The sequence below is a fragment of the Hibiscus syriacus genome, unplaced genomic scaffold (genome assembly GCF_006381635.1).
Source record: "Hibiscus syriacus cultivar Baekdansim isolate YM2019G1 unplaced genomic scaffold, ASM638163v2 tig00117048_pilon, whole genome shotgun sequence".
Lineage (NCBI taxonomy): Eukaryota > Viridiplantae > Streptophyta > Magnoliopsida > Malvales > Malvaceae > Hibiscus > Hibiscus syriacus.
In genome coordinates, this window is record NW_024063538.1 from 1934664 (window position 1) to 2078842 (window position 144179).

Here is a 144179-nt window from a genome sequence, read left to right on the forward strand (position 1 = left end):
GGAATAAGCGGTACATTGACAGCTAAAAGCCTATAGAAAGATGAATTATTTGTGGATCAAGTGATCATGAGTTTGTTTAAGAGTAAATTTGGTTACTAATGTAATTTTTTCATTAACTTCTATGTTTTTATTACTACAAAGTTTTCAATTCTTCTTATTTAATAATGTGGATAATTAGATTTTCATAGTCGAGAGAGAAAATGTTTCCATTGCTCGAGAATATTTTAAATGGATCTGGAAAGTTACACGGATTTTCTCATGAAGGGAATGAAATATTTTAAAATAAATTATTCTATTTAACTTAATCTCGAGTGAGATGATAGCAGTAAACTAGTGGGTCATGGTGCAAAGATGAGTTGGACAGGTAGTAAACAATTGATAAAGATTCAAGGGGATATGTTCCCGGTGAACCTGATGAAATTATCATTTGATGAGTTCAAATCATATTGAATATAAGGTGCTTGTCTCTAGATACGATTATTTCATAAAGATGCAGAGGATATGGAAATTATAGTTTTTAGTGAGAAAGTAAAATCGTTGATCAAGGTGATATCGATAATAATTATGAAGAAGATGATGTCAAAAAGATATATATATATAATATATATATATATATATAACTTTTATAGTTAATGTGATATATACTCAAATAATTAAAGTAGAATTATTTGATAATTTAAAAAAAATTGGGAATTTATATATGTCTTTTCAGGTAAATTTATTGAGTTACCTCCATATCGAAATGTGGAATTCAAGGTTAATAATTATTAAGGTATTGAATGTTTCTATGATTTAGTATTAAATGGCTTAAGTGAGTCAAGAGAATTAGAGACTCAATTATAAGAGTGATTGATCAAAGTTTTATCAACTCGAGTATTTCATCTTGGAAAGTATGTGTGTTATTAGCGAAAATAAAGATAAATCTATGTGGTTATACATATATTTTAACAGTTAAATAAGACTCCTCGAGAGAAGAAATTGTTTGCTAAACTATTCAAATGTGAAACTTTGGTTAGCAGAGATGGTTTCCTTGGACCATGTTGTTTCGACATAAGGTATAAGAGTAGATCTTAAGAAAAACTCATGTTGTAGTAAATTGGAAACTCCCAAAGAATGACCCTGGAGTTTGGATTTCTTTAGGGCTTGTTGTTTACTATCGAAGGGTAGTGAAAAACTTTTCGAAGTTAGCTTTGCTACTAATCAAGTTTTAAGGAAAGATGTCTTTTTGTAGAACAAAAAAGGGTCAAAAGAATTATAAATACTAAAGAGATTGTAACAGAGATACCAGTGTTTATACCACTTGATTTGGGTAAAGATTATGTGGTTTTAGTAATGCATCTATCAACGTTTAGGAAGTGTGCTTATGCACAAAGGTAAGGTGCATATGCCTCAATAAAGTTAAAGACTCACAACAGAATTATCTAATTATGATTTAGTGTCGGCCGTAGTCGAGTACCTTAAAAATTTGATTTCCATTAATCGCACAGTGAGCGGTGCTATAGTTATGCAAATTAAAAAGTCTTATGCTGATCTAAAGAGAAAAGTAGTTGAGTAGCAAGAAAGTGATAAATTTTTTGAAAGTATTGCGTTGGAAGGAAGTATTGCGGTTTGGATTAAGTTCGAGATTATTTGAACCTTAATAGATTTTATCAGTTAGCTTTTGTCTTCCAAAATGGACAATGATCAATCAATCCATTGCATGTTCTTACTTTGGGAAATGGAGATTCGATTAAAATTGAATTATGAAAAAGAAAATAGATTTGGACTATAGAAATCCAGAAAATGCGTAACAAAATGATTTCTCTATTGGAAGTATTGTGGTAAGCGCATAAATTCTTTAAATTCGAGGATGAATTTCTTAAGGGGGATAATTGTAATACTCCAATTATCATGTTCTGTTTTTATTGAAAAGATTTAAATGTGAGGGTCTATTGATTAAATGGTAAAAGATGAGGAAATAATTTAAAATAGTGTTTAGGCTAATTTGTGACAATAGATAAATTAATAGGGCACTTTGGTCTTTTAAAAGGAAAATGAATTTAGAATATATCCCTTATTAGGGATTGTAAGGGAGGAAAAGAGGAAAGTAAGCTTTTTCCATTCTTTTCTTTTCTCACGTGGGTATGTGTTCCTCTCTCTAGAATAAGGTAAACATAAATTAATTAGTTCTTCCTTGAAATTTGGGTTGCTATGGTAACATTAAGTGATATGTAAGCTTAAGGAAGGATTAAAGAAGATTAAAACTAAGTGGTGGATGTTTTATATGAGATTTAAGGAAATGGGTTTTTAAATGATATATTGATATATGTGTTTTTATTGAGGTTTATTAGTATTTTTGACTTGTCAAAGTAAATAAGTTATTAGAAGCATTGGATGAGTTTAAAAACAAGTTAGAAAATATGGTGTGATTCTTAGATTCAAGTGAGCTTGAGAGATTTTAGATGTTTAAGAAGCAAAATGAAGAAAGTTAGTAGGGATAAGTAGACAGAGTTTAATAGTAGTTAGAGGTAAACATAAGGAAATTTGACCAAAATAGGTTAAGATTCGGGCTGAAAATATAAAATTTGCGTAAGGTATCGGTACTGATAGAACAATACTGATACTATAGGCTTAAAATCATTATAATCTACTAAGTAGTATCGATACCGATTCAAGTGGTATCGATACCAAGAGGGGAGTATCGATACTATAAGGATAGTATTGATACATTGTTAACAGAATGCAAAAATGGTATCGGTACCGTAATAGAGTATCGGTCATAGTATAGTAGTATCTATACCATGTAGGGTATCGATACTATTGAGTCAGAAATGTAAGATAAGCTAAGATTGTTATAGAAAACATAATAATATGTAATCTTGAGTAATTTTTAAGTATAATTGTTAGAAAATATACTAATAATGATATTGTATGTGTCTTTATGGATGCTTGAGTAGATCGAAATCAAGCTCCCGAGTCAAGCAAAGTAAAAGGCAAAGGCAAAGTACCTGAGTAATCAACTTTGCGTTTTGGATATAATAGCGAGGCAATCCAGGTGAGTACATTTATTGTATGCAATCTAGATGAAAACGATCGCAATGAATCAAGTTAGAATATTTAAATTTAATGTATTTTTTACAGTAGTTAATATGTTTTTATTTAATGTGGTAGTGTTGTGCAACCCATGTAATTATAGAAATGTGTGGAATGATTGTTTTAGCACTACAGGTAAACTATAGTATTTACAATGAAATTAAATAGTTAAATAATATGAACAATTATTAGAGAATGATCTGTTTAAAAATAAAAGATTATGGGCTAGTTGTGCATTTGGCATAAAGGGTCAATTATGCAGTTAGATGAAAGGTTAAATACCTTTGAGTAAAGATTAATTGCCTAGCTGTGCATTTGGTAGAAAGGTGTCAATCATGCAAGTTAGATGAAAGGCTAAATGCCTTTGGGTAAAAACTAAAGGAATTATAACGAATTTTGATATAAACGGTGCATAAGGGTATGAATGATGTTTATATATAATGTACATTAATGCATATTGGTAATAAGGATGTCATAAGGAAACGTAAACAATACAATGGTCATGATCAATTGACACTTTGATGATTATAAAAGATACATAATCAATTGACACTTTGATGCAATACATTTATAGTATTTATCATTTAATGTTCACAGAGAAAATAAAGAATAACAGGAAAAATATACAGAATGATAATATACTGGGTCTACTAAGAATAATTTCGATAATTATATGAAAGAATTATAGTTTAAGTAAGAAAGTCTTATCTGATCCTTAGGGATTATGAAATTTAATTTATCATTTAATAGTCATAAAATACTTATGTATAAATTGTGCTATCTTTACGGTATTATGTCTCACTAAGTAAATACTTAATATGTGTTGATTTCACGCTTAGAGAATATCAAGGTTTTGCCAAGTAAGGGTGTAGTAACAACTTTCATCAATTAAAGGTTGACTCGTCAGTAACATTGGGACAATCTTATTTATTTTGAAAACTTAGTTGGCATGTAATGGAACTAAATTAATTATTTTGTAATGTTTTTAAAATGATAGTTTTAGTATTTTGCTTATATGAATATCATACTTTGGGGTTGTTAAAAATTTAAACAAAATTTTACGGGTTTTCAAATCGCAAAATGTTTTAAAAAATGATGTAACATTTGTATCTCGTGTACAGGAAGGTATACGGGAGATAGGTGTTACATGTCTTACGCAGATTTGAAGCGTAAGGACATCGAGTTCATAGTTGGGAACAAGGTATTCCTCAAGGTTTCCCATTGAAAGAAGGTTCTTCGCTTCGGGTGTAAGGGCAAGTTGACTCCTTGTTTCATATGACCTTACGAGGTGCTTGAGAGAATTGGACCAGTGGCATACAAATTAGCTTTACCACCAGAGTTGGAGCATATTTACAATGTGTTCCATGTATCTATGCTCAGAAGATACCGCTCTGATTCTTCGTACGTCATAACTTTAAAACATATTGAGGTCATCTCATAGATGACCTATTCAAAGGAACCAGTTAGAATCTTTGCGAGCAAAGTGAAAGAGTTAAGGAAAAATAGGATTCCTTTGGTGAAAGTTCTATGGAGGAACTATGACGTTGAGGTAGCGACGTGGGAAACAGAGGATGACATGAAGCTTCTGTATCCTCACCTCTTCTACCTAGGTAAATTTTGAAGACAAAATTTTATTTAGGAGGGGAGTGTTGTAACACCCCAAATCCTAGTTTAGAAGTATTGGGCTAACCTGAGATGGGCCTTGGTTTAATTTCTTAGCTTGTAGGAAGCCTTGACCCAAATTAAAGAGGATTTGGGCTTGAGGTAAGCCCAATAGTGAATAAAAAGGGTGGTTTTAATCTGTAGCCAGAATTGGAGGGACCAAGGAAGCAATTATACCCTTGTTCAAAAATAAAGTTGAAATCCTAAAATTGAAGTTGATTTCATGTCTGTTTTCCCTTCCTTATTTTCTTAACTCTCCTTTGTCATTTTCTTCTTCCAAGGCTTCACCTTACTTTTTAGAAAACTTGAGCAAAGGTGGGAGCTTTAGTTTATCTCCAGTTTATCCCTTTAAACCAAGGTAAGAACCACATTCTACTCTTCCCAAGCTTCATTTCAAGCCCACGCTTGCAAGATTTGGTGATGGATGCCAAAAATAAGTTTTAAAGGGGGTTTAAGGAATTCAGAGAATCCAGTTCGTTTTCAGTGTTTCCTAGATATAGAAAGTGTTTTTAAACCCTTCTTAGCCTTCACTTTCATCTAGTAATATTTGTTTTGAATCTTGTTTAGTGAGGGAGGTTGGAGAAAGCTCCAAAGCTAAAGGGAAGGCAAAACTCACCCTTGGTTGAGCATTAGGTGTTTTCAGCAGTTTAACATCAAAGTTAACTTACTCTTGACTCAACTATACCAAATGTAAGTCATTCAGATTAAATGTAGTAGGTTGCATAAGGTTGAAGTATTCTCATGGTAGATTTCATGTTTTATAGTTATAAACATGTTTAAAGCCCTATTTATGCTCATTTTTATCTTAATAAAACATTAATAATGTTTGGAGACCTCACTAAGGTCTTTGAAATAGTAGAATAAAAGTTTTGAACCTATTTTATGTTCTCTATAGGTTGAGTTTCGATACTAGAGGGATAGTATCGAAACTTGTTCTTCTTGTTGGGATCGTCAGCGCACCCCACGGCGCAGCAGAAACAAAACTCGATGGTCTCACCAGTGATCCAAGTACGTAAAACCGAAATTGGGAGGAATGGATGCGAATACTTACAGCGGGATCCTTGAAAAACAGCAAGAACAACAGTGAATATTGGTTGTGTAGATCAGTTCGAATCGTAAGCCTCCACAAAATCACGTCTCGACCTCTACTCGGTTTACCCGATTGAGAGCAATATTTGTTTTCCCAAAAACTATTTTGAGAGAAAAATGGCTGAAGGTTTATGTGTGTGTGTGTTAAAAACTGCTGCTAGACCTAACACACCCTTTTATATCCATTACCCTGACATCTTAGGGTTTTTAAAGTTATTTCGAATTAATAATAAAATATTATTTAATTAATTCAATTAAATATATATTAAAGACTTATAATCTGGAATTATAATCTTTAATGTTTATTTAAAAACTTATTTAATTATTCTGAATTATATATACCAATTAAATGAGTTGTAATCTAAATTACATTCTTTTAATGCTTACTTATTATATTCTGGATAATTAAAATCATATGTATATCAAATATACATATCATAACTCTATATATATTTTAGTAACATACAACAAATTGTACATTTTTGCTCATTTCAATCCTAGGGTGTGAACCTGTAGGTTCTTGTAACGTTAGTAGTAATTATTAGAACAATTCTAATATTACATACAATGAGTGACATCTAGCAATATATAATTTTCACCTAAGTTACAAGAAATTATGATTCGACATATCATCTTCGTGATTAACTCTTTTATGTATTACATCCTTTTGTCCTTTATATCTAGAATAGGCACAAGTCTTAGAATAGTCACACTTGTATAGCACATCTATTGTTCTTGATATAGAGTAGACTATAATTAACGAATATGATATCACATATCAACTTATTCGAGCATGGCCATGCATTTCTAGTCTCACTCAATCAAGTGGCCTATGATATTTCCTATTATGTAGGAAGAACAAATCCTATCTTAACCATATACATCCCATATCTTGAAATATATTCAATAACAGTCTTTATAGTGCAACCAGTTACGGAGCATGTTTAACTATATCAAAACATACAACAATATATTTTGGGATGCCATTGATATCAAGTCTGAGGATCATACATATAGTCATCACCATGAGCAATGTTATGACTGTTACATAATAATCCAAGACATATGCTCATGATGGGTCAATCCTATATATTGTTCTCTAACAATATAATCATGTATCAATTCTGACATCTCTATATCAATGACAACTCCTTGTCATCAATCAATACCATGTTAGTCTTAAGCATATTATTATTGTCCATGCCCATAATATACTTGACTATGGATCTTTTAATAATGTTATTATAGACTTTATTATCTTTCAGTTTATGTTAAACACATACACATAAATGAAAATAATAGTGGCAATGCCTTTAATCAATAAAATCGGTAAATAAATATATTATTACAATCATCATATGATTGGTCTTTGGGCACACTCTAACACTTCTTCATGGGAAAAATTGTGAGTTTCTGGGTAAGAGTATCGATACTTTGGGTCATAGTTTTTAAACTCCAATAAAGTATCAAAACTGGACATTATAGACTGCTTTAAAGTATCGATACTTACATAAAGTATCGAAACTTTTTCAGGAGTACCGATACTCTTGGGATAGTATCTATATTTTTAGTCTGTTTAGGAAACAAAGGCCAATTTTTAAGGGAATTTGACTCGAGGTACCCCAATACTCTAGTATAACCTCAAATAAGACTTCAAGAGAGAATAATAATTAATATAATAATGATAGAAATAGAAATACCTAGGTTTACATAAAACTAGCCTTGTTTGACGCTCGAGAAATAATCAAGACACCCGAGTTCATTTTAGCATAAATACGACAGCCAGTGGATCCAAGTCAGTGCCATGACACTACAACAGCTGACTAGGCACTAGATACCCCAAGAATCGATAGAGTAAGTCGGTGGGTGTACGTTCCGATGCAGAATTTCGGATCTCATCTAGGAGTACTCGATGGTGCTTTGGCAGTGCTAGAAGGGTGCGAGAGCTCTGGGATGTAGAATCCCTCAGCTGCACCATGATGCCAACCATAAATTAACAGTCCAATAGTTGTATACTCAAACATGTTCCACTTGCCATTTCATTTAGTGAATACATATAGGGTAGTACGGTTTTTAGTGAGATACTTAGCTCGTAAGCTTAGCATTCGGAATGTGTTTCCATGCGTAGGTTCTTAGGGAGAAGATCGTGGGTAGCTATCATCATCAAATATTCCAGTGAAGCAGATTCAAATTTCCAGTGACCTTTCAGAGTATGTCTTGAGTCATCTTTAGAGGGCATGTACTATTATGGACCCTATTATGTTTTCAGTCGAAACTCTTTTTGGAACTCAGTATTTTGTATTATTTTTGTGGATGTATTTTAGGAGCTCCACATTAATTGTAAACCCAGTTTATTACTATGTTTTAATATTACATTATGGATGTCTAAATTTCATAGATTTACAAGCAGGTTTAAAAGAAAATTTTTGGGTCACTATTTCAGTAGTCCCGTGTAGTATTGTAATCCATGGATCTTCGGGTCTAACTGGACTAGGGTGTTACAATTCTAGAAAGAGAGAGAGCTACTAAAAGAAACCCTAACATCTTAACCAACTCCTAACAAACTCATGCATCCAAAGAGGAAAGACATGTCATGCACGCCATTCAAGAACGATATACCCAACCTAGTATATACTCCAATATTCCCCCAAAAACTCAAACCTTCAAAACATTTTAACCTTCAACATTCCTCTTACTTCTAAAATTTGTAAACTAAAAACCCTTATCCTTAAGCTATGTAAACAATAACTTTTACCTAAGCCTGAAAAATAGAGGTGAAGACAGTGGTTTAGTCATCATGTTGGTAACTTATTCACAGGTTGGGAGATTATGAACTTATAACTTGCCAGCTGCATCCATTTCTTAAACAAATAACAAGTTGAGTTCCACATGTTTGAACTTCGAGTGAAGAATTAAATTAGCACAAACCATCAATGCACTTGAGTTATCACACCATAGAATAGGTCTACCATGAGGGACAACATGCAACTTTCTCAACAAGAACTCAAGCCAAGCGATTTCAGCAACAACACAAGTAACACTACGATACTCCACTTCAGGCATGGAGTGAGAGACTACTTATTGTCTTCATGAACTCCACGTCTCAAGATTCCCTCCAAAACAAATGCAATAACTAGATATAGAGAGCCATCAGTATCAGGTCCCCAATTTGCATCAACAAAGCTAGTTAAGGCTTGATGAGAAACAGATGAAAACCGAAGACCAAAATCAATTTGTGAAATAGTAAATTTGCATCTTTGACAATTTCTGAAACATCCATGGATTTAATGAATACAGAGCCCATTGGAGAGTTGACAAGGAAGTTCACAATATCCTTTTGGACAACAAAATCACACCATCCATCCAACAAAATTAAGCAACCCTTTTGTGCTCAATTCTTATTGTGGTCCTCTAATACCTTTTAAGTGTCATCTACTTCCTTCTTAGAGGTTTCAAATCGGGACCAAATTGTTAGATAGTTTCACAGATTTCTTTGAAGCTAGATTGATTTGTCTCATTGAATGTTATTTTGGCATCATAGACAAATCTTGCAATTGCCCTACAAGATTTCTCCCTTGATTCTTTTTGACAATATGTATGAACACCTCCCTTTTTGTTTGGATTAGCTTTGAAAGTGACAAATAATCCATTGGACCCTTGACTCTTGGGTTTTTAGGTAAGAATCTCTCACGCTTCTAACTTGAGTTACCCCCACTTGAGTCTAATATGTCAAGTTCTTCATCATCATCATACTCAATGCCATGAGAAAACTCTTGGGGTAACATTAAATTTGCAACTTTTGTATACTCATTTTTAGTCATGAAGTTCTTCACTTCCTCCGTTACATTCTCAGGGCAATTAGAACTCTTGGTCACATTCCGAACTCCTCCAACCAAATATTGTTTCATCCGATATACTCTTCTCATAAAAAAGTTTTTACAAAAATTTCAAGTCCAATTGTTCATGTTCGTCGGCTCTCGCATTCCATATTTTCTTGTCGAATCCGTAGTGGTCGATGATCTTGTTGAAGTTGTTCCTAATCCCGACTCCATTATTTAATTCTGCATATATAACAGAATACAAAACATGATATGAAAAAATAAAATACATTTGGTTCATTTTTGTTTAACTATACAATTCTGAATATATAATCAATAAAGCCAATATTTTTGAAATGGCCCATTCGATTATTGTGATGTTGTTACTTCGCACATATAAACAGTATATTTTTCGAATAGAGGATTAAGCCTAAGTAAATCATGGTCTATTAAGACACACATATAGTATAAGATAATCAATAAAGCTAATATTCCATAACAAAATGATTGTTCATTATTAAGAACTCGAATATAAGTCTCGTGTCTAAGGTTTTAAGTCCAAAACTTTTACATGCTTAGGTAATCTTAATCAAATATTAAAGGAGAAAGAAGGTGATGGTCGTAGTGTATAAAGTGACTAATTACTTATTTTATTGTCTTAAATTGGATTGGAAGTTTGGGACAACAAATTATGATAGAAAAGTGCTATATAAATTGGTAATAAAGAACCTTCTTCTTCTAGTCGGATTGGGAAGGGTGTTTAATAATGATAAAAGGGATCCAAATTGAAGGCCTTAATTTGAGGGAAAAAGTGGATTTTGGCTTAAAGAACAAGGTGCATATAATATTTCACGTGGTATATGTGCCTAACCTTAACTTATAATTACAATTAGTATAAAGACCTGATCGAATAGAACTTTTAAAAGACATTTAAAGATAGAAAGAGAAGAAGGAGCAGTAGTCGAGGATGAGAGAAAGAGAAGGGAAGATTACTGATCGATGGTGACAGGTGCGACGGCTATGGTGATGCGATGGCCAGTGAATGAGAAACACGGTGGAGAGCGTGCGATGGAGAAAAGTAATTTTAAAGATTATGATCTTTCTATCATGACTTACAGACTTTAAAGTAAGTTTTTTAACATTAAAATATATTAATTTATTAAAAATGCTATTATTTAAAAAATTGAAAAGCTCAAAGGCGCCTGGTGTCCAGCGCCTAAAGCCCCAAGGCACTAGCCTCCTCTCGCCTCTCGTAAAATGCCTCGCCTCCACCTAGGCTGTAAGTTGATGGTAGGGAATGATGATTCCCTACCTGTTCATATGGTTGGCAAGGCTGAGTTACCTACTTTATCGCGTACTTTGTCTTTAAGTAACATTCTCCATGTTCCCTTAATACCTACTTTCTATTTCCAAGCTTGCTAGGGATAACATGTGTCTCTTGAGCTTCATGCCAAAACATGTTGTGTTCGAGATGAAGTCACCAATGTTGTATTGCTGCAAGGTGAAGAGGTGATGGGTTGTATACTTTCAAAACTAGTAGTTCTCGACACATAAGTGGTGTAGTTGAAGTGCAGGCTTCCATGGCATCTTCCACAACATCTGAGATCTGGCATAGATGACTTGGTCATCCTGCCTACGGTACTCTTGTTAAAATTTGTAAACAAATTGATATAAAGACTCTTTATGATGTTAATAAGAATTGTGTTACTTGTCATTTGGGTAAAAGTCATAAGTTGCCCTTTCCTCGATCTGACAGTGTATATAATGAACCATTCCAGTTTGTCTATTCTGATCTATGGGTACCTCCACACATTTCCTCAAATGGCTTTAGATTTTATGTGTCATTTGTTAATGCTGCCACTCGGTTTACATGGTTATATTTGTTAAAGACAAAAGCTGAGGCTGTTACTGCATTTCGATTATTCCATAAGCTAATTTCTATACAGTTCGATGGAATAATTAAAGCCCTTCAGACCGATTGGGGAGGAGAGTTTCGACCACTGACAGATGAATTAAGTAAAGCTGGTGTTGTTCATCACCTTACTTGTCCCCATACTTTTGAACATAATGGAGTGGGGGAACGAAAGCACAAACATATTTTTGAAATGGCCCTAATTCTGCTTGCTCAAGCTTCCATGCCCATTAAGTTCTGGTCCTATTCCATTCAGACCACTGTGCATCTCGTTAATAGGTTGCCATCGAAAGTGCTGCATGATAAATCTCCATTTGAGATATTGTATGGAAAAACACCAGATTACAGTGGACTGTGGGTGTTTAGATGCAGATGTTTCCCACATCTAAGACCTTTCTTGTGTCACAAACTTGAATTTAGGTCTCAGCTGTGTACTTTCTTAGGATATGGTACGCAACACAAAGGGTTTCAGTGTTTAGAAAAAGATGGATGTGTTTATATTTCCAGGCATGAGATGTTTAATGAGGATGTATTTCCTTTTGCATATAGTTCTGGCAGGAATTTTGTTGCAGCCTCGAGTGGGAAGCAGTCTCGATCACTTGAGCTGGTCACTAATGTTACTAGATTCAGGTCTCAACAACCTGAAAACTAAAGGTTGTCCTCAGATGTAAGTAGCAGTTCATCAAGTAGCTTGCAAATGTCAGATGGTACTCTTGTTATGGAAGGAACTGAGGTTTCTCATATTATTGATGCTGAGGTTCCTACAATCGATACTTATACAAGTGTAGAGCATGAGATGGGCTCAGAACAACATACGGATAGCTTAGCCATAAGTGATGGTGCTGAAATAGAGGTAAGTTGTCGCAACACTCACCCTATGATGACTCAGAGAAAATGTGGGGTGTTTAAACCCAAAGAATATATCGGATATGTTGTTGACAATGTTCCATGCAATGTGCATGAAGCACTTAAATCTTCAGAGTGGAAAACAACGATTTTTTAGGAATATCATGCACTGTAACGCAGTGAGACTTGGGAGCTCACTAAATTACCAGAAGGAATGAAGGTGGTAGGCTGTAAATGGTTGTTCAGACTCAAGAAAAACCTTGATGGCTCGATCCACAATTACAAGGCACACTTGGTTGGTAAAGGGTTCTCACAAATTCCTGGCTATGACTTTAGAGACACATTCAACATTGTGGTTAAATTCACCACCTTGAATGTTATTCTTTCACTAGCATTGACTAACAACTAGACTCTAAGACAAGTGGATGTGAACAATATATTTTTGAATGGTGATATTCAGGAGGTGGTCTTCATTCAATAACCACCAGGTTTTGAACAGACTACTCTTGATGGAAGTAAACTGGTGTGCCGATTGAAAAAGACGCTATACGGTCTGAGGCAGGCGCCCAGGAGTTGGCATACCAAGCTTTGAGACAGCTTGTTGAGTATTGGCTTTAAAGAGTCACGAGCTGATGTGTCTTTGTTTATCAAGAAAGAGGGTGTGCATTACATATATTTGCTGGTATATGTTGATGATATAATCATCACAGGTCATTCGAGTGTTGAGGTAGATGAAGTCGTTAGATTGCTAAGTGACAGGTTTTCACTGAAGGATCTAGGTCAACTCTCATATTTTCTGGGCATTGAAGTCAAACAAACCAGTAAGTATCTTGCTTTGTCACAAAAGAAGTTTGTCATGGAGCTTCTTGAGAAAGCTAACATATTGAAAGCCTCTTCCACACCAACCTACGTTGTGATGACGGAGAACTTATTGCTGATGCACATAACTATCGTAACATTGTTAGAGGGTTGCTTTATGTGTGCCACACAAGGCCTGATATTGTGTTCTGTGTAAACAAAGTTGCACAATTTATGCATGTACCATGACAGTCACATATGGTTGCAGTTAAACAAATCTTGCGTTATTTGGTTGGTACGGTGAACTTTGGTTTAGTGTTCATTACTACTGGAACTGGAGTGAAGGTGGCTGCCTTTGCAGATGCAGATTGGGGTGGTAACCTTGATGACAGAAGATCAGTGTATGGGCATAGTGTTTTTGTTGGCAACAATCTGGTTGATTGGAGCTTGAGGAAACAGAATTCTGTATCTCGTTCTACAATGGAAGCTGAGTACAAGAGTGTTGTTGACACTGCAACAGATGTGGTCTGGGTTGGAGCCTTGTTTACAGAACTTGGTGTCTGTCATCATATGGTGTGACTGTTGACATCACTCACACCAAGCACGTTGATATTGACATACACTTTGTGCGGGAGAAGGTTGCAGCAAAGTAAATGCGTGTCAATTATGTGCCTGCTGCTCATCAGATTGCTGATGGACTGGCCAAGCCATTGACTTGAAATACCTTAGGAGAATTTCGTGCAAAGTTGTGTTTGAATCTATGTTGAGAAGCAGGAAGAATGTTGAAGTACGCTAGTGCAGTGCAGTTGCTCGTGCTCGTGCGTGGATGGTTGCTAGTTGCAGTTGCAACTGATCTCTGCTCTTGGAGTTTCTACAGTTAGTCAGTTAGAGTTATTAGCAGTTTTGTAACCGTATGAATGAATGTTATATAATGCATGTAAAGGATGGTGTTAATCAATGAGAGAGAGCATTCTTTTCTGGTTTGTAGTTCCTTAGTTTAATGGCTTCAAGCTCTCTCAACAACTGGCAATTTCTTCAGCGCCTGGTGGCGTTTCACCCCTTTTAAAACCAATATCACAATATGTTTTACAAAGTATAGAAGCTGGCCATTATACATGAGGAAAAGTAAGATGAATCTAAAGAGAGAAATACTAATAGAAACCCTAACGTCTTAACCAACTCCTAACAAACTCATGCATGCAAAGAGTAAAGACATGTCATGCACACCACTCAAGAGCAATAGACCCAACCTCCAACAATTGCTTTCTTTAATTGCATTTGTTAAATGAGCAATTATATTTGTCTGTTTGGCCAAGCTACTCATCTTTATTCTCTCATATTTTTTTAGGTCATGTGTTCTAGATCTATTAGGAACACTCCTATTTCTTTTTTTAGACTCTCCTTTTCCTCTCATCTAGGTGGGATTATGATTAGATATAGAATTCGTTAAAAATGCATTCATTAAATAACAAACGCTAACAAAACTATTTGATTGGTGGCAATAATTTATGTGGAATCAAATTTGTTGGGATTATATTCAGGGTTTAATCATATATTTTCTCCTTTATAAAATGTAATGTAACTGATTACACCAAAGAAAAAAAAATTAAACACCATATCAATTGAGTTAAATTTGATTTATATTATTATCGATATAATGCACAAAAGAACGTAAAATCAAACCTTACACTTTTATTAAAGTATAAAATGTTAAACAAATGTAGAATATTAATTCAAGTTTGACATAAAAAAGTTATATCAGATAAACAATGAGACAAAATAAATAAATAAAAAACATAGTGAATAGATAATAATGAAGCATATTAATATTCTTTTAAAATTATTTTTAACATTTTTATATAAATTTAAAAAATGGGCGTAAAGGGTGGGTTTGTTCATGTGACTAGACATGTTCTAACATTATTCTTTTTATTCTTTTTTTGTTCCAAATTTTCTCCTAAATGTAGAGTAAAAAATATTAAATAAAAAGAATTAGAATATTTTTGAGTAATTGTTTGTATACTAATTTGTAATTGAAAAATATGAAAAGGATAATGATTACAGGTTAACAACTTTGCAGTTGGGTAAACTAATAAAAAGGCTCTTCTGTGCGGAAATATTTGTTGAACATCAGTAAAACTAACACTTTAATTAGCCTTAAACGAAGAAGAATTGCTGTAGTTTTTGCTGCTGATCAACGACGACGACGAAAGTCAAAGATTCACGAGAGTAATAGTTTCTTTAAAAAAATTAAATTTTTATATAATTTAAATATATATTTCTATATTTTTATTCTATTAAAAATTTATAAATTTCTTTTCTATTTTTTTATAAATTTATCATTATAACGTAAAATCATGCATCTATTTATATGTATCCTACGGTCCTACCGACAATTTTATATATGGTTCATTTTCCTGTTCACTGCTCTTAGCTTCATAAATAAATGGCCCTAACTTTTATAATGTAAACACTAATTTATATTTCATATCTATGAGTAATTTAACCTAATTGAAGATTTTTTTTACAATTCAAGTTTTTTATTTTTAGGTTTAAGGGTTACTGTTACTCATTTTGTAAATCTATTTTATCATTTTTTTTCTTTTATCATTTTTTATTTAATTTAACTTTTGAAATTGTTTATAGTGTTCATCTTAGTCCTTGAAGTTCGTTAAGTTTTTTACTAATAAAATTGTGAGTCTTCTACGCTTGTGTATTAAGAGATTATGTTAAAAATATTTATTAAACACACAAGTTATAACAAATTTTCAAAATATTATTATTTATTTCAGTGAGTTTAAGGGATTAGATCAAATTTTTGGGGATTTTTTTAACTATTGTATTTAGTAAATATTTTATTATTTATTTTTTAATAAATGTCAAGTTACGCCATTAATATTTGGTTGATATGAAAATTGCTTATGTTGAAAAATACGGAAGACTAATGGTTATATTAGTTAAAATGGACTTCGAGGGTTAGGATGAACAACATAAATAACTTCGATGACTAAATTGATACAAATAAATGGAACAATAATGATAAATTATGTTTACTACTTTTATAATTTCTAAAGTATTGCTGGACAGGGCAGTTACCCAGCATGTCCCCATATTAGCATAAGACGTTGTGTATGGGTTACACCTTCCTGTTCAGGATGTTAGATCGATAAATAAAGATGAAAAAGTGTCTTACAAGTAAATAAAGATCTACATGGTGATTTTTCAGAAATATCGCCTACAAGAAACCACAAATACAACTGTAGAGGTGCTTAGATTCGTTTGCTTTGAATTTTGAAAACAGGAATTTTGAAAATGAAGCCAAATCTAAGCATTTCATGTGATTGTCAGGAGAGGGGATTTTATATTTTTTTTCTTTGTTTTCATATAAAAAAGTTAGTTTTTTTATTTATTAGCTTATTTAAATAACACGTACTTACATTATATTTTAATTAACTATATAAATTTTTTTATCAAATTAAATATTTAATTTATAATTTCATAATCTCTTTATATTAAATTATTATTATTATAAAAAAATCCTTTAGCTAATTAGAATTTTTTTCAAGAAAATTTTATTCGACAAACTAAACGTTCAATGAACGAACGAACAGTAAAGAAATAATAGAATCAGATTCATAAATTAAAGCATGAAAAATCAGGTGATCAAAGGAACTTTTGAGAATATAAGAAACTTTCTCCCCAAAAACTAAGTAGATATTTAGAGAGAGAATGATGAAATTTTATAATTTTTAAAGTTTAAGATTGTTACAATGTAATATGTGTTTACTTTTTTTTTAATTTATTAACAACGTACGTACTATGCAAATACATGGATATTTGTACAATGGCATGTGTAGTAATTATACTGAGCGATAAATTAAGGGATTAGAAAATCTATATGGGTTATTCATGTAATTAATTTAATTGATTATTTTAAATTAATTTTTAATCAAAAGCATTAAATTAATTCTTAAGAGTATTATTTTAATCATAATAACAAGATCGAGAGAGGACGGATGGGGACATCGCTATATTAAAATTTAAAAGTACTATATATTTTAAATTTTTTCTATGTATTTTCTATTGAAAATTTATTTTCGGCTATTAGAATTTTATAAGTTTAAGTTTATCCCCTAACATAAAATCTTACATCCGACCCTGCCTATAATAATCATGATGCTACAACTTAATGACTTATATCGATCAAGAAATGCTTGAATATCTAACTGAACTCAATGAGTAGCATGATAATAAATGAAGTGTTATTTTCTTTAAATATGTTTGAGTAGCTACTTTCAGGGATGAAAGTAAAATTTTGTGTTAGGATAGAAAATTTATAAAATTTTAAGAGGCGAAAACATATTATCAACATATTACTAAATGAAAATACAAAAAATATCTAAATTATATAAAATTTTGAAACTTTTAGGTGGGACGACTAACAGACTCACTCTCAACTCTCCTTCAATTCATCTGAGATAATTATAAGATACCATTTGTCCAAAATCTTTCTTAACAACTAACAACACACAACTTACAAATACAATTGCTCGAACTCAATATCTTTAAAAAAGAAACAATACCCCTTAAACCACTGAATCACTCATGAATTCTTAAGTGTTTATTATTTATTTAAAACAAAAGTTGGTATCTATTTACGTACTTACGGTTACCATTAGACATGCATAAAGTCGGATTTAAATCCGATCTGGATCGGATAAAAATCGATCTTGTTTTTTCACCTAGCCAAAAAATCGGTTTATAAAAAAAATGGTTCGGATCTTAACCGGTTTGGAGGGTCGGATTGTGTAACCGGTTTCAGTTTGAAAAAAAATCGGATATAAAAAAATCGATTTTAATATTATTAAAATTACATCGTCATCAATTGCAACAAGGTTTACGATAATTGAAATACTTAAATACTTCCAAGTTTGATAAATTCAAATACTTAAAAACTTTCAAGTTCGATAATTGAAACAAAGTTTACGATAATTGAAATAAAATTTAAAAATAAACAACATCGCCATCTCTTCTTCATCATCTTCACCTTCTTCGTTTGGAGGGGATATTCCAAGTTCGACTTTTTCAATGTGTAAGTTTGCTTCCAAATTAGCATCAATAGCATCTTCTAGGGTGGTGATATGTTGCTTCCGAGCCGCTCCATCCAAATAATCCTTCAAACAAATGCATATTTCCACCGACTCGGGACTTAGTCTTGATCTCCGTTGTGATATAACCCTGCCACTAACAGAAAAAGCGGATTCCGAAGCTACCGTAGAAGCTTGGACTGTTAGTAAATCACGGGCCATGGCGGCTAGAATTGAAAATTGTGCTTCATTTTCTTTCCACCAAGCCAAAATATCCAAACTTTCAAACTCTTCAAATGTCATTTTTGATAAAAAAAATCGCATGACATGTAATTTCCCAACTCGCTACTTCGGGTGGTAGTACGTGATCGTTTGGATTGAGAAATTACAAGAGTGTTAAAAAAGTGACAAATTTATGTTACTTAGACGTCTACTAGATGATTCCGCATTAGTTCTCATTTGATCATGTATTACACTACTTGATCCGTATTTAGTTAAATAAATTGCAAACATGTCTCGAAAACATTTGTTATAATAATTTATTTGGTTTTGGACAAAGTTGGTTTCATCATCGGTTAGATTAAAAGTAAACGCAATTTGTTCAATTAGTGTTTCAACCCCGCCAACATTTAACGTTGGGTTTAAAGCGGCAGCACAAGTAAAAATGGGGGGAATCCCCTTAAAATATTTTAAAAGTTTTCCTTCATTGCAAAGCCAATTTCTTGAAAAACTTCAGTTTCAAATTCAAAGTCATTTAGTCGGGTAGCCAACAAAAATATTTGATTAAGAACCAACGGTCTAGTAGGGTAATAAACACTGGATAAAAAAGTTGTTGCATTTTTAAAACCCCCAAGCAAATCGATTATTTTGGCTATAGTTTTCCAACTCGAATCCGGATAAATGTTTGGGACATGGCCCCTCTCGAAAAGCCGATAGTAAAATGTTTGCAATGTTTCCCTTTGCCTTAAGGCGGTATGCATCATCATCCAAGTTGAGTTCCAACGAGTTGGACAATCCAAATTAGGACCCAAAGTTTTTTTATTAACCGACTTACAAAATCGTTTATAATCATTTAGTCTTTTGTTTTTGTTACAAAGAACCGATTTTATCATTGCTTTAAATTCTAATCTAATCGGCTCAATAACCTACAAACCGGCTTGCACGAATAAATTAATTATGTGTGCAACGAAACGGGTATGAAAAAATACACCATCTAAAATCGATGAAAGTAATATTTTCAATCTTGGAATCGCATTTCTATTATTCTATGCATTATCAAAGGATATAGAAAAAAACTATATTTTCTAATTTACAAAGACAAATTACCCTTTTTAAAAGTGTAAATAAATTAGCATCGGTATGCGGCTCACCGAATAATTCAAACGCGATTGTTCTTTTCATCATTTGTCAATTATCTTGATCTAACCAATATGCCGTAACGGTTAAAAAAGAATTTCCGGTATTATGAGGGTAACTCCAAACGTCACATGTAAGCAACACACCACAACAGTGTTCTTGGAATCCTAAAATCATTTTTTCCTCGCCGTACGCCACATTTTTATAGCATATTTTCTAAGGGTAGTACGACTTACTTGAGTATAACGTGTGTTGCATTAGTTGTTGAATTGTTGCCGTGAAATCTTCATCATCAAAGTGGTCGAACGACAATGCTTTTGTAATCACGAACTTTGTAAACGCTTCTCGTAATTTTTCGTTGTCGTAAACAAAAACACCACCTTGCGGTGTAAGATTCGATTGACTTGGATCCGATTTTGAGCGAAGTGCCTTGCATGATTTTGTCAAATGATTTTTCAACGTTATGTCTCCTTCCGGTGCAAGCAACTTTAGATAAAGTTTACAATGCGACCTCCTCGAGCCATTTGACATCTTACATAAATCGTAGTGATCCCAAATATCTTTGTTGCGAGTGTGTTCGATCACTCTCACGACTTCAAGGTTTCCCCCGACGGAAGATTCAACCGTGTTACTTGTAGCTATGATGAACAAAATATTACAAAAATAAGATTTGAGAGATGTTTAGGTGTTGTGTAAGATTTGAGAAAGTTGTAATCAACCAAATACATTCTTAACATATTTATACATGTTTAGAGTGGTAAAATGGTAATTTTTTAGAAAAAAAAGGGTCAAAAAACGGTCACAAAACCCCCCAACGGCTATATTAACGGCTAGTTTTTTAAACCCAGACCGATTTTCTTTTCGGCCGTCCAATTTTTTCCCAAACCGGTTATATTGTCCGGTTTTAAAACATCCGATCCGATTTAAAAAAAATGGTTTTCCCCAAATCCGATTTCGGATAGTTTTTGCGTAAAATCAGATATTCGGATTTTTTGTGCACCTCTAGTTACTATTATATTCCGAGCAATAAATACAAAATGTGTAAACTACATTATTCATCACTCAACTATATTATCTCTCTCCTATTTTATTTATTGTATTTTATTTTTTAATTTACTCGTTGAACTCTATTGGTTGAATTTTTTAATCACTCAACAATGACATAGATTGTTTTATTATTTTCTTCATATTATACTTTATTAATATTTTAATGTCAAAAATAAATAAAATAAAAAATTCTAAATTCTAAATTCTAAATTATATCCTTAAAGTTTATATCCAAACTCTAAATTCTCAAAATATATTTCAAACCCTAAATCCCAAATTACAACCCCACCCGCCCTCACCTTTGACAGGCTCATCCTTCCACCGGCGGATGGCAACTCATCAACGGCCTCACTGATGGCTCATCGATAGTGACTTAAATTATAATTTCTACTACACCTTAGACGAGTTCACTGCAACCAATCGTTTTAGGCTTCCTAACACCATCGGTACCGAAAATAATTTGAGCAAATCATGAGTAGCAAAATCAATATCTCTCGGTAGCAAAATAATGAGCATCGACCAACCTGGAAATCCAAATCCCAGGTTTGACTAATAAAGCTTGGCAACGTCAAAACGAAAGTATTACGAAAATCAACTAAGAAACGACGGAATAGTGACTAGTATCTGCAACAAGATGTCAAGGGTGAGGTGAGGTGAGGTGAGGTGGGGTTTTAATTTTAGATTTAAGGTTTGGTATACGGTTTGGTAAATGATATGGGGATTAGAGTTTGTGTTTAAATTTAAGGTATAATTTAATATTAAAAAAATTATTTATTTTATCATAATAGGATGTAACATTAAAATTTAAATAAAAATATGATATATCATATGAAAAAAAAGTAGAATAATCTATGTCATCGTTAAGTGATTTAAATAAATCTAATTCATAAAGTTTAATAAATAAATTAAAAAATAAAATTATGATATGTAAAATTTAATGATGATGAATGGCGTAGTTTCTCCCAACAAAATTATACTACCTAGTTTAACAAAGACGTATACATTTGTATCGTGAAAGAAGACTACAACCTCTGTTTTGAAAATCGGACTGGATCGGTTGGTTCAACCGGTTTAACCAAGAATCGTTGCTTAGTTCGGTTTAATCTAAACCGGTTGAACCGTTAATAGTGAACCGGCCAGAACCGCTGAACCGTTCAAACCGGACCGGAAAAAACCAGGAAAAACCGGGATTTTTGTTTTTTTTTTTTTAAAAAAAATTAAACCAAACAACGTCGTTTGTTAAACGAGCCAAGTCGAACTCGAGTATTGCTGAACTCGACTCGAACTTAAAAACTTTAAAAGTAAGCTCAACTCAACTCAAATTCACAAGCTAAAAATTATCAAGTTCAACTCAAACTCGAAATATAATATTGAAAATTGAACTCAAAAAGGCTTGAACTAAAAAAAAATTAGAAGCTCGATTGAAGCCTAAAATTCGAGTTTGATTGAAGTGAAAGAATAGTTCACTCAATGCTCACCAAAAGGCTCCATGATTTTGAATGCCAAATTACCTCTATTATTTATAGAAGTCAGTTGTGATGCGCTTTTATGTTTCTTAGCAATGTGAGATTGTTTTGTTCTCATATTTTTATTCTTTAGACTTTTGGGATGCTCTTCTATGTTTCTTAGCCATGTGAGATTGTTTTTAAAAAAAAATTAAACTAAACAATATTATTTTGTTATGATTTTTTTAATCCCAAATTTATTTTTTAATTATAGTTATATAATTATATTTATTATTTAATATGTTTTACCTTAAATATTATGTTGTAGTTAATTTGAATCATTTTGTTTCACTTGATTTTATGGTTTTTAACTTATATATGTTATGACTTGCTTTGAATATGACTTGTGATATAAAAAATTATTTTTTATTAAATATTTTGGTATTTTTATTTAATTTTTTAAATAATTATGACGTCATCCGGTTCTTTCGACCGGTCGAACCAATTCGATCGATTGAACTAATAAACCGATAATATAACCGATTCGCTAACCGGTCCGATTTTGAAAACCATGACTAGAACTTACACGTTTCAACATGGGCAAGGCTCGGTCAAATTTCCTAGCTAAGCAAAGTAGCTATCTTTTAATTCGAAATTCTTTTTGAAAATTTGAAAATAAACACTGTTTCAAAGTGCTTCGAAATGATCATTTCACAATAGTTTAATGCCACGCAAGCATACAAATTAAATATAATAAAAAGAACAATTTTTTTGGGGTAAACAATAAAAAGAACAATTTTCTCTCTTTCTATATGCTCATAGCAGAAAAGGCCTAAAAATATCTCCCACGGAAAACGAGAGAGCGTTCAGATTCCTTCGCCGGAAAAAATCTCATAGGCGTTTCTCCGGCGAGGCGTTTCGACGTAGGTTCCATTTAGCATGAAAAATCATCGTCGTTATCGAAAAGTTGCGACGGTGAAGAATGATTATAAGAAAACCGATCGAGTTGACTCGGGCGTAGATGATAAGATGAAGAAGCAGACATTTAAGAGGAAATTGTTGAGGTACGAAGAGTTACCGGGCTATTTGCAAGACAACGAGTTCATTCTGGATTATTATCGATCCGAATGGCCATTGAAGGAAACTATGTTAAGCGTTTTCTTATGGCACAACGAAACGCTCAACATCTGGACGTACGAGATTCCGTCACAATTTCAAAATTTTCTGTGGATTCATTCTTTTTTTTTCTTTTCAAATTTCTATTATTTTCGTAGGCATTTGGGAGGATTTCTAATATTCGTTGGATTAACGGTGTTGAGTTCCATGGAGAATTTCGGAGATGGAGGTGTGATCACTAGTTTCTCCAGGTGAGGATCTGTTTGTCATTTTCGTATTCTTGTCTCGAGTTTTCTGGATTTTAACATGAAAAGGAAAAGAAAGAATCTAAACTTTTGCGCGGGGATTTTCCAGAGCTCAAGTATCAGGACCGTTGATGATGATGATGAATGATGTTAACGCCTCTGATAATAAGCATAGCATCTTCCAGGTCAGTTCTTTATCATTTTCTCTTATTTAGCTTTCTTTTTTGCGTATTTTGGAAATTGTTGTTTATTATTTTTTTTGAGACGTGGAAATTGTTGTTTATAAACAAACATATTAAGAATAAACCAAAATAAATATGTAAATTAAAAGGATAAAAAAAGATTAGGAGTGTACTGAAGGAGAAAGTGGCAGCAAGTTTTGTCGAGTTGCGTTTGGTTTACAATATAGCCTGGAATTGATAGCTTTGTGGGTCACACCATGTGATTATGTTTATTTTCACAGTACATAATTTACCAGTCCGAGAAAAAATGTTTTTTTTTCTTTTTAAAGTTTTTATTTCTTGTGATTTAACTTTTCAAGTTAAAAAATTGCATATGGTGAGTAATATTTATGTCGACTTTAAAGTTTTAATTAATTTTTTATTAAATACTTTTTTAAAAATTTATGGTGTACTTCTATTTCTTATAAAATTTTATAATTAGCATGAATCAACTTACTTTAGTGGTTAAAATAATTATTATTATTCTTAAAAGTTACGAGTTCAAACAACAATGACTGTAGTTTGATTTAACGTATTTAAAACATATATTATTTTATAATCACGTTAGATACTATTTTATAATTGTCTTTAATAAAAAATTCTAATTAAACTATAAATTTTAAAAAATAACTAACGGTTGTATTTAATTTTGAAAAATATCACATTATAATAACTAATAATTTATCGCACTGTTTTATTAGTGTTAAACTTTATAACATAGATTAAATAAATATAGAATTCTATTATATTGTATTATACACTTTACAAAAATTAAACTTTATGAGGTGATAAATATTATTTTAAAAATAATAAATTAAAAATCGAATGATTTTTTATGGTTTGTTATTTTTTAAATAAAAATATTTCATTTATTCAGTAAATCAATATTATGATTTTAAGGTAAATATCAAAATTTGAACTAATATAATTTTGCATAACATAAGTATTTGGACTTTAACCACTTTACCAATTAATGAATCTCTTTTAGACGAAATTATTAAATATAAGATTGAATAATTATTTTAAATATAAAATATTAAAACATATTACCCTATTTTATTATTTTATACTTCAACTTGATTTTATGTAATTATTTGATAACTAAAAGTATTATAAATTAAAATAAAATTTAAACTTTATAAAAAATATATCATTTAAACTCACAGAATCAAAGTGAATTCCATTCATATTCTCTAACGACTCATAAAAGAAAAGATCATTGAGAATTATGTCATACGACTTATTGTCTAAAATTTTAAATATATCCTTAGAGTGCGTTTGGTTCAAGGAATGTAAGATTATCAGTGAAAATAAAAGATTACAAGAGAATAAAATTACTGAGAATGTTGTATTTTGTGTTTGGTTGGTTTAGTAGGAATGTAAGATTATCGTATTTGGCTAAAGGAATAAAAGATTATTAGAATGTATATTTGACCAAATTGTCCTTATTATATATTTGTTTTTTTTTAACAAGTTGAAAAATATTTATATATTTTCTTTAAAAAATTTAAATTCATAAAATTTATATATTTTTTTTTACAAAATAAAAAATATAAACAGGTTTAATGAAAGAGTAAAATTTTATTTTAACCTCTGAACTTCATATAAAATTTTAATTATAGACTTTTTTTGTAAATATAAAATAGTTTAATGATAAATTTATAATTTAACCTTCGTAAAAAAAAATTTATTCAATGATAGAATAATTATATTTTTAAAGGAATTTTTTAAGGGCATTTTAGTCCAAAACACCGGTAATCCAACAATACCTAAGGAAAGGGAGGTAATGACATTCCCGGTAATATACCTCAAAAAATCCACTATTGATAATATAAGATTACCGGGAATGACATTCCCGGCCAACCAAACAGGAGAATGTGGATTCCATTCCCATGAGAATCTCACATTCCCCTAATCAAACACACCCTTAGGAGTTTCATAGTGAATTTCTTACAACTTCACTCAATCACAGAGGTGGGAACACAGTTAAGACTAGTGGGTCATGCCCCCAAAATTTGAAAAATTATAATTTTGACCCTTAAATTTTTTAAATTTTTTTAATTTAATCCCACAAAATTTGTAGAAATTCAGATTAATTTTTTAATATTTTTAATGTTCTTAATTAAATACCTCCCATAATTTTTTAAAATTCTCAATTAAGACTCAAAATTTCAAAAATTTTAGTTAGATTCCAATTTTATTTTATTTTTTTTTGAGAAAAATGTAAATTTTAGTTAGACTCCAATTTTTTAAATTTTAAGTTGCACCCCCAAAATCTATCACCAAATTCCCCATTGCTCAATCAATATAGTTTTTCGCGTAAATGAAAAGAGGCAATTTATATTTGTTAATGATTCAGCTCCATACGTATGAATTATTCTCATTAAATTGCAAAGAATACGTACTTTTAAGGAACGATGGGAACTTGTAGACACTATATAAATACTATACGTTGAGTTCATGATATTGTGGGAGGCTTCTAAGATAGGTGTCATTGAAGTCACTTATGCCAATTTGGCATCCGATTTTTACACACGTAGAGGCACATGAGAGAAGGTTATGGCGTGTTATATGGCTTTAGGTCTCTTCCATTTAGAGAGAGATCGAAGGACCATCTTGAATTGTCAATATATGACTACTTTAACCTGTTTATAATTCTTATGATGATACTTACTCCAAAGATCCTCAGGGTTAACTGTCCATGTGGTAGGAAATCTAGTGACGTGTTTATCTTGCCTCTTTTTGAGCTAATACCTTTGTTGGGTTGGATTTTAGAGTATACTAGAATTTAAAAACGAGGTTGCATGAGTTTTTTTTTTCTTTCTAATTGATTCTTTTTAGCGAGAGAAAGATTCACTGCAACAATGTTGATGTACGAGTAAAGTGGCGGTTTATTATGTTTTAGACGATATAAAATGAGATAGTTAAGTCAATTATGTGTAATTCATTCTTTCTGATGTGGACAAAATGTCACTTGTCGACTATTTTATAGAAGTATGAGGTTGGATTTATTCCCTCTTCTTTGTCTTCATGAGGTGTGTTATTATATATATCGAGTATTTGATGATCACATGGTTGTCTCGTAGTTAGATACTTGGGATAAATATAGAACTATGTAAGTTAGATTTAAATAATTTTCAACATAGTATATTTATCTTATGACTCATAGTGTAGATCCTTTAGATCAAATGAACTATTTTTTATTGGATTTCGTGAATAATTTTAAGATAGAATCCTTTCAGAACCAGTAATGTGATAGAGGATATAATAATATTACTTTTTTTTAAAACATATAACTTTAATTAGTCTTAAAATTTACCATATTGATACAAAAATTAAAGGATTGATTCCACTGGTGTAGGAAATGAAACATATGGGTTTGAGTGTATTATTGGTATCAAATTTTATACGACTTTTTGAAATATTCCTGAAATTTGTTATTCCTTGAGGTTTTGGATTCGAACACCAGAAATGTTAGGAGTATTAGAGTTTAATGTCAAATGGTGAAGAATTATATATAAACTAATATTGCCTTGTATTTATTCCAAATTAATAAAAAATAAACTACTAATTATTAAAAAAACCTACTAACCATCTCTAAAAAAATATATATCTTTAACTTTCATTAAAATTACCAAAATACAAATACTCTATAAAATTTATTTTTAATTACTATTTTATTAAAGTATATATATTTCAGTTCTAATAGTATATTGTTATTTATTTTTATTTTTATACTATTTTTAATTACTACAAATATAATTTATATAAAGTATTATAAGGATGAGCTTTTATTATTTATGGTCATGATTTTATGTTTATTTAGATGATTTATAATTTAATGTAATTCAAAAATCACTTTGTAAATTAATTTAAATATATTAAAGGAGGATAACTTGAATAGAATATAAGAATATATATATATATATTGTTTTGGATAACAATGAAATTATAATGAAGATATAATTCAGGAGAAATGTAAGTGTAAGTGTGTAACTCAATATTTATTAGACTTTTAAGGTATAGGTATAACACTCTAAACCGGTATGATACATAGTCGATCGTTTAAAATGCCATATGGAACCACCTGATTGGCTAACCAAAAATATTCTTTACTTGCTCAATTATAACAAATATTTGTAAATACTCATAAGGAAATTATGAATGCGCTCCAGCTCTGGGGGTAAAGCTAAACGGTAGGCTACCGATTTGATTCTTTCAAGCACCTCATAGGGACCAACAAAACAAGAGGTCAAACTTTCCTTTACGCCCAAACTGAAGTACTTTCTTCCACGGAGACACCTTAAGAAAAACTGTCGTCCACAGCAAGAACAATCTCCTTTCGTTTTAGGTCCATATAAGATTTCTGCATATCCAATGCATCTTTTCGCCTATTATGAATTATTCTGAGATTTTCTTCGGTTTCTCTGATCAGATCTGGTCACACTATCTTCCCATCACTAAGCTCGGTCCAACAAAGAGGAATTTGACACTTGAGCATATAGATCTTCGTACCGGGCCATCTAAATACTTGACTGATAACTACTATTCAACGCGAATTCAACCAAAGGTAGATGATCCTCCCAACTACCCTCAAAGTCATTAACGACGCACCTGAGCATGTCTTCAAGAACTTGAATAATGCGCTATGGCTTATGATTTGTCTGAGGGTGAAACATAGTGCTAAAATGGAGTTTAGTGCCTAAGGAATCGTAGAGAGTTTTCTAAAATCGTGAAATGAACTTGGGGTCTCTGTCTGAGATGATCGAAATTAGGATTCCATGCAATCTTACTATCTCTTGGATGTAGAGCTACACTAACCTCTCTAAGGTAAAGTTTATCCTGTCTGGTAAGAAGTGAGCGGACTTGGTCAATCGATTTACTATCACCTAAGCATCGTCATGCTTGCGTCTCGTCATTGGTAGCCCAGTCATGAAATCCATAGTTACTCTATCCCACTTCCATTGCGATATCTGAATTAGTTGAAGTAACCTTGAGGGAACCCGATGTTCTGCCTTAACTTGTTGGCTCACTAGACATTTCGCCATAAACTTTGACACTTCTCTTTTCTTTCCTAGAAAATAATACAACGGTCAAAGTTCTTGGAACATCTTATTACTCTCTAGGTGAACTGAAAATGGACTACGATGGGTTTCGTGAAGGATCTTGTTACACAACTGCTCGTCCTCAGGTATATATAATCTTCTCCTAAAGAACAACATGTTACCACCACGTAACTCGAACCCTGGGGCATCGCTTCGGTGGATTTGTTCCACGTGATCTCTTAAACAACTGTCTGCGCTTTGCAATCTTTTAACCTCACTCACCATCTCTGGTTCTACTCAGAGCTTGGCTAACAATCCCCCAACACTAGATATACTCAGACACATTAATAAAGCACTCAGCTCTAACATCGATTTTCAACTCAGTGCATCTGTTACTACGTTTGCTTTCCTTGGGTTCTAGTCGATAACACAGTCATAGTATTTTAACAACTTTACCCATCTATGCTGCCTTAAGTTTAATTCCTTTTGAGTAAGTAGATCATGGGTGGGGTAATTCCATTCATGAGGCTTAAGCTGACGGGATGCATAGGCTACCACATTTCATTTTTACATCAACACGCATTCCAGGTCATTTAATGAATCATCGCTAAACACGGTGAACTCTTTTATTGACTCAGGCTAGGTTAAGACTGGAAATTGAGTTAAAAGGGTTTTCAGCTGTTCAAAACTACAATATTGTTTCTCACCCCACACAAAAGATAATCCTTTATGAATCGACTATAATAACATGTAAGACCTAAGAAAATACACATATTTGTTATGCTCTTGGGCAGCTCCCACTCAAGTACTACACGAATCTTTTGAGGGTCGACTCTAATACCATCAGTTGCCATAACATGCCCAAAAAATGAAACCTCAAACAACCAAAACTCGCACTTCCCAAACTTGGTAAAAAGTTATCGTTCTCGAAGAGTTTGAAAAAATATGAGGAGGTACCGGTCATCCTCATCATCTGATCGCGAATATTTTAACATGTCATCACTGAAAACCACCACGAACTGGTCCAAGTACGGTGGAAGACTCGATTCATGAGGTTCATGAATACTATCGGGCATTGGTGATTCAAAACGACATTACAAGGAACTCATAATGATCATATCTTGTCCTAAACACTATTTTTGTTATGTTAGTTTCTTTAACCTTTAACTGGTAATACCCGAACCTGAAGTCTATTTTTGAGAAAACACACGTTCCTTTAAGCTGGTCGAAGAGGTCATTGATTTTGGAAGGAGATGGTTGTTCTTGATGGCTAGCTTTTTTAGTTGACGGTAATCGATACACAACCTCGTTGATCTGTCATTCTTTTTAACGAAAAGATTCGACGTTCACCAAGGAAAAATACTTGGCAAGATAAATCTTTTCTCTAGCAACTCTTGGATTTGTTATTTTAGCTCTTTTAGTTCCATTGATGCCTTGTGATAGAGAGCGATTGACACCGGAATGGACCCTAACATTACTTCTATACCAAATTCTAGCTTTTATTTTGGTGATAGCCACGGTAACTCCTCCGGAAACACATCTAGAAAGTATCTGATGGTTTTGATATCCTCTATCCTCGGGACTACGACTCTAATGTCGATTATATGGGCCAAGAAGGCTTCACAACCCTGATCTAACATCCTTTACGCATTAAGGGCTAACACAACCCTTGCACCCTTGGGCTTCTCACTAAATATGACGATCTTAGTCACATCCTCCTTTTTGAGTTTAAGCCTTAAAAGCTTACACTATAAACTCGCATTGTGTTTTGATAACCAGTCCATACCCAAAATAAATCAAACTCTCTGAAAGGCAACACCATAAGATCAACCGAAAATGTCTCACCTTGAATTTTGGCAGGGCATGTATGATGAACTTTGTGTAACACCCCCAACCCGTACCCAACCCGGATACGAGTCCGAGGTGTCACACTGACTTTTCAAACTTTGACTCATGAAAAAAACTCGAGAAAATTTAAAACTTTCATTAAAGTCACAGCGGTTTATTTAACTCAATCAATTAGTACATGCCAACTATATTCAATATACAGAATCCATCTAATTCAAGACATCTTTTCTGATCTGATCTTCGGTAAGAAGTAACTAACCTGTCTTACTCATCTTCACTTTTCTTCTAGCTTTTCGGAACCTACGTGTGTAAGTCGATGACTTAGTAAGGCATAAAAACATATAATTCTTACTAATGCATTCATAATCTATACTTACTATATCATACACAATCATACATTCTGTCATGCAACCACTATCCACTTGTACACACACACCATTCACATATTCTTATCTTATATAAATTGCACCAAAGTGCCACGTAGAATTGCACCGTAGTGCCGCGTAGAAATACACCGAAGTGCCATATAAGATTGTCCCTAAGGACCACATATCATTCCTTAAGAATCATATACATATGCCAAGGATCAAGTATGTGTCTCAAAAGACCTCATACATATTCCAAGGAATACATATATGTCCCTAAGGACCGTGTAGACCCTCGATTCTTGGCATGCCAACTATACCCCTAGCTCTCAAGACACATAACATGGGCATCTTCTTTTATACTTATCATTTCACATAACTCATAGTTCACTTTCACATATCACGTAGCTTATATAACGTTTCGTGTCATTTTACATTTCTTGACACCTTGCTTACATTCTATTATTATGACTTCTCATAATTACATATACACATAATCTTATAGTTCATTCACATAGCTCATCATAAATTTTCATAAGATCACACCCATTCATGTAGTTCATTTCCATATAATTCATCTATACCTATTTTGTTTCTCATATAATTGTATAGTCTTATAATATTTCATACTACCTCATACATCACATCACCTAGATACATACTCAAATACTCATAGTTATATAGCATTTAAATTATTCATATTCACATCATTCATGGTCATATAGCTTCCATCACAAAGTCACTTATTTTATCTCTTATTCTCATGTATTCATATTTATCATATAACACATAACATATGTCATATTTGTAAACATGTATTTTATATTCTATGTGCATATCATCACTTTATATCCAAATCTCCTAAGTGATATATTATTCTCAGTTTCTTTTATAGTTCAGTCTTATCTAGTTTTCCTTCATTCTCCATAAATCTTATAACTCTAATGCACAATTTCCCATAATTGATCATATCATTACTTACTTGTCTCATCTATGTTTCTATTATTTATATAACCTTTACACATATTTACCTAATTCAATTTCACATACTTATCACATATGCAAGTATTCTAATAAATTATCATCAAAAGCTCCTATAACATCTTCCTATAGCTTCATAGATCTTTACCATATAATTGATCTCACATATCCCTATAACCAGTTCTATCAATATCTCCTAATATACATATATCTATTAATCTCATATTGTTCTATAGGTCAATGTTATTTAACTTATCTCACATTTTATTTAATCCCTTAAGTTAATTCCAACAATTCCCTTATATCTAAATCAGGTTACTTTCTCTTGTTCACATAAGTCGTGGTTACTTTACATAATTTGTGATCCTATAACTTATATCCCATGTTCATATAGCTCATATAACAATTTTCCTATAATACATAAATCATTGTCATATAACACATATCATATAAATTCATACCACATGACATATAATACGAACAAAACATATTCACACAATATCAAACATAATCATACTTCTACTCCTACAATCATATTGGAAACAAACTTGTCGCAAGTCCAATTTCCATATACAATACGTATATTATAATAATACGCACTCACCTGGCCTCACTAGTCAATACCAATCTCTTATCTTTTCCTTGATCGATCTTACTTGCCAAATATTCCGGAATTGTTTTACGCTTAAAATCTACATAAATGTACATTTTAAGGCAATTATTAGATACCTACACCTTGTAATTGGATATTAGCAACTTAAACGAATCTATTAAACCAATATTCACAACTTTCCTTTAGAGGGGGAATCGGTTCCCTACTGTGGGGGGAAACGGTTCCCCTATGACATTCTGGAATTTCTGGTTCGGTTGAAGGGGTATCGATTCCCCTTGAATGGGTACCAATTCCCATTGAATGGGTACCGACTCCCATTGAATGGGTACCGATTCCCCTAGCCCAGAAATCATGTTTTGAGCTCAAAAATCACTTCATTTTCAGCTCCACACTTCCTATTTCACTTCCTTTAATATTCTTAACTCATATATACATACTTAAACTAATTTATACCCATTTATTTCATCTTAAACCTCAAAATTCTATTCTCCATATAGAAATCAATAATCACACCAAATTTTTCATGTTACTCAAACTTAATTCTAACACTTCTAGCTTCTCATTCTCATAGATGACAAGTCAAATTCATCCTCTAAATTCATTTAAACATTCTTATTCAAAATTTCACTTAAAAACTCCAATCTTTGATCCATATTATCTTTTTCATCTTATAGTTTTAAGATAACTTAAGCTTTCCTTAAGCTTAAGTATCATCTTATGATTAAAAACCCAAGTTTAATTTCAACTAAAAACCAACTAATAAGAAATCTCACCTTTGCTCTTGGCTTCCACACGTGAAGAAGAAAGGAGAAGAAGAGAACTCTGGAAACTGGAACCTTGCTCCCTTCATTTCCACGTGTTATATCCTATATAAAGGAGGAAGAAAAAAATCTTTCTTGTGAAATTACTATTATACCCTTCATCTAATCCAATAAGGAATTATTCATATCTAAATCATTGAACTTTCAACTATATTACTTTTATCCCCAAATTCTGAAATTTTACCATTTAATCACTAACCCGGTATTGAGGATGTTACACTTTGTCCACTAGAACATCTAACCCTAAAGGGATGGTCACTCAAACTCTTATCTCTAAATTCCCAATTGGGATATTTCTTTCTTGAACTAGGTTATAACAAATATAGGAATGGATGGATCATGGGTTGACTAGTGCGGTAACTGGAGGAAAAAATATGGTAAAGGTACCTGAGATTACATCAACGGCGTCGTAATCCTCCTAAGCTTTGATCGCATACTGTCGAATGAAAACTCTGGTGAATCCCTAGCTCTATTAAATGACTAAGAAGATCCTAATGGCCATACCGCTCCATTATTATGACCATAAGTAGCCTATGCCTCAACAATTTTCCTTCCTAAAACCCTCTATACAACTTTCACATAATGAACTAACTCGACGAATACTCTCGACGGGTCGACAGCCAGATGGGTCAGGATGTCTAGACAGAGACCCTCCATGAACCTCCTGCAGTAATGATACTCAGATGACACTAGCTCAAGTGTGTACCAACTCAATCGGAGGAACTCTACCTCATATTCGAATACGGATATGTCCCCTAGGTTAATTGCATAAATTGATCCCTCAACGCATCCATATGAGCCTCTCTATGTACTTTTGACAAAACTTTTCCAAAAATCAATATCATGAAGGTCGCTTAGGCTCCAAAGACATCTCGACTATCTCTCACTAGTCTATCGCATCACTCTTCAGTATGGAGATAGTGCACTCTAGTATACCTTCAGGGGCAAGGTGTAACTGACGAAGAGTCCTAAGGGTCTCTCTCAACCACTGACCAATTGCTACAAGATCGTTGTCTCCTATGCCGAAGAAATATATAGTTCGGTACCTCCGGAGCCTCTCAACTAGGGATTCTTGTAATGCTACGATCGACGGGGCTAGAGGAGGCGGTTGGGTAGGTAAGGTAGTTGGAGTCCTAGGTAGAGCATTAGCTATACGCTTAAGGGTTGCTCTCAAATCTTTAAAGTCTCTTCGACCCCCATATCCCTAGACTCTTCGAAATCTGTATGATGGACAAAATCATCACCTAAATCTCCATCAATGGAAGCCTACTCTCGTGCCTACCCTCTTGACTGTGGCATGGGCTCTCATCCATATCTCAACTCTGAAATTTTAAACAATACGGGGAGTTACTATCACATTTTCAGAAGAAAAAATCTTATTTACAATTCTAGAGGCATGTATAATCATAAACTTTTATTGACTTTGACCACGGGCTCTAAGAACATCTAAACCTAATGCTTTGACATCACTAAATGTAATACCCTAAACTAGTACGACACACAATCGACCACTTATAATGCCACAAGGAATCACCAGAGTGGTTAACCAAAAATTTTCTTTACTTGCTCAGTTATAACAAATGTTTGTAAACACTCATAAGGAAAAAAACAACAACATTTATATAAAACGATTTGCATCAGGAGCTCCCAAAAACATAATAGTTCATTTTATATAGACCATCGTTTAAAACGAGTTATAACTCGAATATACGAAATAATGTATACAAATATACATGTCCTCTAAAGAAGAACTTGAGACATACTTTGTTATAAAATCTCGTTCTGGATCTAGGTTGAACAAAAGCTCTTCAATAACTCCACCTATAAATCTTCGTAAGGAAACAAATTCCAAACGCTGAGCTAACTAGCCTCGTTTCATACTAACAACTAATTATACTAAAAGTGTTCATTTCATGCTTAAGCTAACTGATAAAAATGCAATAGTGAGTATACTTGTATACACACTCTATACTCTTTGGTAGAAATCATAGTGCGACTGAGTGATTTTGTATCTCATAGCAATACACCCCTCTAGTCTACGAGGATGAGACCCAAAATCTCTACATTGGACACAACACCCTCGACTAACTTACCCCTTGCGAGTGTCAGACCTTGTGCCCTAGTTAGTCAATTTAAAGTGCTTTGTGCACTATCTAAGGATATGCAGACTAATTATATACTTCGTCACCGCTATCTTTACTAAAGGAACTCGGGTGTCCTGATCTTTTCCTGAGCATCAATCAAGCTAGTTTCATGTCACTCTAATTGATATCGTTTCTAAGTATGATTAATCATTATTAATATTTCCACTTGAAACCTTATTGAAAGTAATTATAGAGTTCTTGGGAAACCTCATAGTCATCTTAAAATTTCTTTAAAATAATGCTCGAAAATGTACGCTGGTATTGATATTGGTCATTCGATATCAAAATTGTCCTTTAGTATCGACATCCCCTTGGGTATCGATACAATTTTAGGTTCGATGTTTTGAAAATATGCCCGGTATCGATACTCTTATGGGGAGTATCGATACTTCTACCCTGGGTATCGATACTCTCATGAGTACTGATACTAATTTGGCTGTTTTCAAATTTTTCCAGTATCGATACTGGACCCTGAGTATCAATACTTCTTTAATGAGTATCGATATTACTTTTAAACTTAACATTTCAGCTGGTTTGAAGAACAGTATCGTAAAGCTCTTTCAGTATCGATACACTTGCTTGAGATGTCCCTATTTGGGCACTCAAATTTGCCCACGTTACTACTTCGAGGTTCTCATTGTCATTAGTTTCTTATGTGATTAATAAGGGTCATAAATAAGGCTTTAAAACATATTAAAAACATAAAATCATGAATCTACCAGGAAATGCTCATTTAGCTTTGAACTCAACTCATATGCTATCTTACATCTCTAATGACTCACTAAAGGTATGAAGGAGTTGTGAGTGTGTTACATGATTTCCCTTTCCCCTAAGCCTCTCCCAATCAACTAAGAGTCATTTTTTCTTTCCCCTTTGCTATGGAACTCTCTCCTCCTCTTTCACTAAATAAGCTAGAAAATTACTAACTCAACTAGTGTTGTATACAATTTAAATACACTTATAACTTAAATCTACCAAAAATGAGTTAGAATCCATAAAACGAAAAGGGTTTTAAGCTTTCAAACCAACAATGGGAAAAATTGCACCTTTAGACCCTCTACTTCCATTTTATGACAGACCTAACATCTTTAAAACTTCTCTTGGGCCCAACTCAAGCCCATTGCTACTAAACTTGATCCAAACTATTCTAATAGGTCATTTGGGCTCAAATTATGGGTCTCGGGTTGACTCAAACTACTAACCCGGCATTCTGGGCGTTACAATAGGGGTGCTCAATTTTCAATTTTATTCGAATAAACCGATTAAATCGAATTAGTTCAATTAATTTTGTCGATCATCAAATTAGTTTGATCGGGGAACAATTATTTTTCAATATTTGGTTAACGATTAATTTGGTTTGAAATCGATTATTAATCAAATTAACCAAAATTATTAATTAAGTATACTATATATATTAAATATATATTTTAAGCTCAAACCCATTAAGAATTAAGACCCAATTATTTTTTAACCACGCTAATTAAATTTTAACCTAAAAAAAATACTTCTATTGTATTCAAATTAATCTAATTAAATATAAAAAAATTCGCTTAACCGACCAAAATAATCAAATTTTATTCGATTCGGTTAATATTTCAAAAAAAACAAAGAAAAAGATTCGGTTCAATTAATGGTTAAAGAAAAAAGTTCGATTAATTTAGTTAATGAAAATTCGGTTCAGTTGATGGCCGAAGTAACCTTTTGAACACCCCTAATGAGGTGTGTGTGGTTTGTTAATGATTAAGAAATTTTTTTAACAAATATTATATCGTAATCAATAATCACCTCAAATTATTAAAAATCTATTCAATTATAAACTTTTTATAATTATTAATTATGATTTATTTTTTACCTTAAAAAATATTTTATATTTATATTTAAATTATTTCAAACAAAAATCTGATTAATTAAAATAAAAATAAACGTGCACGTAGAATCTAGTTGATTTAAATGAAAAGAAAGGATATTGAAAAAGATAGTACTAGATATGGTTGCTAAGTGAAGAGTATAGCATTTGAAGTTTTATATGTTGCTGTTGACGTTATCTCATCCTATGTTATTCAAATTTAGTAGGTGTGGAATGCGGATATTTAATCATATTTTATAGTAAATGAATAAAAATATTTGTTATTATTTTAAGGGTGTTTGTAGAATTATCTTGTTTTACTAATTATACATCAAATGATAATGTTATACTGTTTATGTATTTGTTTATAGATAATTAGTTGATGTATTAAATACTGTAAAATCAATCTTTCGTTCAATCTGCTTTCCCCACTTCAGTTTAGATAGGAGCAGTAGATCATGGGTTGGAACTGCAGTGCACATACGGTTTTAAAAGAGAATATATATTTTTTGTAATCATATGACCGTAGGGAACTGTAGTGCACGTATGGTTTTGAAATTGATGTTTCCTTTTGCAGGATTCACACTTGAGACACATTTCTCAGCCACCTCTCTTTGATTTGAAGAAAGAAGATGGCTATAACGCTATACCCAAAATGGCCTTGGTTTATTTTCTTGTCCGTGCAATGGCTGCTTGGTCTGCAGCTCGGTTTCACACCTCTTCGCTTGCCACTCAAGACGCTATAACCTCTTCTTCTGGCGCCTAGATTACGCCGGCATCTCACTCATGATAGTCTGCTCCTTCTTCGCTCCCATCTACTACGCCTTCTTCTGCCATCCACATTCATGCTTCTTCTACCTCGCATCCATATCGGTGCTTGGAGCCCTCGCCATCATCACTTTGTTGGCACCGGCTCTTTCGGCACCCCGTTACAGAAACTTCCGAGCTTGTTTGTTTCTTGCAATGGGGTTTTCAGGGGTGATCCCTGCAGCACATGCGGTTTCCTTGCACTGGGGACATCCGCATATATTTGTAGCACTTGGATACGAGGTCGTGATGGCGGTTCTATATGCCACGGGTGCCGCTTTTTACACCAGCAGGATACCGGAGCGATGGAAGCCCGGCGCATTCGATATTGCAGGGCACAGCCATCAGATCTTTCATGTGTTTGTCGTCCTCGCCGCACTTGCTCATAGTGTTGCCATCCTTGTGATCATGGATTTTCGTCGGGAATCTGCAACCTGTGCATATTAGTACTTTACTGTTAGGTAAACAATGTTTTGATGACAAGGGGAAATCCTTAATTCTCCTTGTTTTTGACTTAAATTGTATCACATCCAACATTTTTCTTCTTAAACTTGCAACGGTGACGATCAGTAAAAAAAATCCTAACGTTTGATTAAATAATTATTTGGTTTTTTTTGAGGTTTTTTTTGAGGTTTTTCTCTCCAACATTTTATTTTAGATTAAAAAAACCTCTAACATATGTGATTTGACTAAATAGTAACTTTTAACCATTTTTTTTAGAAATTGACTCCTAACATATTATTTTAAGACAAAAATGTTCATATTTTTTTAATATGTATTGTTTGTTGATTAATGGCTTTCATCTAACGAAAAAGTGCTTAAAATAAAAGTAAAAATAAAAATAATTATTTAGTTAACATTAGAGATATTTCTCTATTTCGTTAAATATAAATAATACACAATGATATTGCTTTATATTACTGCTTAGAAAGGCAAAATCTTCCGTTGCATGCATATATTTAACACTTATGAAATCTTCACACATAGTCAATGCAATATGTCTGAATTATGACCCTTAATATCCATATCTCAAATCTTCCTAGCCATGGAGAGACCATTCGCATGTGTCCCATATATCTCGCCATGCACTTTTTCTAGAAAATGTTTTGCTTCTTTCGAGTTCACACACCTTAACATAACTTGGTCACTGCCCCTTCTATACAAGATTTCCTTATCCAGGAAATAATTTTTAGCCATTCTATGAATTGTTCTTTTGTCAATCTCAGAAGAACACGCAAGATACATTTGATGCTTGATATACTACAGAATATCATAATACCATGGATAGCCATCAGTCTCCTCTTCTATATTAAAGTAATGCGCTGGGGTTTCATATACTTACATTCTGATTGGCATCACATATGTTTTCTTATTTTCTTTGAACATTGCGGCTAATGTAGCCAAAGTGTCAACCATTTAATTGTCTTCACGAATGAGATAATTGAACGTAATCGTTTCAAATTCTTTGATTAGTTCAAGAATCAAGTTTCGGTACTCAAATAGTTTCAATTCTTTTGTTTCCCATTCTTATCGTAGTTGATAAACCACTAACGAATAATCTCCATACACCTTGAGTAATTTAATTTTTCTCTCTATGGATGCTTTCAACCCCATGGCACAAGCTTCATATTTACCATATAATTGGTGCAAACTCTAATCTACTTGTAAAAGGATATTAGACGTTTTATGGACAAATTAAACTGCCTCAATTCCTCATCCTAGAACATTCAAAGCTACATCAAAGTAGAGCTTCCAGGACTCATCATCTGGCACAATCTCTTTTTCAGTTCAAATGCACATTAAATCCTCATCTAGGAAGTTAAAGTTTAGGGACTCGTAGTAATTGGAGGCACGAATTGCAAGAAAATCTACTATAGCACTCCCTTTTACTGCTTTTTGGCTAACATACACAATATCAAACTTATATAACAACATCTACCATCTAGCCAATCTACCAGTCAGAGGTGGTGACTCTATTAGAAACTTTAGTTGATCGAGTCTGAATATTAACCTAGTATTATGGTATAACATGAACTGCCTGAGTCTCTCGGTAGCCCATACTAAAGTATAAAATAATTTCTAAATTGGCAGGTATCAGGCTTCACAATTAGTAAATTTCTTGTTCAGATAATAAATGACTCTCTCCTTTCTTCCAGACTCACCATGTTGCCTCAACACGTGCCCCATCAAATTCTCAAAGACTGTTAAGTAAAGGATTAACGATCTATCACGAACTGGTGCTACAACGATCGAAGCATTAGACAAATACTTCTTAACAACTTCTAAAATTACCTGGCACTCATCATTCCATACTTCGAAATTATTCTTTCGAAGCATTTTGTTAATCTCCTAAGAAAACCTCGAACTTCTTTTTGTGTACGAGGTGGTGGAAGATCCTGAACTTCTTTCACCTTATCTAGACCAATCTCAATTCCCTTTTGACTAACCATGGAACTCATGAGTTTCCCTGATGTTACCCCAAAGGTACATTTGGTCGGATTGAGCTTCAACTGATACTTTATCAATCTTTGAAAAATATTTATTAAATTCTGATATGTTATTTTTTAGTTTGGATTTGGAAATCAAGTTATCCACGTAGACTTCAATTTATTTGTACATCATATCATGAAAAAGAGTCACCATCGTTCTCTGATAAGTTGCCCTACATTTTCAACACAAATGGCTTCTTTGTAGTAGAAAGTACCCTACATGGTCATGAATATCGTTTTTCCCATATCTTCAAGGTCTATTTTTATTTGATTATACATTGAGAAACCATCCATGAAAGAGAACCATGAATGTCCAGTAGTGTTATCCACTAAAGTATCTATATGAGGCAGAGGAAAATTATCTTTCGGGGTAGCCCTATTGAGATCTTTATAATCTATGCACATGTGAACTTTTCCATATTTCTTCGACACAGGGACTATATTGGCTATCCATTCAGGATACTTAGCCATATGGAGGAATCCTACATCAATCTGTTTTGTCACTTTCTTTTTTATTATTAACAATATTTGTGGCCTCATTCTCCTAAGCTTTTGTTGAACTGGCTTACACTTACGTCTGATAGGAAGCTTATGCACCACTACATCTGTACTCAATCTTGACATATCTTGGTAAGACCAAGAAAAGATGTCTCAGAATTCCTAGAGCATATTTATCAATTCTTCTCTTACTTCAACTGATAGAGTAGTACCAATCTTTAATTATTTCCTTTCTTCTTCGGTTACTATTTCTTTTTTATGGGGCAGGATTTGTTTGTCCCCCTTTTCCACCAGCCTGAGTAGTTCGCCATAACGTCACACATTACCTTATCCTCGCATCATTAACTTCCTCCAAATATATAAGTCGCTTGATATTTACCTTATGATTAGATCCAGAAACATTCATGCTATTGTCATTGTGACGTATACAAAGGAAAATCTGAATCGAATATATATTTGGGTGGAGTCTAAAGTTTATAAAATGAATGAATGTCAAGAATGTAGAATGTAGAATGTAGAATGTAAAGAATGTAAATAATGCAAAGAAATTATTTCCATTTAGGAAATAAAAAGCATCATTCATTCAAAGTTAAGTAGTTCTAACATAGCTGCCTTACAAAAGATCCCTTAATGCTCGTGGGCAAAAGTATAAGGGTTGGTTCTAAGTATTGCTTTGAGCTAATCCTAAAAACTACAGGGAGATCCTCTGTAGTCCAATTGGTGAGCTTTTCACCAGGGAGACAAAGACATATTCTAGCGAAATACTTCCCAGCATTGCGTCTTCAATGATCATGTTGATGAATAATCATTATATGGCTTCATCAAACATATTATTATCCTTTATCTTCTCTCATTCTTAGATAACCTTAACCAGTTATTGCTCCATATTCTCCACCCCTCCAAACCTAAATTTGTTTCTCATATTTAGGAAAAGCATACGCTCTATTGGGACGTCTTCTCATCTGAATCAGGCTTTTTTGGCCTTTTTTCTCTTGCTCAACTCTTTTCTCCTTTACTTATAGTTAGGTGTGAACCCTAACATAAAATGATCTTTCTTCATCTTGACTGGTACGGAGTAAAGAATTCCCTGCAAGTTTTTACCTAAGCCTCTGCTAGTCTTAGCTCATCTTCCTAGATTTTGGCGAAGTGTCATCTTGGTAGAGTTGGATAGCCTAGGGCATGGCATCCTACTTCCCTTAAAAATAAAGGTTGAACTAATAAACTCCAAGTTTTACAAAGAACAGTCCAAACCATCCTCACTGGTCTCTATGAATAGAGCATCGGTTGTTACAGAGGTGATAATTTCTTCCTCGGTTCCAATATTGACCAATTGTCTATCAATGACAAATTTCAACTTTTGGTGCAAAGAAGTGGATACAACTCCAGTTGAATGGATCCATGGTATCCCTAACAGGAAATTATAGGTAGGTTTAATGTCCATAACCATAAACTCCATGATATACACAGCAAGCCTTATCAACAACGACACCTTAATTTTTTTTCATCCACATCTCTTTGAGTTTCATCAAATGCTCTAACCATATTTTGGTAGGCCCTCATATGCGAGATATCCACAAGTAGCCTCTGTAAGGTGTTTATTGGTATAACATTTAGTGCAGACCTATTGTCGATTAATACTCCAGGTAAAACATGGCCATAACAGTGGGTGGTGATGTTTAGAGCTTTCATGGACCCCATTCCAACTTCCAGGATCTCATCGTCAAAGAAAGTAATGTAGTTGTCGACAGCTATGTGCCTCATAATTTGGTCCAGTTTGTTTACAGATATATCTTTAGGGACAAATGTCTAATTGAGCACCTTCAGTAGAGCATTTCGATGCACCTCAGAGTTTATCAACAAGTCCAATATTGAAATCTTCTCTTGTTGTTTGTGTAGCTACTCCACCATACTGTACTTACTATGTTTCAAGAACTTCAAAAATTCTTGCGCTTAAGTCTCAGTTACTGGTTCATTAAACACTAGAGGAGGTTCTTCATTGAATATTCTTGGTACTATTGTTGTCTTTACTTTTTCCTTTTCAGCTTCATTCGATGCTTCATGGGAATAACATCTTCCATTTCGGGTTAAGTGATAGACTTTACTTATGGCCTCAGCTAATGGATTCTCCTCAGCTGCAACTTTGACTTCTTCAGGTTGTCTTGCTTCTTTAGGAATTGCTACATTAGCAGCATATCCAAATAACCTTTCAGGTATCCTTGAATGGAAATGGTGAGGGTGTTGTGATTACTACTCTCGTAGTTACATGCATTGGACTTGTTGTTCCATATTTAACAGTTATGATGACAAGTTTGTTTGCTGCTTGAGCCATTTTAGAACTCTCAGATGCACAAACATTCACCTCTTATTTTCCAGACTCTTGGTTAAAGAATTTAATTTCCTTGTTGTTCATTAGACTCTGGACTAAGTCTCTAAACTCACAACAGAATTGAATCTCATGGCGTTTATTCTGATGATATTCACAATACAAGCCACAATCAACAAGCCCTGGGTTAGGATTGCATTTAATCGTATTAGCCTCACATAACTGCTTGAATATCCAAATAAATTGATATTTAACTTTAGACATATTAGTCTTCACCTTCATACTATCAGCCTCCATAACCATATTCACTCCCTGCTCTTCATGGTTTGGCAGTAGGTGGGTGTTTGCATGCGGTGATTTAAACTCTAAGTCCCCAGTGTTAATCAAATTATGCATAACTTTCTTAAATGCTAAGCAATCTTTGATGAAATGGCTTGCAATTCCAGCCTGATACTCACAATGAGCATTATCATTATACCAATGGGGATACGAAGATTGAAGAGGGGTTAACTTATAAGGTCGTACTACATCGTCTTTCAATAATGAAGCGTAGATCTCAGGGTAGGGTATTGGCACTAGTGTGAAATTAAATTTTCCACCTCCCTTCTGGTTCCCCTAGACTCATTCCTATTAGAATCATTCCTTGGCTGAGTAATCATAACACTCTTCGAGGTGATATTTTTGTTGTAGATGTTCAAATTGCTCACTTTGTTATCTTTTTCTTGTACATGGGTTTCTTTGAGCTATACCTATCACCTCCCTCGATTCTACCACTCTTTATGGCATTTTCAATAAGTTCACAACAAATAACCAGATCGACAAAGTTTTTAGTTACATTTCCCAACAAATGCCCTAAGTAAGGATCCTTCAGAGTGTTTACGAAAATAACAGTGGCTTCCTTCTCTAACAGTAGTGGTTGTACTTGGGCGTCAATGCCACTCTACCTCTGGGTATACTGAGAAAATGATTCATAAGGATTCTTTTCCATATTCTAGAGTGTCCATCTATCAGGAACTAAGTCGGTAACGTGGCGATATTGCTCAAGAAACACCTTATCGAGATCCCTCCATGACTTAATATGGGACCTAGTCAATTGATTATACCACTTAGTTGCAGATCCAATCAAGCTATCTTTGAAGCAATGTATTAACATCTTCTCAGTATCGACGTGCCTAGACATCCTCCTATAAAACATTATGATGTGGGACGAAGGAAAAGTTGTCCCATCATACTTTTCAAAGTATGGAACTTTAAATTTTGGTGGAAGGACCAAATCGGAGACCAGACTCAGCTTCCTGTCGTCAAAACCATAAAATGGTTTGGTTACCTCCACATACTTCAGCCTCTATTCAATGTTCTTCACATGTTGGGTGAGCTCTTCGTTAGGTTTTTCTTTCTCAAATATCTCGTTCAAATATGGGACTTCTTTATCAGCATGATATTCTATTGGCTTAACTTCATAGATAGCAGAGTGGTTGACGTTGAATGAAGTTCCAACTGGATGATATAACATATTCTCACTAGCAACAAAGACTTTTAGGTACGCTTCTTGGTGCACCAGGGTGTGCACAAGGATATAGACTGGCGTGAAACTCGGAGGATGTGAAGGATCTTCAATAGCTCTCTTAGCAGCTGTCATATGCTTTTTGAGTATAGCGTCCATCTTTGTCAGCAAATCATCATGAGCACTTGCTACGTTAGCTTTCATTTTTGCCAGTCTTTCCTTCATTTTATCTTTCATATTTCTTTGCTCACTCTCTATCTTGTCAAGTATGTCTTCCATATCTCTGGTTACTTTCGTTGTACCATAAGGATGTGAGGTACTTTTGCTTTTAACATGGTCCAAGATCTCTAAGACCAAAAAACTTCTTTTATTATTTGGACATTTTATTAAATGAATGAATGAATGTTCAAATGTATAAATTAAATTCTCAAAACGCAAATGATGAAATGACAATGTAGATTGCTTGTGCGCAAAAGATATTGATCCCAAAATAAACGGTTCATAAGAAATTCTTAAAACACACAGTGTCTAAGCACTTAGGAAGTGAAAATTAACAGTTACATATAAAATCTAACTACATCTCCTAATATCTCAAGTCCTAACATTAATTGAATGATGCATCATTCTTCTTCGGATTTTGGCACCATATAAAACCCTCAGACTTGTAGCTTCCATAAACATCTCGAAGACTTGTCAGGAAATCTCGTGAGCTTGGTCCATTGCCTTCTCCATGACTTTATGTTGTATTTTAATTGTTTCCCTGGATTGGATTGACGAAGTGTAGCTCCAACCTCTCAGTTGGTTAGTGGCCTACTCCCTTCAAGCTGGTGAATACGTTCGTTACAACTTTGCAGCATGCTTTTCTATTTTAGAACTATTAGCCTTCAAAACCTCATTCTCATTTCTGTCCATCTCCCTAACCGAAGAGTAGATCAATTCATTCCCTTCCAACTCAGTTACCCTTTTCTTCAAGGATTAATTATCTTGTCGAAATAAAAGGACATTACTATTATGAGGATTCTGAAAAGCTTCTTCTAGGCTAAAAAATTGTGCTTCAAGTTGTTCAATCTGTGCTTGCCTTTAACATAGTTATTGGTTGATATCATTGTGTTTCTCCCTTAATCTTTGGGCATGTTGAACAACTCTCATTTTTTCCTCTTCGTTTCTCCTGGCACGCCTTTTAGCTTCATCTAGCTTTATCTTTAAGATCTTAGCTATATGGTGGAGACCTTTTCCTTTTAAATTCTTCTCTAAACCCCTGTAATCTCTATCTAAAGTATCGAAGGTTTCCTAAATTTGTTGTTTCTATTTGTTTAACCGCTTTATGACCCTATTTTTCTTCACCAGTTCTAGTTCCCATTCTTTTCATTTGAGAAACTTCGTTGTTCCTTCTCCCTATCGATGTTCATTTGTCTTATATCTTCCCTCAGTAGCTCAGCCTCATTCAAAACTTTCCTCAAACGTTTGGCCATGGTCAATCCATCTTCCAAATTTGGCCTAGGCGTATTGTCATTTAACCGCCTCATTCTCCAATCCTCATAAGCAGGTATAAAGGCTGGTTTAATCATCTTAAAATCGAGGAAATGAATTTTCTGCCAAGAATTGTATATCTTTGAAATTTATGGTAGAAAAATAAACTCGAATTCATTCATTCCTCGAGTGGCTGGGATAAACTGAAGGATATTGAACTGCCTGAGAACCAACAAAGGGGTATAATCAATTGTTTCCCACAATCCATGTAACATAAAAAATCATCATTGCAACATATATATATCAAGTATTCTTTTGGTAGCAGTAAGCTTTTCAGACCACTTCAGTATCCTTCATATTCCGTAGGGCTTCAATCTAATCGCTTATTTTTCGAGGTTCTAGAATCTTACAATTCTCGAGGAAATCTCCTAAGGGAGAGAAACTTGGTTTATGTTTTCGATCTCACCTTCTTCTAATGATCCAAGAGTGACTCCACCACTATACTAATAACAGGAACACATCCTATGAATGGTCCTCCATCAGAACATCTATAATCGTTTAAAGATCTAAATGTTTCAACCCGAATAGTTAGGGCAGAATTCACTTTCCTTTTTAGAACCTCGAGAAAATCAACTATTGCAATATCGAAGTGATCCACATCTTTAGGAAAGATTACCAATCCATACAATGCCAGTGCAAACAAGTCTATATTCCTTTTGGATGATGATTGCTCATAAATTAGAATTTTTAATTGAGCCTACGAAATTCCATCATTTTGAAGGTACTCAACAAACCACTCTTTTGTCTTCCCGGTTAGGGACATTATCTTCGCTGTAAAGCCCTTTGGTCAGATTGTTTTAGTGTAGAGTGAGTACTTATTGACAGTAGGTACATTTAATAGAGCGGTATATTCTTTGACAGTTGGGGTCATATCTACCTTGCCAAAAGTGAAACAACGATAGGTAGGGGATATTCTTTGACAGTTAGGGTCATATCTACATTTAATAGAGCGGTATATTCTTTGACAGTAGGTACATGTAAAGCACAACACGAAAGAAAGCAAGTTCTCCTAGGTAACCAAAAAATCATTAAACAAATCATAAGCATAACACATCAACAAATTCAAAACCCGAACCGCATACATTCTAGTTTTCCTAGGTTATCCACATGGCTCTAGAGGGGTGGGCTTAGTAAATTATCTATATGGGGTTTGGTTCTAGAAAAGGTTCCCAAACTATCATTACAACCTGCTAAGATTAATAAGGACTCTGATTATGGCCCATTATAGAATTGGGAATCAGATTCAGCTTAGGGGATTACACCACTAACTGCATATCTCAGAATCGATATTCGGACATGCAACTTAGGATGCTTTCTAGAAGTACTTTTTTAGACTCACACAAAGAATCCCAATGCTCTCGTTAGGTGTGACGTTCCCCCTTCTTAGGTGAATCGAGATGAAGCTCGGGGATAGAGCTATGATATACAACAGTTCAAAATATTCATAGAAGTGTAAGTATTAAGCAGAGTGAAAATCTTTTTCAAGTTTTAAAATGACATAATGAAATGTAAATTAAATAAATTCAAACTCAAAATTTTTAAATTCCAAATATAGGGTAATCAACTCGTGGCTCGACTCTCAATTTGTTTTAGAAAACAAAATCTCCCCAGCAAAGTTGCCAAGCTATCGCAACCGGCCCCTCAGGGGAAAGGTCGATGAGTTGCAACGATGGGGTTTTATGAAATGATTTGGAATGATTTTAGGAAATGTTGGGAGTCACCACTAATCATTTTAAGGTGTGATTGGAACACCATAAATCCCGAGTAATTTTAATAAAACATTTTTATATCAAAATATAAAGTTTGGGGTATGCAAAAACCAGAAAATAGATTCAGGAGTCAGTTATGTGCGGGGAAGGGTTAACACCCCCACAGCTCCTAAAAATTGGTACCTAGTTGATTACTTTATATTTAAAATTGGAAAATTTGAGTTTGAGATCTCATTTAATTTAAAAAGCATCATGGATGCAAGGTTTTGGAAGATGGTGCTCATTTATTAAAGCCAATAATATTCACCCCCTAGCATGAATGTGTGAGATCAATTATTGTGCCCAATAATATGTTATTGCCTCGAAAATTTAAAAAATAAAGGGTTTTGAAAAGGATGTCCATCTAATTCGAAAATTACTAGTAGTCGCCCCAGAGCATAAATGTGGAAACTATACCATTAATTCTTTGGTAAATCAACATTTCCTTGTGTTTGAAAAAATGCAATCAATCAGGTTTAAGCACCTAATCATACTAAGTGAGTTTATTAAAGGATTTTCTAACCTAAAGTGTCAAATTATGAAATTAAATAACCTAATGGGCTAATGAAATCTCTAATATTAACCTTTTTGTTTACCAATTATGAAATCGAATAATTGATTTAAGCAATCGAGAATTTTCATGTGAAAACCCAAATCGAATCACCCCTAATTAAATTACTAAAATGAAATTAAACCTAATGTCAAGGCTCTAATTGTTAACCTAATTCAATTATGTCAAAAGGTTAATCTAATTAAAGCTCAAGGACTAAGATGTGAAAAGTCTCTAGGGTCTAAATCTAAACTAAGGATCTAATTAATCCTAATTATTTTAACTAAGGTAAATAATTTAAAAGACTAAAAATAACTAAGGTTTAAAATTAAAGAGTTAAGTTAGCCAATTATTGATTCGAACAACCAACTTGAGTAATCGAGCATGTTTATGTGAAAACTCGAGTTGGATTGTTCCCTAATTACCACTAAGGTGAAAACCTATCGTCTAAATCAAATTATTTGATAAAGAAGCTACCTATCCTGGGGGTAAATTATAAAGCCTAAATAATGTTAAGGAAATAAGAAAATAATTACTCATGCAACAAAATTTCTCATTTGAATTTAATATGTAAACAATCTAATAGTTAATATGAGCCAAAAGAAAATAACATTAATTTTAATTAGTACTTAACAAATTAAACAAACAAGGGATTAAATTGAATAATTACTAAATTAATTAGGAATTAAACAGGAACTAAACATGCAATTTAAATTAGGGAATAAATTGAAAGAAATTAAAATCAACCATGTGAAATAACAAATAAACAAGGATTAAAATGTAAAAAATTGCTAAAATATGAGGGGTATGAACAAAATTAAACCAAAAAAATAAAACAGGAAAGAAAATCTAGAAAATAACGACATCGAGACAAATAAAAGAGGTCAAATTCGAAAACAAACCCTACATGTGACCATTTTGCAAAATGCACTTAAGTTTGGGAGACTAAAATCAAAATAACCCAAAACCCATTATATAAAACCCTTAATCAAGAATTAATCTAAACCTAATCATTTTTAAAATTAGCAGCCACTCAAACAAAGAGAGTTCTCCAAACTCCATCAAGCTATTCTCTGTGTATTCTCTCTCCTCCTTGCTCCAGCCACCGCTCGTGGTGGCCGGGAAAGCCAAGAGTCCTCCTAAACGAACTAAAAATGCCCCTACGACCTCCGATTTATTCTTTTTCTTTTAAAACCAAACCCTAAATATCCTAAAAGAACCTAAATCCCCCTAAATCTCATCTCCTTTGCTCGATTTTTTTCCAACCCAAATGAAATCCATAACTCTTTGCCTCAAAACCTTCAAGAATGAAACCCAAATTTTTTAAAACAAAACATGAGCAAGCCATAACCACCCATGCAACCCATCATTCATCGTAATGGAGCCTTTCCTGGGTGTCCTTGTCCTCAGGAGAACTGATTGCCTCAGGTACAAAAACGTAAAAAAACTTATTTTATTATTTTGGATTCATGCACGCGTAAATGAAAAAGGGAAAAATATACCTTTGAAAAACTTGTGCTTTCTATTGGGAAAAACCGATCCTTTTACAAATGATTCTCTCTGGTTTTATAACCACTCGAGAGGAGGGTTACAATCATCCTAGCATCTAAATACAATGGGTACTTTTTATTTTGGGCTCTTGATTTCATTTCATGTGACCTCTACCATAAATGGCCTCTTCGTTTGTCTTTTTCACTGTTGGGTGTGTTTGGTCTTTTGGGTGTGTGGAAACATTGCAATCTGGTTTGTGCATTTATCAGACACGCGTGATTTAGTCGTTTGATCTTCTTTGGCCAAGTCAATCGTTGGATTGGGTCAGGTCCAATGGTTGAACTTCCATGCAGGCTCTTTCTTTGGATTGGATCCGACGGTCATGATAGAAAGATGTTTTTTATGCTTGGGGATCTCTTAAATGTCTTTAATTTGGACCGTTGGATTGGATCAGATCCAATGGTCACAATTTGGATGTGCATATTTGCCTCATATTAGGGTTATAAACCCTAATTTACTCTTCGATCGAGACTATTGGATTGGGTCAGATCTAATGGTCCCAGATAATGCAACGCTAAGACTTAGGGTAAAACCCTAGCTGCTTCTTGGACTTCATATGGCTTTCATTCCTTTGGGCTTTGATCTGGACCATTAACGGGCTTGGTTGCTTGACCCTGACTTGGACTTATACTGGACCTTTGTTAGACTTGGATCAAATGACATGCAAAACTAAAACAAGTATATAAATAAAAATAAAATAAGATAAGATAAGAAATAAAAAGTAAAAATAAATTTAAAAAAAATCAGAATGAATTATATTATTTCCAAAAAAATACGTTTTCTCCAAACGTTTTAAAATCTTATTATATAATATTTTCAAAATGGTTTTCAAGATGTCTTCAAACTTACATTATATTTTCGAAATGGTTATCAAAATGTTTTCAAAACTATATAATAATATATATATATATATATATATATATATATATATTTAAAATGCTTTTCAAATGCTTTCCAAATAACTATATGATATAATGCTTCCATACCATTATTTTACCTTTAATATATATATATATATATATATATATATTAAAACATAAAATAAGATACAAAGTGAAACAAAGTGGATTTATTCCCCGGGCGAAAACGTGTCTATATGCACCCTTCAAGCTATTTTTCAATGTAATTGAACTCAAATTATAAAAATTTTTAGAGGACATTTATTGTATCAATAATGTAACTTTTTCAGAGGTTATTCAATGCATAATTTAAATACATTTCAGAAAATGGTGAAATAGTGGTGTCTTATCATCTTCTACAACTTTCAGGGATATATCAACTCAAATCAGAAAACTTTTTGTGGTACATTTCATTTCATATCAAAAAACATGTATTTCACACAGGCCAAATAATGACCCATTTCACCAACTTTCAATGTTCATTTAATCATCTTCAGCAAATATTAACATACTTGAGTTGAAAGCCATTTTACACTGATATTGAAGAGAAAAAACTTAAACACCTTCAATCTTTCACTTCCAAAGCTTGATTTTTTACAAACATGTCAACTATTTACGTAATTGTTTTTTACGATTGCAAATCTATAACCATGTGTTTCCCAAAAAATATTCAACTGCACGAGTTAAAGTTCAATATAGAAACAAAAGTTCTACTCGGAAGCACTAGAAGAGTATATTTCTTATAATATAAATTCCAATATCATACACGATGTTTCGTCTAAACGATGATGTAACCTTGCTGACATGATTGAGGCATACTTCTATCATTCTTTGTCTAATGTCGATTTGTTTGTAGAGTTTGATGATCTCGACCTTGTTCGTACCATTGAGATGTTGCTTCTAGCTCGAATATCCCACCAACTCAGACAAATGACCAAGAAAAAAACATAGATAATGGAGACTCAGAAGCATGGTTCCAATTCCTACGTGAACGACAACAACAAAAAGAATAGAGATTTGAAGAACTTAACATTACTTCTGACGAGTCTACTGATTACGAAGATTAAAACTTCTTAATCAATACTACTATGTTAATGATTTTATTTAATGTTTATGGTGTTCGTAAGGTTAGTCATATTTACATCCTTATGTTAATGTATTAAGTTTGTATTTTTTTTTTTCTTAATATGCATTTTTGAAGGTCTAATCTAATGTTCATAGTTTGTTGTTCTTTTCAACATAATCTGCCACATTTTGGAGAGCAAAAATAAATAAATAAAGTAACTCGTCACCTCGAGGTGACGAGTTTATTTAAGTAAATTATCACCTCGATGTGCAAGTTTCAATTATTTTTTTCAAAATTAAATTCACATAATAATCTGAAAAAATAATATTTTTAATAGAACTCGTCATCTCGAGGTGACGAGATTCACGAGTTCTTTGGATATTATTTTTATATTCCTCCCTTGGCATTGTAGAAAATGTCGTAGATCCCAAAATAAAATATTGTGCCCTATTGGGCCAAATAAACAGCGAGCGCCGTATTGGGCCAAAAAACCTAGAAAACCATTAGTTAAAAACGGATAACACAAATATATTCCTTTTAACCAAAATGAAAACATTGGGGCTAAAATACTAAAAACAAAAACAAGGATGAAAGTATCATTCAGTCAAACTTCATGGTCTTTGTACCTTAAAATAAGATGTTTGGGGATGCTAAAAAAGAATAGGGGTCAAATTTGATATCATGCCTTAGAAACATCTAAATAATTTAGCTAGATAGACACTAACGCATACTAAAAAACAAGATAAATTCTATTTGCTATACACCTATTACTTAGTTTCTATTTGGTCACTAAATTATTATGTTTTCAAAATCATACCAATATTACATTTGGGTAAACTATAACATTGACCACCTAACTATTGCCCTTTTCATTTGACCATAATTTTTGAAATTTTATTAATCAGGCACTCACTATTTAAATGTATTTAATGAAACCACTTGCCGTTAACATTTAACAGAATTGATGACGTGACAATGAACAAAAATATAATTACACATTTAGTTCTTATTACTTACACATTCTATCAAATTAGTCATAATTTTAAATTAATTCAATATTTAGTCTTCAAATTATATGAAGACACGTGTCATTATGACAACTGTCATGACACACGTCACAACATCATTAGAGGTTTTTTTTTCTTAATTTAATACTTCTCCACCAATCAAATGTTGACACATGGTGGTTGAATCAGAATTTGAGCTTGTAAAGTCAAGTTTAAATCCTTCTACGTCACTCTTGGAGTGTAATCTGTAATTTCTTTATAAATCCATTGAGTCTTAGATATGTCATTGCCTTGGAACGGGGAGCCTTCCTCGACCTAAACTTTTGATGTTCAAAAAAAATTAACGTTTGTTAGGTGTGACTTTTTAGAAAATAATGGTTAGATGATCTAAACGAAAAATAACATATGGGTGACCAATAGGTAATTCGCCATAGGAGACGAACGCGTATGTTGCGCTGCTCCATGACATTCATCATCTGGACTGCACATTTCTTCCGTTCTATTCTTCTATCCACTCCAAATCTTACCTTTCCAGAAACAAAGAAAACATTAGCTTCAACAAAAACAAAAGAGGAGACGTTATTCATCAATGGCTTCTTCGCTCAATTAACCACACTTTCTTTTGCTTTACCCTTTTCTCGTTCTTATCCTCCCTTCTCCTCTTCCTCCTCCGCTCGTCTCCCAATGGAACAATTTACTCAAATCCTTGAAGCTCAGTTCCTCTAAATCCATCTCTTCTATCCCTTCTTTAGCTTCCAATGCGCTTTCCCCCATCTCCACTCCTCCCCAAATACCCCAATCTCTCACTGTCTTGCTGCCAAAGGCTACAAAATGAAAACCCACCAAGGTACTTCTCTCTTTCTTCTCTCACTTCCTTTGCTGAGTATTAGTTTCTGTTCTATTTCAACCCTTCTCTCCAGATTTGTTCTCTAGTTATAGAATTCAGTGAGTTGAATCAATTTATGAGCTAAAATGTTGACAAGTTTGTTCTAGTTTTTGTGTTGATGGGTAGGCCTGTATGCTAACCGAACTAAACGTACGAAGGAGGGTATGCTTATGTTTTTTGTTTAACATAAATGAAAAACATGAACCGATTAAAAGAATAAAATTTATTGATTGTGTTAGTTCGTTAAACAATTTTACTTGTTAATGTTCTTTCTCAAACACAAACGAGTATCTTTTTATCAATCTATGTGAAATGAAAGTAGATACAGATGTGAATAAATTTAAATGAATATAATAAACGAACATAAAAAATAGATTAGCGAATGGTCATGAACATAAATAAATGATCGTTCATTTAATTAAACAAATGGAAATCTTGTTTATGTTCGTTAATTTAATAATAACAAATATAACGAATTTTCCGTTGACGGTTCACAAACGATTCATTTCGTTCAGTTCGTTACACGCCTATTGATGGATGTGGTTTTATAATAGATTCTTATATTGTGATATTGTTTATTAGGCTTCAGCTAAGAGATTCCGGTGACTGGAAGAGGTTAAGTAGTAAGGAGGAGAGCTGGGAAGCAGCATTTGTTGGCTAAGAAGAACACCAAGCGTAAATTGTGCCTCTCCAAAATGGTCTGTTTTCTTTTTCCTCTATTTCCAACCTTTTGCCTCAGGTTCTGCAAATGTTCCTATTCTATCCTTTAGATGGTGGGCTCTAATTGCTCCAAATTATGCTTTGGTTCTTCGAATGGCTAGCTAACTGCATTTAATTGAGATACCAACTTGGGGAAATTATTGCTTAGAATGAAGGTCTATTTTGAAATTATCTTCTAAATATTGGTGATTTGTCCCCACTTCCTGTCCACATCGTTTCTCAACTTGAATGGGAATTTCCTGCTTTACAGTCTCTTGTTAGAGTTGTAAACAGTCAAGTCAAGTTCGAGTATTGTTGATCGACTCAACTCGAAAAGTTCAACTCGACTCGAAAGCTCGCGAGTTTAAAATTGTCAAACTCGACTCGAACTCAAAATAAAAAATTGAAGCTCGACTCAAGTTCGAAATATTTAACTTGAAACATTCTCAGATTTAACTCAAGCTCGAACATGAACTTAAGTACGTGAAAATCTTATACTATTTTTTTAAAATATATATATAAAAAATTGATATTAGTAATTTAATTTTCTATTTTTTCGAGTTGCTGTGAGCTTTGAGTCGCATATCAAGTTGCTCACTTTGACGCTCGAGTCAAGTCCTTCGAATCGAATGTTGACCAAACTTTGACCAATCGAATTTGAGTAGCTTGCGATCTGTATGTCTCGTTGCCTCTCATTTTTTAAGCCAAGCAATGAAAGGATTTTCTTTCAATTTTCCATCTTTCCTACCAAGCATGCCAATAGAAACAAAAAAAAATCTTTCTAGTTTCCGACTCTAATTTTGTCATTCCAATTTTCTTTCCACTTAACCAAACAAAGCCTTTGGGACACAAGGGAAATCAATCCGTTTGCAATTCTTTGTTAACAGACTGTAAGTTGTGACATGATATAGAAAGATGCTTTTACTTTTTCAGTTTGATGCATAGGTTTAAATCCATCTCGAGGTCTATTTCTGTATAAAAACATATTCTTATTGGTATTTGTGCCATGTTCCATCTGGGCAGCATGAGGTTAGCCGGAGCGACTACAACAACGTGATCGGCTGACATGATAGAAAGATGCTTTTACTTTTTCAGTTTGATGCATAGTTTAAATCCATCTCGAGGTCTATTTCTGTATAAACATATTCTTATTGTGTATTGTGCCATGTCCATCTGGGCAGATGAGGTTAGCCGGAGCGACTACAACAACGTGATCGGTGCTTGCATAACTCAAAGTAAATAGAAATGCCAAGTGAAGAGCATCTTCAAGTGTAATACGATGAACTTATGTATGTTACTAGTGATTTCACACAATTATGCTAGAGCAAGTTGTGGTTTAGTGTTTATGTTTCGGTGCACTTATTGGCCATTTTATAAAATCTTCAGTTGAGTTTAATTTGATTCAATCATGTTGGTAATCAATTCATTCTAATTTACGACATCGCCGGTAACATTGCATGCATCGAATTCCTATGTCGTCTGTGGTTGATGCTCTGGTATTAAAATAGTTCGGACATTTTAGACTAGGCCGGCATAAGAATGCAGAATCAGTTGCTGTTGAAGCAAAAGGGAAAAAAAGAGAGAAAAGAGGCTCTGGAGGCGGTTGGTTAGACATAGATAGAAAGCAGGACTGATCTGCACATATAGGTGACTTGCTGAAAGACGACTAGGAACGATCAGATGTGCCTGAGATTCATTTGGTGACATTTTTAGTCTTAGGTACAATATAGGGTATATTTCTGTATCAATGTGTAAATTCTTAATATTTATATTTAATTTAAATTCACATAATTATATTCACATCTTAAAATTAAAAATATATATTATCTTAATTTATTAAATATTTTTCTTTTTATTTCAACTTCAAAATATATTTTAGTCTTATTTTTAACTTAAAAATAATTTTACTATTATCTATTTTTAAAATATATTTAAATTAAATCCACTACTAACATTAAAATATATTTTTATCTTAATTATCAAATATGTTTTATTCTTATTTTTATTTTAAAAATATTTTTAGTCTTATTTTAGCTTAAAAATATTTTTTATCTTTAAATTATGATATATATTTTACTTTTATTTAAATTAAAATATATTTTTAAAAGCTAAGATAAGAATAAGATGTATTTTTTAAGTTAAAATAAGATTAAAAAATTTTAAAGTTCAAATAAAAATAAAATATATTTAATAAGTTAATATAAAATATAATATAAAAATTATTTAAAAAAATATATATTTTTAATGTTAGATGTGAATTTAAATTTAAATTTATAAAAATATTAAGAATTACACAATGATATAAGACATACCTAATATTATTAACCTCAATCCAAAAAAGCAACTTGACTCGACGGTTGAGTGCTCCCATTACCAACTAAGGATTCCAGGTTTGAGTAGCTTGTACTCATTTGCATGGTGACATTGGCAAAAGTATATTGAAATTAAAAACAAACTAAAATAAATTTAATCCTCAAATTGGTTGATGACACATGGCTCCATTGATTCTATAATTAAATTTATTAAAATTAGGACTAAATTGATAGAATAGTAAGTAACAATGATTGAATGTGTATTATACCAAATTTTTTAAATGCTATATCATTGTGTCTGTAAATGTTAACGGCTAGTGGTTTGAATGAATACAATTAAATAGTTAGGTGATCTAATTGACAAAATTAAAAGATCGATAATAAAGTAAAAGAGATAAATAATTAGGTGATCAATGATATAGTTTACCCTAGAAACTATTATTTTCGGCGTATATGGTTCTCTATTAGGCACAATCAGTAATAATAGTAACAAATGATTATATTCCGGTAGAATACCATCAAGGATAGTGTCAATTTGCTCAGATTGAACGTCCACATGTAGCAAGAAGATCACATCTCTCCTTGATGTGCATTGTGTATTCGTGCATCGACAATGTACCTTCTTCATGGATTAAAGCCGACAATGCAAGAACATCCACGTTTCTGCTCCGACCTACTATGGTAGCACAGTCGGGCTAATTGTGGACAGATGCCATGAGGCTAATGAACCATCCCGTTTAACAAAGAAAAGATACGTCGGATTAATCACCTGAACATCACTTGAAATATCACCTAGTGTAGGAAGTAGCGGTTGTTGAATTATTAGATGGAAGCTAGTTGTAAGTATTTTGTAGCAAGCTAGCTGTTTTTTTGATTAGTGTGTGTATATAAGCTAGTCTATGATTGTAATTGTTAACTTGAAATAAAAAGCTGAAAAGTTCTTCCAAGTATTTTTTAGCATGGTATCGATGTGTTTTTTGGTATTGAGTTTTCTGGCTGATTTTTTTTTGTTTTCCCTATTCGACTTTCCTTTCTTCTCTTTGTTTTCCCTTCTTCTTGATCGATTGCAATGGAAACCATCAACATCAACAATAACATCTTTTTTTCCTGCATTCATATTTGAATCGCACTTCTCGCTAAGAACAATCTTGGTTTTATAGATGGAGAATGTCGCAAGAAGCAATACGATTTAACGCTCCATTCACAATGGGGGAGGTGCAATGCAATCGTCTTCTCGTGGATTCTCAATTCGGTTAGTCAAGACTTATCTGCTGGGATGTTTTGAATCAAGTGCAAAAGCTGTTTGGAGGGATATGAATAAACGATTAGATAAAAATCGATGGTTCTAGGGTTTACTTCATTGTTCGATAGCCACTCCTCTAAGGTGAATCCTCTCTCTCTGCTTATTATACTCGCTTAAAGATTCTGTGGGACGAATACAACAGTTCGGTTCCTTTCTCTTTGTGCGATTATGAAATTGCTCAACAAAATTCAGCTCATATTACGCAAAAAAAGTGATTTTAGTTTCTGACGGGTTTGAATGAAACTATTCAGCAATTAGAAATAGAATTTGATTATGAAGCCTTTACCCACAGTAAATCAAGGTTATTCTAAAATTTTCCAGTGCTTCGAGAAATATGGATCGTAAGCGTTTTTTTAGGCGTTTTTTAGCATTGTAAAATCAGAGGACCATCGAAAAGAGGATTGTTAAATTCACTAAGAGAAAAAGACTTCTCAAGAAGTAATGGAAGTGCATAGTGAATCGAGTGATTTGTTGAGTTCAGATTCTAGTTATGTTCCTGTTGCTCTTGCTTCACTGGTGCCAACCTTCACAATCGAGTAATATAATCAGATCTTGAGCTTATTGAATAAGGCTCCCTCTTCAAATTCCAATGTAAATATAGCAGGTACCGTGGCTTGTAATTTACTTACTGTTGAATCCGTACTGTTTGGATTTTAGATACAAGGGCTACAGACCAAATCATATTTGATTTCAAGAATTTACTTACTGTTGAATCCGTACTGTTTGGATTTTAGATACAAGGGCTACAGACCAAATCATATTTGATTTCAAGAGCTTGGTATTTCCTATTTCGTGTTCTAAGCCTCATTTTGTGCATATACCTAATGGTCAATCTGAATTAGTTACCCATATTGGATCTTATAATCTTACCAAAGACTTCCAAATCTCTAGGGTCCTATATGTTCCTAAATTCTCACACAATTTACTTTCTATTTCCAAAATTGCATCAATGACTTCTATTCTGACTTCTGTCTTTTGTAGGACCGCTCCAATGGCATTATCAGGGTCAGGGGGGCTGTTAGAGAGTCTAGGGTGTCGTAACCGGTTTTCACCCGGGCACGAAATTATTTACTTGGTGTGAAAATAAATGATTTTTTAAAAAATTTGAGAGTCGCCATCGGCCTTTTGGGGTTAGATAGGTCGAATACCTAAAAAATCATCTTTTAAAAAAGTTTTCAAGAAAACATCAGTTAAAAGATAAACTGGTCTACGTTTATAACCAAAAATTCATTCTTTTTATTAATAACAAGGGATTCGTGGTCGGTTACATTTGAGGAAGGATTAGCACCCCCACAATGTCCAAAATTAATACTCATTAATTATAAATTGTCTCTATTATTGGAAATTTAAAAATTCAAAGATTTAATTCATAATTTTGTGATTTCAAATTTATTAGTATCTATATTTTTAAATAAGATATTCATTTACTTAGAAATATCAGAAAAGGGCTTCTAGGTGCTTTAAGACAGCTCTTTTCTTAATATTAAAATAAATAAATATTAATAAAACATTTATCTAAAAATAATAAAAAAGTAAAAATAGATTAACATATATAATTGATAAAAGTAAAATATTTATTTAGAAATATCAAAAATGGACATCCAGTTGCTTTAAGACTGCCCTTTTTTAATATTTAAATAAATATTAAAAATAATAATTTTCCTTTATAAAATAAAACAATATGTGTTTTTTGGTTTTGATAAGTAAGATATTTATTTATTTAAAATACTAGAACAGAACATCTAGTTGCCTTAAGATTGTCCTTTTCTTTGATATTAAAATAAATTATTATTATTTAAACAATATATATATAATATATATATATATAAGACTAAAATAATAATTAAAGTATTAAAAGTAATAATAAAATAATATTACAAATAATAATGAATATATAAAATTAAAACTATAATATAACACACTTTAAGTTAATAAAATACCATATAAAGCAATCTTTGTAAATGAATAGAATAAATACTAAAAGAAATTTATATTTTAATAATAGTAATATAATAAAGTCAAATAGTATAATGTCTATTATAATTAAAAGGTATGGAAGGGAAAGTAAATTTAAGATACCAATTATAAAAAAATGAAAAGAAAATAAAGTCAAAGACATAAACATTAAGATTACAAGTAATTAAGGAGAATGAAACATTAAAGGCAAATTAATCATGAATATCTAATTGACAACAAATTTGAGAAAGTTTTAAACAACAAATAATTGAAATTAAAGCAATTAAATTATTCATATATAAAATTCATAGTAAAAAAATGAGGACTATAAAAATTAGTGATTAAATTATAAACAAATGAAATTAAATACCTAATTCATAATTTTTATTATAATTACGGGGATTAAACATGTTATTTTACCCATTTATTAATTTGGTGACTAAAATAAAATTATATTAAATTAGCACATCAAATTAAAACAATTAAAACATGCAATTTGGGGTTTAAAATATTTATTAATAAAATTATGAGGGCTAAATGGATATTTTCCTAACATATATATTTACTATAAAGGACTAAATTAGTATAAATTAAAATGGGAAAACCAAATTATAATAAATAAAAACATACTATAATGATCAAATTGCAAGTTTTTAAAGTTACAGTGGCTGCAAAAATAGTTTAGTCGTGCGTGAAATTACACAAAAGCCCTCACCAAAACTACGTCGTTTTGGTGAGGGTATTTAAACCCTGCTATAGCTGGCCCTAAGGACCATTTTCATTTGTTCTTTCTTCCTCTCTCTCTAAACTGAGAGAGTTTTTTTTACTCTCTCGCCTCTCTCTAAAACTGAGAGAGACCACCGGCAGGCAGCCATGCTCCGGCGTCGGTAACCACCACCGGCCACCGTTGTCGGTGGCCGAAAAAATTTCAAAATCCCCCAAAATAAAGATCAGAACGTCCTAAAGACGAATCTGGTGTCCTTTTTCTCTAAAAAGCTTTGTAATTACCTAGATCTACATAAATACTCTCGGTATTTCGGTTATTTTTTGCTGTGCATGGAGGTTCTGATGGCCGCGCTCCTCTTGGTAAGTGCTTCTCTTCTTTTGGTTTATGTTTATGTTGTGGGTTTTTTTTTTCTCTCTGTAGTTTCTGTCCGTTCGGTACCTCTCGGGTGCTCTCTTCTCTTTCTCTTTCACAGGTTTAGTGGCTTTATAGCCACCATGGTGATGGCCTCGAACCAGTCCAAAAAGGGGCTCTTTGGTGAGTCGCCAGACTATGGTGGTGACTCACCATAGAGTTGTAGCGTGGAGGGGCAGCTGGATCTTCTGGAACGTTCTGTTGAAGCGGTGGCAGCAGCTTCCTGAGGCGGCGGGGTGGTGGCAGCAAGGGAAGCGGCGACGTAGCCCTAGGGTGATGATACCCTAGGGTTTCCTTTTACCCATTTATTAATTTGGTGACTAAAATAAAATTATATTAAATTAGCACATCAAATTAAAACAAATTAAAACATGTAATTTGGGGTTTAAAATATTTATTAATAAAATTATGAGGGCTAAATTGGATATTTGCCTAACATATATATATTTACTATAAAGGACTAAATTAGTATAAATTAAAATGGGAAAACCAAATTATAATAAATAAACATACTATAATGATCAATTGCAAGTTTTAAAGTTACAGTGGCTGCGAAAATAGTTTAGTCGTGCGTGAAATTACACAAAAGCCCTCACCAAAACTACGTCGTTTTGGTGAGGGTATTTAAACCCTGTTATAGCTGGCCCTAAGGACCATTTTCTCATTTGTTCTTTCTTCCTCTCTCTCTAAACTGAGAGAGTTTTTTTTAACTCTCTCGCCTCTCTCTAAAACTGAGAGAGAGACCACCGGCAGGCAGCCATGCTCCGGCGTCGGTAACCACCACCCCACCGTTATCGGTGGCCGAAAAATTTCAAAATCCCCCAAAATAAAGATCAGAATGTCCTAAAGACGAATCTGGTGTCCTTTTTCTCTAAAAAGCTTTGTAATTACCTAGATCTACATAAATACTCTCGGTATTTCGGTTATTGGCTGTGCATGGAGGTTCTGATGGCCGCGCTCCTCTTGGTAAGTGCTTCTCTTCTTTTGGTTTATGTTTATGTTGTGGGTTTTTTTTCTCTCTGTAGTTTCTGTCCGTTCGGTACCTCTCGGGTTCTCTCTTCTCTTTCTCTTTCACAGGGTTAGTGGCTTTATAGCCACCATGGTGATGGCCTCGAACCAGTCCAAAAAGGGGCTCTTTGGTGAGTCGCCAGACTATGGTGGTGACTCACCATAGAGTTGTAGCGTGGAGGGGCAGCTGGATCTTTTGGAACGTTCTGTTGAAGCGGTGGCAGCAGCTTCCTGAGGCGGCGGGGTGGTGGCAGCAAGGGAAGCGGCGACATAGCCCTAGGGTGATGATACCCTAGGGTTTCCTCTGGAGGCTTCTGGATCGTTGGATCTTACCAGATCCAACGGTGAGATTGAGGCTGGCTGTTGAGGTGATGAACACTTTGGGTTTAGGGTTTCCTGCTATTGGGCCTCCGAGATTTAATTGGGTTGGTTATTTTTTTTATTTTTGGCCTGTAAATATAATATTAATAAATAATAATATTATTATTATTATTATAAAAATAAAAAAACGGGATAAAAATTAGTGTCTTCAGTTGCCCTCTTTGCCCATTCTTGTGTTAACAAGATAGGGCAAGATGAAAGACAATAAATTTTATTCTGTTGACTTCTCTTTTAAGATGGCAATGTGAACAAGTTCTCATTATGAACTCTTCCACTGGGGATGTTAATTCATCTTCTTCTGTGTGTAATCTAGCAAAAAGTTTGAACAAGTTCTTCTAATTAGAACTTCTTCTAGAAATGTGATCCTTGAAGAGGTGTCATTGATTCAACTTCATATGTGATAAATTAAGGCAAGGTTGAACAAATTCTTCTCATTATGAATTTCTTCTCCTTCTTCAGATGAGTCTTCTCATTATGAACACTTCTGGAAATGTTGATGTTGATCTATCTCCTTCTGTGATAGAGTCAAACAAAGGTTGAACAAATTCTTCTTATTATGAACTTCTTCTCCTCTTCAGATAAGTTCTTCATTATGAACTCTTCTCTGGAAAAGTTGATCCATCGAGTGATGAATTCAACAAAACATATCTCACTTCAAAGCTTGGTGTTGAAGAAGAAAGACTTCATCTTGGATCTACAAATGGAAATACCATATGATTGCAACATTGGTTCAACACTAGAATAACTAGTTCGTAAAACATTTTGACAACACATTCATTATTTCTTGTGGCTTCTGCTCAAATGCTCGTAAAACATTTGACAACACATTCATCATCTCATGTGGTTTCTTCTCAGATGTTTGGTCAGGGAAACTCTTTCATAGTTGTTCAGAACTTTTGTATGATGTTACAAGACCACTTGAGAACAAAGCTTAGTAGGAATACAAGTGAGATGTTGATGAAGGGAATGTTGATTTCTTGTGTTTTATGGGTTATGAAGAGTTAAGTGATTTTAAAGAATTGATTGTAAGAATTGATGAAGAACCTAAGGATGAGGTTAAAGAAAACAGTTTATATTTTGAAATTAGCAGTGGGTTTGAAAATTCACCAGAAATTATATAAATATAATTTGGAGGTTATTTTTATATATTTGTGTTCATATATCGATCTGGTTTTGTTTAAAACAAACAGGGATATTTTTCAAGGTGTATACAAAAAGATATGAATTTTTAGCCAAGGTTAGAAAAAAATCGGACAGCAGATTCTGCAAAACAGATTATGTTGGTCAACTTTGAAAATTCACCATAAATTGTACATAATGAATTAGAATGAGTTCTTTATATGGATAGATTCGTATTCGAGTCTAGTTTTCAACGGAATTGAATTCTAGTGTGTATATCAATACAAAATATTGATTCTTTAAAGGTAGTGCGAATTGTCTGAATATAAAATTTTAGAATTTAAGTGGAAAGGGATTAGAAGATGAAGAGAAATGTTTAAATGTTGAATATATTTTTGGATGCTTGGAATTGAAGTTAAATGGTAAGAGACCATTTTTGGGTAAATTGGAAAAGTTGGTTCCAATGTTAATATGAATTATTAAGTATTGAGTATTTTGATAGAAAATGAGTTTCAAGTATATTATGGAGTTAATTTGGGATATGTTTATGTTAGTACAATACTAACATATGTATCATTATGAATTTGTGATTTATACAGATCATGATTGATTTGCGATTGAAGCAAGTTAAGTATAAAAAGGGTTTATTGTGGAACATAGTGAGGCACATATTTTGAAAGATATAAAGTGTCAAGGTGAGTGCAATACATGCATGAAATTATACATGGATGTTTTATACATCATCAGGAAGACTTGCGATAAGTCGACCTTGTTTATATCATCATGATATTATGTCATATTTCTATAAATTGACATGACATTGATATGTCATAGTATGAAATTATAATGCATTGATCATGAATAATGTGATAATTTACCATGAATATTATTTCGGGTATGAACTGCCCAATGTTAAATGATATTGATATACTTTACCATGGATGGATCAAATAAAAATAAACTACATACCCAAGTAGGTTATTGAGGATCAGTGGTATTAATGGCATGCCATAGAGTCTAGCAGCTGCATATTAGGTAGCACTAGAGTGTCTAGAGAAGGCACTTAGTGCAGGCCTCAAAGTGTATAGTGAAGACACGGTACAAAACACTACGGTGTACTAGGTGGGTAAAGCCCGATCTCAGCACTACAGTGCATTATTAGGTGAGCAAAGCTCGACCTCACTACTTCGGTGCAATATTTGACTCCTATATCGGGTTTCTCATACAGTTATACTTTGGGGTATGGCTTATTGGTTAATAAATGATAAACTTGAAAATAAGTTTACGAGCTTATGGAATAATGGCAAGTATATTGGTAAAATAAGCTTACGAGCTTATGGGATTAAATGGCAAGTATATTGGTAAAATAAGCTTACGAGTTTATGGGATTAAATGGTAAGTATATTGGTAAAATAAGCTTACGAGCTTATGGGATTAAATGGTAAGTATATTGGTAAAATAAGCTTATGAGCTTATGGGATTAAATGGTAAGTATATTGGTAAAATAAGCTTACGAGCTTATGGAATAAATGGTAAGAGATTTTATCTTATTTTGATCATGGAAAAATATTGGATATGTTGGTAACGTGATTTTATGGCATTTTGAATTTGACATTGAAATTCATGCATGAATTGTATTGCACTGTTTATTGTTTTAATTGCCTCACTAAGTATATACTTAGCGTGTGATGATTTTCATGCGTAGGTAAAAAGCCAGTAGTGGAATAAAGAGTTCAAAGTGACATCAAGCATCGAGGAGTATATTTCAATATCAGTAAGACATCCTATGATGGAATTTGACTTAGATATTGGCATGTAATTAATAATGTTCAATTTATTTTGTTGAACATATTTGGAAACAAAATGGTAACCTTAGAGTGAAGAAATGTTAAGTTTTTATGAGTTTTATGTATTTTTCAGAAATTATTGTAGCAGTATTGTAACAGTGCATCGATGCACTGTAGCGGTGCATCGATACACAATTTTAATTCGATGTTTCTGTGCATCGATACACTGTTCACGTTTGTAGCAGTGCATCGATACATTGTTCATGGTACTATTCATTATTCACTATTTATAAAAAAATATTTTACCTTAAATTTGTTATAATGAAGCATAATTCATATGATATGATATTTTTATAATATCATTTACCATATTATTTGGTTTTCCTGCTTTCATATATAACTATTTTTCAATTTTTGAATTTCAAACCTATTGAGCTCCCGCTTCTCTCTTGGTTTCAATGTGTTTTTGTTTTCATTCATCTTTTCTTCATTCATCATTTCATCTTTACCATCGTCGGTCGCTGTCTGTCGGCCGCCGCCATAACACTCTGTCATCCGTTGGCCGTCGTTTTTCCTCTAGAAGATCGTCTCCTCGCTCTGATTCCATTTTCCATATCAGATTTACGAGAAAGTCATTCAATCGACGCAGATCTAAACGCCATTTTTCATCGATTTACGCCGGCGTCTGTCTCCAATTCACCCTCATTCCACTAGGCTCGTCGCTCTCTTGCGAACTAATCCCTTCTTCTAGCGTTCGGACTTCGCTGTCATCATCTAAGATTCTTTATTTGTCTGGTTAGTCAAAAACAGAACAACCTTGGTTCTGTCAAGCTGTTCTCCCGTTCTAAACCATCTCTGATGGTTAATTAAAAGTCTTCTGTGTAGCTTCTTCTTTCCTCAGACTTAAGTTTTTCCTGTTGGAATCTCTTCATCACCTCCACCCTTCTTTTCTTCGCCGACAGTCACAGCATTCCATCACCGAGCTTGCAGGAATTTCATCTGGTCACTGGATTTTTTACTTCAACAGTTTCATCACATGTCGGGTGCTGGAATCCTCCCTTCTCTTCAGCAGAGACCTCCGGTCCAAGTTCCTCCACCCTCTTCAACCGCACATTCTCTACCATCTCACCTTTCTCATCATGATGTAGTTCGCATTATTTTCATTATTGGTCTGCCTGAAGATGTCAAAGAGAGAGAGTTGTAGAATTTTCTGAGATGGCTTCCAGGTTTTGAAGATTTCACATTTGAGCTTCAAGGGAGATAAGCCCAAGGGTTTCGCTCTCTTCTCAACTGTTAAATTTGCAGTTGCTGCCAAGGATTCCCTTCAGAAAATGGTTTTTGATGCTAAGTTGAAGTCCCTATTGCACATCGAGATGGCAAGAAGAATCTTGTTGTTAAAAGAGTAGTAGTTACAGATTATGATGCTTTGGACAAGTATGAAGGTTCTCATGTTCCTCCAGTACTGTCATTGCCAAATCCAGCTTATGTAGCATCTCCTAGTATTCATGTGCCTGTTATAGCGGTGTGTTGCGATGACAAGTCTGCAGTAAATGGTGTACACGAGGGATCCAGGGAGTTAATCACAAAGGGGTGCAGAGTTGACAAGTCTGGATGCTTCACATTATTTGTTGAAAATTTACCAGAGAATATCCATTGGGAGAGGTTTGGATCTTTATTTTGCTCTCATGGTCGGGTACTTTATGTTTTTATCCCAAATAAAAGGAATTCAAAAGGAGTTCGCTTTAGTTTTATTCGCTTCGCATCAATCGAAGAAGCAAGGAGAGCGATCTCAAAAATGAATGGCTCTCATATCGACGACATCAAAATTGGTGTTTCTTTCGCTAAATTCAAACCTCGACATTCCTATTGCAGAAAGTCCTCGACATGTGTTCTTCGCAAGTCTGGGATGGAAGATGTTTCGAGGAAGAATCATTTTAAAGTTGAAGGTGTTATAGATGAAGAAAAACTTCAGGTGTTGAGCAATTGTCTAGTGGGGTGGTGCAAGGACTTTGTCAAAATTAGTCTTCTCGCCAGACAAATGCAAGCGAAGGGCCTAACTGGCTTCACCTTAATGAGAGCTGTTGGTAATGCAATTTTAATGATTTTCGAAGACAATGCTTCTTTGAGAAGTGTGAAGAACGATAAATCAAAGATTCTCGCAGAGTGGTTCTCCTTAGTCGAAGCTTGGTCAGAGAGTTTGGTAATGGAGTGTCTTCGAGTATGGTTAGTTTGCGAGGGTGTTCCTTTTCACGTATGGAATTGTGATACTTTCAAGAACATTGCTGATAAGTGGGGTTTATTACTAGCTATCGACGAAAGTTGTCAGTCTCCATCATCCTTTGATCGGGCAAAAATTCAAGTCCTCACAAAGGCTGATGCGAGAATTGATGTGATGGTGGAATTGAAGGTTGGTGACAACTTCTTCAATGTCATGGTGCATGAGATAGAGACTTCATTCAAGCCAAAACTCTTGGGCTCCTGAAGAAAACAAGTCCCATTAGATCTTGTCTTTTCAATTGTAGTTGTTTTAGTCTATATGGTTGTAGGTGTTGCTTTTAATTTGTATTATATTTTGTTGCGCTGTTTTATTCCTACTGCTGGTGGTGTAATTAGATGTAAGGTGATTAGACTGTGGCTTTGGATGAGGTTATATGAGGTTAAGGTGTATGTTGTAATGGTGTACATCACCATGAGAGGATATTTCGTGGTGTCTTTTGTATCGGGTATTTTATCAATAAAATTTGAGGTACTCTTTTCTTCCTTACAATGTTTGTTAACATACCTTTAGTATGTGAATGAATACGAAGGGAGTTTTAATGAGACCTCCAACTTCTATAAAAAAATAATATCATTTACCATTTTAAGAAAATAAATTTTAAATCACTTTTGAAAATATTAAATGATTTTTAGAAATTCGGGTGACATCTATAATCTGTATAGGTATAATTATACGGGTTATGGGTGTTACAACTATGTTGGCTTGTTCAATTATCCAACCAAGAAAAAGTCTCTTTTCTTCACAATGTCTTCTTGTAAAAAAAGAAAGATGGCACATGGCGTTTTTGTGTATTACAGGGAATTGAACAACAGAATTGTCAAAGAAAAGTTTCTAATTCTTGTAGTGGAGGATTTCCTATATGAACTACATGGGGCAGTCTATTTTTCAAATATTGATTTGAGATCAGGGTACTGGCATATTAGAATCAAGGATGTAGATGTTTACAAAACAGCTTTCAGAACACATAATGACCACTTTAAATTTAAGGCAATTCCCCTACCACATTTCAATCCCCATAAATACATTATTCAATTCCTATCTAAGAAGATTTGTCCTAGTGTTTTTTTATGACATTTTGGTGTATAGAAAATATATGCCAGATCATTTGCATCACTTGCAATTGGTTTTACAAACACTAAAGGATATTCAATTGTTTACCAATAAGTCAAACTATTTTTTGGACAGTCCCATGTGGAATACTTGGGATATATTATTTCTTCAAAGGGGTTTCTATAGACCTAGCAAAGGTGGAAGCAATGCAGCAGTGGCCATTACCCAAAAATCTTAAATCTTTGAGAGGTTTTTTGGGCTTGATTGGATATCATAGAAGGTTCATCAAAGATTATGGAAAAAACACAGATGCTTAAGAAGGACAATTTTTAGTGGACTCCAGCTACATTGTCATCTTTTGAACAACTCAAATAAGCTATGTGTTGTGCTCCTATTTTGGCTTGCCAAAATTTTATAAGTGTTTTTACTTTGAAACTGATGCTAGTTCTTCTGGAATTTGAGCTATATTATCTCAAGATGGGAGGCCTATTGTTACTTAAGTAAGACTTTAAGTCCTAGACATGTTGATTTATCTATATATGAGAGGGAGTATTTGGCTATTTTATTTGCTGTCTCTAAATGGATACACTATTTAGAAGAATGTCCATTTATCATTAAAACAGACCATGAGCCACTGAAATCTCTTTTAGAACAGAAGTTGACTACCACCATTCAAAATAGGGGCTTGACCAAACTATTGGGATTAGATTATATAATTCAGTTTAGGAAGGGTAAGAATAATGTAGTTGTATATGCTCTTTCAAGACAGTTTGAAAATCAAGGGGAAATTTTTCAGTTAGGAATTACTATTTTTATTCCTAATTGGCTCCAGGAGGTTGAGCAAAGTTATATCAATGATGAATTGGAAGCAGAATGGGTAAGTAGACTCACAGTGTACCCTAATTCTGATGATTAATGGAAGTTTGTTAATGTCCTTTTGAGGTACAAGAACAGAGTTTATATTGAGGAAATGGTGGTTTATGGCTTCAAATTCTTCAGACCCTACATGATTCACCACAAGGGGGCCACCCTGGCATTCATGCCACTTATCAGAGAATTCATAATTATTTTTACTTGCCACGGTTAAAGTAAATGGTGATTGTTTATGTTTGAAAATGTGAGGTGTGTTAATGCACTAAAGTTGAACATGTGGCCAAACCAGGGCTTTTGTAACCTATTCATATTCCTTTATAAACATGTGGTAGTGTACAAATTCACTAAGTATGCTCATTTCATGGAATTATCATATCCTTACATTGCCTTGGAAGTTGCTAAGGTGTACCTTGATCAGGTTTATAAGCTCCATGGTAAGTCTAAATTGGCTATTTCAGACAGGGATAAGACCTTCACAAGCCAATTTTGGAAAGAGCTTATGAAGATTAAGGACTCATGCTTTTTATAGTACTGTCTACCATCCTGAAATTGATGGTCAGTCAGAACGTGTTAACCAGTGCCTAAAATAGTTCCTAAAGGGGTTTTGTTTTCTAAACCTACCCTATGGGCTAAGTGGATGTCTCATGCAGAGTGGTGGTACAATACCTCATACCACACAACTCTACAATAAACCCCTCTCAAGCCCTCTATAGCTACAAACCCCCAATTTTGTCATGGCAAAAAAAAATTGCAATACACATTGTAAATGAGTTGATGAAAGAATGAGAAGAAGTCAGACAGATAATCAAAGATCAATTATAGAAAGCTCAAAGTAAAATGAAATAACAAGCTTATTAAAATAGGCCAGAGAGGGAATTCAATGTGGGGAGATGATGTATACCTCAAATTAGAGCCATATCGACATACATCCCTGGTAATTCGAAGAAATCTTAAGTTTGCAGCAAAATATTTTGGACCATACAAGATTCTTGAACGTATTGGTAAGGTGGATTATTTTTTGGACTTACATTTGGAGCCACGAGTTTTTCATGTCAGTCTCTTGAAGAAGAGAATTGGAGACTCGATTAAACCTTCAACATCTCCTCCTGCAGTTAGAATCAAATGGCCAATTAAATTTTTTTCCTGAGAAGATCATGGATAAGCGAATCTTTAACAGGAACAACAAACATGTTACCCAGTTGCTCGTTCAATGGCTGAATATCGACGAATTGAATGACACTTGGGAAAACTATACAGTCTTGCAAATGCAATTTCCTAAGTTTGATCCCTAGGGAGAAGGACATTTTCATGGGGCAGGTACTATCACGGTCGGGAGAGAAAAAGAAGGGCGAGAGGATATGAGATTGGGAATATAGGAGATAAGGCTAGGGATTTCAACGGATGAATTGGGGGAAATTGAAAATGAAACAATTCAGATGAAAGCAAGTGAAGAACACGTGAGTTTTAATGAAAGGAACTTTCCTGCAGAAAAGATGGGTCAGTCCAATGAGGAAGCCCAAGTTGAGTGAAAGCTAAACAAGCTGTTGAGTTTGTTTCATTTACCTCCACCGTAGCATTTACATTCCCTTTCTCCAACCCCAAAACTTCTATTTTCTCTTTATCCACTAAACCCCAATCTCTCCCCAACTTCCTTTACCCTCTACATTCCAACTCCATTGATGTTGTATACCTCTACTCCTTCCTATTCACCTCATTCTCCTTTCAAAAAGATCATACAAATTCAACACTGAAGACAATGATATTGTGTCAAAAGTATTAACCCCATTATAAACCATGTCATGGTTCAACTTTCTGCCTCTCTTAATCGTTATCTATGTAATCTTTTGTAGATTGAAATAGATTCTAAGCCAGTGCAGGGATACTGCAATTTCGGCTATCCCTATCAAGGCATTTGAACTCCTCGACTTTTATCACTGATTTGTTACCAAAGAACACAACTTACTTTCATCTGAACTGGATGATGGAGATGAGGACAAGCTCCAAGAAAGTGGGATAAAAAATAGCAATGAAAGTGGGGTGATGCCCAAATTGAGCATCTTGTATTGATGGGTTAGCTACTCTGTTCCGCAGCGCAGCGACCCACACAAAAAATGGGGGTGATGACGTTATTTATTTATAACTTTTCTTTCCTCCACAACCATCTCGTTACATTCTAAAGCCAATAGTCATATAGAATTTATAAGAAACACTACTAAGGTTTTATAAGTGCTCACCAAGTGGATGGCAGTAAATATATTATTGGCACATTATTTAAGGGAAGGAATCTTAGTTTTTAACATGGACCTAACAGGGCGGTCGTAGAAGGAGTTGTCTAAGAGACCCAATCCTCGTTGTTTTAGGCTGGCTATAGCCTCTATCTGATTCGTAACCATAACTGACATCGGAATGTAGCTTCGTATATCCTCACGGTTGATTCCAATCACGTTTTCTTTTTGAATAAAGGGGAAAGAGAGAAGTTGGAGTTGAGAAAGGGTTGGCAGTGTTATGGTGGTGGGGAAAAAGGGGTATTTTTGTCATATTATTTATTTTTATTGTTTAATTAAATTCATTTATTCCTATAATAAATATTAAAATTAAAGGGTGACATGGCCTATTTTGATTGGTCACTAATTTTTTATTTCAATGGAGTTAACGATTTGAGGTAACCAAGGTAACGATTTAAATTTCAATTGACAAAATGTCTTGAAAAATAATTTAAGGACAATTCGATACAAATGATATACTTTAAGGGGCAATGATGCATTTAAGTCAAATCTTTAACATGAACACCATCTAATGTTAAAATTTATAAAATGAAAATAATATTTGAAAAAATTAAAAAAAAAAGTACAAATTTAATACATATCTAGAATGCTATATTTTAATAATTGAAAAATTATATATAATGTGAGATTTAAAATATAATATTCAAAGACAATTATTTTCTTTTAAAATATCAAATTATTCAAAATTATCTTTGATCGCATACTTTATTACCTTCTAAAATAATTATTATTTTATTATTTATATTATTATTAATTTATGATGGTTCAACCACAATCTAATCAATCTTTGGTATATGGATTGGTAAAACCGATATATGAGTGGTTGTTTCATATACAAAAATCCATACTCTGATGGATGTCCCATATACGAGTTGAATTCGGGTAAAATCCGTACTCTATTAACCAATGACTTGGACCATTGAGAATTTTATATGCCACATCTCTATTTCTATGTATACTGCGATTGTTTGTGTTTCTGAAAAACCTATTACGTATTCTAAGTGTAGGGGTGAACATTCGATTGAGTCGAGTCGAGTTAAAAGTTCGAGTTGATGATTCGTATTTTGTGACTCGAATTTAACTTGAATTTTTTTTCCAAGTAGAGTCGAGTTATTTGAGTTTCTATACAAATTTTATTATAATTATTTATAATATTATGGTAAGGATTGATTCTAATTTTTTAATTTTCTCTAACATATATATATTTCTTCATATTCTTTTCACATTATAATGTTATTCAATATATTAAATAAAATCTAAAATTATAAAATATATTTATAATATTATATTTTAAAGAAGATAGGTATTGATGAGAGTATAAAAGAGTCAAGAAATCGATCGGAAGAAAGAATTTGCAAACAATTGTTGTCAAAAGATTAAATTGAGTAAAATGCAAAGGTAAGGGACTAAATAGGAATTGAAGTTATATAAGTATTCTATAGTGGTATAGGAGCATGCGGTTCAAATTTGGTAAAAATAGACATAAAATGAAGGATGAATAAGGAAATCATGAAAAGTTGAGGGGCTAAATTAAACATAAAAATTTGTTATAAAAAAGATGAACCGAAAGTACATAGATATTCTACGATAATTTAAGAGTATGCGGTTTAAATTTGATAAAAAAATTGACTTAAAATGAAGGAGAAATTGAAGGAAAAAGAAATCATGACTAAATCGCAAAACTGTCAAAATAGTTATTCAAATTTTAGTTTTTCGAGTAATTTGAAATTTCTAATTTCAATTCGACTCGAACTCAAAAACTGAGTTGATAATTCAAGTTGACTCAAATAACTCGATTTGAATAACTTGAAATTGAAAAAAAAATCGATTTTCGAATCGAATCGAGTTTTACACATTCATGTCTCTTGATGTATCTTACCTTACGGTACCTTATATAATATATATCTTAAGAATTTATGAAAAAAAAACATAATTAACACTAGATTCAACCAAAAAAAAACTATTTAACGTGATTTGATTTCTTTCATCTACCTCTATGATCCAAAAAAGATAAACATACTTTATATGGTATAATTTTTATAACGATGAAAGAGAGTGTTGTGCTCCTTAGAAGTCACAAGTTCGAACAATTACGTCAGCATAATATATGTGCGTTTTGAGTGATTAAGAAAGATTTTGAACAAATATTACCTTATAATCACCCTAGACTATTAAAAAATTATATATCAAAAATATCTTATTCATTAAATAAATTTAATTATCATATAATTAAATAATTTATAGTTCAATGTCTTAAAACCTTTCTATAGTTCTTAGTTTACCAAGCCAGCAAGCATTCGAAACTTTAAAGAGAGATTCCTTTCGGTGTGGATGATGAAATTCATATTCATATAAAATAGCTGATTCTTTGGGCCATAACTTTGTATATGCCTATTCTTCCCACCCTCACTTCCTTCGTAAAATGAGGCCAACCCTTCAGGCTTAAGACAAAAATCTGCAGCATCCATGGCCTGAAACCCAACCACATTTGACCTGAAACACAACATAATGACAGAGTCCATCTCTCTCGAGTTTCAACCGACGTGGATTGTCGCAGCCGTCTGTTTTCTCATTATTCTCGTATCTCTTTTAGCCGAAAGAGGCCTTAATCACCTTGGAAAGGTACCCTCTCCTCTTAAGTTGTATAAATTAGTTTTTACCTACACGAAGTATGTTTGGAAGCAGGCCATATTAACTTGTAGCCTACAGGCCAAGCTTTTCAATATAGCCCTTGATCAGTCATATATCCATACTTTGTCCGAATATGGACTCGATGTTGGATACAGATACTTAAAAATAAGATGAGCCGGAGTAATGTAGCTTAGTACCTGCTTAGCATTCATGCTCAATCATGTGTCATTAAACATTTATTTAGGAATTTAAATTCTTTGTGTAACATATTCTATATGCATAACCAGTCTGCAAATTTTCGCAGAAGGTATAGGTGAACATGTTTCTTAGGACAATTTGCATGTTGCAGCGAGTCACATGGATTCCTTTATATCTTGGTCTTTGTTTTCTTCTGGAGTCTTCTTGTAATGAAGCTTCGAAGAACGAAAATTTTCGGTTCATTTAGGTATCTCGAATTTAAGAAAATCTTCAATCTGTTTTTGACTTGGCAAATGCAGTGCCTGCAGCATCACATCAAGTTACATATTTGAAGCTTTGCAAAAACTAAAAGCAGGTTGCCTCACCACCCACTTTTGTTCCATGAACTTCTCATTTAACGTTCATTGATACAATTCTATGGTATTTGGAAATTAAGTGTATTGTTTATGGTCATCCGAGGTGCGGATACAGTATAGATTGATTCCAAACTTATCTCGAAACAAGAGTGCATCTTAAATGCCCTGAAGTTCATATGCTTTCCCTAACCAATGTGCTACTGATGTTTTTTGACAGAATTGATGCTCTTAGGATTCATTTCCCTTCTACTAAATGTCTTTCAAGGTTTAATAAGTGAAATATGCATTCCAACTCACTTAGAATCCACTGCTTCCGTGCAGAAGTAACGAAAGCGAAAGTCATGAAAATATTCTTCTCGAGCCGTAAACAATGGACGTAGCCTGTTTTCTGCAGAGAGTGGTAGTTCAGTTCATTGCTCAAGTCAGGTACAGTAATGCTTTCTGTAAGAAATTGTCTATTTTGCCAAATTCGCATGCCTTAAATTATTCTGTAATTCGTCTTTCCGATCTCAGGGGAAGGTCCCGTTATTGTCGACGGAATCGTTTCATCAGCTGCACATTTCATCTTTGTAGTGGCAGTTTTTTGATTTGTGCCACTATATGGTTCTGGAAGAGCAAGGGTACTTCTCTGTGCATCTAAATTTCAGTTTTTACTGACATCTTATTCTGTTAGAAGATGCAACTTCTGTTAGAAAGTTGTTTGAACTTCGAACGCGTAAGAAGATCTGATTAGATTAGTAAAATTTGGCAATAACAAGGTTAAGAAAGAAGAATACCTTTCTTCTTACAGAGTACTAACTAGATCAATTCAATATTGCCTGTTCTTTGAAGATGCATAAACCAAGAAGCTTCGTTTTTATGTAGATACGCCAATGGAAACCTGGGAAGATTGGATCTCTAAAGTAGACAAGGGTAACATTAATCAAGTTCCCGAGATTATCGGTTAATTTATCTTTCATTATCAAATCATTTGATTCCTATAACTGGCAGTGATATGGATCAGTGTTGAGATTCATCTTGTTTGCAGGTGCTGCTAAGGTCACTCATTCACATCATCTCCAACTGGTACTTCAAAAATTTGCTTGGGGATATTGGAGAAAGGCGGCCGTCATAAGCTGGATCGTAAGTATTATAACATAATCAACAATTTCCGTCTCTTCTGTGCGCATTTGCTCATCTTATAACATATGGCACCTATTAAGCCCTTCTGTCTTCTTGCAGATGTCATTTTTCAAACAGTTCTGTGGCTCTGTTACAGAGTCGGAGTACATAGACTTCGAGAAGGGTTTATCATGGTTAAGTTTCATCCTCTATTGACTATCCTATGTACTTAATGCGCGGTTTTAGCTTATGTTGCTCCGACTCGTCATTTTTCTTGAAGCATACATATTACCATGCTACTACCTACTTACCTTCCATCCAGACCCATTACCCTGCTCATCAAGAATTTGATTTTCACAAGCACATGATGGAGTCACTTGAAAGGGACTTCAGACATGTGTTGGCATAAGGTACTTAGTAAAATTTTAAACCGAATTCTCTGAATTTAAGAAGAATATTACCCTGATCTCCTGTCCATGTAGCTGGTATCAATGGCTATTTGTGGTGGGTTTCTGACATTGATTTTAATCTTAAGACTCAACTTTATTATCACCCATTTTGCTCGTTTCTACCGACGTATTTCATGTTTTCCGAGCAGGATGGCATACGATTTTTGGTTATCGTTCCTACCTACAGTTGTAAGCGAATCAGTTGCATTTCAGTGGATCATTTAAACTGGTTTGAGGAACGATAATCACACAATTGAGTTTACAGCTTCTACTTCTTGTTGGAGCCAAGTTAGAGCACATAATCGTCCGCTTAGTTCAGGATGTCGATGAAATGAGAAGCACCCGGGTTGGAATCGGAATCAGTGAGACCGTCCGACGAGTACTTCTGGTTTAATCATCCTCACTTAGTCCTCGACTTCATTCACTTCATCTATTCCAGAACGCTTTCGAGATTGCATTCTTCTGGATCCTGGATGTCATTGCCAACAACAAGACTACGAAAGTCTATAACCTACATGCATCTTGCACTAACTTGTTTAAAATTTCATTTGCTCCAGTGGACGTATGGTTTCATCATGCTTAATGGAGAGACAAGGATTTGTCATCACTAGACTCATCATGGGGTAACATTCGGCTCGATCCGGTTTCGATTTAGTTTGTGTTTTTGCATTGGTGATCTCTTTTTTTTTCCCTCGCCTTTGCGCAGCGTAATCGTCCAGGTCTATGCGCTACATCACCTTGCCATTGTACGCTCTTGTCACAATGGTATGAAACATGGTTCCTCCCTTGAATCTAATTCGTTGGAGGCTTATGATCCTTTTTATCATTGTTGCAGATGGGAACACTTCAAACACAGTGCCGGTGCAAGGGCAACCACATGCCCTTGCCACCATTTAAGTATATATGCGTGATAACCTTTTAGTTAGCGTAGATTGAGGGAGACATGGAGAGGTTGAATTTGATTTTATCCTATTGTAAAGTGTAATCACTTCTTTTCATAATTGCTTTGTAATATGTATTCTTCAAAAATTAAAATAAAAAAAATATCTAAAGTCTTGTATATGTTTGTTATATTTTGAATCAAATTATAATTGATAATTAAGTTAGATTTATTGTAATTCTGGTCGTTAAAATTACTTGGTAGTTAGATTTAATAAAGTAAATATTTATTTAGGCAAGAATTCTTAGAATTCTTATGAAATAAGAATTGTTAATGACCAAATATTTGACTATATAAATAAAGAGTTAGCCTTTAAGGTAATATTAGTGAATATGTTATCTCGCTCGTAGAGATAGACAACCAAATACTTACAGTCTATTTTATGTTGATATCACTTCAGTTATTTTTCTGCTATCAAATTCCTAACATTATTATATGGTGTCATATTCTATTCCCAAAAGATATGTTTAACACATGTAACATATGAATTTTATGACTTCTTTTTTCAAAATGAAATTCAGTCTTTATCTCTTCAATACCTAATGTTTTTTATCATTTAATTTGGTGATGCTCTTATCACAAGTTATCATCACATTTATCCACTCTATTTATTCTATCTACTGAAACATCTAATGTGAAATCAAAAAATCAAATTATAATTCTGATACCACTTATTAAAACCATTCTCAAAAAATATAATTCACTATCAATCAATTGATATAATAACTTTTTAACCATAATTATATCTTACAGTACTATAGCTACAACTTGTAAATAACCTAAATTATTAAATCTAAACGTTTCTCAAAACAAAAAAGTCAGTTTAAGTTCAAATGAACATTTAATTAGTCTCTTCAATATATCATCCTTCAACATCAGAAAAAAGGTTAAGCAAAGAAAGAATCAAGCTATAATCTTTGTCTTCAATACTAATTTTTACTATTTTACATAGAATTAAAAGAAATTAAATTTATCCCTCTATTAATTTGAATTATCTCTTTATTAATTAACATTGTAAATATTGTTTTTAAACTGATAGTATCTTAAAAGTTGAACCACTATTTGGTAGTTACCCAATAACCGAATTAAAGCTGAAAAGGAAATAAAGAAATCAACATGAAAAATCCAGAAACAGTTATTTGCTCCACTGCTCCAACCTCCTTTCCCCAACGACCCTCAAGGTATGCATATAGCTTTCTTCCTTTCTCGTCTTTTGCTCCCTTACTGATTTCTCTTCACATCATTCATCCTCAAAATAAGATGCATAAATAATTATTCTGAATCAAAATTCGATTACAGTAACAATGCAGCTATGCCATCTTTGAAATTGCCCTTTCTTTGGATTCTATTGATTCGAAGAACTTAATTTCTATGCAACCCATCTCATTTACCCGATCATTGTTCCGGTTTTTCATTCACTAGCTGTTTCATGTCACCGGAGCTGCTTCCTTACTCGGTTCTTTGACTAGGCTCAAACATATTAGAGTCTCTTGCTTTGAACCCGAACCAAATTGAGGAATGAAAACCTAGAATTTGTTAAGGGGAAAGGGGTTAAAAGAAATTTGGGTTTCAAGTTTGGTTTTAGAAGGATTAATAATGGAGTAGAAAGAGGCGATTTTCTTGTGTTTAGAAATGGCGGGTTGGATGTTGATTACTCTGCTATTTCGCCTGAATTTAAATCGGGGCATTGTAATTCTATATTGAAAAGACTGAGAAGTCTGATGATGGTAATGCTTTGAGATTTTTTGAGTGGATGAGGAGCAATGGGAAACTAGAGGGAAATATGACTGCTTACAGATTGGTTCTTCGAGTTTTGGGTCAGAGAGAAGATTGGTACGCGGCCGAATCGATGGTTAGGGAAGCGAATGGTGATTCGAGTTGTGAACTTAACGTTCAGGTTTTCAATACGATAATATACGCCTGTTCTAAAAGGGGGCTTGTTGAGATGGGTGCAAAGTGGTTTAGGATGATTCTGGAATATGGGGTTCGGCCAAATGTTGCCACTTATGGGATGCTATTGGGACTTTACCAGAAGAGTTGGAATGTTAGGGAAACAGAATTTGCGTTTTCAGAAATGAGGAATTCCGGCATTGTATGTCAATCGGCATACTCTGCGATGATCACGATTTATACGCGGTTGAGTTTGTATGACAAAGCGGAAGAGATTATCGGCTTCATGAGAGAAAATAAAGTCACATTGAATCTCAAGAATTGGTTGGTGATGCTTAATGCGTATAGTCAAAGTGGCAAGTTAGAGGAGGCTGAGCATGTATTGGCTTTGATGCAAGAAGCAGGCTTTTGTCCAAATATTGTTGCGTACAATACTGATCACAGGGTATGGAAAAGCATCAAATATGGATGCAGCTCAACGTGTATTCTTGGGCATCCGACAAGTCGGATTAGAACCTGATGAAACAACTTACCGTTCAATGATTGAGGGCTGGGGTCGAACTGGCAATTATAAACAGGTAGGATGGTATTACAAGGAGCTGAAACAGATCGGATACAAGCCTAACTCGTCCAACTTGTACACGCTACTAACTTTGCAAGCAAAGTATGGGGATGAAGAGGGTGCCATCAGAACACTTGATGATATGCTCAAGATGAGGTGCCAACATTCTTCAGTCCTTAGTACTGTTCTGCAAGCATATGAGAAGGCTGGGAGGATCGATAAAGTGCCTCTTGTTTTAACTGGGTCTTTCCATCAACATGTTTTAGATGACCGACTTATTGTTCTATTCTGGTCATGGCTTATGTCAAAAGTGGATTAGTAACTGATGCAATCGAAGTGCTGGGGAGAAATGTGGAAGGATTCAGCTTTTGAAGATAACATGTATCATTTGTTAATCTGCTCTTGCAAGGAGTCGGGTGATCTTGATAATGCTGTTAAGATATTTTCTCAGATGCTTAACTCCGAAAAAAAACTGAACTTGCATAATATGTACAATGATCGACATTTTCAGTGCCACGGGTCGCTTTGCGGAAGCAGAAACACTATTTGAAGTTGAAGTCTTCAGGAGTTGCCTTGGACATGATTGGCTTTAGCATTGTTGTACGAGTGTATGTTAAAGCTGGGTCTTTAAAAGATGCTTGCAGTGTTCTACAAACGATGGAGAAGCAGAAGACATTGTCCCTGACGTTATCTGTTCCGTGACATGCTTCGAATTTATCAGAAATGCAATATGCAGAGTAAATTAGCGAATCTTATTATAGAATTCTGAAGAGTGGAGTTACCTGGGATCAAGAAAGTATAACTGCGTCATTAACTGTTGTGCACGTGCTCTGTCGGTCGATGAGCTTTCCAAGATTTTAACCGGATGCTTCAGCGTGGTTTTACTCCCAATACCATAACCTTCAACGTCATGCTGATGTGGTAAAGCCAAACTTTTCAAGAAGGTCAAGAAACTATTCTGGATGGTGAAAAGTCGAGGCTTGGTGGATGTAATCTCTTACAATACTATTATAGGTGCATATGGTCAAAACAAGGGCTTGAAGAATATGTCGTCAACAGTTCGAGAATGCAATTCAATGGTTTTTCAGTCTCACTCGAAGCATATAATTGCATGTTGGATGCGTATGGGAAGAAGGCGAAATGGAGAAATTCCGAAGCATCTTGCAGAGGATGGAGGAATCGAATGTGCTTCAGACCACTATACATACAACATTTGATCAATATGGAGAACGGAGATGGATCGATGAAGTTGCTGCTGTGCTGACTCAACTGAAAGAATGCGGACTAGGGCCCAATTTGTGCAGTTACACACATGATTAAGGCATATGGGATTGCCGGAATGGTGGAAGATGCTGTAGGTTTGGTCAAGGAAATGCGAGGGAATGGGATAGAGCCTGATAGGATAACTTACAACAATCTGATAACCGCATTAAAAAGAATGATAAGTTCTTAGAGGCTGTTAAGTGGTCATTGTGGATGAAGCAGATGGGAATAGAGAATGCTGATGGCCTACATGATTTTTTTCCCAACATTCTATATAAACATTTCACTGGATCGAGCTCTTATGTAGCTGTGTAACCAACGACAATGCCAACCCAGTCGACTTTTCGATCCCACTGTGCCAGTAACTTTATATGGATGTTCTTTTCTCCATTTTAAGAGCATGGTTAGCTTTTAATTTCATCTTTGCCATTAATCTAATTAGCTCCTGCAAGATACCCCAAGAAATCCGAATACGATTTAAACGAACCGATTAGCACCTCTAATTACATGTCGACGCATATTATAAGAAAATTTCCCTCATTTTATTTATCAAACATGCTTTTCTTTTCATGTTTACAGGCCAATTTTACACCTCCGTAGGTCGCTTCTATATATCCCGATTCCGTAGATAAAGTATCGGATATTCAAACCGAGGGGCCTTGAAGTGCCCAGTGGCTTCGCTGCCGATTCTCGACTGAACATCGGCCTTGAAATCCGCACCACACATCACCTCTTCGCTGTCGATTCTGGAATGCCTTCATGTTGCTCTTGGATGCTCATAACTCATCAACCCTCACTGTTGAACATAAGCCCTGTATTCATCGAAATGAAAGTTATTACTGTTTATTTTAGTATGATAAACAAAATACTCCTAACATTATTAAATAATCATTTGTTTCATATTTTCGTATAATATTTTAATCTTTAACATTTTATTTTGGAATAAATATCATTGTTAGATGAAAATTATTAATTAATTAATTATCAAATTTATATATATATATATATAATATATGGAGTTCCATTAACAGAGCTTTGAAAAATGAAGTTTACCAATGCAGCAAAACACCTCCAGCCTGCTATCATACACCACAAATCCATAGCTGCCTTCAAGATCCTTCAGCACCTGATCAGCCGGGTACGGACCTCGGTCCCGGAGTGTCCGATCCGCCTCGATTATAAACATTGCTTCATTGTTACCTCTTGATAGACCATACTTCCTTAAAAGGCTGCACAGATTGTTCAAACACCCAAGAAATGCATATATTTCATCCACTCCACAAACAACCTACATTTTCGATCAATACCCAAAACATTAAGGAAAAGGAATAATACCAAAATTGTCCCAAACATTTATTAAAATGTCATTTTGACCCTTATTTTTAGCATTTTAACTCAACATTTCATTTTAGAAAAAAGTCCTTAAATTTTAACTGAATAGTTATTTGACCCTTATCTTTTTTCTAGAACATTTTGACCATGAACAATTCATTTTAAGATGAAAGGTCTTTATTTTAAAGCGTTAATCGTTTGTTAACTAACGATTTTCATCAACAGAGAGGTTCTGCACTAAATTGAAATATTGAGCGTTAATCATTTATTTTATTTTAATCTCTCAATATAATTTGTTTTCTCAAAATTATACTTAACTTACGTTTTGGTTTTTTGATCATTTGTCGTTAAAAGCTTAACAAAATTGATGACATAGTGTTTTTTGAAAAAAAATTAATAATAATGTGGCATTACCTTATTGTGATAGGTGAGCATCACTGTTGATTTTTAACGGTACCAGTGATCAAATAAATCAAAATGTAACATTAGGTATGATTTTAAAAATAAAAAATGATTAATGACCAAATAGCAAAAATAATAATTGGATACTAACTTGCAGATTACCTTTGATAATCGGTGAGGATTTCGGGTGGGGCAAAAGCAAAGCCAGCCGAGCGGTGGTCGAGCCACATATCAGTGAGTGTGGGCTGAAATCAAAAAAAAAAATCGATTAATTACTTATTTTTTATGATATCTATCTTGAAATTTTCGTGTCCACTTTAAATTTGAATTTTTTTCAATTACCTACTTTTTACGGATGATACCGACTCTGAAATTATTTGTATTCATTCTATTTAAATATTTTTTTACGGATGCAACTTGGGCTGTGCAGCTCCTTCGATGGATTCATCAACGAAATTATTGTCCCAATACCCTATGCAGATAAAATATTTAGGGTATTGAGCATACTGAAACTTTATTTAGTAAAATACATTAAATACTACAGTCTACAATGAGCTATTCACATCGAGGTGATTGTTCCATCTCATATTATTTTTAGTGGTCCACGTATAGTGAGTCCTACGTGGATTATTATTTTAATGGTGTTATAATGACTGATCACGTCGAGGTGATAAATTTATTAAAAAATATTTTTTAAAAATTTAAAAAAAATAAAATTTATAAAATCAAGGGTTAATTACCTCATTTATACATGAACTATATTGATTCTCAATTTTATGCATAAAATTTAAAAATTTTCGATTAACTACATAATATTTTTTGCCGTTAACGAATTTACTCACTTCTATCACGGAAAGTTACGTGGAATCCTATAACCATTACATATGGCACATTAAAAAACATGTTTTTTAATTTTTTTAGATAAATTATACTATTCATCACTCAACTATCTTCTCACTCTTATTTTAGTCACTAAAGTTTAAATTTTTTTAATTTAATTATTAAACTATAGAATTGTTGGTCAACTGGTTCCAGGAGAGTGAAAGGGACTGAAGGGAAGCGGGAGGGAGTTTGGAGCTAGAGAGCCAAAGAGAGCATTGTGTTTGAGGTCTAGTTGGGTTAGGAATTGGGAACGAAACGGTGGGATTGAACCAGAGAGATGGTTGTGGCAAAGAATAGCGTTGGTGAGCTTCAGCAATGTTCCGATGGAACAAGGGATTCCTCCGGCGACCTGATTGTAGCTGAGATCAAGAATTTAAGCCGACGCAGTGTAGCGAATATTCCGGAGATGAAATTCTTGCTTATAGCAAGAAAACAAAGGCCATTCATTGCGAGATCGACAACGGTAATTACCCATAGATCCAACCCGGAAATGGATAACTCGACGAGGCAGACAGTTTCCCAATGGTCGAATCTATCATCCCGTTAAACCTGGAACCAGCCCGTGGATCACGAGATTAAGAGCAACTTTTGTTTAATAATTAAATTAAAACATTAAACTTTATGACCAAAATAAGACTGAGAAGATAGTTGATGATGAATGGTGTAATTTACCTAAAAAAAAAAAAAAACATGTTTTAAGCGCGTGTCACTGTTATAGGTCAAAGGGTTCCACGTCATCTTTTGTGACGGAAAATGTATACCATTAACAGCAAAATATATGTAGTTAATCGAGAATTTTAAACTTATGTATGAAACTGAGATCGGGTATAATTCATGTATGAATGGGGTAATTAACCCTAAAATCAAATAAAATATTTGATGGAACTCGTGTGTCGATGTGATGAGTTCCTTCGAATTCAAAAAACTAGTTGTTGGTAGTCGTTGTTCAACGGGTAGATGGGCAGCAAGGTAACTTGAAACTCGTCACCTCAAGGTGACGAGTTCGGTTGAAGATTCAAAAAACTAGATGTTTATAGTTGTTGGGTAAGGCTATAAATAGGGGTTTGGAGTTTAGTTTTCATCAAACCCTAAATTTAAAAAACACATTGTACAAAAATCTTGAAAATAGCAACCCGAGAATATATTGCGTTGGATAACATCCATGTTTCGTAGATCCAACGCGGTCTGGATGACGATGGAATATTCGTAGTCTGGATGACAACCAAAGCCGCAACAGCAGTGAAGATATATCTGCATCAATCTGGTCTATTTTCGACATATTTTACATGGCTTCAAGGTGTACCCGACGTTGATCGAGGCCCTGATCAACGTTGGTGCCCCAGACACACATGTTCCATTTCCCGGGTGGTAAAGATGATTACTTTGGAAGACGTCGTTACCAACTCGGTGTTCCTGTGAATAGAGCCCTCGTGGTGAGGCAGAAAATGTACGACCCCTCGACGTTGGTCACCAAGTTTGGGAAAATGGTCACCATCTGGTGTCATGAGGGGCTATCGGGTAATGATAATGTGGTTGGAATCTGAGTCCGAAGTGTTGTTGAGTCTACTGACGAGGTTGTTTTCGCGTACCGAGTATTCTTCTCCAAGTGATCGGAGGGATTTATTACTAGATAAATCTGGTAATCTGGTGCACACTCATATCTGCAAATTTAGAAGACTTCGTTGTGCTATAATACCAGTTGGGGCTCATCGATTCTAGCCTTTCTGTACCGGGAGCATTGCAAGGCTGCATTGTAACGTTGCGTCGAAAAGTCGATGTAACAGGCTGTCTGATACTGCTACAGTCCTGGACTCGGTATCGTTTCCCCTTTTTACACCAATTATAGATGCCCCGAGCGAGTTTTCACTGGCTGGAAGGTAATTGTTTAACTTCATTATTTAATTTATTTAATTTCATAATTTATTTATGTTTTATTTATTTATAATATTTTTTTTTTAAATATTTTAGATGGTGACATGAAATGTAGACGAAATTGATGGGTGCCATTGCACGAGACATATGAATGAGGATTGTCATCGCGTCGATTCGCAATATGACATACAAAACTTTTTTCGAATCTTTTAGCTTTATATATATAACTTTGATATTTAATATTTACAGTTCTCTTGGCTTCCGTATGTCGACAAGGAGATCAACCATGTATTATCGGGGCGATTTTTTGAAGGCTCCCATTTATGGTGTGCCGTGACACTGTTATTGCACCAAGCGATTGTTGAGTGGCATGCGACTGATAAAGTGATGCACTAGTTTGCAGTGTACCAGTCGATTCCTACGCAATAGAGGTTGATATGGACGCACTCCATACAATCGATACGCGTGGGAACATAATGAAAATTGGTCGGCGCGACACGTTTGCTACATCGACCTATAGAATTAGCGTGAATTGTCTCTCCCCATCGTCAGGACATTATACATTTGGACTCAGATTTCAACTATTCTCCCAATCTCCAGCTTTATAAAGAAAATGGAAACATCATCAAGTCACATGCACCAAGTCTAAGTCCAGGTCCAAGAAAAAACATTTCGTCGTCATCTTCCACTTCAGCATCTCTGGCTGAAGAGTACTATTATGCATCTCAGACTTGTTTCGGTTTCTTTCCTCCATTTCATACTTCAGTCGAGACTCAACTGAATGGGTTGAGGTTCATGGAATGCACCGCAATACACTCAAGCATCTTCAACAGAACATGCGGTTGCGAGGACTAGGACCATATCCTATATGGTCAATAAAATAACAGCCAAATCCAAATAATTACGGCGATGATGGGTCAAATGTCATAAATCCATCACCGTATTTCGAAGGTCGATCGTAGAGTGTGTTGGTACACCTCCTTGGAAAGACGATGATGCGACAATGACAATCAAGGCCTACGACCCCGACATTCTCGACGACCCCGCGACATTATCATTCGACCACTATGCGACATCATCAAAAAATAAGAAGACAAAGATAAATTTCTTTGTAATTTTCATGTAAAAAAATTATATTTTACAATAATATTACTGTGTATTTCATAAAATTTAAAAAATTTTTTTCTTTTAGTTCTTTTTTAAATTATCCTCGGCTGAACTCGTCACCCCGATGTGACAAGTTCCGAGTGATCGTTATTGCCTGTCTGCCCATGAACAACGGATATCAAACAACTAGTTTTTTTAATTTGAAGAAACTCGTCACGTCGAGGTAACGATTTTCATCGAATATTTTTTATTTGATTTTATAAATTTTATTTTCTTTAAAAAATATTTAAAAAATATTTTTAATGGACTCGTCACCTTGATGTGATAAGTCATTATAACGTCATTAAAATAAAAGCCCACATGGGGTTCATTATGCATGGACTATTAAAAAATAATATCAGATAGTTTCTTGTCAGAAAATGAGATTGTTAATGAAAATCAATGGCGGATGCACTCATGGTTAAGGGTTGTTACGCGTCTACCTTGAAATTTAGATTTTCTTCGATTAGTTATTTACTTTATTGATGATGTCCACCCTAAAATTTTATTGTATACACCATAAAATATGAATATTTTCTATTAGTGACCAATTTTAATGATGATTTCCACTATGAAATTTTATTAATATTTATCTCATTAAAAAATTTAGGGTAAAATATATAGGTTACCACTAAACTATGGTCAAAAATCATTTTGACCACCGATGTTTTAATTTGATCAAAAAGACCACTCAACTATTTAAATGAATTAATGAAACCATTAACCATTAACTTTTAACTCTAGAGGTGAGATGATAATTAAAATTTAACCGAGAGAATAACTCTTCAATTATTAGTATAATTATATATTTAGTTTTTACTTACACAAAATGTATACCTACAAAAATAATTAATTTCCGTAAACTTTGGATCTGGTCTTCTTCCCCTTCTCAGTTATATCAACTTCACTAACCCTTAAAAAAAAACACCCACCATTCACCAAAAAATCTTGTTTTTCAGCTTTTGAAGAAAAATAAGGGTCGAAATGGGGTCGAAGCCATCATCCGTGAGGCTTAGTTGCCCACCTAAACGCTTTTCAAGACTCTCTTCTCTCTTTATCTGTGGTTCATCTTCTCATGCTCCTCTCGTGGTAATTTAATTTTTTATTATAATTTTATGTTTGAATTTTTTATTAAAATTCAATGCCAAGAAGATAGATTTGATTTTTTTTTTTGGTAACAAGCTAAAGAAAAGAAACTGAGTGGGGAGCGGGGCTCTTGCTTCGAGCCTGTTTATCAGCTTGGATATACTGCTTGAGTTCAGCAGGTGGGTCGTTCAAAACAGCAAAAACCACGGGCAAAGTATAGCCTTTACGAGCAAGTGCATCAGCCGCGGTTTAAATAACATGAAATTTTATATTTTTATTGACCAGTTATTAGGGAAAACTACTCAAATCACCACTTAATTATAAAATTGATGTAGATATGACCACCATACTTTCTATTTTAGTAATATAACCATATAATTATTTAAGTGGTTTCAATGTAGTAACTTGCCTTTATAAAACAAACGGAGTAATTGATGTGGACCATTCACTTGTCATTATTCAATAACAATCACATTAGTTACGTCTTTTATTTTTTTTAATAGCAAACTACTTAAATAATTATGTAGAAATATAATAGTCATATCAATAATAACCCTATAATTAAATGGTTGTTTGAGTTGTTTATGCTAAATAAGAAAATAACTTGAGTGACCGAAAATGACTTATAATATATGATTTTAACCATTTTTTTTTGGGTTTGCAAAAATAACCAACAAATTCGCAACTCAATTTCGAATTCACAACACGAAAGCCAAATTCTCAACTCGAATTTTGCAACTCAATTTTGACCCAGAGATCACTCCGGGAAAGACCTGTTCTCCAAGTCCAGACAAGGAGGAGCCGGTTGTGATAAAGAGTCCTGGAGTGGCTGTGGCAGAAGAAAAGAAGAAGCCTGACCAAGTGGTGGAAATCTAGAGCTTGAAGAAAGCTTTGGTGGATTCGTTTTATGGGATTGATCGTGGATTGAAAGCTAGTAGTGAGACCAGGGTTGAGATTGTTGAGCTTATAACTTAGCTCGAGGCGAAGAACCCTACTCCAACACCCACCGAGGCGTTGCCTCTGCTCAATAGCAAATGGATTCTTGCGTAAGTTCGTTGCCTCTGCCTACCGGTCTAAACAAGAATTTACATTTCGCAACTCAATTTTGACCCAAAGATCACTCCAGGTAAGACCTGTTTCCAGGTCCATGCTTTGGACACCGATGACGAATGGGGCCCAGACAAGGAGGAGTCGGTTGTGATAGAGAGTCCTGGAGTGGCCGTGGCAGAAGAAGAGAAGAAGAGAAGAAGCATGACCAAGTGGTGGAAATCCACAGCTTGAAGAAAGCTTTGGTGGATTCGTTTTATGGGACTGATCGTCGATTGAAAGCTAGTAGTGAGACCAGGGCTGAGATTGTTGAGCTTATAACTCAGCTCGAGGCGAAGAACCCCACTCCAGCACCCACCGAGGCGTTACCTCTGCTCAACGACAAATGGATTCTCGCGTAAGTTCGTTGCCTCTGCCCACCGGTCTAAACAAGAATTTACATTTCGCAACTCGAATTCAAAAATTGAGTTACGAAATTGGCGAATTCGAGTTGCGAAATCCAAATTCGAGTTACGAATTTGAAAACTGAGTTGCGAATTTGGCAAATTCGTGTAACGAAATGTAAATTCTTGTTGCGAATTCAAAAATTATGTTGCGAATTCGAAATTGAGTTGCGAATTCGTTGGCTATTTTTGCAAACCCAAAAAAAGTTGGTTAAAATCATATATTATAAGACATTTTAAGTCACTGAAGTTATTTTCTCAAATATTAATTGGTATGCAAATGCCATGGGTCTGACTGAGCAAAAAGAAATGATTTATTTTGCAAGTTCTAGATGATGAGCTGACATAAATAAACTCTCTTCCTTCCCTACCATATGATGCAAGCTTTTTAAATAATTATTTCCACCAAACGCATGATTTCAATAGTAAAAAGAGTATTATTATATCTAAAGATTTTGAATTCAAGTAATTACGTTTACAAAAAAACATTATTAATGATTAAAAAAAATTCTAAACAAATATAATTTTACAATCACTTCGTACTAATTCAAAAAATAATAATAGTTATAAAACCTCTACAGTAACACAGTTTGCTTCCCCTAAACACAAGCATTACTTTCTTCAGATATTTAGGACTAATTACAAGTACCAACGTTTTGCAAATATCATCTTTTTAATGGGCAGATGACATATAAAGTCAAAATGATTCTGCTTTTCGAGCGACAGACACCATGAGTCCACAAATATGATGAAAATTCACAAGGCAAATTCCTTAGGACAAAATCTACTACACAACACGAATTTGATATACAAAAGAGCTTTTAATTCAACATGTCTGGATTTTGGAGAAAAGTCTCAAAATCAAGGATGAAACAAGAGATTCATATAACGATCGGATAGCATTATCGCGGTCGCGATGGCATTTGATATTGTTATCGCGGAAAATAACGGTGTAAAAACATAATCACACCCATAACAGTAGATCACGGCCGCAATTTAGTGAATAGCAACCAATTGCGGAAATAACAGACCGCTATTCCATTATTTTTCTGCTGTTTCATTTATTTATTTATTTTGGAAAAAAAGCAGTTTTTTTTAAATAAACTCATTTAGAAAAAAATTCATGACCGCGATATCCATAATTACCGCAATAGCATCTGTTATATCCACAAGCGATTGAAAACACGGCCACAAACGCAATTTAAATCCCTGGATGAAACCATTACATTCTCTTATTACATGATTTCAAGCCAAGCTGCATTGAATCAATGTACACGTAATGTGTTCCGGTTCGTCCAAAATTTGAAAGAATAAAAAATTTCAGTATTTGTTTTTGAGGTACTGTGGTTCTGAGGGGCAAAGATAAATTACAAATTAAAATGAAAATGTAAGATACAAATTCACCTCACTGATTCTTGAATTCATCGATATTGGCCTCTTCTCCCCCGCTGCATTCTAGTGCAGTTGGATTAGGGGAATCTGAAGTCTGGTAAGAAGATTCTAGTGCAGTTGGATTAGGAGAATCTGAACTCTGATAAGAAGATTCTTCGTTCTTCCGACTTTGCAATCCCGAGAAGCGAGCGAGATCAACCCATTGCTGTTGCATTCAAATCAGCAACAAAAAATACATTAATGCTCTAGACCTGCATGACTTGCTAGAGGGCAAGGCTGCTATAATGAATGCTATCTTAATGTAAGCCATGTAGTTCGTGTTCAAATTAATAAAATTAATTACATAGAATTATGATGATGTGCTATAAGATGACATTAAGATTAACGATACTAATGAAATGAAAGAACTAAATGAAGACTGTTCTAACCTGAGTTCCCCAGTATGAATTGACGGTCCGAGCAACAAACGAAAGCATGTTCACAAGAAAAGTTTGAGAAGAAAACTGTTCTGAAATCCGGTGCTCCACTATTCCAGCAATAATCTGCAGTTTTTCAGTTTCTTTTAATTTCATATCAAACAGATAGTAGGCAGAACTGTAAGTATAAATATGCATCACTACGAATGAGAGAGGTCAGTGTGAGTCCAGGTCTAAACCAGGCCAGAATTTTTAATTATTTTTTGAATAATACATCTATCAGAAGCAGATTGCTCATTGCTGAGTTAATATGTGAGAGGTAAAAAAGAGCATGTCTACATTCATAACCGGAAATATCCACCCATGTTTTCTTTTTTTTTAGTGTGTCCTGTTTTCAACATGTACTCCATTGTGTCAAAGCCACGTCCATACGAGACAGGATACTCCCCTAAGTGAAGTGTCCGCTCATACGTCGTCCAACATATGCCAAAATGGTTTTTTTTTTCATGATAAAACAAGTTATTGACATGGAAGAACCATTTTTACCTGATAACGAAGATTTGCAGACGTTCCTAGAAAGCCTCCATAGACAAGAGCTGTTTTGAGTATAGGTGATCTTTTAATTTGTTGGTTAGAAGTCAACTTTGGATTAAGGATTTTGCGAACTGAATACAAAATTCGAGGAAGCCACAGCTCCTATACTGGAAATAAATCCAACACTAGCCAGTTTTAGACCACCAACAATCACAGATGCTAATCTGTGACTGAGATTCCAATCCTTTCCTGCAACATTCTTCTGAAATGCATTATCAGGTATTGAACCAAGGAGTCCTTTCAACGCATCCATGTTGTCAGCTCTGTCAGCATATGAGAGGAATGAGATAGTTGGGGCAGGAAGCCATACTGTAAAGAAATCAACTACTATTCCTCGGAGAGTGTCTGTAATAACATAGTCAAGCTCTTCAAAGAAATTTTCTTTACGCCTCTCATACTGTGCCAATAGAGTAGTTGTTATTGATATTGCTTCTTCTATAGCTAGCCTATGCAAGAACTTGGGATCTGCTAACAATCTTTCCCTGAATCCCTGCACCAAAATTTCATGTTGTCAGCTTGAGAACCTTTCAACAATATTGTAAGTGATTACTGTGCACTTCACACTTAACAATCACGTACAAATATCATCTTCATGAGACGTGAATTTTGTATAATAAACCATGACAATATTAGTCTATATAAACAATAAATAATTACAATAAATTCCATTTCGAGAAAGTTAATCTACCTGGAAACTGTGAGTAAGCTCTGAAATAAGAGGATATTGCTCCAGATCAAAAAAGTTCTGCAGGACCTCCGGAGATACTACACCAAGGTCAAGTCCTTTTTGAAGATCCTGTTACAATAATTTTTTCACAATTAATATTCACGAGCAGAGGAGAGTTTTGTCCTTGGTGATTAGTTAAACGATAATTTTATAATAAAACAAAAAATACAATAGAAGAAGTGGAAAAGGAAGAGAAATCTAACAAAGATACCAAGTCAAAGTACAAAACCCACCATAAGCATACAATAATTTCATGGAAATATTCTAGGCGGCAACCATGAAAATAATAAAATTACTTGCAATAATGTGGTTCTTAGAGTGCAATAATCAACCATATCAAATGGGATGTAGTATCTGCATATAAGTGTATGCATAGGAAAACAGTCAATTTGTACTTGTTAGCTGAATCACTAAACTTATAAAATATCATTTCACTTTCAAAAAGATTAATAAACTAAGCAAATTTTCAGGGAACTCAATTTATAGTCAACTCAATCACGTCTTTGCAGTTATCCTCATTGTCTAACAAATATAAGCATATCCTTCACATTATCGTTTTCCTTTACCATCTGTGGATCTGTTACAAGTAATCACAAGAAATTTCCTAAAGTGGTGACTTATTCCAAAAACATTTCCAAGTACCTGGTAGAAATATATAGGAAAGATAGTCATTTCAAATATTATACTTCTGAAACTTATGGATGCTCCGGAAGGAGTTGAACCATACTGATTTTGGACGTAAAACATAGTCATACTTTTCCTTGAAGATAATGGTATCCTTCCTTTTCCTTAAAAACATACGCAAAATAGTATCATTCAAAATTTCATAGTTGTTTAAACTGCCAAATATTGAAATTCAGGAGTTTAAACGAGTATATCTGCTCATGTGATTCTGTCTATTCAGCATAAAAGTTTGCAAACATCGAGGTTTGCTTTTGAACCACAACTTTCAGAAAACACTCAAGTAAAAATTTATTAAAAGAACCAAATTGGAGGAATGAGGTTTAGCACGAATCACTTATTAAAATTCACAGGAAAAAAAGGATCCACCATGCATCCAAAGAAAAGCTAAACAAAAATCAAGGAGATAAAACATGCACTGAAACCAGAAAGATTTAAGCACAACTAACCTGGGGTAGGGCATCTCGCTGCCTGCCAGCAGCATTCATAACTCGAGCAATTTCAGCACGATCAAAACAGTTTCTACTGCATGCTCTGGCTGCTGAATACCACAAGAAATCAGCAACAGGGACATCTCCTTCTCTTCTAATGTACTGCCTTTCAGGATTAAGAAGTATAGCCACTTGGTTCTTTTTCTGAATCTTATTAGAAATTCTGGCAGGCACCCCTGTCCCTCTAGAACCAAATTGGACATGGTTTGCACCAGTCACGACTACTAACAAACCTGTGCCACCTCCATCTGAAACTTCTTTCAAAATAATTTGGGACATGTTATATTCCTCAACCACTCTTGCTTGTGCAGATAAATATGAATTTGGACCAAATGGAATCGACTGAGTTGGGAAATGATTATCCATTGATGATCTGCGTGAAATAGAACTAAACCCTGAGATGAAACCTGAACCAGCTGGAGGAGCATATGCCTTGCGCTCAGCTTTAGAGAGGCCACGAATGCCTTCAGCTTGCACAGTCCTTAGGATCTGCATCAAAATAATTAGAATACTCTATGCGAATTTACTATTGGCCTCATGCACAAACTGAAATGAAAGAATGATAACGTAACATTTATACGAAACTAAAATAGTTTTTTCTTTCCTTTTACATAAGACACCACAAGTATCTTGGTTGACATCCTAGAACATATCTTACCATCTCATCCAAAGTAACTTAACCTAATTAAAAAATCAAGTCTTCTAAACATTATACAACTAATAAGATCTATTACAATAAGTTAACAAGACATTCTAGGCTTTTAGACACCCAAAAAGGTCCAAATTATAGAAATCAGCTTTTTCAACAAGCCCAAAAACAGAATGTGCAGTACAAAATCCCCGATGACCAAGTGACCACTTAAAAGTACCTTTAAAGGAGTTCCACAAGCAACAAGGCGAACTTCATTATCACGACAATAATTTAAAATGGGCTCATACTCCTGCCACCTTTGAGTTGGCCAATGTGAAACATAAGATTTCAGATCTTCTCCACCTATCCTGTATTAGAAGCAATTGAACACTTAAATACAGTCGTTCCAATTTCTTTGCTGTAAGCCACTTTTGTTTTCTATTTTTAACAATATATACACCAATTTCAAATAATTTGAATGCTTATACATATACATATACATATACATATACATACATACATATATAAATATATACATACATATATATATATATATATATAAATAAATAAATAAATAAAGGATCGGCTTCATCTATTCAAAAAAAAAAAAAGGAACCGTTTCATAAGATTTTGTTCTATAAATATTTGTTTGATACAACCATTACATTTAGCAATGTAAAATACTCATTGTGCACATACTATTTTGATTCAATCCAAAATATAGATCATATGGATAGAGAATACAGTTTTTCGAATTCATATTTGACAATTGAATTTTACATTCAATGCATAATTAGAAAATTTTAATTTACTGGAAACTCTACATGTAAACATCTACCATAATGGAACACGAATATGATTGTTGGATTAAACAATACAAATCGTATAAGAAGTTATGAAAGTATGCAGAACTAATTTAATTTTACAATAGTATAAATATTAGATGTTTCAGAAACAGAAGTTATTGTAATAGAAAGTAACCTTTTAGCCATAAACTGATTGAGTTGACTTTGCAAATCAGAAGGAAAAGCTTCGAGAGCCAGAGCCAAAGGCCTATCGCTCTCAACATCGGCTTTTCAAATTCTTAACAATCTCAAGCTCCAATTCTTTATCATCAGTAATCGGAACTTGCTCAGCCTCTCCTAAATAAACAATCCTGGCATTCATCAGCTTCTCCCACTTTCTTCTTATCTTTCCCCAACGCCAACGGCTCCCCTATTGCCGTCGCGTCGTATATCCTCGCCGAAACAACCGCTTCCTCTTCCACCACCTTAGAAGGAGGAGGAGGCGAAGTAACCGGCGGGGGAGGCGAGGTTACCTCTGCGGCCAACGACTGCGATTGTTGTAGGAGGGAAGATCCGACGGCGGCGAGGAGGGTGATCACGACGGCGCGTCGAGGAGGGAATACTCGGAAGAGGGGCGGCGGTGAGCATTGTGATCGGAGAGAGATGCGGTGAGGAGGCGGGAGGAGGGAAGCGCACGGCGTCGTAGTAGGAGGTGAGGTGGAGGCGAGGGGTTAAAATTAGAGGTGAGGATGTGGAGGTGGTGCTTCATTGTGATTTGGGGTTTCAACGGAGGCTTCATTGGTGTAGAAGGATTTGTTTGATTCCTAGAACACCATGTGTGGTGGTTGTGGATGGTAAAGCAACAATCACAAGTCTTTTGTGTATGAGGTGGACAAGTTTACAGGTCTCCAAATAAGATCTGGCTACTCCAGTGCCACGTATGCTCCGCATAAGCTACAGTGTTTTTCTTCTCAAAATTAAAATTTATTAATTTTTTATTATCCACTTTTATTTTAAAAAATTTAATGTCATCGTTCATAAATTTAACGTGACAACAAATTTAATATTTATATATTATGTCAATTATTTTTGTTGATGATAATAAGTTTATCTCATTGGTAGGTTGTTAATGGTGTATTCTTTTTATTTAAGTAGAGAGTTGTAATTGATAAGAGAACGATCTTTGATTGGTGGTTTGATGAAGAAGAAAATGGATTCATTTGAAAAAGGAGATTCATGAAGGATCGATCGTGGTCGTAAGCAATACATCCTTTCTTTTAGTCTTGAATTGGGATATTTATAATGACGTTTAGTTTGTGTTAGTAGTAGAATCATCATTATTATCCATAGACTAACGAACTAGATAAATTTAATAATATGTTAAAAGTGTTGTGAATGTATCATAATTGATTAGTAGATAATATACTTCGATAAGCAGAAGAACTTAGTTGATGGAGTGTTGGTGGCTTCAGCAAATTTTACTTGATGAAATTTGAATATTTATGGTGATCATCTCTATAGACATAATATTATAATTTTAAAATATTTAATCTAAAAATTTATACATTAATCAATTTAATCATTGAGTTGCATAATTAATACGTCATATATTTGATTTCATAGCTAATACTTTGTATTTACTTTTCATCTACCGAAAATATTGACATAAAATAAAATACTCATAAGATAAAGAAGTATTAGACATCTAAGCTTTGGACCACCATTCTTCGAGAAAAGTATCGTATGATTGAACCTTGTACTCTATATCGCGGTCAAACTACTATCCTTTTTGGCTTTCTATCGTGAATGTTTGGTCCTTCTTTTATGAGAGATTGGCTTGGTGCATCAGTGATGGCAACACTATTAATTTTTGGTCGGATATTTGGGTTTCTCAATTGGGGCAACTTATCCATTGGGCGAATCCGGACGTTACGGTTGACATAACTTTAAAGGTCAAGGATTTTTGTGATGCTGAGAATTGTTGGGACTGGAATATGCTTAATCACCTCCTTGCTCGTGAGGCCATTCCTCTGCTACAAAGCATGTTTTCTCCTAATTGCGCTAATGGCTCGGACCATTGCTATTAGAATGAAGAAAATAATCGCACGTTCTCTGTCAAGAGCACCTATAAATCCCTTGCGAAAACTAATTGGTCAACAATGAACCCGATGTGGAAATGGATTTGGAAACTTGATGTTCCTGAGCGTGTTAGATGTTTTTATGGCTTGCTATCCTGGATAGACATCTTACAAATGAAAATCATTGCAAACGAGGTATCAGTAATGATTATTCTTGTCACCTTTGCTCTAATCTGAATGAATTTCTGTTTCACATCCTCTGAGATTGTCGGATGGTTCATAACCTCTAGAATTGGCTCCTCCAAGACAACGTTCATCCTAATTTCTTTAATTTCACTCTTGTGGATTTGCTAGAGATTAATCTCCATACAGAAAGTTTGTTTCCTCCCCATGATGCCCTTTAGAACACTCTCTTCTCCTCCATCATTTGGCAAATGGAAAGGGAATATGAGGCTATTTTTCGGGGTCTATCTTTGATCACCACAACTTGTTCCACCGTAGCTTGGGGTGGGTGTCAATACACAAGCAAAATCTCCGATTTTGGCACCCCTCCTGTTCGAATTGTCCAAGTCCAATGGCAACCTCCTCCTCAAAATTGGGTCTGCCTTAATTTTGATGTTGTTGTTTCACACCGATCTGGTTTGGCTTCCATTGGTGGGGTTTTTCGTGACCAAGATGGATATTTCCTTCTGGCGTTAAAAAAAAGTATAGGTTAATCCTTCGTCCTCCAAGCTGAACTGTGGGGTGTCTTCGAGGGTTTCTCCCTTGTCTGGTCAAATAGCTTCGAACGTGTTCTTGTTCAAATAGATAATACTGATGCTCATAGCCTTATTAAGAATGTCACGTGCATCAGTCCATATTCCCTAGTTCGTGCCATTGATAAGCTTTGCCATCGAACATAGTTTGTCGATTCGTTGTGATCAACCGAAAAGCAAATTATGTTGCTAATTTCATTGCCAAGCATGATAATCCTCCTGATGGTGCTCTTACAGTCCTCTACTCTCCACCGGATCATCTTGCTGGTATCATGGTTAGAGATTTTGTAACACCTACGACCCGTATAATTATACCAATACTAGATGTCACATGATTTACTTAAAACATTTCCCAATTCAAAAGTGGATTGAAATTTATTTTTCTTCCAATTATAATAGAAAATATAAAATAATAAATCACATAATTTTTTTATAATATTTAAATATCAAATACGTCCATTTATAAAAGTAATATTAAATAATATCATTCATGATGAAATGGAGTAAAATAGTTTAGTTTAGCCATTACAATAATTTTCAAAATAGTTAATAAAGCAACTAGAACATTACATGTCGCTAATTAAGTCAAAATTACATCAAATGATGTCTTATTGATATTGTATTATACTTTTCGATGCTTGATGTTGCTCAGTACTCCTTACTTCTACTCCTAACGTTTACCTGCGCGTGAAAATCATCACACGCTAAGTATATACTTAGTGAGGCAATTTAAAAATAATAAACAATCATTTCATGCATAAAATTTAAATATTATCATCAAATACCATAAGATTTTCTTACCTGCCAAAATCAACATGACATGTTATAAATATAGTCATTTAATCAATAACTATAGCCCAATTTATTAATCTATGAGGAACCCGGTATAGGAGTTAAAAATTGCGTAATAACGCTAAGGTCGAGCCATGCTCACCTAATAAATTGCGCCGTAGTCCTGAGGTCGGGTCTAGCCCACCTAACTTGTACTATGTGTCTTCATTATACACATTAGTACAACTTAAATTTTCACAGCTGTTAGACTCTATGGCATGCCATTAATACCACTGAACCTCAATAACATACTTGGGCATCTAGTCATAAATTAAAACATCCATGGCAATGTATAACCATGAAACAAACATTAGGGCAGTTTATACCCAAAATAACATTCATGTCAAAATTTCAGGTTGATAAAACAAGGTAGACTTATCACAAGTCTTCCTGATGATGTATAAAACATATATGTACATGATGTATAAAACATCTATGTACAATGTCATGCATGTATTGCACTCACCTTGACACTTTATAATTCCAAAAGATTTTGCTTCATTATGCTCTAATCTAGTCCTTTTTATATTCTAGTTGCTTTGATCACAAAGTCAATCACGATCTGTACAAAATCATAAATTCATATCGATACATATGTTAGTATTGTACTAACATAAATACGTTTCCAAAATAAATTCCATAATCATACTTGAAACTTATTCACCACCAAATACTTTAACACTTACTAATTCTTTTAATTTTGGCACTAACTTTTCCAACTTATATAAAATGGTCCTTCACCAATTTACCCCTTAAACTTTTAATACAAAAATTCTAGTATTGAAAGTATTATCAACCAAGTACCCATACAAAGACGTAATTACAATAAACACTCCCAATTCGAAATTTGCATTAAAATCACCAAACTTTCTAAACTTCCCAAATGATCAAATTTCACATTCTAACACTCATTTCAATTCCCAAAAAGCAATTTTTAGCACAATACATCAATTATAAAACACTTACACAACAACCCAACAATTTTCCAAATTTATCGAATTGGTCCCTCAACTTTTAAAAAATTACATAATGGTCCTAAATTTTTCTAAGGCTTGTAACATACTTCCTACATCATTTCCAACCCTTATATAATTTTTGTAGAATTTTCCTCATCCTTTAAGTCTAAGGCCTAATGGTTCAAAATTCCAAATCTAGGTTTTTCATTATTTTGCTCGACTTCGATTCGATTCGATTCATGCATGAAATCAACTTCCATCAAATCTTAAATTATCTCTAAAATCAAATACCTAATTATATTTCATTAGAACACAAAGTTTTCCCAAGTTATGATTTGGCTGAATCTTAAAGAAAAATTTCTAGGAAGATTGAACATGTTCTAATCATCATACAAGCTTGAATATGAATCTACTACCTCAAAAACATCACGATTCATCATCAATTTCATGATCCATTATATGAACACAAACCATAGAATTTAGGATCTTTGAACACCAGCAAGATTATCATGCAATATTAGTACCAAATGATAGCGTTTTTCATGTAGAACAATTTTCTATTTTACGACATAACTCAAAATCCTAAGAAAATTGCTCAAAAATGGAAAATAATTTTTTTCTTACCTTTAGGAGAAACCACGACCCTTCTGATGAATATGAAGAAATATCCTCAATAATTATTCATCTTTCATTATCATTTAATGAATTAAAATTCATTAAATGTTAATTTACCAATTTACCCTTAAAATTAAAATATCTTTCCTAATTTACCCTTAATGAACTTGATATTTACATTAATACCAAGCCACATAAACCTTATCATCTTCCACAGTCAAAGATGAACCAATTTGACTTACGAAATTTTCCATGAATTTTCAAAAATTGCATTTTAGTCACTAAATTCCATTATTTCGGACAAATCTGAAAAATTGTACATTTATAAGCCAAATTTCTCTGATCTAAAATATTAAAATAACATTTCCTACCATTTTATAGCATCCTTCAAATTTTTTTTAAAATTACAATTCGATCCGAATATTCTATTTCAATACCGAACTTTACTATTTTATAGTTTTTAACATAATTCCCGTACCAAAATCTGATTTCCCACTAAAATCTTTGTTTTAATCCAAAATTTTCATTTACAGGCTAAAATATATAACTTTTAAAAATTACAATTTCGATCTCTAAACTTTACAATGTTTATACTTTAGCCACTAAACTTTCAAAACTTACACTTTAGTCACTAGACAAAATTTGGGGTATTACAATTCCTCCCCCTTAAAGAAAATTTGTCCTTGAATTTTCTCCACATATCTACATACATGAATTAAATAGATGAGGAAATTTTTTCTTCATGTCTTCTTCTCGTTCCCAAGTTGCTTCCTCAACTTTATGGTTCCGCCAAATAACTTTTATCAATGGAATCGTCTTATTTCTTAGTTCTTTGACTTCATGTGCTAAAATCTTTACTGGCTCCTCTTCGTTTGATAAATCTGGTTGAATCTCAATTTCCTCTGGTGTAATTACATGTGAAGGATCTTATTGATACTTTCTAAGCATCGACACATGAAAAATATTGTGAACTTTGTCCAATTCTAGAGGTAATGCTAGCTGATACGCCACCAGTCCAACTCTCTTTAAGATCTCATAAGGTCCAATGAATCTTGGACTTAATTTTCCCTTGCGCCCAAAGCGCAATATCTTTTTTCAAGATGATACTTTAAGAAAAACTTTATCACCTTCACAGAATTCAATCTCTTTTCGCTTCAAATCTACATAAGAATTTTGACGATCAATTGCTATCTTGAGATTATCTTGAATTATCCTCACCTTATCCTCAACCTCTTTCAATAAATCAAGGCTAACCAAATCTCGATCTTTTAACTCGAACCAATTTAATGGTGTACTGCATTTTCTTTCTTATAAAGCTTCGTATGGAGCCCATCTTGATGCTAGATTGATAGTTATTATTGTAAGAAAATTATGCTAGAGGTAAATACTTTTCCTAAGATCCCTCGAACTCAATCACACATGCCCTAAACATATCCTTCAATATCTGGATAGTCCTATGAGACTGGACATTCGTCTGTGGATGAAAGGTTGTACTGAAACTCAATCGAGTACCCAAAGCTCTATACAAAGAAATTCAAATTCTGGATGTAAACCTTGGATCCCTGTCGGATATGATTGAAACTGGCACACCATGCAGTCGAACTATCTCTTTTATATACAACTCTGCATACTTATCCAATGAATAGTCCATTCGCACTGGAATGAAATGTGTCGACTTAGTCAATCGGTCAACTATCACCCAAATGGAATCCTTTTTACTTGGTGTCAAAGGTAGCCTTGTAACAAAATCCATAGTGACTCGTTCCCACTTCCATTCTGGGATTAAAATTGGTTGCAAAAGTTCCAAAGGCACTTGATGCTCAGTTTTTACTTGTTGACATGTCAAACAGGTAGCAACAAACTCAGAAATAGCTCTTTTCATACCTGACCACCAATACCGACTCTTTACATCTTGATATATTTTATTTCCACCTGGGTGCATAGTCAACGGACTATAATGTACCTCTGAAAGAATATCATTCTTCAATTCATCATCATGAGGAATGCAGATTCTTCCTCGATAATACAAACATCCATCCGCTTTAACTTTAAAGTCTCATATTTTTCCACTTGTGCCATCTTTTCCAAACATCTATCGTCTTTCTTTTGTAGCTCTTTTATCCGATCTATAAGCATCAAATTTATCCTTAATTTAGCCAGCAGTGCTCCATTTTCCTTTAAAGATAAGAGAGCATCTAAAGTTCGCAAAACTGCAAAAGTCTTTCGGCTAACTGCATCAGCTACAACATTAGCCATCCCAGGATGGTAGTCAATAACCACATCATAATCCTTTAAAAGTTTTATCCGTCTTCTCTGTCTCAAGTTTACCTCTTTTTGAGTCAACATATACTTTAGACTTTTATGATCTGTGTATATATAGCATCTCTCACCATACAAATAATGACGCCAAATCTTTAGAGCAAATACCACTGCTGCCAACTAAAGATCATTGTTGGGATTTTGTTAAAGCTCAATCGACAACCAGAATGGTTTTCAAAGATGGGTCGGGATAGTTTTTGTGTTTAGGGAGTAAGGAGATTGAAAGATAGAGAATTGCACAACAATTTATAGTGGTTCGACTTCTCAACCAAGTCTACATCCCCTACCTTAGCTCCTCACCAAGGATTTTCCAACAAATTCACTAATTTTTTCTTTCTTTTTCAAGGGAAAAGAGATAACATATACAACTCCCTAGTTTTTAAGGGATAAACTAGAACATTTCCCCTAGCTTTTCACAGGCTGAGCTAGAACCAAAAACCCTTTACAATTAAAGGAAAATGTAAACAAAAAAACCTCTCTAAGGTAAGTGTTTACAAGATTGAGCTCAGAAGAACAAAATATTTACAAGAGAAAGATGAAATAAGAATGAAAACTCTTCTCTTGTGTTTGATTGCTTGGATAGTTGTTCTCTTACTTCTTCAAGTGTCCTCAGGTTGTATTTATAGCTTGAAATGAGTTTGAAGTCGTGTATATATGTTGGGATGTTTTGGAGCCATTTGGGGATGATTTTTCTACTCAAAAAGGCTACCCATAATAGGGGGTATCGGTACTCCTTCATTAAATTCTGGAATTTTAGCCTTCATGGGGTATGGATACCCCTGGGGGGTATCGATACCTCTGAACATTTTTGCTCAAATCCGAATTTAATGGACTTTGAATTATTTTTGAAACCTTTTGAAAACTTTGAATAAATTCAATTCAAGTCCAAAAACATTTTGCCTTTAAATTTGTTATATCGAAACATAATTCAACAATCTCCCCCTTTTTGATATAATAAAACATTTGAAAATTTGTTTTTGGCAAAACTCCCCCTTAATAAAATGTTTAATGAAAAAGATACCAATTGTTAACAAAATGATATAAATTGTTAAAAAGATACCAATTGTTTGTTAACAATTGTTGAAAATATATGAAAATGTTAAGCTCCCCCTTTTCCATTAAAAAATGAATTTTTCAAACCAAACTTCTCCCCCTTTTTGTTATATAAAAAATAATTCAATCTTTGAAGTTCAAAATAACTTTGGAGAGTAATTAGTAAATTTGACATTTAAAAATAATTTCAAAAATCAAAGCTCCCCCTCAATAATGGCTTTCCAAACAAAATTTAGCTTTTAAGATCATGACACTTAAACAAAATTGAAATTTCAACAAAGAATAAAAAAACATGTTAGTAGCACATGAAATTCAATGTATCCAAGTCTAAAATACTTTATGCAATACCAATTGTTGAATTTAAGATCATATGCATAAATTTTTCTAAAAATGTTATGCATTTGAAAATTTTTGATATCAATTGTTAGAGAGATATCATTTTCATTTAAACCATATGCATAAACATTTAAATTTAGGTCAAGAATTTTAAAGATTTATAAAATCAAAGTATTTGAAAAGTTGATATCAATTGTTAGACATATATCATTTGCATTTAAAACCAATTTTGACCAAAATTTTATTATGATGAACTAAAATTCTTAAAAATAATAATATAACTTTAAAATGTTCATCATTATCATCTTTTCAACATACATGAGATTAAAACAATGATGCATAATCATTTAAAACCAAAACTCATGCATGCTTAAAATCAAATGAGCAACCAAATAACCAAAATTAAAAGCATTAAGCTTAGAGGTTACCCATTTTTTTTTATGTGTGGCTAGAGCATCTTGAATATCATCATTTTCATCACCATTTCTCCCATACACCTACAAGAGACATATAAGTAGATTTTGGTATCCAAATTGCTTTGGATCCTTGAACGTTAGTTTCAATGCCCCTTGTTCCTTTCGGAACCCATACTTGCCTAATTTTAAAACATTTTCTTTTCTTCAAAGGACAAGTATGTTCCAGATGACCATGATAATGGCAATGTGAGCATTTTGCCATATTTAAACATAATAAGTTGTTTTTAGAAATTAATTCTTTTTCTTTTGTTAAGCTTTCAAGCTTAACTTCTAACTCAAAATTTTTCTTTTCTAAATCATTTATTTTGATTTTTGAAAGCTCTAAATCATTTTTCAAAATTTCATTTTGATTTTTAAAATCAACTCTAGCTTTCAAAATCGATTTATTTTCAAATTTGAGTTTTGAAATTAATTTTGTATATTTAGAATTCATGGTCTCAAATCCCAAATACAACTTATTATAAACATCTTGTAACTCATCAAAAGAATATGAATTTAATTCTTTTGAGTTAGAAGATACCTCAGGCTCTTCATGAGCCATTAAAGAGACTACCGTTGTTAGTTCTTCTTTCTTGTTTCCATAGATTTCCTCAAGCTTATTCCAAAGCTCCTTGGCACTTGAAAATGAAGAAACTCCTTCATAGATTTCAGGACCAAATACACAAAACACCATGTGCATGGCCTTGGCATTAAGTTGAACTTTCTTCCGTTCTTTGTCACTCCATTTCTTCTCCTTCTTCTTTATAGAAGAGTAGCCATTCTCGATTATCTCCCATATATCAAGATCATTGGATTGGATGAATCCCTTCATTAATTTCTTCTAATGACGATAGTTGACTCCATTGAAGTATGGAGGCTTGTCGTTTGATAGGGAGTCTTCCATGTGGAACGAACCGGAGGTGGAAGCCATCTTCTCAGTTGTGTCAGAAATTGGTAGAGCTTCTTCAAGGATCGTCTCAAGGATGTTAAGCCTTATAATGAGTTAGGCTTTGATACCAATTTTTGGGATTTTGCTGAAGCTCTAATCGACAACCGGAACAGTTTGCAAAGAGGGGTCGGGACGATTTTTTGTTTAGGGAGTAAGGAGATTGAAAGATAGAGAATTGCACAGCGATTTATAGTGGTTCGACTTCTCAACCAAGTCTATATCCACTACCTTAGCTCCTCACCAAGGATTTTTTAACAAATTCACTAATTTGTTCTTTCATTTTCAAGGACAAAGAGATAACATTTACAACTCCCTAGTTTTTACGGGATAAACTATAACCTTTCCCCTAGCTTTTCATAGGCTAAGCTAGAACCAAAACCCCTTTACAATGAAAGGAAAATGTAAACAAGAAAACCTCTCTAAGGTAAGTGTTTACAAGATTGAGCTCACAAGAACAAAATATTTACAAGAGAAAGATGAAATAAAAATGAAAAACTCTTCTCTTGTGTTTGATTGCTTGGATAGTTGTTCTCTTACTTCTTCAAGTGTCCTCAGTTTGTATTTATAGCTTGAAATGAGTTTGAAGTCGTATATAGTCGTTGGGGATGTTTTGGAGCCGTTTGAGAATGATTTTTCTACTCAAAAAGGCTGCCCATAATAGGGGGTATCAGTACCCCATCATAGGGTATCGGTACTCCTTCATTAAATTCAAATTAACTAGCCATTGCAGCCAGGGGGTATGGATACCCCTGCAGGGGGTATCGGTACCCTACGAGCATTCTAGAATTTTAGCCTTGATGGGGGTATGGATACCCCCGGGGGGTATCAGTACCTCTAAACATTTTTGCTCAAATCCGAATTTAATGGACTTTGAATTATTTTTGAAACCTTTTGAAAACTTTGAATAAATTCATTTCAAGTCCAAAAATATTTTGCCTTTAAATTTTTTATATCGAAACATAATTCAACAATCATGTGTGGGATAATTTCTCTCATGAGTTTTTAATTGTCTGGAAGCATAAGCAACAACCTTACCTTCTTACATAAGTACATAACCCAAACCATTATGAGATGCATCACTATACACCACATACTCTTTACCTGACTCCGGTTGTACCAGTACTGGTGCTTTCGTTAAAATCTTCTTTAGAGTTTCAAAACTTTCTTGGCACTTCTCGGTCCAAATAAAGTTAACATCCTTTCTCAAGAGCATAATTAATGGAGAAGCAATCATCGAAAAGTTCTTCACGGACCTTCGATAATAACCAGCAAGTCCCAAGAAACTTCGAACCTCTGTAATATTCTTTGGAGGTTTCCACGCCATGATAGCTTGAACTTTCTTAGGATCAACCCTTATGCCTTCTGCCGAAACCACATGACCAAGAAATGCAACTTTAGATAGCCAAAATTCACACTTTGATAACTTGGCATATAACCTTTTCTCTTTAAGGATCTCTAGCTCAGTACGAAGGTGAACATCATACTCTTTCTCTGTTTTCGAGTACACTAAAATGTCATCAATAAATACCACCACAAACTGATCCAAATAAGGTTGAAAGACTCGGTTCATCAAATCCATGAATGTTGCCAGAGCATTAGTTAACCCAAACGACATCATTAAGAACTCATAGTTCCCATACCGTGTCCTGAAAGTTGTATTTGGAATATCTTCCTCTTTAATCTTCAACTAGTGATATCCCGATCAAAGAACAATCTTGGAGAAAATGGTTGCTCGTTTACGTTGATCAAACAAATCATCAATCCTCGGAAGAGGATACTCTTTCTTTATAGTCACCTTGTTTAACTGTCGATAATCTATGCATAATCGCATTGATCCATCTTTCTTTTTTACAAACAATACCGGAGCACCCCAAGGTGAAACACTTGGTCTGATGAATCCTTGCTCTAGTAGTTCTTTCAATTGAGCCTTTAATTCCCTTAATTCTGTCGAGGCCATTCGATAAGGAGCCATCGAAATAGGAGTTGTACCTAGAAATACGTTAATACCAAACTCCACCTCTCGATCGAGAGGTAAACCAGGTAACTCATCTGGAAACACCTCTAAATACTCTCGAACTATTGGAATGTATTCCAACTTAACTTTGGCATCTCTTGTATTCACCATATTTGCTAAAATTGCTTGACACCTTGTAACAACAATTTCTTAGTAGTAAAGGCTGAAATCACATTGGATAAAGGATTCACCCGTTCTCCAACAAATATTATCTATGAACCCTTTACATCCTTTAAGAACAATCTCTTCAAACGACAATCTACCCAACCATAATAGGAAGATACCCAATCCAAGCCTAAAATTATTCCAAATTCCTCAAAAGGTAATTCTAACAGATTTGCAGGAACTTTACATATCCGACTAATCCTCGCACTATGGCCCAACGGATTAATTTCCACCATATCACTAGGAATAGGTTGTAAAGGGATTCCCTTCTCTTTAACTAGGTTTGCACTAATATAAGAATAAGTAGATCCATGATCAATCAACACAACAACATGTTCATAAAAAAGATAAAAGGTACCTGATATAATCTCAGCAGCATCTCGATTATCATCAGTCTTGATATGATAAATTCTGGCAGTATTCTTGCCTTCCCGATTAGATGCAACTCAGACATTCTTGGCATGCTGCCCTTTTTACTTCCACCTCGTTGCGATGCTGCTACAGATTGGTCTGGATAAAGTTCTAGACATTTATTTCTATAATGTCCAACTTGCTTGCAATGATAGCATTTTCCTTCCATGAGCCGACACTGACCAAAATGATTCTTTCCACAATACTCACATTTTGGTTTATGACGAGATCCCAAACCTCTAGTATATGCTGAAGATGTATGTGTCTGCCTGGACTTTCCTCTAGAAAATCCCTTTTTATGGGAAGATGCTGAGGAGACATAACTTTTCTGCTGCTAGCCCTTGTTGTGTTTTGAAAATGGTGCAGAGTAGGAACTTTCAAACCTTTTTCTTAACTGAGCCTTTTTCGCCTCTAAATCTTCTAGGTCAACTTTCTCCATAGCTTTAGCCTTGTTTATGGCTTCCTGAAAAGCAGTAAAATGATGAGAAACTAGGATCCTTTTATATTTAGGATCCCACCCATAAATAAATCTGTCAATTCTAATTTTCTTAATCGGGAGGAATTCTGATGCAAATCGACTCAACCGTTGGAACTCTCATTCATATTCGTAGACTGTCCTGCCAGCTTGCTTCAGATTCAGGAATTGTTGCATCATTTCATTGACAAACACATCTCCAATATATTTCTCCTTGAATTCACTTAGAAAGAAGTCCCATGTGATCTACTTAGGGGAGACTCGTGCAACGACAGTATTCCACCACACACTAGCTTGTTCCATCAACAGAGACATAATTCCTTCTAGCTTTCCCTGATCATCAGAAGGAATCTTGTTCAGCATGTTCTTAACATCATTTAACCAATAATCAGCAGTCATCGGATCAACATCTGCATCACCTCAAAAATCAGGTGCTTTCATCTTTCTCAATTCTTTAGGAACTGATACTGGTGCCCGACGATTAATAATATTGTCCAAATCTTGTAAAAACAACCCACGATCTTGAACAAGCATGTTCTGCTGATTCACATTAATCGATTCTATATTAGGCTGAAGAAGAGGTTGATTTTGGTTCACCTCATTACTCCCACTCTGTGCAGGAGTAACGCGCTCATCGATCGTACTTAACTCTTGATGATCCGACATCTAAACACAGTCAAAATCATCTAACATTAATAGGGAGTAACTTTACTACATAATAAGCATCAAAGCATATATACAACCATCAAAATAATTTTGACATCCTAGTGGCATGCATACATTTTAAATATATTTAGACTCATTTTCTGTCCAGAAACGACTAAACATGTAGCTCTGATGCCAATAAATGTAACACCTATGACCCGTATAATTATACCAATACAGGTTACAAATGTCACATGATTTACTTAAAATATTTCCCAATTCAAAAGTGGCTTGAAATTTATTTTTCTTCCAATTATAATAGAAAATATAAAATAATAAATCACATAATTTTTTTATAATATTTAAATATCAAATACGACCATTTATAAAAGTAATACTAAATAATTTCATCCATGATGAAATGAAGTAAAATAGTTTAGTTTAGCCATTACAATAATTTCCAAAATAGTTAATAAAGCAAATAGAACATTTATAAGTACATTCCACTAATAAGTCAGAATTACTGTAGCACCCCAATTTAGGGGCTAAATTTAAGAAAGTATAAAGTTGTGAATTTAATTGGTATTTTTGGAAAGAATTGGGGATTAAATTGTAACATTTCAAAGTTGGCAAACCGTTTTAAGAAGTGCAGGAAGTTCAGTGACTAAACTCATGGTTTACCCATTTTTATTATGAGTTGAATTATAAATCCCCCATTCCTGTATGTTTTCTGGAAAATTTTCCAGATTTTCCCTCTCCGATCAACCAACTTTCAACTCCGATCTACTCGCCGTCCGACCTCCGATCTATAAGCCGAAACCACCATCGTGTTCGTTGTCAACCGAGGAACAAAACCCCTCAAACCTTTTGTCGTGAATCATCGCCGTTCGTCGTTAATTTCAGTCGAAAGTATCGTCGGTAATAACTCGGTTTTAGTTGGTTTTTCATCGATTCACGACGATCGGGTCATCCGTTTACGACACCTCCCACACCATAGAGTTCCTTGTGCCGTTCCGAGTCCACCGTTGTCCTCTCTTTTCTCCGGCGGCGGCGGCGCGTGTGGAGGTGAAGCGGTGATTCGTTGAAATCGAGCTCTTCGCCGTTCAAAAAATTGAACCGAGCTTTGTAAGTATCTCGAAATCGCTTAAAATAATTTTTAGGAATTTTTTCGAGAATTTTCCGATATCAGGGCACTGTTCACGCGCCCCCACGCGCCGCCACTGCGCGTGGGGATGATCCAAATGATCGGTTTAACCGGTTTTGGTGCATAGTTGACCGGTTTGACCGGTTATAACCCGACCCGACCTGTTGACCCGACCCAATCTGTTGACTTGACCCGTTGACCCGACCCGTTGACCCATTGACCGTTGACCGGCGTTGACCACTGTTGACCAAAACTTTGACCGGCTTTGAACGGGCATTAAACGACCTTTGACTTCGACCGAGTATACCTATCCTGACATTTTTCGACGTTCCAAATCCGATTCCGTTGTCTGTTTTTCGAAATTCAAATCCGAAAGCCTCAAAATTGCCAGTCAAACCCGTTGACTTTGATTTTGACCGAAAATTCAAAATTTCCGAAAAGTCATATTTTATGCTTTCGACGTCCTGAATCCGAATCCGAAGTCCGTTTCGCCAAATTCGAACTCGGTAAGTCATCTTTCACTAATTTATCACCCGATTCGATCCGTTTATCGCAATTAAGCTCCGTTTCTGATATAATTTATGTTGATATGTATATGAGGAATTATTGGAAGTTGAATTGAAGATCAAAGGCATTCGAATGGAATTTTTATGGTCGATCAGTATTGAATGGAAATCGAGGTAATACTTTACTACCTCTTTATGCTTTATGAATGCTGTTTATATTGATAAATGCATGAACAAGATAATATTGGTCACTTTGGTGGAGTTGAATAATTTATACACTCGATATGATGTGGTAGAAATTCTATAAATAATTACGGATCGAATGACTAATATAAGAGATTGAGGAATTGTTAGATTAAATTACAAGTTTGTGATTAGTGATAAAGAAATCAGCCCTGTATCTGCAACTTATAATTTATTTCATCAAAGGTTAAATGTTAAAGGTACTTGGATGAGAAATTATGAGAATACTCTGGTAGGGTAAAATTATGAAAATACCCTTATGTTATAAAAAGACAAGATTTGAATATGGAAGTTAGATAAGAGGATTTTACAGACATATTGATCTGATAAAAATATTGATGTTCATAAGAAATGTTAGTTTTATTTGGAAATTATGGATAACCGATTTTAATCCTATGAGAGTTTGTGAATGATACTAGAAGTTTGTTAAGAGAACCTTTTCAAGATTAGAGAGTATTCAAGAAAGCAATTAATCATAGGATCTCTAAATTATATTATTTTCGTTAAGAGCTAATATCGAAATTATCTGGTTAAGAAATTACGGAAATGCCTTAAGAGGTAGAATAGTCTGAGTTGACTCTGAATGAGAAAATACTTAGAGGATTTGTACTTAACTCGATTAAGTACGGATTTGATTGTTAAAATCCTGACTTAGTACAGGAAAATTCCTCATGTTTCGTTTGTAAAATCTGAGAAGGCACTTAACCCAAAAATATCTGAGTTATGAGTAAATACCTGAAGAACAATTTGTCGGGGGTGTTCTGTTGTCAGAATTGTTCGAAAGGACTAAAATAAATGATAAGATTGAATTTAATAGTAAGATCAGACGGAAATAAATGATTAAAGTACACTGAATCTGTACAATGACCAAAATACCCCTGTAATAGAAATGACCCAAGAATATCACCAAGCTCAGGAATGATTGGATATCCTCGAGCTCTGAAATAAATGGAATAAAACTGAACACCAATATTACCAAAATAACCTTATGGCCTAAACTAAGTAAATACCTTGGATTAATTAAGGAATCCAAATAAGCATAGGTATTGAACTACCTTTAAAAGTTATGGAACATAACTTAAGTGAGCCAATCAACCTTAATAATATGTCAGTACCTGAACGATATAGATATTACTTGAATGCATGTTCGTCTACTCAAGTTTAGCTCAATGATAATTTTGGAAGTATTCAGCTCAGCTCAACTCTAGATTGCATTCGGTACTAGAAATTGGATATTTGTTCGACAAATCAACCACGAAGACCAAACTGAACTGAACGGAAGTACAATATGTATCTGAAATTCAGAAACGTACGGAATTACTCTGGAAAATCCCAAAGTAACTGGAATAGACTTGAATGCTAAATGAACTAAGCAACCTCAAGCACTAAGGATTAAGTAAGTGATGTGAATGAGTCTATAAACGTTAATGAACATACACAATGTACTGTTCTTCTGGATCATGAACTACAAATCAAGCACGTCAGTATTTCATGATATTGTGGTATTAAAGAGTAAATACCCTAGAAGGAAAGTGAATTGACCAGTCGATATAGATTGTTAAGGTTCTGAATCTTCGTTCTCAAGTTGTTCGATTATCCGATCAATTTACATGGATGTAAAGGATTCTGAATACCCTTCTGGTTACGTACAACTTCTGAAAACTGTCTGAATAAGATAATATCCTGATAATTCACATTCTGAATAACTGATGATTCTGTCAGTTAATGAACTCTTCCAATAGTGATTCTAAATTCCAACATTCTATCGAAATACTGAAGAACTGTTTTCTCTGCCTGATACAATACCTCTAAGTAATACTATCTGTAAATTCTGGTGTGTTCCCTACTCACATGAATATTTTATCTGATTTTCGATTTGAATTTTGATCTGATACTTGACATGGATTCTAATCTGATATCTGACATAGATTCTGATCTGATACTTGACTTGGATTCTGATCTGATACTTGACCTGATTTATGTTTTGATTTTTGATATATCCGTTTACGGACAGACATACCTACTTGGGGGGTAATGTTGGAGGAAGTATACCTGGAGGCTCCTCGGCTGTGTGCTCAGGGCCTTATTTACCGGTTTCTTGGCTGTGTGCTCAGGACCTACTGGACTTGATGGTGGGTGTATGGTTCTGGGGAACCTACACAATTTGGACTTGTTGGATAGGGGTATATATATATATTTATATGTTTTAAAAGATCAGTATCTTTTCACTGGTTTTACGGGAACACACTAGATAACCTATTCTGATCTCCTGAACTCAGTCATCCGAAATATTTCTCTGAACTGAAAGCTCTTTGTCCGTTACCACCTGAAATATCAGTAGGATCTCTGCTCAGCATAAAAAAATCTGTAAATGTTCGGAATAAATAAGGAAATATATATTTATCTGTATCTGCACGTTCATCAGCATCATCTGGTAGTTCTGTATTACTGAGCTTTCCAAAGCTCACTCTATTACTCACCTTTTCAGGTTAAAAGAATTGTACCAGTGCATCTATCGACTTCAGTAAGGGAGTTCGTCCAGTGTTGTTACAGAGTATGGTACATGTGATTAGGGGGCATGTAATTGTATTTTGATTTATATAAGAGTTTGGAAATCTGTTTTATTTTTAAATAGTGAAAACTGATTTTATAAGTTTACATGTTCTGATAAAAAGTTTTAAATTTTCCGCTATAATTACAGTGGGTCGCTCCGGTGGCCAAAATGTGACACCCCGGATCGGATCTGGTTACCCTTATCGGTCTGTGGGGGTTACAATTACATCAAAGGATGTTTACTGATATTGTATTATACTTCTCGATGCTTGATGTTGCTCAGTACTCCTTACTTCTACTTCTGACATTTACCTACGCGTGAAAATCATCACACGCTAAGTATATACTTAGTGAGGTAATTTAAAAATAATAAACAATCATTTCATGCATAAAATTTAAATGTCATCATCAAATACCATAAGATTTTCTTACCTGCCAAAATCAGCATGACATGTTATAAATATAATCATTTAATCAATAACTATAGCCCAATTTATTAATCTATGAGGAACCCGGTATAGGAGTCAAAGATTGCATAATAACGCTAAGGTCGAGCCATGCTCACCTAATAAATTACACCGTAGTGCTGAGGTCGGGTCTTGCCCACCTAACTTGTACTATGTGTCTTCACTATACACATTAGTACTACTTAAATTTTCACAGCTGCTAGACTCTATGGCATGCCATTACTACCACTGAACCTCAATAACATACTTGGGCATCTACTCATAAATTAAAACATCCATGGCAACGTACAACCACGAAACAAATATTAGGACAGTTCATAGCCAAAATAACATTCATGTCAAAATTTCATGCTGATAAAACAAGGTAGACTTATCACAAGTCTTCCTGATGATGTATAAAACATCTATGTACAATGTCATACATGTATTGCACTCACCTTGGCACTTTATAATTCAAAAAGATTTTGCTTCATTATGCTCCAATCTAGTCCTTTTTATATTCTAGTTGCTTTGATCACAAAGTCAATCACGATTTGTATAAAATCATAAATTCATATTGATACATATGTTAGTATTGTACTAACATAAATATGTTTACAAAATAAATTCATAATCATACTTGAAACTTATTCACCACCAAATACTTTAACACTTACTAATTCTTTTAATTTTGGCACCAACTTTTCCAACTTATATAAAATAATCCTTCACCATTTTACCCCTTAAACTTTCAATACAAACATTCCAGTTTTGAAAGTATTATCAACCAAGTACCCATACAAAGACGTAATTACAATAAACACTCACAAACAATTCGAAATTTGCATTAAAATCACCAAACTTTCTAAACTTCCAAAATGATCAAATTTCACATTCTAACACTCATTTCAATTCCCAAACAGCAATTTTCAGCATAGTACATCAATTATAAAACTTACACGAAAACCCAATAATTTTCCAAAATTATTAAATTGGTCCCTCAACTTTTAAAAAATTACAGAATGGTCCTAAAATTTTTCTAAGGCTTGTAACATACTTCTACATCATTTCTAGCCCTTATATAATTTTTGCAGAATTTTCCTCATCCTTTAAGACCAAGGCCTAATGGTTCAAAATTCCAAATCTAGGTTTTTCATTATTTTGCTCAATTTCGATTCGATTCAAGCATGAAATCAACTTCATCAAACCTTAAATTATCTCTAAAATCAAATACCTAATCATATTTCATCAGAACACAAAATTTTCCAAAGTTATGATTTGGATGAATCTTAAAGAAAATTTTCTAGGAAGATTGAACATGTTCTAATCATGATACAAGCTTGAATATGATCTACTACCTCAAAAACATCAAGATTCATCATCAATTTCATGATGCCTTATATGAACACAAACCATAGAATTTGGCATCTTTGAACAACAACAAGATTATCATGCAATATTGGTACCAAATGATGCGTTTTTCATGTAGAACAATTTTCTATTTTACGGCATAACTCAAAATCCCTAAGAAAATTGCTCAAAAATGGAAAATAAATTTTTTTTCTTACCTTTGGGAGAAACCACGACCCTTCTGATGAAGATGAAGAAATATCCTCAATAATTATTCAACTTTCATTATCATTTAATGAATTAAAAATTCATTAAATGCTAATTTACCAATTTACTCTTAAAATTAAAATATCTTTCCTAATTTACCTTTAATGAACTTGATATTTACATTAATACCAAGCCACATAAACCTTATCGTCTTCTACAGTCAAAGATGAACCAATTTGACTTTGACTTACTAAATTTACCATGAAATTTTTAAAAATTGCATTTTAGTCACTAAATTCCACTATTTCGGTCAAATATGAAAAATTGTACATTTATGAGCCAAATTTATCTAATCTAAAATATTAAATAATATTTCCTACCATTTTATAACATCCTTCAATTTTCATGAAATTCCAATTCAATCCGAATATTCTATTTCAATACCGAACTTTATTGTTTTATAGCTTTTAACACAATTCTCGTACCAAAATCTGATTTCCCACGAAAATCTCTGTTTTAATCCAAACTTTTCATTTACATGCTAAATATATAACTTTTAAAAATTACAATTTTGGTCTCTAAACTTTTAAAAGTTTATACTTTAGCCACTAAACTTTCAAAACTTACACTTTAGTCACTAGACAAACTTTGGGGTATTACAGATTTTCTCAGCCCTCCTTATAGTCGTGTAAAGATGTAATATTTTAGCTTGGGCCTCATTATCATTCAAAAGAAGAAGAAGAAGAAGTATTAGACACCATACCATTTCTCTCATAATCTAGAGGCACACTAACATTAAATTATATGTTTAGTATTTGAATTATTATTTTTGTCTCATTTTAGTTTTTAAATTATTATTTTCTTTAACACATACTTAATGTTTTTTTATTTCATTTTGATGCCTCATCGGCAAAAACTTAATAGAACTATTGCGTGACATTTTTTATGAGTAAAATACATCATTCATCACTCAACTATCTTTTCGTTCCTATTTTGGTCACTGATTTTAACTTTTTTAATTTAATTACTTAACTTTCAAATCACAACTAATTTAATCATTCCAACTTTTAATTTTAATTTTTTTATTTTAACTATATATTAATAAAACAATAATAAAAATTTAATGTTAAAAAATTATTAATAAAATAAATTAGAGTGATTAAAACATGTGAAATTTGAAAATTGAGTAGTTAAACTGAACATTTTTTAACTTTGGTGAACAAAATAGGAGTGAAAATATTGTTGAATGATGAATGATATAATTCCTTCATAAAAAATGTCACCTACAATAACTCCAACGAAACAAAAGGTAAATGTTAGGTGTGGTTTTTTTAAAAAAAATGAAAGGTTAGTACCAAAACGAGATAATAATATAGGTACTAAATGTGTAGTTTACCCTTAAATATATGTTGTGTATTTCCAAGGCATATAATACATTATTGAGAAAAGATTGGAGTCCCATCAAATAAATTTAATTTCCCTTGGCTGAGAGCTATAGTGAAGTCTTGTGTCCCTTGGCACGATCTTTACATCAAGTGAATCACCTAAGTCTTTGGAGACAAAACCTCAAGACTAAAATCGTACACAGAATCTTAGAGAACATAATACCAACATTATTGGAGGTTCAACGAACGATGCTTCAAAAATAATCCCCAAGGAGGTTTCGTCACAGTTATGAACAAATATTGGAAGCATTGATTGAACAAATGGTACTAGTTCGACGAAAGAAAAAGATGCCCCAACCAAAATAATAAGGATTGGCATTTGAAAAGCATTCTGAAACTGAGTCTTGAAAATAATAACAATTCAAGAATGTCTTTGATATACCTCTGGTATAGTAGGCCTAATCTCTATGGAATCCAGGCCTTTGGGTTTCAGGTTTCGAAGCGTAAGACAAAGTCGGTGTAACATTTAGGAAGACTATACATAAATTCGAAAAACTTCAATTGTCATGTTAGCTGAATTAAGCAATCATATATATGTTTCGATTTAGGGTGAGACTTATCTCTAATAATAAACTTAGAAACAGTGTCTTTAACCTCGTTAGAGCTATAACCAGGGGTCCTCATATAATACCCCAAATATCATATTAGTGACCATATTGAAAAGATTTAAAATTTGAAGACTTATTTGTATAAATGATAAAAAGATAAGAAATGATTGGAATATGCTTAAGACCAATTTGTATAAATTAATGAATATAGAGGGTATTTTGGTCCTTTAAGGAGAAATGAATTTAAAATTCATTCCTTATTAGGGATTTTAGGAAGAAAAAAGGGAAAGTAAAACAAAGTGAGATATCTCTTTTCTTCTTCTTCCCCGTGCAAGGACTATCCTCATAGCCAAAGGTAAGATTTAATTTAACCAGCTCTTCCTCTTATTTTTGGGTTGTTATTGGAACATTGAGTATTATGGAAGCTTAAGGAAGGGTTAAGTACGATTAAAATTAGGAGATGGTTGAAATATTTGAGATTTAAGAAAATAGGTTTTGAATGATTTGTTAAAATATGAGTTTTTACTGATGTTTATTAGTATATTTGATTTTTCAAAGAAGTAAATAAGAAATTATAAACATGGGATATGATTAAAAACATGCTATAAAAAGTTATATGTTTCCTGAGTTAAGAAGTTCTATAGATATTTTAGATGTTATAAGAGGTTAAATGAAAGAAAGTTAGTTGGGTTAAGTAAATAAGAATTTAATAATATTAGCTGACCCTTTTTCCCATATGTAATGGGGTAAGGGGAGGTATGATAGTAGGCTTCCCCCAACGCAAGGTTGAGGAGAAGCTTCCGTGAAAATTTAGTAAAAATCAGGCTGAAAAATGGTAAATTTGGGTAAAGGTATCGGTACTGATAGAACAGTACCGATACTATAGGTGTAAATGGGTAGAAATATGACAAACAATATTGGTACCGATGCAAGTAGTATCGATACTGATGGGGTATCGATACTAAAAGGGGAAGTATCGATACCATGGATAACAAAATGTTAAAATGGTATCGATACCGAAAGGGAGTATCGGTACATAGTGTATTAGTATCGATACTGAGAGAAAGGTATCGGTACCACAGTATAGAAGTATCGATACCATGGTAGGGGTACCGATACTATTGAGCCTAGAATTTAAAGATAGGCTGAAATTGTTATAGAAATCTAAATAATAGTACCTGTGAGTATTATTAATGTATAAATGTTAAATGCTAGAGAATATACTAACATTTGATAGGGTTGTGTCTTCAATGGATATTTGAATAGATCGTAACCAAACTCTCGAGTCAAGCAAGAACAAGGGCAAAGATAAAGTGGCCAAGTAATTGGACATCCTTAAAGCATACAACTGATGCATACCAGGTGAGTGCATTTATTATGTACATTAATAGTTATAAATGTATGTTGTGAAAGGTATATGTTGTAATTGTATATCAGTACTATGTGTACTATAGGCACTAAGTGTGCAACCCATGTAATTCATCATAAGTTGATGAACAACCATTCAGGAAATAAGTGTGTAACCCACGGAATTCATCATAAGTTGATGAACAACCATTCAGGCACTAAGTATGCAACCCACGGAATTAATCATAAGTTGATGAACAACCGTTCAGGCACTAAGTGTGCAACCCACGGAATTCATCTTAAGTTGATGAACAACCGTTCAGGCACTAAGTGTGCAACCCACGAAATTCATCATAAGTTGATGAACAATCGTTCAAGCACTAAGTGTGCAACCCACAGAATTCATCATACGTTGATGACGACCGTATAAGCACTAAGTGTGTAACCCACAGAATTCATCATATGTTGATGAACAACTGTATAGGCACTCTATGTGCAAACCAAGAAATTCATAATAAGTTTATGAATTTTCGTATGAACACTACGTGTGTAAACTATAGAGTTTATAATGAATTGAAAGAGTTAATTAATATTATGAATAATTACTAGAGTAGAAACTGCTATAAAATAAATTACTAAATGCACAACGGTGCATTAAAGGCATGAAAGGATGCCATAAATAAAATGAATAACGGTGCATTAAAGGCATGAAATGATTCCCTAAATGAAAATGATGAACAATTACTAAAGAATAATGGGAATAATGTACAGAAAGAAAAGTATTTTGGAAATACCGAGAATGTTTACGATGATAGTATGAAAGAAATTTGATTTAAATAATAGGGACTTATCTAATCCTTATGTATGATACGAATTAGTTCAAAACCAAATAACTAAAAATATACTTAAGTATACTTTAATGTTCTTTACGTTATTATGCCTCATAAGTATATACTTAACGTGTGTTGATTTTACGCGTAGGTAACAACAAAGACTAGTTGGGTACTGGGAGCAGTAGCAGCTATCATCATTCTAAGGTTGACTCTCATCAATAACAGTAGGACATTTAGGTTTATTTTGAAAAATTTCTGGCATGTAATCAAAATTAAGAAAAAAATTACTCTAGAATCTATTTAAAGTGATAACTCTGGTAATAGGTTTCAATGACTGTTTATTATTGTATTAAAACGTTTTTGGTTTTAAATTTCAAACAAAATTTTGTAGGTTTTACAAATGGGTGAATGTTTTTGAAAATTCATGTGACACTTATGACTTGTGTACGGAAACGTATACGGGAAATAGGTGTTACATTTATTGGTATCAGAGCTAGGTTTAATCGATTCTCGGCTGAAACTAAGTTTAATTGAATTGAGAAAAAGGATTACATGCCATTAAGATTGTCAAAGTTAGTGATATAGTGTCAATTAGAGTGTGATTGATGTCACTCCTTATTAACTTGAGTGTTATTATTATGTATGTCCTAATAGATGTCATAAACTAAGGACAAAGGTAAGAAATTAGATGATATTGAAAAGAAGATCAAGATCAAAATCAACCCAAGAGAAGTTGAATTGGATGAGGATTTAGAGGAGATTTCTAAATCTAGAGATGATTCCGAGATTTCTTCATGTAAGCTTGAATAATTGAGGAATACTTGAGTGAAGCATTAAATTGTTTAAAGTATTGTTAATTAGAGTAAGAGGAAATTAGTAAGCGATAAATATATTGACTGTTAAAAGCTTATAGAAAGAGGAGTTATTAGTGGATTAACTGATTATAAGTTTATTAAGGATAAATGTTAAGTTTTATGGACCTAATAGAGTTATTTGTAGAAGGTAATTTGTGAAAATGATTTTCTACCCATTTCATACTTCAATAAATTGTTATTTAAAATTGAGATTAATTCTCGAGATCTTGGAAAATTGTCAAGTTAGTAATGATAGAAAAAAGAGTAAATTTATTTAATAGTGTAATTTTTAGCATTAACTGCTATGAAGTTATTGCTACAAAGTTGTCAAGTATTCTTATTAAATGATATAGATAATTAGACTTTCATAGTTGAGAGAGAAAATGTTTCAATTGCTCAAGAATATTTTAAATGGAGGTGGAAAAGTTACATGGATTTCCTCAAGAAGGAAATGAAAGATTTTAAAATAAAAGTATTCTATTTAACTTAATCTCGAGTGAGATGATAGTGATTAACCCTAGTGGGTTATAATGCAAGTGTGAGATGGACAGGTAGTAAACATTTGATAAAGATTCCAAGGGCTATGTTCCCAGTGAACCTGATAGAATTATCATTTGATGAGTTAAGATCATATTGGGTATAGGTTGTTTGTCTCCAAAGACGATTAATTCAGAAAAATACAAAGGGTATGGAAATTATAGTTTTTGGTGGGGAAGTAAAATCATCGCTCAAGGTGATATCGATAATGATTGTGAAGAAAATGATGTCAAATATATATATATATATATATATATATATATAGCTTTTCTGGCTAATGGGATAGATACTCAATTAATTAAAGTATAATTGTCTGATAATTTCACTAAATTGGGAATTTATAGATGTCTTTCAGATAAACTCTTGGGGTTACCTCCAGATCGAGATGAAATTCATAGTTGATGGTTATTAAGGTATTGAACATGTTTCTCTGATTTTGTATCCAATGACTTAAGTAAACCAAGAGAATTAGGGGCTCAAATATAAGAGTTGATTGATCAAAATTTTATCAGTCCAAGTATTTCATCTTGGAAAGTATTTGTGTTATTAGCGAAAAGAAAGATAAACTCATGTTGTAGTAATTGGAAATTCCCAAAGAATGATGTTGAAGTTCGAATCTCTTTGAGGGTTTGCTGGTTACTATTGAAGGTTAATGAAAAACTTTTTGACGTTAGCTTTGCTACTAACCAAGTTTTTAAAGAAAAATATGTCTTTTGTAGAACGAAAAAGGGTCAAGAGAGTTTTGAAATGCTAAAGAGGATTGTAATAGAGACACCAATGTTTATACATCTTGAGTTGGGTAAGGATTATGTGGTTTTTACTTATGCATCTATCAATGGTTTAGGAAGTGTGCTTATGCAAAAAGGTAAAGTTGTGACATATGCCTCGATAAAGTTAAAGACTCACAAGAGGAATTATCTACGCATGATTTAGAGTCGGTAGTAGTCGAGTTTCTTTAAAAGATTTGACGTCATTATCTGTATAAAGAGCGGTGCTATAGTTGTGCTAATTACAAAAGTCTAAAATACTTATGGAATTGAAGAGAGTGAACCCGAGACAGAAAGGACGGACAGAACCTTTAAAGGTGTATGAAGTGATCATCGATTATCTTCCAGGAAAAGCCAATGTTATTGTGGAGGTACTTGCTCAAAACCTTTTGCAGTTTTGTGAACTATGGATGTGCAATTAGCGTTAAATGAAGATGGCACTGTGGGATGAATTAAAGATGACACCGGTGTTTTTATTAGAGCTAATAATGAATTACAAAGGAAAGATGAAAATTTCTTGATAAAAATTTATAAGTAGAAAATGAAGAGATTAAGGACTTTTGAGGTCAGGTTCTACGGATGTTCGTATTATCATGGGAGACTTTGTATTCCAGACGATTAAGAATTTAGAAAGATATTCTTGTTGAGGCATTAAGTTTGTTGACTATGCATGCAGGTGGAAACAATAGGTACCAAGATTTAAAGAGTCGGTTGGGTGGCCTGGTTTAAAAAGAGCCATCACGAAATTTTAGTAAAATGTCTGACGTACTATTAGAGGAAACCTGAACATCAAGATGTTGTATACGAAGCTTTATATGGGATAAAAGGTTAAACACCATTAAATTAGTTTGAGTTAAAAGATCCAAATCTAGTTGGCTTTGATTTAATGAAAGAAATGGATTGAAAAATGAAAGTCACCCAAGATAATTTTTAAGATCGCTTCTGATTAATAAAATCTTATGCTAATCTAAAGAGAAAAGTGATGAATAACAAGAAGGTGATAATTTTTTTCTGAAAGTATCGCTTTGAAAGGAAGTGTTGAGGTTGGGACTGAGTCCGAGAATTATTGAACCTTATGAGATTTTATCAGTTAGTTTTTATCTCCCGAAATGGACAAGACCTATAATATTTTCATATGTCATTGCTTATTAATTACTGATCAGATTATTGCATGTTCTTACATTGGGGGAAAGTAGAGATTCGATCAGGTTTGAATTATGAAAAAGAACCAATACAGATATGGACTCGAGAAATCCAGAAATCGCGTAACAAAACAATTCCTCTAGTTGAAGTGTTGTGGTAAAAGCATAAAGTCTTTAAATTCGAGGATGAATTTCCTTAAGGGGGAGAATTATAATACTCCAAATATCATATTAGTGACCTTATTGAAAGGATTTAAAATTTAAAGACTTATTTGTATAAATGATAAAAAGATAGGAAATGATTGGAATAGTGTTTAAGACCAATTTGTATAAATGAATGCATATAAAGGGTATTTTGGTCTTTAAGGAGAAATGAATTTAAAATTCATTCCTTATTAGGGATTTTAGGAAGAAAAAGGGGAAGTAAAACAAATAGAGTTATCCCTTTTCTTCTTCTTCCCCGTGCAAGGACAATCCTCCATAGCCAAAGGTAAGATTTAATTTAACCAGCTCTTCCTCTTGTTTTTGGGCTGTTATTGGAACATTGAGTATTATGGAAGCTTAAGGAATGGTTAAGTAAGATTAAAATTAGGAGATGGTTGAAATATTTGAGATTTAAGAAAATGAGTTTTTGAATGATATGTTAGAATATTAGTTTACTGATGTTTATTAGTATATTTGATTTGTCTAAGAAGTAAATAAGAGATTAGAAGCATGGGATGATTAAAAACATGCTATAAAAAGTGATATAATTCTTGAGTTAAATGTTCTATGGAGATTTTAGATGTTATAAGAGGTTAAATGAAGGAAAGTTAGTTGGGTTAAGTAAAGAAGAGTTTAATAATATTGTTTGAGGTAAAAGTATGAGATTATAGGGGAAAATTTAGAAAAAAAACAGGCTGAAAAATGGTAAATCTGGGTAAGGGTATTGGTACTGATAGAACATTACCGATATTATAGGTGTAAATGGGTATAAATGTGACAAACAGTATCAATACCGATGCAAGTAGTATCGATACTGATAGGGTATCGATACTAAAAGGGCAAGTATCGTTACCATGGATAACAGAATGCCAAAATGGTATCGATACCAAAAGGAAGCATCGGTACCATAGTGTATTTGTATCAATACAGAGAGAAAGGTATCGGTACCGCAGTATAGAAATATCGATATTATGGTAGGGGTACCGATACTATTGAGCCTAGAATTTAAAGATAAGCTTAAATTGTTATAGAAATCTAAATAATAGTACCTGTGAGTATTATTAAAGTATAAATTAAATGCTAGATAATATACTAACATTTGATAGGGTTGTGTCTTTAATGGATATTTGAATTGATCGTAACCAAACTCCCGAGTTAAGCAAGAACAAGGGCAAAGACAAAGTTGCTAAGTAGTTGGACATCCTTAAAGCATACAACTGATGCATACCAGGTGAGTGCATTTATTATGTACATTAATAGTTATAAATGTATGTTGTGAAAGGTATATGTTGTAATTGTATATCAGTACTATGTGTATTATAGGCACTAAGTGTGCAACCCACGGAATTCATCATAAGTTGATGAACAACCGTTCAGGTACTAAGTGTGCAACCCACAAAATTTATCATAAATTGATGAACAACATTTAGGCACTAAGTGTGCAACCCACGGAATTCACAGAATTCATCATAAGTTGATGAACAACCTTATAGACACTAAGTGTGCAACCCACATAATTCATCATATGTTGATGAACAACTGCATAGGCACTCTATGTGCGAACCAAGAAATTCATAATAAGTTTATGAATTTCCGTATGGACACTGTGTGTGCAAAAAATAAGAAATTCATAATAAGTTTATGAATTTCTGTATGAGCACTACATGTGCAAACTATAGAGTTTATAATGAATTGAAAGAGTTAATTGATATTATGAATAATTATTAGAGTAGAAATTGTTATAAAATAAATTACTAAATGCATAACGGTGCATTAAAGGCATGAAAGGATGACATAAATGAAATGCATAACGGTGCATTAAAGGCATGAAATAATGCCCTAAATGAAAATAATGAATAATTACTAAAGAATAATGGGAAAATATACAGAAAGAAAAGTATGTTGGAAATACTAAGAATGTTTACAATTATAGTATGAAAGAAATTTGATTTAAATAATAGGGATTTATCTAATCCTTATGGATGATATGAATTAGTTCAAAACCAAATAACAAAAAATATACTTATGTATACATTAATGTTCTTTACGATATTATGCCTCGCTAAGTATATATTAAACGTGTGTTGATTTCACGCGTAGGTAACAGCAAAGGCTAGTTGGACAATCAGTAATAGTAGGACAATCAGGTTTATTTTGAAAATTTTCTGGCATGTAATCAAAATTAAGAAAAAATACTCTATAATGTATTTAAAGTGATAACTCTGGTAATAGATTTCAATGACTATTTATTGTTGTATTAAAATGTTTTTGGTTTTAAAAAAATTTTATGGATTTTACAAATAGGTGAATGTTTTTAAAAAGTCATGTGATACTTATGACTTTTGTATGGAAACGTATACGGGAAATGGGTGTTACACTTCTCTACTCCCCTTTATTTCGTCATTTTTGTAACTTTTCCTGCTTCTTCCACATATTTGCATTCCAATACATATTGGCAAACAGTAAATAAATGCCAATATCATGAGGGTCGAGTTCGAGAAGTTTTAAAGCAACTATTTCTCCCATTAGAAAATCTTCATGCATTCGACATGCAAAGAACAATGCTCCCCACACCACGCCATCATGCTCAATTGTCATGATCTTGATAAGCTCTTCGGATTCATCCAAAAGCCCATCCCTACCAAAAAGGTCCACCATGCATGAATAATGCTTAAGTTGAGGGGCAGGGTCGGTCCAATGAGTTTTAATGCCCTGGGCGAGATAATAATTTTATACCCCTATACTTGTACATATAATAGACAAAACATAATTTTTTTAAAACAAAAATGTAATAGAAATTATAGACAAACAATAACAATACTAATACAAACCAAAACCTAAAGGCTACAAATATCATCTAAAATGATGTCTTCGTGCATTTTTTGAAGCAAAAACCTCTATTATTTTACAATAATCAAGACTTTGTAAAACTTGACTTTCGATGCTTAGAATTGCTAATCCGTTCAATCTATCTTGAGTCATTGTGCTTCGAAGATAGGATTTCAAGAGCTTCAATTTTGAAAAACTTCTTTCCGCGGAAGCAACCGTAACCGGTACCGTCAACAAAATTTTATATGCTATCAACACATTAGGGAACATATCCATTCTTCCTGCAAATTCCATTATTTGAATAGATGTCCATGGACTTTCACCTTTGTGTGCTTCATCCGGCAACATTTTCTGCAAAATTTGTAACTCTATAAATAAATCTTTTCCATCAATATCAAATTCTTCACCATTTGTCAAATTAGACTCAAGATTTAAACAACATTTTTGTAGTTTGTCATCAAGTAATGAAATTAATTTTAAACCATCAAACAAAAACCAAATATAGACTCGAAATGTTGCATTTGTTCAAATCTACTTTTCAATTGAACAAGAGCCATATCTACAAGAATAATAAAGTAATCTTTTCGAAATGCTTCTTGAGAAGATTGTTATTCTCTTTCGGTATTTGGAATTTCATCAAATTGTTTTTTCTATAAGAAATATGTTTTTTCGGAAATTGAGGTTCAACCCCAATATTATATGCTATTTCTTTAGCTTCATTAATAACATTGTCAAACCCAATTTCCCTATATTCTTCAAAGTAATTAATTAATCCTCTAAGTTTTTAACCACAACATCAAGAAGCATATATTTGGATTGTAATTTCTTACTAACTAAATTAATTCTAAACAAAATTTCATGCCATATAACTAAACTTAAAATAAATTCAAAACAAGAAAGTTCACCATTTACTAGTGATTCAGCATCTCGACACACTTTTCCATCATCACTAATTTCGGCTAATCTTATTAAAGCTTCTCTTATTTTAGAGAATTGAGTTTTTATTGCTTTAACACTTTCAATATGACTTTCCCTACGAGTAGCGGATAATGATTTAAGTGTTAGTTCATTTATAAATTCAAGTAAAACACTCCATATTTTTGTGGAACTAGAAAAAATATTATAAATTGTTTGACATGTACCAAAAATTTTTTTGCCTTGTGGCAAGAATTTGCCATATCACACAAAACTAAATTTAAACTATGACACCCACAAGGCATATAAAAAGCTCTACGATTTATATCAAGCAACCGTTTTTGTACACCATTGTGTTTTCCTTTCATATTAGCTCCATTATCATACCCTTAACCACGAACATAATTAATATCCAAATCAAGAGATTTTAGAGCATCTTCTAAAATATTAAAAAGTTTTAGACCGGATGTTTCTTCTACAATTAAAAACTTTAAAAAAAAATTCTTCTACTTTTATTGGAACACTTGCCACATCCACACATCTTATAATTAAAGTCATTTGTTCTTTGTGACTTGCATCCGGAGTGCAATCAAGAATTATAGAAAAATATTTTGCATCTTTAATTTTTTTAATAATTGCACTTTTTACATCCGATGCCAACATTTCGATTAATTCATTTTGAATTTTATGACTATGATAATGATTATGTGTTTCTTTGTCTTGAATTAATCAAAAATGTTCTTTCATCACAGGATCAAACTCGGCAATCATTTCAAGTATACCTAAAAAATTACCATTTGAATTTTCATAAATTTTTTCATTTTTGCCACGAAAAGCCAAATTATTTTTTGCTAAACATTTCACAACAGCAATAATTCTAACCATCACTTCTTTCCAATGTTCAGTATCTTTTTTTATCATTTCTTGTAACTTTATCAATTGTTTCATTTTTATTTAACCTAATTCGTGTTTCGGTCCAAGTTCTTAAATTAATCATATGATCGGAACTATTTTATGTTGTTTTAATGTTTCACCTAGATGTCTCCAATCATTTATTCCTTCAATTGCCAAATTACTTTTAGTCCGAGAGGTTTTAAATAACTTACAACAAAAGCAAAAAACTTTATCAAGTTCTTTTGAATACACTAACCATTTTCTATCACAACAATCACCATTTCTTAATTTACGAATAAAAAAATCACAAGAAAAATGTCTACCATGTGCATCTTTTGGAAAAAATTTATTAGGTTCAATTTCTCTATTAGGCCCTTTTTCTATAAGTAAATCTTTCATTTTTGAATCTAAGTCATCCCACACTCTAGGATCAAAAATATTAAAATCACTTGATTTATCTTTATCAACAAATTCATTATTCTCACAATCTTTAGAATTATCAATCAAATCATTAGGTGAATCATTGGAATTTCCAATATTATTATTAAAAGTATTAGGTGAATCATTGAATTTCCAATAGGATTATTAGAAGTATTAGGTGAATCATTGGAATTTCCAATCGGATTATTAGAAGGTTTAACTGTTCTAAGAATAAATCTATCTAAAGACCCATGTAAAGAATTAGCCATTTCTTGTTCTTGTTTTTTTCGTTTTCTATTTTGGGCACCCGATGGTTGTTTTCGAGGTAAAATATTTAAAAGTAATCAATAAAACAAATATAGTAGCAAGTAAACAATAAAACAAATATATTAGCAAGGAAAGATACAACCTGACCAGTGATCGAAGTTTATGTTGTTGACTTGTTCTTTCTCACAATCAACTGATCTGGAAAATTAATGATGAAATCAAAATAATCAGAAGGATTCACTCTAAAAAATATCTTGAACGAAAATAGTTAGCCACTGTTTTTTTCATCAAACTAAGTTTTCCACTACACAATCAAAATTCAAACAATCAAACAAGCCCATAAACTCAATATTTAGCCACTATTTTTTTTCATCAAACTAATTACAAAAAGATACCTAAGTTTTGGGGACTATAAACTAATTTACCCTTCAACTTTAGTGACTAAAATTTAATTTACCCAAAAAAAAACTAAATATACTAAGTTTGCCGACTAAACATGAAAGAAATGAGTGTGCCGACTAAACATGCAAAAAATGAGTAAGTTGAAGCGGTGGAACCTCTTCATTGGTTCTTTAAGTTTCAATCCACTTTGATTATTGACTATCAACCCACCCAACTCAGGTTTATTTTAGTAAAATAAATATATATTAAAAAAATCAAAGCCAGTCGGGAATGCAAAATTTCATATCGCCCTTTGAATTATTAAAAGACAAAACTTCTATATTTAAATAAACAAAACCATTTTGGATCAAACAAACGAGACTTCCGAACCTAAACCGAGCTTCTTTCTATCTCTTACCCTTTGAAAACCGTAAGTCTTTCCGATGAAGACTCCAACGATCCTCCAATAACCAGCGATTAACAGGTAAACAAGACATTCGCTTCTCACTGTTACAATTGTTTTCCTTTCAAAGAAAAAATAAACCCTCCCCTCTCTGTTACAAGTATTTCGAATAGGATGAGAATTTTTAATCGAATAGTTGCCTTTGCTCACTCCTTTTTCTTGTATTTCTCTTGCTAATGATCCTTCTTTTCTGAGTGGTTTTTTCAAATCCTCTTCTTCCCCTTTATGTGCTCGAAATGGTTCCCATTTTCTATTTTTTTCCACCGAATCCTGCTTGTCCTCTTATTGATTTTCTTCGTTATTTGGTGAAATTAAATCCCGAAAATTTAAGAATTTAGGTTGCTTTTTCTTCTTTGACTTTGGGGATGATTTGGTAGATATTGAATTTTGATGGTTTGGGTTATTGCTTACAAATTTGGTGATGACGACAAGGATGGAGCTAGTGTGAGGCGCTGCAGCTCGTTTCACTGGATTTTGGGCTAAAATTTTTAAGTCAAATATATATATACTATATATATGTGCTTATAAACTGATGCCCCCCAATATTATGTTGCCCTAGGCTAAGGCCCATATGGCACATGTATTGGGCCGGCCCTGCTGAGGGGACAGACTGAACTTATATGTCATCTAGGTGAAGCATTTACGACCCTCCTCCTCCAAACCACCGTGACAACAAGCTGACAAAACCCCGATAAATGTAACCTCGTCCGACCTCAAATAGACTTCATTCATCTTCGAGAAATAAGATATCACTTGCATTTCCGTGAAGAGCCAAACCTCCAATAATTGATATCCAAGTCAAGGAATTCCTAGATGGTATTTCATGGAAAACCTGAAGAGCCTTTGTGATGTTCCCACACTTAGCATACATGTCAATTAGAGTAGTCCCCAACACAACACTTAAATGAAATCTTTACTTTTCTATGTAATGATGAATCCAAATTCTTATATCGAGGGCTCCAAGTTTTGAGCTTGCAAATAAATAATGAACCATGGTAGCCTCATCCGGATATATACCGCCATCTTGTATTTCATGAAACAAAAAGCCTCCTTACTGCGTTTGGCTTGAACGTAATGTCTGATTATTACATTCCATGGTACTACGTCCTTTTCAGGATCTCGTTTAAAAGCTTCCTAGCAGCATCCAAAAGCCCAAATCTAGTATATCCAACGATCATTGTAGTTTAAGAAACAATCGTCTTCTTCCTCATGTTATCGAATATCTTTTATGCTCTCTCAAGACTCTCACACTTAATATACATGTCCATGAGTGCATTAGACAATGGAATTGTCAAATTCAATCCATGATATTCAATATACTAATGAGAATATCTCCCTACTTCTAAATCTCCCAACTTACACACGAGAAAACTATCCCAATCATCGTCACCTGATCCAGCTCCTCTTGCATTTTTCCTATAAAGTCTTATTGCCTCCTTCGCTCTCTCACTCCTAACATAACCATTAATCAAAGAATTCCAAGAAACAAAATCTCTCATGCAACTTCCATCAAACACCTTAGATGCAAACTCTAATTCCCCAGACGTAACCAAAAAATGAATCACCCCTTGTAAACATACATATCCATATCAAAACCCAGTTTCAGAACATGGCCAAGAATCTCAAACCCTAAATATTTCAACATCAAAAGGAAAAAAACTTTAAGAAAAGAAATGTAAGTATAATTATCCGGCCTAGTACGCTCATTATCCTTAAGCATTCGCTTATAAACAAAAATAGCTTCGATGGGGTTTTCACTCTCTGCATAACCTCTAACGGTAACATTCCATGAAAAAAAAACATTTGGGTTTTGCAGGCTGTAGAGAATTTTGAAGCAATGGTTGTTAGCAATATTAGTATGTTAGTAATAGGTATACGTGTCAATGTATGATGGTTGAGGACAGTCTCTTAGGGTTATAACATATTGCACTGGCTGCAGCATTATTGCATGCATGCTTGTATATAAAGCAACGATAGTGTATTGAGTGAGGCATGGATACTTTTCATAAATAAAAACACCATTATATTCTCTTAATTACTGGTAGTTTAATTGGTCAAGGTTTTTGTGTTCTGACAAGGCGCAGAAGGCAATGAGGCAACTGGAAAATAACCAATCTGACATTAAGCCATTGATTATCATTTGGGATTTGATTTGTTTTAGTTGGGGAAAGCATTCGGATTTCTCTAGGATTGAGAGAAGTGGGTTATGGGGAAACAAAGAGGATGTTTCGTTATGGTTGGTGTGGGGGGAAGGGGTTTTTTCCTTCGAAATGAGGAAGCGAACGCGTGTGAAGATAGGAACAAGATAAATAAAGGGGAGAAGGGTGTAAGAGTGGCTTAGGAATTGAATTCAGAGAACCGAAATTTGATGATAACATAGAGAATGGTCATTTGTAGTAGCTCACTTCTTCGAATGTATTGAGTTGAATAAAGGCAGGACGGGAATCGATGGCTCCAAAGATGATTACGAATCGAATGCAGCATGCCATGTAATGAGAGTTGGTGGAAGCTCATTTATTTAAGGTTAAACTACACAGCTAACCACTGAACTATTTTCCTCTTTCATTTTGACCATTGATGTTTCAATTTCATCAATTAGACCAACCATTTAAAAGGCTCAATCAAGGTACCTTTCCTTAAAACTTAACTTTATGACTTGGTCATTAAAAATTATAGTATAATTATACATTTTGTCCATATTACTTATATATTCTATAAATTTAGTCATAATTTTAGTAAATTAAAATAAATTTAATCCTCAAATAAAATGATGTTATGTGTCATTGGTGACAGATGACATGATACATCCATCATTTGATTGGAGAGTTAAATATATTTTAATTCAATAGATTTATTTTCCATCAATCAGAGGGTCAAACATATTTTAGTTAAACACATATGTATATACGCAATGTAAAACGTATTTTAGTGAAAATAGATTACTGAGATTAACTCTTTTTTTCAGTGAATATCTTCATAGTTAGGAGTCAATCGCTACCGGTCTTGGGGATCCTTCTTCTGGATCTTCTCGGGGGTTTACCAACAAGAAGGTAAATGTGGTTTTGGATGAATCAAACTTCTTGTTGTGGAAACAGTAAATCTTGCTCACGGTTAGGAGTCATAGTCTAGAGCGGCTATTAATAAGTGATGTTTCTCCTTCGCCAATGACTGTTCTTGATGCAAATGGTGAGTTTCAACCAAACGAAGCATATGATGAGTTCGTTGCGCAAGACAGTGCACTTGCATCCTAGTTACTATCCACGGTTAGCACACATCTTCTTCCCCAATTTGTTGGAGTTGAAACTGCTGCTACAATTTGGGAGACGGTGCTTAAGTTTTTCTCAAATCATTCTACCATGGTTGTTATGAGTCTTCACTACAAGTTATAATTTATAAGGAAGGGGACTGATAGCATACGTGTGTATCTTACGCGTATCAAAGATGTATGTGATGCTCTTACTTCTTGTGGAAGTGTTGTTCCTCATGTTGAGCAAATTGTCAGCATCTTGAAGGGGCTTAATTGTGAATATCTGTAACACCCCCAACCCGTACTCGACCCGGATACGAGTCTGAGGTGTCACATTGACCAGTCAAAGCATATACTTTATAAAAGAAACCATAGAAAATTTAAAACTTCTATTCTATAAGAAATTCTTTTACATAAAAGTTTCCAAAACCTTAACAGACTCAATCAGAGCGTACATATTTAGTGACTTAGTTACATGCCAATATACTGAATTATATGACACGATGTACTTTACAAAATATTTCTGATCTGAACTTTGTGCGGAGATATACTGCTTTACGGATCCCAAGCTTGATCTTCTGATTGATCCACACCTACGTGTAAGACACTTACACGCTAAGTCATTGACTTAGTGAGACATGGAAATGCATAAAGTAAACTAACCAATACATGAACATCCCATGTAACACATATTATACTTATATACCTATTAAACCCATCACTTACCGGTTTATCCTTACTTATTTCCTTGTCATTGATTCAATTCCATCATATGAGCATATATTGAACATAAATATATATATATAATATAACTTCAAACACAACAATACATGAATAATTACTATGATCATATCATACATAACCATATCACATCTCATATCACTATTACCATATACACTTGTTACCATTATTATCATATGATTCTAACTTATCACTCATACATATCACATATCACATGTACTATTTCACGAGAAACACACATATCATTATATCAAATTATGGTTTCTTTTCAAAGCTCATGCACATTATTGAGAATTTAAGGTATGTGAGTACATAGAGGTTGTGCACAATGTTGTCACCACAACTCGTATAAATCCCACTAGGGGCGCATAGAATTTGTCCCGAAAGACCACATAGATGTCCCGAAGGACCACATATAACACATATGTCCCAAAGGACCACTATGTCTCGAAGGACCGCGTAGACCCTCGACTCTTGGCATGCCAACTATACCTATAGCTATCATAACAAATGACATAGGCATTATCTTTTACCTCATTACACATTCTCATATTCATATCACATAGTTCTTTCACATAGCTCTTTATCACATTTCATATGATCACATAGTCACGTAGTTTACTTTCACGTAGCATTTTTCCATGAACTTCACATTATTCATCCTTTTCACACATGGTCACATCACTTAGTTCACATATACCTTTTTCTCATATGCATATAACATATTATTTCTTATCTTTTAACTTATATTACATATGCATGAAATCTTATGCCTAATTATCAATCTCATAGATCACTATCATACAACACATATTCATGTCATTCATTTCACATACATAACATATCATATAGCAGTCTAATAGAAACACATATGAGTCATATTGTTTTCACAAATATTTTATCATACATCTAACAACATATCACTACATGTTTATGCTTTAGTACTTATATCATATAATATCATAATTGGACTCATCGTAAGTCTTAATTCCTTAACATAACGTTCACTTATTATCATGTACTCATCTGGTCTCAATGAACACTATTAAGCTCTTGTTTTCTTTGCGTATCTTACTCTATCGACCTATCATATATTTATACTATTAAGCTCTTATTTTCTTTGCTTTCGATCGATGTCTACACAATCATATATTTATACTATCATTATCCCATTGATATACTATAATCTATAATTTCTTAGACTTAAAGAAAGATTTATTTCATTTCCTATTGAAATTCATCGGTACATTATACCATGCATCGATGCATTCTTTAACATGTGCATCGATGCACTACCCATGCATCGGTACACCCATCACCTTCGATGTTTTCATTTTTAAGGGGGGTGCATCGATGCACTCCTTATGCATCGATGCACTAATGGCATTCGATGTTCATTTATTTGAGAGTGCATCGATGCACATTGAAGATGCATCGATGCACACTACCCAGAATTTACATCTTGAGCACGAAAATGGCTTGTTTTGACCCCAAATTATACTTAGTAATCCCTCCTTGAACCTTAAAACTTATCTATACATATATAAACCTTCTTATAACACTTAACACTTTACCATCTCCCATAATCCACCAAAATTCTTGAATCAAAGAATTTCATTAAATTTTCCATGTGTTCTAAATTCAATTATATCACCTCTAACTTCTTAATTAACCCTTTGACAAGTCAAATTCATTCTTGGAACTTCAAAAACCTTTTTATAGCAAAAGTTCATTTCTAAACTCTTAATAGAAATTCCTTTCTAATTCTTTCCTCTTGGTGTTTTAAGCTTATATAAGCTTTCCTTAAGCTTATATAACACTCAAAGAATAAAACACAACTCAAATATTCAAGAACTAACCATCAAAATTAAAACTCGCCTTTGAGGCTTAAGCATGAACACACGGGAAGAAGAAAGAAAGAAAAAAAAAAGAGTTCCAGATAACTCTCCAACCCCACGTGTTTCATTCTTATAAAATGAAGAAAATATCTTTTAAACTAACATTACCATAATGCCCTTAAAATCCTTTCATATTTACCCTTTCATCCACTAATGAAATATCCCTATTAAAATTCTTGAACTTTTAATTTTTCCCAAATCTATCCCCAAATTTTAAAAATTCTCATTTTTATCACTAACCCTGATTTCAGGATATTACAAATCTCCCCTCCTTTAAAGAAAATTCATCCTCGAATTTTCACTTTACCTTGAGATAAAAAAATCCTTTATAATACTCAACAATTCTTATCTTACCCTTACTATTAACCTTTACTCATATACAGTTCTCCTTCGATACTCAATATATAAACATCTTCCTTACTCATTCCATAAACAGCCTTCATACAACTTATTTACTTGGAAATCATATATTATTAATTCTTAACAATTCATTATTTCTTGCTTCTACTCAAATCTATTAAAACCAAACTGTTTTACCACGGTATCGAAATTTACCTGCCAAAATCTCTGGGTAATCAAAATCTTCATCAGTTTTTAAATTATAAACTTAGGCAGGTGGTTGCATATCATGTTGAGTAAATGACTCAGATCGATTCCTTCTACGACCTCTACCTCTATTTCGTTGAGGTACTGTAATAGATCTTTCTCTTTGCATCGTCTCTTTACTCATAAGTGGACAATCTCGAATAAAATGTCCAACATCCCCACATCTAAAACAAGCTCCGGAGATTACTCTACATATCCCCGTATGATTCTTTCCACAATATGAACATTGCCTGACTTGACTGAGATTTGATCTTCTATCAATAAAAACATCTAATTCCAACATATCTTGATTTGGGGAATCTCATTCCCTATTTTTCTTGGATGGAGAGGAGCTCGACGAAGCACCCATCCTTTTAGACTTCTGAACTCTCTGTTCTTTAAATCTTTCATTCTAAGCTCTCTCTAGAGCTTTAGCTCGATTAACCACTTCTTGAAACGGTGACAAATTCAAGGCTATCAATAACTCTCTTAACCTAGGGCGCAACCCCTCCACAAACCAATCACACACATCCTTCTCAGTCGGAATAAGCTCAGCAGCAAAATGAATTAACTTATTAAACTCACATTCATATTCATATACAGAATAATTCCCTTGCTTCAACTTTAGAAATTCTTGCTTCATCTGTCTAATATATTGGTCACCAATATACTTACGATTGAATTCTTCCAAGAAAAATTATCCAAGTCACTTGATCACTTCTTAATCTCATGGTGACATTGGTCCAGCATATTCTAGCTTGTCCCCTTAACAAAGAAACTATTCCATCTAATTTCTCCATATTAGAACAGTGGAGCCCATCCAACATAATATTAACATCGTTCAACTAAAGATCTGCAGCAATCAGACCTTCCTTAGCTTCACTCTTAAACTCAGGTGCTCCTAAACCTTTCAATTCTTTAGCTATATTTATTCGAAGAGATGAGGGCGCAGAGGGTTGGAAACGTGACAAAACAACATTTAACGTCCCAAAAAATATCCCTTGATCTCTCACTGGTACTACTGGAGGTGTTCGCTCTTCACCATGCCTGGCTAGGGCAGGTGAATTGCTACTACCCTCAGGTCTATTACTTCTTCTTTCACTGCGAGGACTCTCATGATCAGACATCTAATACATAACAATATAACTTTATTAGAAGACAGCATACTCAAAACTCTATCAGATCAAAAACTTTCACTTTTTGTTAACATGTACACCTTTTCAAAATACTCTTGACTTCGGTTTTAGCCTAGAATCGGCTAAACCGTAGCTCTGATACCTTTAAATATAACACCCCCAAACCGTACCCAACCCGGATACGAGTCTGAGGTGTCACATTGACCAGTCAAAGCATATATTTTATAAAAGAAACAATAGAAAATTTAAAACTTCTATTCTATAAGAAATTCTTTTACATAAAAGTGTCCAAAACCTTAACAGACTCCATCAGAGCGTACATATTTAGTGACTTAGTTACATGCCAACATACTGAATTATATGACATGACGTACTTTACAAAATATTTATGATATGAACTTTACGCGGAGATATGCTGCTTTACGGATCCCAAGCTTGATCTTCTGATTGATCCACACCTACGTGTAAGACACTTACACACTAAGTCATAGACTTAGTGAGACATGGAAATGCATAAAGTAAACTAACCAATACATGAACATCCCATGTAACACATATTATACTTATATACCTATTAAACCCATCACTTACCAGTTTATCCTTACTTATTTCCTTGTCATTGATTCAATTCCATCATATGAGCATATATTGAACATAAGCATATATATATATATATATATATTATAACTTCAAACACAACAATACATGAATAATTAGTATGATCATATCATACATAACCATATCACATCTTATATCACTATTACCCATATACACTTGTTACCATTATTATCATATGATCCTAACTTATCACTCATACATATCACATATCACATGTATCATTTCAGGAGAAACACACATATCATTATATCAAATTATGGTTTCTTTTCAAAGCCCATGCACACTATTGAGAACTTAAGGTATGTGAGTACATAGAGGTTGTGCATAATGCTGTCACCACAGCTCGTATAAATCCCACTAGGGACGCGTAGAATTTGTCCCGAAGGACCGCGTAGACCCTCGACTCTTGGCATGCCAACTATACCTATAGCTCTCATAACACATGACATGGGCATTATCTTTGACCTCATTACACATTCTCATATTCATATCACGTAGTTCTTTCACATAGATCTTTATCACATTTCATATGATCACATAGTCACGTAGTTTACTTTCACGTAGCATTTTTCCAAGAACTTCACATTATTCATCATTTTCACACATGGTCACATAACATAGTTCACATATACCTTTTTCTCATATGCATATAACATATTATTTCTTATCTTTTAACTTATATTACATATGCATGAAATCTTATGCCTTATTATCAATCTCATAGATCATTATCATACAACACATATTCATGTCATTCATTTCACATACATAACATATCATATAGCAGTCTAATAGAACACATATGAGTCATATTGCTTTAACATATATTTTATCATACATCTAACACCATATCACTACATGTTTATGCTTTAGTACTTATATCATATAATATCGGAATTGGACTCATCGCAAGTCTTAATTCGTTAACATAACGTACACTTATTATCATGTACTCACATGGTCTCAATGAACACTCTTAAGCTCTTGTTTTCTTTGTGTATCTTACTCTGTCGACCTATCCGACCTTTGCTTTCGATCGATGTCTACACAATCATATATTTATACTATCAGTATCCCATTGATATACTATAATCTATAATTTCTTAGACTTAAAGAAATATTTATTTCATTTCCTATTGAAATGCATCGGTACATTATACCATGCATCGATGCATTCTTTAACATGTGCATCGATGCACTACCCATGCATCGGTACACCCATCACCTTCGATGTTTCATTTTTAAGGGGGGTACATCGATGCACTCCTTATGCATCGATGCAATAATGGCATTCATGTTCATTTATTTGAGAGTGCATCGATGCACATTGAAGATGCATCGATGCACACTACCCAGAATTTACATCTTGAGCACGAAAATGGCTTGTTTTGACCCCAAATTATACTTAGTAATCCCTCCTTGAACCTTAAAACTTATCTATACATATATAAACCTTCTTATAACACTTTACCATCTCCCATAATCCACCAAAATTCTTGAATCAAAGAATTTCATTAAATTTTCCATGTGTTCTAAATTCAATTATATCACCTCTAACTTCTTAATTAACCCTTTGACAAGTCAAATGCATTCTTGGAATTTCAAAAACCTTTTTTATAGCAAAAGTTCATTTCTAAACTCTTAATAGAAATTCCTTTCTAATTCTTTCCTCTTGGTGTTTTAAGCTTATATAAGCTTTCCTTAAGCTTATATAACACTCAAAGAATAAAACATAACTCAAATATTCAAGAATTAACCATCAAAATTAAAACTCACCTTTGAGGCTTGAGCATGAACACACGGGAAGAAGAAAGAAAGAAGAAAAAGAAGAGTTCCAGATAACTCTCCAAACCCACGTGTTTCATTCTTATAAAAGGAAGAAAATATCTTTTAAACTAACATTACCATAATGCCCTTAAAATCCTTTCATATTTACCCTTTCATCTACTAATGAAATATCCCTATTAAAATTCTTGAACTTTCAATTTTTCCCAAATTGATCCCCAAATTTTAAAAGTTCTCATTTTTATCACTAACCCTGATTTCAGGATATTACAATATCAGCCATTCGTGGTTGTTATATCCACCACGAAAGAGGCATTCTCGTTAGATAATATATATACTATGTTGATGAATGCGGAGGTTCAGTTGGATGGGTTTAATGAGCAGCATGATGTTTTGCCCATAGCGGCTAATTTTGTTCAAAGTAATATTGGTTATGGTTCATTTCACTATCAGGATAACAGATTTGAACGCTCTTCTTCCAGGTTTGGTGCTCAAAACAGTGGTCAAGGGCGTGGTTGCACTCATGTGCAGTGTCGACTTTATGGGAAGCTGGGTCATTTATTTGATCGTTGTTGGCATCGATATGATGAGGACTTCTCTTGTGTTTCGGCTAACAATCATGATGTGTCCAATGATAGTTCTTCTAATGTATCCTACTCTTCGTCTAGTTCTGCCTCTGCTGGTAACTATTCAGGTTGCGAGTGATGCTCTCATGGGAGGTTGGACTCTCAAGGCACTACGCAACCTCAAGTTAATATTATTGTTATTTCTGATCGTTGGGTGGTGGACTCCGGCACCACTCATTATATCACTCCCGATAAGACAAGTTTGGTGAATTCTTATGACTTTCATGGTCCAGGTAAACTTATAGTTGGTAATTATGTTTCTATATATATTAAAATGATTGGTGATTCGGTTCTATCTTCCTCTTCTAGAGCCTTATTGTTATATGATTTATTGCATGTGCCTCACATAACGAAGAACTTGCTTTCGGTTTCTAAGCTTGCTAGGGATAATAATGTGTTCTTTGAATTTCACTCAAATAGTTAATATGTTCGTGATGAGGCTACTAGACAAATGTTGTTGACTGGTGAAGAAGCTGATGGTCTTTACTCATTTGTGACAAATAAGGCTGCAGGTGGCGGATCGCATATTGATGTTCACCTTGCATCCAATCTTCTATCTAATGAAATGGATGAGTTGTGGCACCGCCGACTTGGTCATCCCTCTAGAGATACTTTGGTACAAATTACTAGAGATCTTGGTGTAAAGATTACTTCAGATATTAATAAATTTTGTATTGCTTTTCATATGGGCAAAAGCCACAAATCACCTTTTGTGTAATCAAATACAGTTTATGATATTCCTTTCCAGCTTGTTTATACTAACTTGTGGGGACCTCCGCATGTCTCTTCTAATGGATTTTGGTTTTATGTTTCCTTTGTTGATGCATGCACTCGACACACATAGGTCTATCTTTTGAAGTATAAGTCTCAAGCCACGAAAACATTTCACTTGTTTCAGAAAATAATGGCTACTCAGTTTGATGCTACGATCAAGCCAGTCTAAAGTGACTGGGGTGAGGAATTTATTAGTCTCTCATCAGTATTGGCTAAGGCTGGTGTCATTCACAGGGCGTCGTGTCCTCACACGTCTGAGCAGAATGGCGTTCTTGAGCGAAAATACCTAGTTGAATTGGCTCTTGTGTTGATGGCGCAAGCTTCTTTTCCCCTTGGTTTCTGGTCATATGCCATTGTTGATGCAGTTCAATTGGTTAATAGGCTACCCACCAAGGTGTTGAATGGTGTTTCTCCGTTTGAGAAGTTATTGGGAAAGAAGCCATATTATAGTGAGTTGAAGGTTTTTGGGTGTCAGTGCTTCACTCACTTACGACTCTTTCGATCTCACAAACTTGCATTTAGATCGCATCCATGTACATACCTGGGAGATAGTCCACAACACAAGGGTTTTTAATGTTTGACAGCTGATGGAGAGTCTATATTTCTAGACACGTAGTTTTTAATGAATCTATATTTCCTTTTGTATGAAAAGTTCATTTAGTCAATCCCTTCGTGGTTAAGGAGTAGCAATCACAAGATCTTGATATAGTGACAAATATACAACATGTGCATGACCTTGGTGCTCATTGCAGTTCTGGAACGGATACACAGTGTGGTGCAGCTAGTGTTCCAAGTTATATGTCAGGTTCTCCATAGTAGTCTAGCAAGAGAACTATTCTTAGTATGGCTAGTGACAATGCTGCTAATATTGATGGTTTGTATTCATTTGAGGATGTTGCAATTGGTTGTTCTAATGTTTCACTCATAATGGTGTTGTTGCAGTTGAACCTAGTGTTGGTCCTACAATTATGCTTGAGATTGATGTACCTCTAATGAACTGTCATCTGATGCTTACAAGGAGAAAATGTGGCATTTTTAAGCCTAAGGCTTTCTCCATTTATTTTTGATGAAGAAGTTCCTTCAACGGTTTGTGAGGCCTTATAGTCCCCAAACAGGGTTATTACTATTCAAGATGAATTTGATGCCTTGCAAAAAATGGAACTTTGACACTTGTTAAATTAAATTACCACCAGGGTGAGTAGTTGTGGGTTGTAAGTGGCTTTTCAAGTTGAAGTATAAACAAACGGCTTAGTTCATCGTTATAAGGCACGTCTTGTTGCTAAGCATTTTCACAGGTTCTTGGGCATGACTTTCTTGACACCTTTAGCCTTGTTGTGAAATTTTTAACTCTTAATGTTATCATTTCTCTTGTTGTGTCTAATAACTGGAATCTTAGGCATGTTGATATCAATAATTCCTTTCTTAATGGTGATTTGAAGAAGGCAGTGTTTATGCAGCAACCTCCAGGTTTTGAACAGATGGCATCTGATGGTACACCTCTTGTGTGTAGGCTTCAGAAAGCGTTGTATGGGTTGAAGCAAGCTCCCCGTAATTGGCATACTAAGTTGAATGATGCATTGGTTCGAATGGGCTTTCAAGTCTCTCGTGATGATGCTTCTTTATTTTTCTCTATTGTTGGTGCATATCGTGTTTTTCTTTTGGTCTATGTTGATGATATCGTTATTACGGGTTCATCATCTTCTGCAATTAATGATGTTGTACACATGTTACGTGAGACATTTCTCTTAAGGATTTGGGTCCTCTCAGTTATTTTTTAGGGCTAGAAGTGAAACGGCGTTCTGGCTCCTTGTTGCTCAGTCAAAAGAAGTTCATTATGGAACTTTTGGAGAAGGTCGGCATGAAGGGTTCTGCACCATGTGCTACGCCTATGGTTCTTGCGTCCAAACTGGCTGAAGATGGTGAGTTACTTGTTTATTCTAGTATGTATCGCAACATTGTTGGGTCTTTGCTTTATGTTTGTCATAGCAGACCAGATCTTGCTTTTAGTGTTGGAAATGTAGCTCAGTTTATGCAAGCTCCTCCGAAGGCCATTTGGTTGTTGTGAAACACATTCTCCATTATCTTGCTAGTACAATTGACTATGGGTTGATGTTATCAGAATCTGACTCAGGGCTGACAGTGTCAGCGTTTGTTGATGCGGACTGGGAGCAAGTGTGACTGATCGAAGATCGATTTCTGGTTATGGTATTTCTTGGCAAGAACTTAGTTGCATGGAGTTCCAAGAAACAGAAGTTTGTTTCTGGGTCCACAATGGAGGCCGAATATAAGAGTTTAGTTGACGCTACTGCAGAAGTTACGTGGGTGAGTGCACTTTTAACTGACCTCAAATTGAAGCAGTGCAGGAAATCAATTATCTGGTATGATAAAACAACAGTTGTGCAATGAGTGTCAATCCTGTTTATCATGCACAATCAAAACATGTCGATCTTGATATGCATTTCGTCCGTGAGAAGGTGGCTGCTGAGCAGTTATGTGTGAATTATGTACCTGCAGCTCATCAAGTTACAGACGAGTTTGCCAAGCCTTTGTCCAAAGAAGCATTTGAGGTTTTTCGTGAGAAAATTGGGGTGTGTTTATGATCAAGAACAGAAGATCGGACAAAGTAGGGGGAATGATAGCAATATTAGTATGTTACCATTAGGTACACGTGTTAAT

The 144179-nt window shown here is 33.8% G+C and overlaps 1 long non-coding RNA gene and 4 pseudogenes across 1 annotated transcript; 4 read left to right on the plus strand and 1 right to left on the minus strand.

Annotated features, from left to right (window-relative positions):
• The first annotated feature begins 22960 nt into the window (after window positions 1-22960).
• Window positions 22961-38738, plus strand: LOC120197457 (annotated as a pseudogene).
• A 15129-nt stretch (window positions 38739-53867) lies between these two features.
• LOC120197655 lies at window positions 53868-55995 on the plus strand. Its single transcript, XR_005523283.1, has 3 exons — window positions 53868-54196; window positions 54818-54933; window positions 55958-55995. It is a non-coding gene; the product is annotated as an uncharacterized LOC120197655 (long non-coding RNA).
• Window positions 55996-66974: 10979 nt separating this feature from the next.
• LOC120197355 lies at window positions 66975-78056 on the plus strand (annotated as a pseudogene).
• Window positions 78057-79215: 1159 nt separating this feature from the next.
• On the plus strand, window positions 79216-82394 carry LOC120197356 (annotated as a pseudogene).
• An 8892-nt stretch (window positions 82395-91286) lies between these two features.
• LOC120197269 lies at window positions 91287-96574 on the minus strand (annotated as a pseudogene).
• Between the last annotated feature and the right edge of the window lie 47605 nt (window positions 96575-144179).